At 35.6% G+C, this 143,178-nt stretch overlaps 12 protein-coding genes and 1 non-coding gene across 15 annotated transcripts; 8 read left to right on the forward strand and 5 right to left on the reverse strand.

Annotated features, from left to right (window-relative positions):
• Positions 1-13,047: 13,047 nt before the first annotated feature.
• LOC115970312 lies at positions 13,048-13,668 on the reverse strand. The gene has a single exon (XM_031089964.1). It carries the CDS (start codon positions 13,666-13,668, stop codon positions 13,048-13,050), a length of 621 nt encoding a protein of 206 aa, XP_030945824.1.
• A 10,227-nt stretch (positions 13,669-23,895) lies between these two features.
• Positions 23,896-27,521, forward strand: LOC115971584 ((S)-N-methylcoclaurine 3'-hydroxylase isozyme 1-like). The gene is made up of 2 exons (XM_031091585.1): positions 23,896-24,838; positions 26,881-27,521. The coding sequence occupies exons 1-2, from the start codon at positions 23,930-23,932 to the stop codon at positions 27,484-27,486; spliced, it is 1,515 nt and encodes a 504-aa protein (XP_030947445.1). The 5' UTR covers positions 23,896-23,929; the 3' UTR covers positions 27,487-27,521.
• A 5,233-nt stretch (positions 27,522-32,754) lies between these two features.
• On the forward strand, positions 32,755-34,998 carry LOC115971583 ((S)-N-methylcoclaurine 3'-hydroxylase isozyme 1-like). Its single transcript, XM_031091584.1, has 2 exons — positions 32,755-33,743; positions 34,213-34,998. Exons 1-2 carry the CDS (start codon positions 32,832-32,834, stop codon positions 34,816-34,818), a joined length of 1,518 nt encoding a protein of 505 aa, XP_030947444.1. The 5' UTR covers positions 32,755-32,831; the 3' UTR covers positions 34,819-34,998.
• A 365-nt stretch (positions 34,999-35,363) lies between these two features.
• LOC115971581 (scarecrow-like protein 28) lies at positions 35,364-38,964 on the reverse strand. The gene has a single exon (XM_031091581.1). The coding sequence runs from the start codon at positions 37,829-37,831 to the stop codon at positions 35,756-35,758; it is 2,076 nt and encodes a 691-aa protein (XP_030947441.1). The 5' UTR covers positions 37,832-38,964; the 3' UTR covers positions 35,364-35,755.
• Positions 38,965-40,651: 1,687 nt separating this feature from the next.
• Positions 40,652-45,789, reverse strand: LOC115971582 (plant UBX domain-containing protein 8-like). The gene is made up of 11 exons (XM_031091583.1): positions 45,573-45,789; positions 44,527-44,597; positions 43,811-44,360; positions 43,644-43,727; positions 43,452-43,567; positions 42,834-43,032; positions 42,504-42,704; positions 42,235-42,399; positions 41,338-41,481; positions 41,203-41,259; positions 40,652-40,981 (listed from the first exon to the last, which is right to left on the reverse strand). Exons 1-11 carry the CDS (start codon positions 45,654-45,656, stop codon positions 40,874-40,876), a joined length of 1,779 nt encoding a protein of 592 aa, XP_030947443.1. The 5' UTR covers positions 45,657-45,789; the 3' UTR covers positions 40,652-40,873.
• A 4,977-nt stretch (positions 45,790-50,766) lies between these two features.
• Positions 50,767-57,672, forward strand: LOC115971824 (phosphatidylinositol glycan anchor biosynthesis class U protein). Its single transcript, XM_031091888.1, has 14 exons — positions 50,767-51,035; positions 51,110-51,157; positions 51,239-51,299; positions 51,434-51,466; positions 52,060-52,184; positions 52,711-52,845; positions 53,926-54,002; positions 54,126-54,388; positions 54,981-55,037; positions 55,135-55,303; positions 55,519-55,576; positions 55,660-55,745; positions 55,830-55,886; positions 57,268-57,672. The coding sequence occupies exons 1-14, from the start codon at positions 50,879-50,881 to the stop codon at positions 57,361-57,363; spliced, it is 1,422 nt and encodes a 473-aa protein (XP_030947748.1). The 5' UTR covers positions 50,767-50,878; the 3' UTR covers positions 57,364-57,672.
• Positions 57,673-68,485: 10,813 nt separating this feature from the next.
• LOC115969906 (cytochrome P450 87A3) lies at positions 68,486-71,122 on the forward strand. 3 transcript variants are annotated; one of them, XM_031089541.1, is made up of 9 exons: positions 68,486-68,679; positions 68,761-69,082; positions 69,172-69,321; positions 69,619-69,870; positions 69,971-70,060; positions 70,158-70,236; positions 70,303-70,448; positions 70,564-70,691; positions 70,776-71,122. In XM_031089541.1, exons 1-9 carry the CDS (start codon positions 68,486-68,488, stop codon positions 70,897-70,899), a joined length of 1,485 nt encoding a protein of 494 aa, XP_030945401.1. In that variant the 3' UTR covers positions 70,900-71,122. The 3 variants fall into 3 exon arrangements, with proteins under 3 accessions (XP_030945401.1, XP_030945403.1, XP_030945402.1); XM_031089543.1 differs by having other exon boundaries at positions 70,342-70,452; positions 70,568-70,691; XM_031089542.1 differs by having other exon boundaries at positions 70,342-70,448.
• An 85-nt stretch (positions 71,123-71,207) lies between these two features.
• On the reverse strand, positions 71,208-86,519 carry LOC115970738 (protein HAPLESS 2). Its single transcript, XM_031090345.1, has 18 exons — positions 86,234-86,519; positions 85,565-85,708; positions 85,071-85,159; positions 83,036-83,075; positions 81,871-81,928; positions 81,716-81,776; positions 81,150-81,228; positions 79,950-80,084; positions 79,179-79,373; positions 78,503-78,583; positions 78,324-78,424; positions 76,998-77,115; positions 75,018-75,050; positions 74,817-74,910; positions 74,608-74,696; positions 73,647-73,762; positions 72,004-72,104; positions 71,208-71,909 (listed from the first exon to the last, which is right to left on the reverse strand). Exons 1-18 carry the CDS (start codon positions 86,405-86,407, stop codon positions 71,509-71,511), a joined length of 2,109 nt encoding a protein of 702 aa, XP_030946205.1. The 5' UTR covers positions 86,408-86,519; the 3' UTR covers positions 71,208-71,508.
• Positions 86,520-89,849: 3,330 nt separating this feature from the next.
• LOC115970313 (L10-interacting MYB domain-containing protein-like) lies at positions 89,850-90,908 on the forward strand. The gene is made up of 2 exons (XM_031089965.1): positions 89,850-90,191; positions 90,276-90,908. Exons 1-2 carry the CDS (start codon positions 89,850-89,852, stop codon positions 90,906-90,908), a joined length of 975 nt encoding a protein of 324 aa, XP_030945825.1.
• Positions 90,909-101,484: 10,576 nt separating this feature from the next.
• On the forward strand, positions 101,485-108,711 carry LOC115970314 (raf homolog serine/threonine-protein kinase Raf). The gene is made up of 14 exons (XM_031089966.1): positions 101,485-101,797; positions 102,732-103,146; positions 103,290-103,412; positions 105,217-105,778; positions 106,239-106,279; positions 106,377-106,445; positions 106,541-106,641; positions 107,044-107,122; positions 107,228-107,326; positions 107,412-107,480; positions 107,631-107,680; positions 107,773-107,854; positions 107,933-108,027; positions 108,107-108,711. The coding sequence occupies exons 1-14, from the start codon at positions 101,508-101,510 to the stop codon at positions 108,210-108,212; spliced, it is 2,181 nt and encodes a 726-aa protein (XP_030945826.1). The 5' UTR covers positions 101,485-101,507; the 3' UTR covers positions 108,213-108,711.
• A 17,916-nt stretch (positions 108,712-126,627) lies between these two features.
• On the forward strand, positions 126,628-131,503 carry LOC115970044 (protein IQ-DOMAIN 14). Its single transcript, XM_031089705.1, has 4 exons — positions 126,628-127,205; positions 129,454-129,654; positions 130,313-130,390; positions 130,477-131,503. The coding sequence occupies exons 1-4, from the start codon at positions 126,768-126,770 to the stop codon at positions 131,191-131,193; spliced, it is 1,434 nt and encodes a 477-aa protein (XP_030945565.1). The 5' UTR covers positions 126,628-126,767; the 3' UTR covers positions 131,194-131,503.
• A 1,862-nt stretch (positions 131,504-133,365) lies between these two features.
• Positions 133,366-133,439, forward strand: TRNAV-AAC. The gene has a single exon. It is a non-coding gene; the product is annotated as a tRNA-Val (tRNA).
• A 1,710-nt stretch (positions 133,440-135,149) lies between these two features.
• Positions 135,150-139,951, reverse strand: LOC115970045 (RHOMBOID-like protein 2). Its single transcript, XM_031089706.1, has 5 exons — positions 139,480-139,951; positions 137,355-137,518; positions 136,673-136,836; positions 136,015-136,265; positions 135,150-135,512 (listed from the first exon to the last, which is right to left on the reverse strand). Exons 1-5 carry the CDS (start codon positions 139,749-139,751, stop codon positions 135,401-135,403), a joined length of 963 nt encoding a protein of 320 aa, XP_030945566.1. The 5' UTR covers positions 139,752-139,951; the 3' UTR covers positions 135,150-135,400.
• Positions 139,952-143,178: the final 3,227 nt, after the last annotated feature.

Raw genomic sequence — 143,178 nt, forward strand, 5'->3', positions numbered from 1 at the left:
TTCGGAGTTATGCCAGCCGATACTGGGAACTCTACAACGAGATTGGGGGAGGAAACGAGAAAATTGCAGCAAGCACCTTTAGGATGGGGCTCCCTGAAGATTCTGAATTACGGGAGTCACTGACCAGAAGACCCCCCGAGGATATGAGGCAACTGATGAGACGCATAGAGGAGTACAAACGCCTGGAGGATGATCGGCTGCAAAGCAGGGGGAAAGCTCCTTTAGTGGGGAGATCTCGGTAATGCAGGAACCAGAGGTGCAGATCGACGGGGTTAATGTGGTGTTTAAGGAGCCTGTGCACAAGATCTTGGAACGGATCAAAAATGAGCCATTCTTCAGGTGGCCGAACAAAATGGGGGGCGACCCATCTCGGAGGAACCAAAACCTATACTGCACCTATCATAGAGACAAGGGGCACACCACCGAGCAGTGTCGGGTATTAAAAGATCATCTCGGACAGCTAGTAAGGGCCGGGCACCTGAAAGAATTTGTAGCAAATTCCATTGACCGAGAAACCGGGCAGGGCGCCCAACAGAAAAGGAATCCCCTTCCACCACCCCTGGGGATAATCAAAGTCATCCATGCCGCACCAAGAAGGGCAGCAGCGGCAAAAAGGGTATTGACAGTGGCCTGGGCGGAGGGAGAATCATCCAAGAAGAAAAAAGTTAGACGGCTGTCCATCTCGTTCGGAAAGGACAATTTTGAAGGGACGGTCCAACCCCACGACGATGCTTTGGTGGTGACAGCCCAGATAGGCGGATTCCTAGTGAAAAGGGTAATGATTGATCAAGAAAGTGGGGCTGACGTCATATACCCGTCTTTGGACCCAAGATTTGGGTATGACACGCAAGAGTCGTAATTCCCGAGGGGCAAATCTCTCTTCCAGTGGAGTTGTAGTTACATTTATAGTAGTTCGATCATTCGCACCATACACCGCAATCCTGGGAAGACCATGGATTCACGCCATGGGGGCTGTTCCGTCCACCCTTCACGTGAAAGTAAAATTTCCTACTGAGAATGGAGTAGCCGTGGTAAGGGGGAACCAACAGGTGGCGAGGCAGTGCCTTGTCGCCGCGGTCAGGTGGGAGAAGGAGCAGCTCGGTCGAGCTGAGGAAAACGAGAAAGACAATTCATAGCAATTACAGAAACCCCGGGGGGAAACTGGGGCGGACGTTGCCGAGGAGGTGCTGAAGGTAAGAATTCTCCCAGATACTGACAGATATTTCCAGATAGGTACAAGCATGAAAGACCAGGAAAGGGTAGAAATGCTGTTGTTCCTGTTGCAAAACATAGATGTTTTCGCATGGAGCCCGTATGAAGTGCCCGGCGTAGATCCCGAGTTCATTGTCCACAGACTCAACGTGGATCCATTATTCCTCCCGAAGAAACAGAAACCGAGAAGAGCGTCAAAAGAACACGTCGATGCAGTAAACCTGGAGGTACAGCGGCTGAAGGAGGCCGGGGCCATAAAGGAGATATTCTTCCCAAAGTGGCTGGCAAACACTGTTGTGGTGAAGAAGAAGAACGGGAAATGGAGAGTTTGTGTGGATTTCACAGACTTGAACAAGGCGTGTCCCAAGGACCCATTCCCGATGCCCAAGATTGACCAGCTAGTAGATGCAACATACGGGCACCCGAGGATGAGCTTCCTAGATGCCTTCCAAGGCTACCACCAAATTGCCTTGGCGCCCGAAGATCGAGAAAAGACAGCATTTATCTCCCCGAATGCAAACTATCACTACGAGGTCATGCCGTTCGGATTGAAGAACGCCGGGGCTACGTATCAGCGAATGATGACGAGAATGTTCCGAGAAAAAATTGGATGCACGGTTGAAGTTTATATCGACAACATGGTGGTAAAAAGCAGAATCGAGTCACAGCATACCGAAGACCTCCGGGGAGTGTTCGAGATACTACGTCGGCACAAACTACGCCTGAATGCCGAGAAGTGCACTTTCGGAGTGGGGGCTGGTAAGTTCCTGGGATATCTGATCTCTACTCGGGGAATAGAAGCTAACCCCGACCAAATAGAAGCCGTGAACCGCCTCAAACCACCAAGCAATCCCAAAGAGGTGCAAGTGCTCACTGGAATGTTAGCCGCCCTAAACCGATTTATCTCCAAGTTTGCTGATCGCTGCCGACCGTTTTATCAGCTTCTGAAAAAGTGGAAGGGGTTTCGATGGGACGAGAGCTGTGATGAAGCTTTTCGAGAACTAAAGGGATATTTGGCAAAGGCGCCGAGGTTGACGGCCCCGGAGCCCGAGGAAGATCTGTTTATGTACCTCACAGTTACCGATCATGCCGTAAGTGCTGTGTTGCTAAGGGACCGGGGAGTGCAAATGCCGATGTATTACGTGAGCAAAACCTTGGTCGATGCCGAGACAAGGTACCTGCCTCTTGAGAAGTTAGTTTTGGCCCTGGTGCACGCCACGAGGAAGTTACCACATTACTTCCAGGCACACACCGTGTTCGTCCTCACTGAGTATCCATTGCAGACACTGTTGAAGAGATCCGACTTCACAGGGCGGATTGCCAAATGGGGGACTCAGCTGGGATCGTTTGACATAAGATACCGACCTAGAAGCTCGGTGAAGGGACAGGTTCTCGCTGATTTCATCGCAGAATTTACACCCAAGAATGAAGGCAAAGTAATCTGTAGTGCGGAGATTCGCCCGTGGAGATTATTTGTGGACGGCGCATCAAATGCTATGGGGGCCGGGGCTGGCATTGTCATAATCTCCCCTGAGGGTATACGGTTGGAACACTCCTTCAGATTGGGGTTCAAAGTCTCGAACAACGAAGCCGAATATGAAGCCCTACTGGCCGGGTTGAGGGCAGTATTGCATCTGGGCGCAAAGGACATAGAGATCTACTCGGACTCTCGGCTGGTTGTTTATCAGATCACTGGGGACTTCGAGGCTCGGGATCCCCGAATGAAAGCTTATCTAAGTACGGCAAAGCAGATTATCGGCCAGTTTGGAACGGTCAAGATATCCCAAGTAGCCCGGTCACAAAACAAGCACGCTGACTCTCTTGCCACGTTAGCCTCATCGGCTACCGAGGACACACCGAGGCTTATCACGATAGAACTTGTAAGGGAGCCAAGCATCTGTGTGAAGAGTGTTCCCGACCATGCCGGAGTAGAGGTTGCGCAGGTGGCAGTGACTGGTCCATGTTGGATGAACCCGATCATAGATTTCCTTGCCGAAGATAAAGTTCCAGAGGATGAGGCCGAGGCCAACAAGATTCGACGAATGGCTCCCAGGTACTGGCTGTCTTCGGACTGAAAGTTGTACCGAAGGTCCTTCGCAGGCCCTTACCTCTTGTGCTTACATCCCGAAAGAGTCAAAGAGCTTCTGACCAAGCTGCATGAGGGAGTGTGCGGCGGGCATGCTGGGGGACGATCTTTAGCACACAGAGCGATGACACAGGGGTTTTGGTGGCCACAGATGCAGAAGGATGCCGCCGAATACGTTCGGAGTTGTGAGCAATGTCAGAAGCACGCCCCAATGATCCATCAGCCTGCAGGACGTCTAAATCCTATCAGCAGCCCGTGGCCATTTGCACAATGGGGGCTTGACATCCTCGGGCCATTCCCCCGAGCAACGGGGAACCGCTGTTTTGTGTTGGTGGCTGTAGATTACTTCATAAAGTGGGCAGAAGCTGAAGCCTTGGCTAATATCCGGGATACTGACGTGAAAAAATTTGTATGGAAAAACATAGTCACAAGGTTTGGAGTGCCGAATTCGCTAGTGACAGACAATGGGCTACAGTTCGACAGCAACGCTTTTGGGACCTTTTGCAGCGAGCTCGGCATCAAGAACAAGTATTCAACCCCGGCATACCCACAAAGCAACGGCCAAGCTGAAGCAGTAAACAAGACTATTTTGAACGGGCTCAAGAGAAGGTTGGATGGAGTAAAAGGAAGATGGGCAGAAGAGCTACCCAGTGTATTGTGGGCCTACCGCACGACCCCCAGGAGATCCACGGGGGAAACCCCGTTTTCTCTGACATACAGAGCAGAAGCAGTGATACCTACCGAGGTGAGTTTATGCAGTGCATGGGTCACCGGGTTTGACCCCGTACAGAACGCCGACCTAATGATGGAGCATCTGGATTGGCTAGAAGAATGCAGAGAGGCCGCGACCGTACGGCTTGCCGAGTATCAGCAGAAGCTGGCCCAAAGGTACAACCGAAATGTAAAGGGCAGGGAATTCAGTGCCGGGAACTAGTGTTAAGAAGGGTAGTAGGGAACATGCGGGACATGGCTGCAGGGAAGCTTGCTCAGAGTTGGGAGGGACCATACAGAGTCACAGCCATCGTGGGTGCAGGGGCCTACTACTTGGAAGACCTTGACGAGAGGCCACTCCCCCGACCATGGAACGCCAACAACTTGAAGAAATTCTATGCATAATCATCGGTGTAAGCCAGAACTTGTATTCCATTGAAATTAAGAGCATGATGAATTTTTTGTGCATGCTGTTTTTGACACTGTAACCGCACGCCGAGAGAATCACCAATAAATCTCTAAGGACAGAAACCTGACCCTCGGTTCGATCAATATCACCGAGCAGGTGGAAACCTTACAAATAATCTCTAAGGACAGAAACCTGACCCTCGACTCGATCAATATCGCCGAGCAGGTGGAAACCTTACAAGTCAATCTCTAAGGACAGAAACCTGACCCTCGGTTCGATCAGTATCGCCGAGCAGGTGGAAACCTTACAAATAATCTCTAAGGACAGAAACCTGACCCTCGGCTCGATCAATATCGCCGAGCAGGTGGAAACCTTACAAGTCAATCTCTAAGGATAGAAACCTGACCCTCGGTTCGATCAATATCGCCGAGCAGGTGGAAACCTTACAAGTCAATCTCTAAGGACAGAAACCTGACCCTCGGTTCGATCAATATCGCCGAGCAGGTGGAAACCTTACAGATAAATCTCTAAGGGCAGAAACCTGATCCTCGGTTCGATCAATATCGCCGAGTAGGTGGAAACCTTACAAATAATCTCTAAGGACAGAAACCTGACCCTCGGCTCGATCAATATCGCCGAGAAGGTGGAAACCTTACAAGCAAATAGTCTAAGGGCGAAAACACGATTCTCGGTTAAACCAAAGCCCGATGAAAACCTAACCCTTTTTACAAATACTAAGTCCATTGGCGCTCTCAAAATTACCCAAAGCGCCGCACAACAGGTTTTCAGGGGTACCATTCTATTAAGCGGCAATAGCACTGGCATGATTCAAGCAAAACACATAAATAGATATAAATTCATTCAACAAATTGAAAACGGAAAAAGAAAACGGACTACTAATTAAAACAAATTAAGGCAATGGTTCAGTCACCACATCTCGGTGACATAGGCAAATAAAACCAACAAATTAAGGCAATGGTTCAGTCACCACATCCCGGTGACATAGGCAAATAAAACCAACAAAATAAAAATAAGCTAGTAAATAAAATCAGCTGGAAGGTTGGGTCGACGGAGTCACTTCCTGCTGGACGGTCAGGGGAAAAGGCGGGACCTCACCGAGAAGCTCTTGCATAGTCGGGATACTGGTGGCTTCCGTTTCCTCGGGCTCGGCGTGAGCATCGATTTGTTCAACCAGCTCCTTCATATTGGCCGTCTCCTCCTCGTCAATAGCAACCGGGGCATCCTGGGCGGCAGGTGCAGGGTTCGGGAATGGAATTTGGCCGGGGTCTCTCAGATGGGAATCCTCGGGAACTCCCATTGCTTGGAGAGCGGTAAACCACCCGGCCTCAAAACCCATATTCTGAGCCCGAGCCACCACCGGCTCTGCGAAATTTTCAGCATCAGCAAAACCGACATCATACCATTTTTGCTCCGCGGCCGCCAAGCCTGCCCTGAGGTCGGTAATCTCCTCGGCATTGGAGGTGTTAAGGCTGATGGCTTGGGCTAGCTTGACCTCCATCTCATTCTGCTGAGTCAGGAGCTCCGCGTACCTCTTCTCGGCCAATGCCCGGTTTTTCTCCGCAGCAGCAGCCTTTTTCTCTGCAGACTCAGCAGCCTTCAGCTGTTCCTTAGCCGTTTTCACCGCTGACTCCCGCGCCTCCTTCTCGCGCTCGTTCTCCTCGGCAAGCTCCCGCGCTCGGGCAGCCACAATGTGAGCCATTTGAGCGGCCTAGAAAGCAAAAAGGTTAGCAAGGAAGCAAAATGAAATCTATATGGAGTAGATAGACAAAAGAATTACCGCAATGGCGTGCCACTCTAACCGACGCCCCACAGACTCCTCGGATCCCTCCTCAAAAGCATGCACGTCCTCGGGAAGTTGGAGAGCTCCAGCCAGAGTTTGGGCAATACGGCCGCCCTCGCCCTTATCCCACATCCGAATGCAGGCGGTTGAGGGCAATGGCTTACCTTCCAGAAAGAACTTTGGCTCCTACGCTGGAGCCACTTGGGAGGAGGACGCGCCCCCCGTGCCAGCTTCAGTTGGCAGCTCGCGGATAACAATTGCACCTGTAGGTCGGGGAGGAGTCTGGACGGCGGCATCTCCCGGGCCCGTGGAAGGTTGCTCGGTAACTTTTTGTTTCTTTCGGGCACGTCAAGCCTGCGAAGAGGGTGGGGGCTGAGACGCTTGACCCCGGCCCCGGGAAGGCGAGGGCTGATTGGGTTGCCAAGCACCGGGTACGAACCGTTCTATCGTCATCACCTTCCTTAATACCATCCTTCCGCTAGGTCGGATAGCTTCAGCTAGCAGGGCAGCCGCTTCTGTCACTTGTTGTTGAGGCACGGCAGCTGGATTCTCGGGAATGGGCTGCTCTTGCGCTTGGTCTTCTTGCTGTATGGCTTCGTGGGCTATCTCCCTGAGGCGCCGGGATGCTTGTTCTGCGGATTCGTCTCGCAAAGGGGCTAACTCGTCCGTGCAAGTAAACCGCCTACCGAATTCCCTCGCTTCCCCGGTTGTAAGCTTCGGCGACAAAAAGTTTACGTACCGGACGTCTATGTATGATAGCAGGGGGCTGTCAACTATCAGTGCCTGTTTGAAGGGCTGCCAAGTAGAGTAAACCGGCTCCACTCCGAGGATCAAGTGCGAGGCCCGGAGTTGTCCGTCCCAATGCACGTATATCTTGGAATGGAGGACAAAGTTTAAATCTTTGGCGTGGACGGTTCTGAGGTCCTGCACAAACACTTTGCCGTCTGCAAAAGAACAGGTGACACATTAGTCTCTAATAATAAAATTTCTTTACTCAATAAGAAGAAAGAAGAGGTGGAGGGAAGCAATTATATAAAGGGGATGGCACGAACCCACTTCACGCCGTGTAAGGGGGCAAGGGATCTCCCCGGCAAACCAATTGCCGCGCACCCTAACGAACTCCCCAGCGGAGTTCCTGTTCGAATCAGGTAGGCATGATATTAGCCGTACCCGTGCATCTCTTGTCTTTAAGTAATAATTGGTGGCTTTGCTCCCACAGAGGCTATACATTTGGTTAATGTCATGGTGGTCTAACTGTAAGTTAAAGGTGTGGTTCAACTTACTGACACAACTAACTACCAGGTAAAAATTGGGGGGAAGCTGGTCAGGGCACAGCCCATAGTAAGTGAGTGTGTTTATCAAGAGGGGATCTACGGGGAACCTGACCCCACCTTCTAAAATGGACATCAAAGGAAAGAAGGTTGTACCCTGCCCTCGGTGGAGTTCAATATCACTCTCATGGCAGTAAGCCACATCCACGTCACTAGGAATGTTAAATTTATTCCTAAAGGTGGCCAAAGCAGCCGGGGATTCTAGAAGGTAAGAGTAACCCATCTATAACGCCTAAAACTACAAAAGTGAACTCAAAGAAATAAAGCTGAAGGAACAGGAAGGGGAAGAAAAACTTACTTTGGGTTCTAAGGAGGAAAAGAACACTGGGCAAGCAAGCGCACAGAAATGTGGTCGGCAGAGAGAAAGCACTAAAGATCAGAGGCAAAGGGAAAATGGAATGGTGTTCAGAGGGGGACTATTTATAGAGCCAAAAAGAAATGGGGGAAGAAGAAACGCTTAATCAAGCAATAAATGGGCACAGTTTACGAGCGACCCAGCGAATGCCAAGCGTAACCGATTCGCGCGCTGCTTCGGTTCACGAACCGTCAGGCAATAATGACGACTGCGCCTGGCGTCGCGAAACGGCGCGTCTTTTGAGATGAATATTAATATGAAGTGACAGTCAGAAGTCCCAGTTTAGAAGATTCCCGAGGTCAATAGGCCCAGGCAGCTCCTTGATTCTTCTCGGCGACCGAGTATGAATCAAGGGGGGGCTATTGTACGGCACCGAGATTCCAAAGCCCATATTGGCCTTGGGCCCAAATCCATCTAGGCCCCGGGCCCAAGCCCATACCGGCTTTGGGCGCAGGCCCAGTAGAAAGGTCCAGTTATCCTGCGCCCTTCTTGAAGCTTCCTTAATGCACAGACAAGTGTAGGGCATTGAGTTTCAATAGGTGATCGGTCGGACGCTCCCGGTCAAGTATACGAACCGTTCCCGGGAAAATGTGGTGTGCACAGTAAACCGAGCTGCCGAACATAATCAGTCCAGCTGAAACCAAGTTCCAAGATCAATAAATGCAGCACCGCCCTCTCACCTAAACATCCACTTTAATCAAATAATATTGGACTTTCAGTAGCACTAACGATGGCTGTAATCATAATCTCCCCACTGACCTTGGCTATAAATAGAAGAAAGTTGGGAGAAGAAGGGGTTCAGAAAATTGGAGAGAAAATAGTCAAGTGAGTGAATACCAACTGGGCGTTGCTTTGAGTCTCTCTGCCAAGAACGACCCATAGTAGGAAATCCTCAACCCCACTACAAATAAATTGTGAGCCCAAGTGATCTAAGGCCCAAAAGTCTTATACTTGGTTCCTACAAAAACTTTTAACTCTGAAAATAAATCTAAACCATCAATATCATAATAAACATCAAATCTGAGAAAAGATTCAAGTTTAAACAGTATTTTTGCAAACTATCATAAGCACAGAGTACAAACGGATCACTCCTCAAATCAGAGGAAGCATTTGCTACCAACAAAAGGATTTAATAATAGAACTAGTGGAGAGAAAAAATGAGAAAGGCAAAGAGCAAGAGCTAAGAGATAGAGGTGGAGAGCAAAAGTGAGAGAGAGAAAAGGTATGAGTAAATTTTAGGGATTTGAGATTTTTGATTTGTTTTGATTTGAGATTGCTTTTTAGGTGATAGGCCAAGAATGTGTTAACCCCTTTTGGTAAATTAATCAATTAATTATCCAAGTGAATTAATTAGATTCAATTATATGCAATAAGTGTGGTAACACAAACAAATCACCAACAAAGTTAAATGCAGCGGAAAATAAATTTGACATTGATGATTTGTTTACGAATGGAGAAAATCACTAAGGCAAAACCCCACTGGGTGAATTTAAGGTCACCACTCCCAAGAATCCACTATAATCAAAACAAACTGTTACAAGTAAAAAAAATCTCAGTACTTAATACCAACCTATAGTTGACCCCTTACCCCAATACGCAATTGGACTTGTAATATAGCGGCAATCTCTCCTTTTAATGCACAACTCCCAGTACATGACTAACCAATAATGCATGAATCCCAGTACGTGACTGACACATCAACTTGAAAAGACGTTGACTACAAAGTTCTTTAGTTCATCCAACAATGAAGATCAAGAAGCTCCTTGGTTACAAAACCCTTGACGCAAAAATGTAGTAACTTCTAAAGAAAATATGATGAACTAGGACAAATTGTCTCTAGTCACAATATGTGATGGCCCTTAAAATAATCATTCTACATGTCTAGGGTTGTGAGAAAAGAAACCCTACACAAATACTCAAGGATATGCGTGAAATCAGATCTGAAAATTCTAATTTCGTAATTCTTGACAGATACAGCTTCTGTTGAGTTTCTGTCGAGCTTCAACATTAAATCCCGATAGAAAGGCTTCTGTCGAGTTTTAATAAACAACACTTCTTCACTTATTTCTTAGTCAGACTTGCATGGCTTCAATACTAAACTTGAACACTTGTTTCTTGAAGTACTAAACCCATCCTAGATTTACCCAATTATAAGTAGAGTGCATTTTGTCAAAGGATTAGTCAATTTACATCACATATGTTTCTAACACTTTCCACATATGTCCTAACAGTGGGTAATTTTTTAGACTGGATTTGCATTTTATCCCGTTGAATTCTGATTTGTTAAGAGGTTAAGGATGATATTTTTAGGATAATTGATTTTTTTTAGATCAAAATTTTTTTTCAGTTACCAATATTTACAAGGATATTCAAAATTTTTTGTTCTTTGGTCACAATGATGTATCAGATTTTTTGGAGTTTCTTCTTAAACTAATTTTTTTTTTTTACTACCTTTGTTTTCAAAATTTTGAAGCCCCCTTTTACTTGGGGGCTTAAGAAAAAGCCTAATCTATATATATAATAATAGGAAAAACTGAAGAAAAAAAAATCCAATTAGATTTCAAATTGGAATTAAATTAAAGTCTAATTTTACACCATGTGTCCCATCTAATCTAAATTTTTAAATTTTTGTGCCAAGTGAGTTAATTTAATGTAAAAATTAGATTTCAATTAGAATTTAATTTTGTACCATGTGTCCCATTCAATCTAAGTTTTTTTTTTTTTTTTAGTGTCAAATGAGTTAATTTAGTGTAAAAAAACGAGGAGTCCAATATAAGTAAACCATAAAAATATAATTTTTGAATGATTTTATATTTATGAGCCTTTTTTTTTGTATAACTAAAAACAATTCAAGTTTTTAAGTCGTGTGTGTGTGTGTGTGTGTGTGTGTGTGTGTGTGTCCCATCTAATCTAAGTTTTTTTAAAATTTGTGTCAAATGAGTTAATTTAGTATAAAAAACAAGGAGTCCAATATAAGTAAACCATAAAAAATATAATTTTTGAATGATTTTATATTTATGAGCCTTTTTTTTTTATAACTAAAAACAATTCAAGTTTATAAATCATATATATATATATATATATATATTAATAGCCAAAACAAGGAGAAAATCCAATTAAATTCTAAATTAAAGTCTAATTTTGCTCCACATGTCTCATCTAATTTTTAAATTTGTGTTTCAAGTGAATTATTAGGTGCAAAAATTAAAAAGTCTAAATTCAATTAGATTCTAAATCAATCAATCAATCAATATATATTGATGAAGTGCAAATCGTCAGTCTTGTAGGTTCATCCAGATGGAGCCGTATCTTCGTCGGTGTCACTGTGAAACTAGTAAGGTAGCTCCCTTAAGGTGGACACCGGTGTGGTGCCTGCCACAACGTCTCCGATGCCAAAGTCAGTATAAGAGAACTTTGAGGAAATAACAAAGTATCAGAATAACTAGAAATGCTTTTAGGTGTGTTTGTGTACCTTGTGTTGGTGTTGTGAGGGCTTTATATATGCTCCCACAGCCCCTAGCCGTTGTGGTTGTTAATGTGGTTTTAATGTCTCTTTTGGTAACGTCTCATGCTTAGTAATGTGTGCCTTAATGAGGCATCCAACGGTCTGTACAGCTAGTCTTGTAACCGCTCGGGACATTATTGGATGTATTGAATGGTTTTGTTACCTTCGTCAGTGATATGGACATGTGGTTAGTTCGTCTCAGAGGACAGCCTCGTCGGTCTCGATGAGGTTGTCCAAGAAAGGTGAGTTCGTCAGTCCCATCAGATGGTGAGTTCGTCAGTCCCATCAAAGGGTGAGTTCGTCAGTCCCATCAGATGCCCCCCAGGTTCTGTGGTCGTCGTGACGTATTATGACGACCACCAGAAGATGAAAGGTTTCCTGATCAGACATGGCTCTTAGAGGCAGAGAACTCAAAGTTGAAAAAAGACTTGATTATCGCCATGGACGAGGCCAACACACTAAAGGAGAAGATCAAGGTCATCGCTGTTAAGGCCGTTAAGACTTTTTAGCAGACTGAAGATCTGTTACGATACCTCGTCAAGCACCCAACTGGAGCGAATCTGGGGAACCTTGATCTTGAGGACGTAGACAAAGAAATCTTGAGGACGTCAGTAACTTAGATCCGTCTAGGCGGAATCTTGTTACTTAACCAGTTTTTTTGTGACTTACACCCATTGAAGGGATCTTGTCATTTTTGGTTTTGTCATTAACTTACATCCATCCAGGTGGAATCTTGTTACTTAGCCATTTTTGGCTTCGTCAGTAACTTACATCCGTTCAGGCGGAATCTTGTTACTTAGCCAGTTTTGGCTTCGTTAGTAACTTACATCTGTCCAAGCGGAATCTTGTTACTTAGCCAGTTTTTTTGTGACTTACACCCATTGAAGGGATCTTGTCATTTTTGGCTTCGTCAGTAACTTACATCCGTCTAGGCGGAATCTTGATACTTAGCCAGTTTTGGCTTCATCAGTAACTTACATCCGTCTAAGCGGAATCTTGTTACTTAGCCAGTTTTGGCTTCGTCAGTAACTTACATCCGTCCAGGCAGAATCTTGTTACTTAGCCAGTTTTTTTGTGACTTACACCCATTGAAGGGATCTTGTCATTTTTGGCTTCGTCAGTAACTTACATCCGTCCAGGTGGAATCTTGTTACTTAGCCAATTTTAGCTTCGTCAGTAACTTACATCTGTCCAGGCGGAATCTTGTTACTTAACCAGTTTTGGCTTCGTCAGTAACTTACATCCGTCCAGGTGGAATCTTGTTACTTAGCCAGTTTTGGCTTCATCAGTAACTTACATCCGTCTAGGCGGAATCTTGTTACTTAGCCAGTTTTTTTGTGACTTACACCCATTGAAGGGATCTTGTCATTTTTCGCTTTGTCAGTATCTTACATCTGTCCAGGCAGAATCTTGTTACTTAGCCAGTTTTGGCTTCGTCAGTAACTTACATCCGTCTAGGCGGAATCTTGTTACTTAGCCAGTTTTTGTTTTTTAAGCTGCTCGGTTTGCTCGCGCTAAGTCATTGGCTGAATAGTTTTTTTTATTGCTTTCAAAAATGAATACAACTGTTTGTTACATCTATTGATGGTACTTCTTCAAGTGCCCAATGTTCCCTGGTTGTGGTAGTTTTTGCCCGTCTATGGTCTCCAAGTGATAACTACCTTGTCTGGAGTAATGGGCGACCCGGTAGGGTCCTTCCCAGGTTGGGCCGAGTTTCCCTTGGGTAGGGTCTTTTCCACATCCTTTATCGCGGCTAAAGCATATTCAGCGTTCATGTACTTCTGTGCCTTCAGGAGCATCTCTGCCATTGTCTTTGGTGGATTCTTCGCAAGTGAAGCCAGGAGATCTCTGGATCTCAGTCCTACTTTGAAGGTCATCAGTTGCACCTTGTCATCAGCTTCGTCCACCTCTAGAGTCTCCCGAGTAAAGCGTTTCATGTACGACCTTAGGGTTTCCTTCTCTCCCTGTCTAATGGTGAGTAAGTGGTCTGCCGGCCTCTTTGGACGCTGCCCCCCTATGAAATGACGCAAGAAGGCATTGTTCAATTGCTCAAAGTTGTCCACGGACGATGTCGGCAACTTTGTGAACCATTCCCTTGTAGCTCTTTTGAGAGTGGTGGGAAAAGAACGACACAATATCTCGTCGGGTGGCTGTTGAAGACCTAGCGTCGTCTTGAAGGTATTAAGGTGATCTTGAGGGTCTCTGAGTCCGTCGAACGACTCAAGCTGAGGTAAACGAAACTTTGACGACACGGGCATTGAAGTACCGCCGCGGTGAAGGGTGAATCCGTGGCCCTTACCATTCTGTCTACGCTTCAGTCTGTCTTCTCCTTGAAGGCGTTTCTCAGTTGGTCCATCTCCTTCCTCATCTCTCGAAGAAGGTCTGAATTCTGTTCGTCTAGAGTAATTGGTCTTTGATGAATGCTCCTTCTATGGCTGTCCCCTTCTCCTTCCACGTTATCCTTGGATCGATTCTCCTCATGTTGAGCCTGCTGAACCTGTTGAAGCCGTAGCTTCATTTCCTGATTTTGTTTAGTGAGTTCTTCAATGGTGGCTGCAAGAGCTTGAAATTGCTGGGTCAAGGCTGCGGAATCTGGATTGGGTTTCATCTGAACGTAGAAGTTGATGGAAACTATGTTTTCAAATATGAATCTGAAAATATCGTTCCCACAGACGGCCCCAAACTGATGAAGTGCAAATCGTCAGTCTTGTAGGTTCGTCCAGATGGAGCCGTATCTTCATCGGTGTCACTGTGAAACTGGTAAGGTAGCTCCCTTAAGGTGGACACCGATGTGGTGCCTGCCACAACGTCTCCGATACCAAAGTCAGTATAAGAGAACTTAGAGGAAATAACAAAGTAACAGAATAACTAGAAATGCTTTTAGGTGTGTCTGTGTACCTTGTGTTGGTGTTGTGAGGGCTTTATATATGCTCCCACGGCCCTTAGCCATTGTGGTTTTAATGTCTCTTTTGGTAACGTCTCATGCTTAGTAATGTGTGCCTTAATGAGGCATCCAACGGTCTGTACAGCTGGTCTTGTAACCGTTCGGGACATTATTGGCTATATTGAATGGTTTTGTTACCTTCGTCAGTGATATGGACATGTGGTTAGTTCGTCTCAGAGGACAGCCTCGTTGGTCTCGATGAGGTCGTCCAAGAAAGGTGAGTTCGTCAGTCCCATCATATATATATATATATATATATATAAAAGCAGAAAACTCATGTGGAAAAGTATGAGGTTTTACCAAATGACACATTGTATGATATTCTTTTTATTTAGGTTTCCACCTCATCTACATTTAGCATTTATGTCAAACTATTAAGTAATGGCAAATGCATTTATTTCAATTTTTTTTTTTTTTAATAATGCTAGAAATACAAACTATTTTACAAAGTGCTTATGCGGTGAGTGATTATTGGTAAATGAAAATGTGATATTAATGGTGGGCCTAAATAAAAACCAATAAGAGGTTGACTATATCAACATTTTGTAAAAATATTGTAAAATAGTTTGTAACTGTAGCATTACACTTTTTCTTTTTCTTTTTAATGGGAAAAGACAAAAATTTGTATACATTTACAACTTATTGCTTTGAATAGATACGGCTGGATCTAAAAGTCATGAGAAATGTAGGAATTAAGAAAACTTTTCAATTTTCTGCATAAGACAAATTGTAATGCAGAATTGCAAGAGTCAGATTCAATGAATTAAGTAAATATTATTTGTCTCCACATTTGTCCAATATAAATCCCCATTTCTATTGGACTTAAAAATTAAACTTCCATAATATTAATTTCTGAGAGGTATGTTAATTTTCAAAATATTATGCTCGTCTTAAATATTTTGTTTAGATTTTATGTTTACATTTTTATTTATGTAGCATTGCAATGTATTTAGGCTTATTTTTTCATATTATGTGCTAATTTATATTTTTGATTTTTTGTATGATGCATATACTTGGTAAGGATTTGTTTTTGGCTGCATTTAGTTCAATTAAAATTTGGAGATTAAATTGTGATATTATTTCATCACTATAACATTATTTTTTATGTTGTTGTATCATGAAAGTCTAGAAGTTTTTATAGCTAATTGATATATAAAGTATAAATCATACAAGAAAGACACCTAGGAACCAACAAATTTGTAGTTGACAATGTGAACTGTGTGATTTGGTAACATTCCTTGGTTGCATGAATTAGAGGAATTTTCCTCCAATGTATTTAGTTTAAATTTAGTTTTAGTAGAAAACTTCATAGATTAATTGTGACTAACAATAATAGTATTCATGAAATCAATGAGACATAAATAATTTGTTACAAAATTTATCAAAATGCACCGTGCATCACGCAGGATTTTGGCTAGCTGAATTTTAATTGGAGTTCAATTTTGCACATGTACTCCATCTAATTTTTTAATTTGTGTGGCAAGTAAATTATTGAATGCAAAAACAGAAGTCGAAATCTAATTAGATTCTAAATTATATATATGTAATTGTGATTATTTTTAAATGTATCCGTGCATATGCATGGGGTTACACCAGGGACGGACCTAGTAGGGGGCCTAGGCCCCCCTGTCCTTATGTGAAAAAATAAAATAGTAGGTTTAAGCCCAAAAATTATCTTAAAATTCAAAGTGATTTACTTACCAACCCCCCTAAAATTTTGGGAAAAAAATAACTTTAGACCTCGAATAGTTTCACACTTTCAACCCAAAGAGAAAATTTTGATATAAAGAACACAGAATAAAAAATAAAATTTGGCCATTCATTGAGTTGTTGACCCATAGCTCCTCCAAAATAAGCAACAAAATAATTTTAATAAATTCAAACAATCACAGAGGGATAAATAGAAAAAATAAACCAAATCTTTTCTATTTAGAACTCTTAAATCAAGAGATTCAAGACTCCTCCGAATAAAAATTGAAAAAAAAAAAAAACTCATCTATATATATATATATATATATTGTAAGGACTCAATTTGTAACGACTCAAAATGATACTGGATTCGCACGTAAAATGGCCCAAACAATATCATTTGTAGAGCGTGGGTTTGAAAGGCTAGGTCTTGGTCACCGGACAGTGGTTAGTCATGGTGTTTATATAGAATTAAACCGTGTTCGCTCGAGGAGTATTTCTCCTTGAGGCGGTCTGGGAGGCTCTGGTTCTTGGCCTTTTTTCCCAGCCCCTTTGGCGGATTGCTTGCTTCTCCTTTTATATTAGCCCGTACCCTTTATCCTACGTCAACGTGTAGGATCGACTTTCCAGGACTAATACTTGTCGCATCAGCCCATACCCAAAGTGGTTGGGGGTGGTTGTAAAAGCTGAAGAGCATGGTTCTGTCAGGTGCAGAGTATTCAATGGCAGTAATGGCAGCTTTCCCTTTGCCCTTGGCCGTTATACTATCCAGCATCCCCCTCTCTATTGACATAGATATTTTAGATTTTTTCCAAAATTGTTCCTATACCGTTCTTGCCCTTTCTTTCAGTAGGACCTTGAGAATGCTAAGGACATAATCATCCTCGGCTATGTCTCAAGACCACTTAGACTTTTATTATACGTCCTCGGCTATATCCCTCCTCGGCTTGAGTCTTGGGCCCCAATGTAAAAATGGGCTAGGGCCATAAATTATTGGGCTCCACAATAGCCCCTCAAAATCCTGCTGTCCGACCTCTTGGTCGGAGAGGAGGGTTTTGGTGATGCCAAGCCTTTATTGCAGTTCGTTTAGTTCTGCCCTTCATTAATGTTGGTGTCTCTTCATCTGCTTAGGAAATGCGCCGGGTTACGAGACATTCCTTTAGATTTACACACGATGCGCCCCTGCCGTTTCAGTGTACGAGGCGCGTCTTTAATAAATTTCCTTTACGAGGCCAATCAAATCTAACAGTTATAGATGACATTGGGGAGTTGAACAGACACTATATCGTTTGCAGCTCTTCTTGGAAATCTGTACGGATTAAATGCCACTGAATCTACCTTCCATATAAGAAGCCAGATGAGAGGGTACTTCCTTTGCATAAAGACCCTTTAACGTTTCTAAAGCCTTAAACCTCAAGCTGCGCTCAAAGTTTTCCTTATCAGCACATTCAAATTTTATAGTGTGATATGTCTGAGGTAGAAATGGGGGTAAAGAGACCACATCCTTTCCAAAAGCACCGTATCCCTCCGAAGCTTAAGATGGCTCGGTCAGGACAGGGTTGGCAGAGACTCAAGATAGCTTAAGATGGCTCGGTCAGGACAGGGTTGGCAGAGACTCAAGATATTTCTCATCCTCCTTCAGCCAAAATCCGAAGCAGGAGCTAACCGCACTAAGCTTTTGGTGCAATTGAGTTGGGGTTGCCCATCATCAGTACCATCCGCTCTCCTATAAGCATAGCTAAAATGGCACCAGCGTGTTAGGAGTCAGGGCTAATGCAGGGACTAAGTATCCCTGCTTCTTCCTCTCTTCCTTCACTGGTGCCCTTCTTCTTTCCCATCACCAAATCCATCCTGGTGCTTTTCCTTCTTCCTCTTCTTCTCCTCATCCATCAAAAGAGGTCCTCCTCTTAATATGGTAGCTACTAGTGCAGAATTTAGCGAGACTTCTTATTTTTGTTGTTTGTTTGTTTTTGTTGTTGTTGTTGTTGTTGTTTTTTTTTTTTTTTTTTTTTTTTTTTTTCTAGTTCTGGTAATTTGTTTCCTATATAGGCTTGTTTAAGCCCTTCATTGTACGCTGTACTACTTGTTTATATTAATAAAAGTTGCCCTTGTTTTATTCTATGTATTCTTTCTTCCCTGCAATGGTTATGCCGTGAATGGACGTACTACTGTACGACTTCTTTTCATTTTTATACTCTGAACGATGCTTAGAGCCAAAATCCCTGTTAATAAAGAGACTTTACTCTGCGCTTATTGAAACTATCTAGCATAATAATGCCGACCTGAACAAATGATACTTTGGGCAGAAACCCTTACTAAGAAAAAAGGAAAAGATGTTATGATGAGCTTATTAGAGCTGTCTGGCATAATAATGCCGACCTGAGAAAACGATACTTAGGGCCGAAACCCTTATTAAGAAAAAAGATGTCGTTATGAACTTATTGAAGCTATCTTGCACAATAAGACCGACCTGAAAAAGGGTTGTATATCCCATACTGCACGAGATGACGACTGAATGCTCGGTGCTTTGTAGGAAGTAATCATCCGAGGATATGCAACCCAAAATGAACAGCCCCTGCGGGTCGCTGAGTAATAAAGCGTTTCGCCATCCTCCTAATGACCTCCGTAGCCTTAGTCTTTTCTGGTACTTGGTCCGAGGACTTAGCGACTTAGAATTCTCCTTAAATAGCTAATTTTTCCATAGGTTTGAGTCCGAGGACCATGCAATACCTTGGTTCTGTCCAAAACTTGACTTTTAAGTAGTTTGTTTCCCCCAGGTTTGAGGTTTGAGTCCCCATAGGTTTGAGTCCGACCATGCAATACCTTGGTTCTGTCCAAAACTTGACTTTTAAGTAGTTGGTTTCCCCATAGGTTTGAGTCCGAAAACCATGCAATACCTTGGTTCTGTCCAAAACTTAGCTTTTTTAAGTAGTTGGTTTCCCCATAGGTTTGAGTCTGAGGACCATGCAATACCTTGGTTCTGTCCAAAACTTAGCTTTTTTAAGTAGTTGGTTTCCCTATAGGTTTGAGTCCAAGGACCATGCAATACCTTGGTTCTGTCCAAAACTTGACTTGTTTAAGTAGTTGGTTTCCCCATAGATTTGAGTCCGAGGATCATGCAAGACCTTGGTTCTATCCAAAACTGAGCTTGTTTAAGTAGTTGGTTTCCCCATAGGTTTGAGTTCGAGGACCATGCAATACCTTGGTTCTGTCCAAAACTTGACTTGTTTAAATAGTTGGTTTCCCCATAGGTTTGAGTCCGAGGACCATGCAAGACCTTGGTTCTGTCCAAAACTTAGCTTGTTTAAGTAGTTAGTTTCCCCATAGGTTTGAGTCTGAGAACCATGCAATACCTTGGTTCTATCCAAAACTTAGCTTGTTTAAGTAATTGGTTTCCTCATAGGTTTGAGTCTGAGGACCATGCAAGACCTTGGTTCTGTCCAAAACTTGACTTGTTTAAGTAGTTGGTTTCTCCATAGGTTTGAGTCCGAGGACCATGCAAGACCTTGGTTCTGTCCAAAAATTAGCTTGTTTAAGTAGTTGGTTTCCCTATAGGTTTGAGTCTGAGAACCATGCAATACCTTAGTTCTGTCCAAAACTTAGCTTATTTAAGTAGTTGGTTTTCCCATAGGTTTGAATCTGAGGACCATGCAATACCTTGGTTCTGTTCAAAACTTAGCTTTTTTAAGTAGTTGGTTTCCCCATAGGTTTGAGTCCGAGGACCATGCAATACCTTGGTTCTGTCCAAAACTTGACTTGTTTAAGTAGTTGGTTTCCCCATAGGTTTGAGTCCGAGAACTATGCAATACCTTGGTTCTGTGCAAAACTTGACTTTTAAGTGGGGGAATCAAACCCTCGGCTATGGCGTGGATCATTGGTTTAGGGGGATTAGCTCTTCGGCCAAGCCCCTAGAACCATCCGCGCTACTGACACTTCGAAGCATAGCCCCTAGTGAAGAAACGTAGCCCCTAGTGGAACTTTACGCTAAAACACTACAACCGGCTATTGGAAATGACGGGGGGACTGTCTCAACCTACCGCTTGTGCCAACACACAAGCCTTTCCCATAGACGACGCCAATTGTAAGGACTCAATTTGTAACGACCCAAAATGCACTGGATTCGCATGTAAAAGGGTCCAAACAATATCATTTGTAGAGCGTGGGTTTGAAAGGTTAGGCCTTGGTCACCGGACAGTGGTTAGTCATGGTGTTTATATAGAATTAAACCGTGTTCGCTCGAGGAGTATTTCTCCTTGAGGCGGTCTGGGAGGCTATGGTTCTTGGCCTTTTTTCCCAGCCCCTTTGGCGGATTGCTTACTTTTCCTTTTATATTAGCCCGTACCCTTTATCCTACGTCCACGTGTAGGATCGACTTTTCAGGACTGATACTTGTCCCATCAGCCCATACCCAAAGTGGTTGGGGGTGGTTGTAAAAGCTGAAGAGCATGGTTCTGTCAGGTGCAGAGTATTCAATGGCAGTAATGGCAGCTTTCCCTTTGCCCTTGGCCGTTATACTATCCAGCATCCCCCTCTCTATTGACATAGATATTTTAGATTTTTTCCAAAATTGTTCCTATACCGTTCTTGCCCTTTCTTTCCGTAGGACCTTGGGAATGCCGAGGACATAATCATCCTCGGCTATGTCTCAAGACCACTTAGACTTTTATTATACGTCCTCGGCTATATCCCTCCTCGGCTCGGGCCTTGGGCCCCAATGTAAAAATGGGCCAGGGCCACAAATTATTGGGCCCCACATATATAATTCAAACAAACAATCCCATCCTTCTCCCATCGCCACTTGCTGCAAAGAGCTCCATCAAGTTGAAGATTTGACTAGCCAACTAGGGACAATCAGCACAAATCTAGCCTCAAGGCCCTCTACGACTCCACTACTGTATTTATCTCTCTTTGCATCCCTCTCTCTATTTGTATATTCAAATGTGTTCACTTTAAGTGTAAGACTCAATTGCTCTTTGTTTTGGTAAAGTGATGGAAAACTATAGTAACTAATAAAACAGTAATATAAAATAGGATTGTTAATTATATTATTATTTTATTGATTGATTGATAACACCTTAAAATGTATACTTCTATATATTTATGTGGACATTATCTCCTTAAAATATATGCTTAATTTGTATAATTAAGTCATGATTTGCATTAGTCCCTATTATTTATCTTTACATAATTTCTTGAATAAAATGCTATTCATTGTGTGTAATTTTTTACTTTCAGGAAATTGTGTGAAAAAGATGAGTTTACAGGAATTTGTGAGAGAATAGAGGCCAAACTAGAATTAAAGTGGAGCAAAATGACCATACTTAAATGTCTAAAGAGGTGTAGCCGGAGTGCTTGAATCGTCTATAATGATTGGAAGCTTCAAATAAGGAAAAAAATCAAAGAGGCAAAATCTGAAAAGGAAAAATCTGATTTGAGCACTGATCAATATTTTGGGCATATCTCTCTCCTCAAAAATCCAATTGACTCAAGGCCAGATTGGTTGGAACCATGACTTAAATATCTACAACTTTCCAGTTTTGAGTTTTTCGAAATTCTCAATTTTTAAAGGCCGAAATTAACTCACAAGTTACTGCTATAAACCTGAACGAAAATTAAAATAGTAAAAGTATTATTTTTTTTTTACACTTTTTACGCTAGGGTTTGGAAGGGAGGCTGGGTAAAACGAATTTTGGAGAGAAAACCTTGTATTTTCCTTTCTTTAATGGCAGCCTAAACTCTTTGCTAGGGCTAGGGGATATGTTTCTTCTATACGGTATGAATATTCAATGTGATTCTCTCTAAGATTTTAGAAAATAATATATTTGATTGTTCAATTAGATTTCTTTTGATGTATTAGTTCTTCCATGACTTCAATAAGTTCAATCATGTTTTTCTTATTGCTTAGATGAATTTCTAATAGTTTCAAATAAAGATCACGTTTTAAAGTGAATGGGTTTTTCTGAAAACTATTCTAACTGCATTATTAATCAAGGTTATCATGCATTCTTGAATTGTCTCAATTCAACTGAATCATAAGTATTTAATTGTATAAGAACAATTAATTATGAAATATATATTTTCTTAGATCACAAAGAATTTCATATTGATATAGGGAAACACCCCGATGCCCTAATATTTATATTATTGACTTAAATTAGTTGTCAATGTTATTCTTGTTTACAATTACCAAGCAAAAATTGTTCTTCATCTTCACCAAAAGTTTTTTTTTTTTTTTTTTTATTGCTTAGATGAATTTCTAATAGTTTCAAATAAAGATCACGTTTTAAAGTGAATGGGTTTTTCTGAAAACTATTCTAACTGCATCATTAATCAAGGTTATCATGCATTCTTGAATTGTCTCAGTTCAACTGAATCATAAGTATTTAATTGTATAAGAACAATTAATTATGAAATATATATTTTCTTAGATCACAAAGAATTTCATATTGATATAGGGAAACACCCGATGCCCTAGTATTTATATTATTGACTTAAATTGGTTATCAATGTTATTCTTGTTTACAATTACCAAGCAAAAATTGTTCTTCATCTTCACCAAAAGTTTTTTTTTTTTTTTAATTACATTGTCTTTGAATTTGCTCCGCTCCTTGTGGTTCGACCGCAGTACTCTGAGAATTATATTGCTACGATCACTTGGGATTGAGCAAGCATTGATATTTTTCATTAATGAATATAAGTTGATATGTTGATACGTGTAGTTCAATCAAGCAAAATAAGATCACTGTGTAGTACTGTAGAGGACTAGTAGCTATATTGTTAACTTGTGAGTAATCATCAATTTGCTTTATATTCAACTTAATTAATTTTTATGTCTACATTGCAATTTCAATGTAAACTTATATGACAGACATACAAAAAGTAATAAATATTGTACATATTTGTAAAGAAATGGTAAATATTGTATATTTTTTACAAATGTATACAATATTTGCCATTTTTACATTATATGTACAATGTAAAAGAAGAATTTTCCTTTTTTTTTTTTTTTTTTTTAGAATACTAAGTATTTTTTAACACACACACAAGGAGAGGGGAAAGTTTTAAAAAAAAAAACTTACAATGGTGTATATCTAAAATAGTCTAACTCTTGGATACACAGTACAGGTTTTAAACCTCTTTAACTCATACTTATTTTCCAATGTAGGATTAACCCATTATTTTTTCTTTTGAAAATACTAAGTATTTTTAACACACACACATGGGGAGAGGGGAGAAAGTTTTTTGAAGAAATTTACAGTAGCAAAAATCCAAAAATGACCTATCTCTTTGATACACAACACAAGTTTTAAACCTCTTTAAAAAATATTCTTCCCTCTCCCTGTGCGTGTGTTAAAAATACTTAGTATTCTCCTATATTTTAAATTAATAATGTTTCTATAATAATAGTATTTGCTTGAGCAATTAAATTAAGACATTTACTCATTCTTATAGACTTTTTATTAATTTTGTAGAATAAAGTATTTTTTTGTCATGATTTTTTTTTTAAGTTAAAAATTTTTATTATCTTTGGCTTGACCTCCTATAAAACATTTTTTACTTTGCCACTAATTATATAAATACTTATTTGAAATTTGATTTTTTACGCATACTTTGCCCTCCTAACTTCAAATTCTCCTTCTCAAAAAAAAAAACCTTCAAATTCTGGGTCGTTCCCAGTTGGCATAATGGAAGGCGGCCTAATTGATAGTCAATTAACATGCATTTCGGGATAGACATCAACGTCAACATCTAGACCACGTGGTAAATTTTTTTTTTAATTATGGAGTGGTTGAGAGGAATATTACATATTGACCCCCATTTCTGCCTCATCAGTTATTAGCTAACACAGAAACCACTTTTTTGATTGCGAAAACCAGCTCTGGTTCATGAAAAACATGGCTCAAACAAGTGGCACAGAAGGAAGCCTTGTTTTGATTCCTATACTTCTTCTACCTCTCGTTCTTCTCATCCTCAGGCATTTCAAAATTTTATCTTCACCATTTAAGTCCCCAATAGTTCCACCAGGTCCATATCCATGGCCAATCCTAGGCAACATTCTCCAACTGGGAAACAAGCCCCACGTCACTCTAACCCAACTTGCAAAAAACTATGGTCCACTCATCTCATTGAGGCTTGGAACTAAACTCATGGTAGTGGGATCATCACCTGATGTTGCCAAGGAAATTCTCAAGACACATGATAGAGTCTTATCCGGCCGCCATGTTCCTAATGTGTTCTCATACATGAGGTCAGAACTCGACAATTTATCACTTGGATGGTCTCTTGAGTGCAGTGGTCGATGGAAGTTTTTACGTACTCTTTGCCGAGCGGAACTGTTCTCAGGCAAAGCCTTGGAGTCTCAAGCATGTTTACAAGAGAAAAAGGTGAAGGAAATGGTGGAACTATTAGGCACAGTGGAAGGTAAGGTGGTCAATATTGGAGAAGTGATATTTGCTACTGTGTTTAACATGTTAAGTAATGTTCTTTTATCAAGTGATTTTATCAGCTTGAAGGATGAAACTGTGGGCGGAGGGTTGAAGGAACTCATAAGGAAACTCATGGAGTTGTGTTCTGCCCCAAATGTATCCGATTTTTTCCCAATTTTAGGTGGATTTGATCTTCAAGGTCAAACAAAGAAGACCCTGGATTTAATTGGGAGGATCAGTTTTACATGGGCAGGTATCATCAAAGAAAGAAGAGAGAGAAAAGGAAGTATTGTTCTGCAAGAACAAGACTTCTTGGATGTTATGATTGACAATAATTTTACAGACAAGCAAATCAATCAATTGCTCCTGGTTTGATCTCTCTCTCTCTCTCTCTCTCTCTCTCTCTCTCTATATATATATATATAAACTATGTGTTTATGTAGTTGTGCCCATAATACATATTTCATATTATCAAAATAAAGAAATCAAACATAATCAAATTAAGAGCATAATTTAAGTACATAAAGTTTAAATATGTAATTTGAATCCTCAAAATATAATGAAAATAAATAAATAAATCAGTATGAAAATGTTAAAGAATATAGCAATATACATGTGAAGTTGTATACATATCTCACTGTTGAATGCTTTTAAAAAAATACGTAGAATTCTACTCTTCTTCCACTCTTATTTTAAGTAGCTAAATTTTGAGTTTATACAAAAACTTCAAGAGATGAAAGAGAAATGTCAGCGGAAACTTTAAAATTTGTAGATTTTAAGTGCTCAATAATGCTATAGTTCTAACTTTTTTCAAAATAAAATTCACAATTGTTGGAGTGGTTGACTACGAGTGATGGAGAAAAAATAATAGATTTATGAGTATCAGTTGTGTTCACTATTCACAATTATTAACTACTTTAACAATTGTGAAACTTGTTTGTGAAAAAAGTTGTGCGCTTAAAATTAGTGTTTGTATACAGAGTAAGTCTAGTACAACAATTAGTTTCACAATTTTACTACAACTTTGTCACGTGGCAACTAGTAAGTGGTAGAATCATAGACCCACCATTTTATTTTTACAATTTACAACTCGTCATGAGGGCAAGTTGTGACAAAAATTGTGAAATTTATTGTGATAATAGACTTAAGTGTGCGTTTATTTCCACTTTCTTGAGCCAAAACACGCTTTTTTTGTTTTTACTGAAATTTTAAAATAAGCGTTTTAGTAACGTATTACTCTTGTATACAAAAATATGGAAAATTATTGAATACTCCAAGAGTATAATAAATACGTACTCCCCCTCTCATATAAATTGTGGATCCCACCATAAATTTAATTAGTGAGACCAACGATTATATGAGAGTAAGAAGTATATATTTATGGTATTCTAGAAATATTCAATAATTACCCCAAAAATATAACAGTTTTTTTTATAATTATATTGTGGGCCCTGCTAATACTTCCACGAAAGAGAGTAAAGTCAACACAAACACTTATTTTTTTTATATGAAAAAAATATATCTTTACGTGGGACCCACATATCACCATCATTTGTTTAGGAAAAGACAAAATGTGGTTGTTAAGGCCCTATTTGGTATGGCAACTCAAACACATGTTTTCAGTTTTTAAACAACATTACACGTATTTTCATACGCTTTTTTACTCACATGTATTTCCACACATGTTTTCAAACAACAAAATACATGTTTTTAAGTACATATATCAAACACCCCCTAAGTTGCTTTATTTTATGGAAGTGAATTCATTAATGTCAGAGGGGCAAAATAGTAAAATGCTTCTAATACCCACCGACTCCGCCAGTGCTTCCAAGTATCAGGACACATTGAGTCCTTGATTTTGGTCTCTTTCTTACTTAGCCAACCTTTTGCCTTTTCTAATTTGTTTGTGGAAATTTATTAGGTAGTTTGGGAGATATTTCCTCTCTCATTTGTATGGAGGTGGGCACCGTGGTAGGTGAGACCCATTCCTATGTGAGAGGGAGAGAATATACCTTCAAAGTATCCAATAAGAGAGATGTTATGTCTACAACATTTTTACAACAAATCACAGGTAGTTAGTTGTTATTGATTCAAATTTCAAACTAATGTTAAGATTACTTTTTTGTTCCAACAATAACAACTAGTAACAACTTGCTACTTAGGATTTGTTGTAAAAATGTTGTAGACATATCATTTCTCATCCAATAATAACCCGTTATTTATTACCGTGCACATAATTTAAGGATTATTTATGGTCAATATCATAATTAACTAGTCATTTTACTTTGTTCTCTTTCTTGAGTCTCTGCTTGGTTATTCACTAGCTTTGCTTCTTTATTTGCATTGACAAACCAATTGATAAGCATACATATATTCTAGAGATGGCACTTAATTTTATCATGTATTGGCAGGAGCTCTTTTCTGCTGGTACAGACACTAGTAGTTCAACAATTGAATGGGCAATGGCAGAACTAATTAAGAATCCAGAATCCATGAAAAAAGTTCAAGAAGAACTTGCGAGAGAAATCAAACAAGATGTGGTAAAGGAATTCCATCTACCTCAGCTAAACTATCTACAGGCATCTGTTAAAGAAACCCTTAGGTTGCACCCTCCTGCACCATTACTACTACCTCACCGTGCTATTGAATCATACCAAGTGACAAGCTACACTATTCCAAAGGATTCTCAAGTTCTAGTGAATGTTTGGGCAATTGGGCGAGACCCCATGTACTGGGAAGACCCTTCAGTGTTCAAACCAGAGCGCTTCCTCAACTCAGCTCTGGATTTCAAAGGGAACGATTTTGAATTTTTACCCTTCAGTGCAGGAAGGAGAATCTGCCCTGGTCTACCAATGGCTACGAAAGTAGTACCCTTAGTTCTTGCTTCATTAATTCATAACTTTGATTGGTCTCTTCCTCATGGATATGATCATAAGAAACTAGACATGAATGAGAAATTTGGTGTAACTTTGCAGAAAGAACAGCCTTTATACCTCATTCCTAAAGTTAGAAAGTAAAGAAAACTATCATTCAAGTTTCCTCATCATGTGTACTCTTCAACTTTCTCTGGTAATAAACATGTAGTCTATATGACTTAGGTCATATGTCACTAAGTTATCATTTGACTGTATCTTTATAAAGCTGGTTTATTTTGTTTCAAGTTCTTTAAAAGTTGAAAATTAATTTAGGTTTTCAATGTGATTGCCTTAATGCACCACCTTATGTAAGGCTGTAAATGAACCAAGCCGATTATGAACAACTCGGGCTCGGCTCAATAAAAAACTTGTTCATATTTGTTTGTTTATAAATAAACCAAACTTGAGTCTTAGTTTTAGGCTCATTTAATATACAAGCTGAGCCCAAGCAAAAAAATTTGTTCATAAACAAGCTTGTGAGCTATTAAGCTTGATACATAACAATTCAAGAAAAAGCTCATTTATAAGTTTATATGTGTTAACTAAATATACTCATTACACATATTTTAATAATGACATGGCCAACATGGGACTACTACCCATTACCTTAATTTGGGTTTGACTTACCTTCAGTACTTTTTTAACTGTAATTTTCTTTTATTTTAATGAGAAACTACCACATCATTTAATAACTAAATAAAATGTGAAGATTAAAGCTCACTACCCCTTACTATTTAGTATTTAAAACAAAATGAGATCTCCAGTTAAAAAAGTACTGGAGGTAAGTCAAACCCTTTTTTCTTTCCCTCTAAATTGATCAAAAACCATTTTAGACTATAGTTACATTTAGAAATAAATTAATTAATTAAGTAGGCCACATATGATCATTCCCTAACTATCAATCATCTAAAGTAAAGTTATGAAACATGTTAGTATTTTCTCATTCATAATAGTTACAAACAAGTATTTTTCTAGTTCATCACCATCTAACGTGAATGTAAAAATTGTATTTTAAACAATTTCTAACGCTATAGACAAAGAATGATAAATGAATGAATTTAATTATGTAAATTTTTAATTTGAATAATGGTTAATCATTAGTAGGACCAGATGCATGATAAAATGAGTATGCTATTATTTTTTCTCTTAATTTTAGAAATTTAAACATTTAATAATGTAATTGTTTTAGATCTCAAGCTCAAAAACTTGACTTGAGCTCAAGTTTGAGCTTGATATTAAGCTTGAGCTTGGCTTGACTAATTAATCAAGCCAAGCCAAGCCAAGCTAAGCCAAGCTCAAACTTTTTAACTTTCCCATGAGCTCAAGTTCAAATACTATTTTTAGGCTTGTCACTAGTTCGAGCCAAGCTTGAACATGCGTTACTCGACAAAGTTCAGCTCGCTTACTGCCCTACTCATGAGATCCTTATGCCTATAGTTCTTGTATACTAAAAACAGGTCTGAAGCTGCGCTGCGAACAATGCTAATATACTGCTAAAATAATTCCCATCAGCACCTATTATGCTATTGGATAGACTATGTATCATGTGAATGAATTTTGCATCACATTTTCACTAATACAATTTTCCTTTTACTCCCCCTCTTGTCTATCTAAAATACTCATTTTAAGAGGTCTTGTGAGAACCATAGCCATTAGGTAGAATTCAGAAACTGAACTGCAAACAATCTTGAACCTCATGTAACATCAAACTAACTCAAACCCAGATAGCACATAGCCATTAACTACTGATTTTTTTTTTTTTTTGATAATTAAAAAGAAAAATATTCACCTATTAACGATGGTGGATTGAAGAATAATAAGTTACAACTAAACACAAATCAATGAAATCATATCATATATAACAACCCAGTTTCCAACTACATACATGGTTCATGAGTAACCCTCCAAGTCCAACAAAGACAATAGAATGGAAAATGACTGACAAAGAATTTCAGCTTACATAAAAAATTAAAGAATAAACACAAATTGACTCCAACTACTAGCTTCTGGAATCTAGGCCTATTTGGTAATGTTGTTTAAACAACAAAAATTGACTCCAACTACTAGCGTCTGGAATCTAGGCCTATTTGGTAACGTTGTTTAAACAAAAGTTTTCGTTGATTAAACAGTACCATAACACATTTTCACGACGCTTTTTCACTCACACGTATTGCCACAACACGTAAACAACATTACTAGAAATCTCTTACCTAATGGGGAATCTGAGCTGCAACAACTGAAATCAAGAACGGGATGTATGAAGAAAAGAAAAGCTGCAGCAATCAAGTTGGCTGGGAATAAGAGGATGAACTGACTGCAACATCAATGGGTGCCCATGCGGAGACTCTGTAAAATGGTGAACCAATGAATGTGGTTTGCAGAGAAGTGAAAATGGAAGTTGATCAATTATCTTAGAAGCAATGGATTCCGGTGATGGGTTTGTAGCACAAAACAACAATCTCGTCCTCGTTTACTCCATTTATTGCCAGTTGCCCTGGCTTTGTCACATTCATCTATTCATTGTGACAAGTATATTAGATTTTATTACATCATCAATAAATTTAAATAGATTACAAAATAGCTCTAGATAATTTTTGTATAAACATTGATGATGTCATGAGTTAATAAAATTTGATCTACTCTTCTTCAAATTAGATGAATAGATTTCTAATAACTTCAAACTCTAGAGCTTTTAGTTTTTATTGTGATTGAATAATGCTTACATTTTTTACATTCCTAAATTTGGCTCAAATGATATGGTTAAGGGATATATGACTTTGGTTTAAGTACTAATATTTCTCCATCATAAATCAAAGAATAAAAATTCTTTATCACAAAATAAGTGTCCCATTTTATATTCCACCAATCACATTATGCTACATCCTATTTTTATTCCTTATAAAGTAACCAAAGTTTAAGACAAGGGAAAAAAAATTTTAATTGATGGTGTGGCGTTGGTGGAACATAAATTTGTGTTGAAGAAGTTGACAAAAGTTTCTCAATTGAATCCAACCATGTGACGGTTCTAGGAATAGTTTTCAGGGGGGTCAATTAAATTTGTGTTGAAGAAGTTGACAAGAACTTCTCTGTAGATAATTTTTTCTTATTTCATCTTAATCAATAGTGAAGATAAGATTAGATATTTTCTTGTAACCTATTGTGGGGCCAAAGAATTTGTGGTCCCGGCCCACTTTACATTAGGGCCTAAGACCCAAGCCGAGGAGACCTATTGCCGATGACACATAATGAAAGCCCCAAAAAGGCCCAAGGATGTGGCCGAGAACGATCTCACGCTCAGCATCCCATAGGACACTTAAAAGAAAAAGGACAAGCTCAGTGCAGGAGCGGGTCAAGGGAAAAAGCTGTCAATACAGCAATAAAGAACCCTGCGTCTGACAGGTCCATGCCTTTGACCATACTATCCAGCTTTTACAACTACTCCCAACCACTCCAGATATGGGCTGATAGGACAAGTTTCAACCCCAGAAAATGGAACTGACACGTGGACACTAGAAGAGGGGTAAACGCTAGTATAAAAGGGAAGGAGAACCAAAGGGGAAGGTAGAGAGCTCCTCGGACAAGGTCTAAAAAACGGGAACCATTCATTGTTGCCACCAGAAGAAGATCTCGTTAAACTCGTTAGAATTCGCCTTCATGTAAATTTCCATAGACACCATGGCTGATCATGGCTAAACCGCTGTCCGGTGACCAAGGCCTAACCTCACAAGCCCACTCTCTACAAATTGTATTGTTTGGGCCCTTAACGTGCGAACTCAACACTATTTCGTGGGTCGTTACAAATTGTGTCCCTACACCTATAATCCAAAGGAAGATTTTTCAAGTTAACAAAAGTTCTGTTAGAAGATAAATCTTAGGTAGGATATAAATCTTGTGATACATTGATTTCCTTATCAGAAATTTAGTAAGAGAATAAATGATAAACTATAAGCTCATTGGACATATTTCTTCTTATTATAATGAAGATATTAATCATTGTTGCTAAGATTAAATCTTGAAAATCATCTATTGTCTCTTACTATAATATGTTATTAATTATTGTTGCTAAGTGATTTTTAATTATTATTTCTTAGAATACTTAATTTATTATTTATTAGTTATTGTTTTTACTCTTTTCAATTCTTTTATTTAATAATTCAACTCAACTTTGGCAACTTATTGGTTTTTGTAATTCATTAAGAAGAATTTTTTTGTATTTTTTTGCATTACTCTATTAAGAATTCAATAAAACAATACAATCATTAAAAAAAAATTGTCATCACTCCCCTCTGTCCCACGCCCTACTTCTATTACCTCACACTTAATTGTCTTTAAGTTTTTACACTTTACTACCCACTTAATTTTCTTTCTTTTTTTTAAAGATTTAAGATAAATAAATTACTAATTTTTGTTGTTGGACCTTTTTTTTCTTCTAGATTTTAGATCAAATTAGTTTGTTGTTGGGTTTTTTTTTTTTTTTTTTGGTCTAAAAATGCCAAGATAAAGGTCAGTATTGAATTGGTTCGTTGTTGGGCTCAAGGTTTAAAGTTTTATTTTTAGTGGGTCAAAATAAAAAATTACAAATAAATAAATCAATTATATATTGTACAACTTTTTTTTGGTCAAAAGTCAAAGGATTCATTTGATCCCCAGAAGCAATGTGGCACCACCACTAATCCAACCACATGATTGTATTGATTAAAACACCTTTTTTTTTTTTTTTTTAAGTGTTATCTTTTTTCAATAACAACTGAATTTAACAATGCATTTCATTGATCGATATAGCCACAGCCACATGGTTAAATTGAATTGAAGAACCTAAGTTAGGAACCTAAATATATGTATAAATAGAAACAAGTCTCTACAGCAACATGCATGTTGTGCATCCACGCTTTAGGATGGGCTGGATCGTCTGGATGAATATGTTTATATTCAAAGGAAGCCCAGTTCCGGGTTAAGGCTTCTCTTATGCTATTATGTGAAAATTTCCAACTCCATTCGTGCTGGTCTAATTTGTTCTGGTTTGGTTTGACAAAGTTTATATTCCAAGGGAAAACCCGTTAAGACCAAGTCCTACTAGGCTGAATAAAAATTTCACAACTTTAAGGGAAAAATAAATAAATAAAGAATAAAAATTTCAGATATGTTGACCTGAATAATAAAAATGGTGCTACAGTGTTAAACTGAGAAATTGAAATAATATCCACATTTCCACACAAAACTTCCACTATTTTTTTTTTTTTTGCTGAAAAAAAAAAAAAAATTCCACTATTGATAGTCAATCAACTTGCATTTTTGGATTGACATCAACATCTAGACCACCGGGTCAATTTTTTTTTTAAATAAATTTTATTATGTAGTGGTTGAGAGAAATATCGCACATTGACTCCCATTCCTGCCTCATCAGTATCGGAAACCACTTTTTTAATTGCAAAAACCAGCTCTGGTTCATGGAAAACATGGCTCGGACAAGTCGCACAGAAGAAATGCTTGTTTTGATTCCTATACTTCTTCTCTTGCCTCTCCTCTTTTTCATCCTTAGGCATTTCAAAATTTTATCTTCACCACTCAAGTCCCCACTAGTTCCTCCAGGTCCATATCCATGGCCAATCATTGGCAACATTCTCCAACTGGGAAAGAAGCCTCATGTCACTCTAACCCAACTTGCACTAAACTATGGTCCACTCATCTCATTGAGGCTTGGAACTACACTCATGGTAGTGGGATCATCACCTGTTGTTGCCAAGGAAATTCTCAAGACACATGATAGAGTCTTATCTGGCCGCCATGTTCCTAGTGTGTTCGCATACATGAGCTCAGAACTCAACAATCTATCACTTGGATGGTCTCTTGAGTGCAGTGGTCGATGGAAGTTTTTACGTACTCTCTGCCGAGCTGAACTGTTCTCAGGCAAAGCCTTGGAGTCTCAAGCATGTTTACAAGAGAAAAAGGTGATGGACATGGTGGAACTATTAGGCACAATGGAAGGTAAGGTGGTCAATATTGGAGAAGTGATATTTGCTACTGTGTTTAACATGTTAAGTAATGTTCTTTTATCTAGAGATTTTATCAGCTTGAAGGATGAAAGTGTGGGTGGAGGGTTGAAGGGACCCATAAGGAAACTCATGGAGGTGATTTCTGCCCCAGATGTATCCGACTTTTTTCCAATTTTAGGTAGATTTGATCTTCAAGGTCAAAAAAAGAAGATCCTGGACTTAATTGGGAGTATCAGTTTTGCATGGGCAGATATCATCAAAGAAAGAAGAGAAAGAAAAGGTAGTGTTGTTTTGCAAGAACAAGACTTCTTGGATGTTATGATTGACAATAATTTTACAGACAAGCAAATCAATCAATTGCTCCTGGTTTGATTTCTCTCTCTCTCTATATATATATGTGTGTGTGTGTGTGTGGGGTTTGATCTCTCTCTCTCTCTCTCTCTCTCTCTCTCTCTCTCTCTCTCTCTATATATATATATATATATTTATATATCTGTCTGTGTGTGTGTGTGAAATTAGGAGATGAACAAACTTGATTCAAGTTAGGCAAGCTGATAGAAAATAGTATTTGGCTCAGAGGGAGGATGCATAAGCAAGGTTCTTGAGATACCTTCTCCCACTTCCAAGTATCAGGAAACATTGAGTCCTTGATTTTGGTCTCTATTTTAACATCTTCTCCAATTTGTTTGTTAGAGGGCACATAATTTAGGCACTTTATACGGTCAATATCATAATTAGGCATTTTACTTATATGGTCAATATCATAATTAGGCATTTGACAGACCAATTTATAAGCATGCTTGTTCTTGAGATAGCATTTTTATCATGTATGCAGGAGCTCTTCTCTGCTGGTACAGAAACTAGTAGTTCAACAATTGTATGGGCAATGGCAGAACTAATAAAGAATCTAGATTCCATGAAAAAAGTTCGAGAAGAACTTGTGAGAGAAATCAAACAAGATGTGGTAAAGGAATTCCACCTTCCTCAGCTAAACTATCTACAGGCATCTGTTAAAGAAACGCTTAGGCTGCACCCTCCTGCACCACTACTACTACCTCACCGTGCTATTGAATCATACCAAGTGACAAGCTACACTATTCCAAAGGATTCTCAAGTTCTAGTGAATGTTTGGGCAATTGGACGGGACCCCCTGTACTGGGAAGACCCTTTAGTGTTCAAACCAGAGCGCTTCCTCAACTCAGCACTGGATTTCAAAGGGAACGATTTTGAATTTTTACCCTTCAGTGCAGGAAGGAGAATCTGCCCTGGTCTACCAATGGCTGCGAAAGTAGTACCCTTAGTTCTTGCTTCATTAATTCACTTCTTTGATTGGTCTCTTCCTCATGGATATGATCCTGAGAAACTAGACATGAGCGAGAAATTTGGTGTAACTTTGAAGAAAGAACAGCCTTTATACCTCATTCCAAAAGTTAGAAAGTAAAGAAAACTATCATTCCAGTTTCCTCATCATGTGTACTCTCAACGTAGTTTCTGGTAATAAACATGTAGTCTATGTGATTCGGGTCATATGTTACTAAGTTTTTATTTGGCTTTATCTGTATAAAGCTGGTTTATTTTGTTTCCAGTGCTTTAAAGTTAAAAATTAGTTGCTGGTTTTAATGAGATTGCCTTATTGCTCCACCTCATGAGATCTAAGCCCATAGTTCTTGTATGCTAATAAAGAAAAGGTCTGAAGCCGCACTGCAAACAATGCTAATATACTGCCCAAATAATTCCCATCAGCAGCTATTATGTGAATAATTTTTGTATCACATTTTCACTTCTACAATATTTCTTTTTACAACACCTCCCCCCCCCCCCCCAGCGCAGGTCTCTTGCCTCTCTGAATGACTCATTTTAAGAGGTCTTGTGAGCCATTAATTAGAATTCAATAAACTACTCTCTTTTTCTTTTTTGATAAGTAAAAATAAAAATATTCACCTATTATGGGATGAAGGATTGATGAATAAGTTATAACAAAACACAAATCAATGAAATCATATCATATCATATATAACAAATCCAGTTTCTGACTACATATGGTTCATGAGTAACCCTCCAACAAAGACAATAGAATGAAAAATGACTAACAAAGAATTTCAGCTTACATAAAGAATGAAAGAATAAACACAAATTGACTCCAAATACTAGTGTCTGAAATCTAGGAATCTGACCTGCAACAACTGAAATCAGTATCGACCTACTGTATTCATACAAATAATTCTGACACTATGGACTGACAATCTTATCTGCAACAAAAGAATGAAAGAATGATGACAGGTTTCCTACCTACAAAGAATTCTGTATCCCTCCCTTTCTGTATGCAAGAACGGAATGAAATGTAATGGAATGTATGAAGAAAAGAAAACCTGCAGCAATCAAGTTGGATGGGAATAAGAGGATGAACTGCCTGCAACATCAATGGGCGCCCATGCCGAGACTGTGTAAAGAGGCTGATCTAGCCAACCTAAAGTAAGTGCCACTCCATCTTGCCCTTGCTTCTTAACACTAAAGTTCTCACAAGAGTACATCTTCAACAGCATTTGGCTCTGAAGCATTTCCCTCTCAGTAATTCCCAAGCATCGAAATCCTCCTTGCTCTATCAACTTCCTCCACTTCTCAAACCTCTCATGCCTCTCAAACCTGTCCCTTCCTTCACAAGCAACAATGTTCCTAATTTCGCGCCCAAATATCTCCTCTATCTTTAGCCTCACCGAGCTGTCCAAGGGAAGGCTAGAACCAATAGAGTCAAATATGGCAGAGTAGTATTTCAGTGAATTGGAAACTCTTGTTTCCAACCTGGGGTCATTGTGTTCAGCTTCTTGCTCTGCCATAAGGACTATCGTGGGGTTTGTGCTTCGAATCAGTCCCAAAAAGTCCCTGAGTGCTCCTCCAGTTCCATCATAGAGCGTCTTGTGCATTTGGAAAATACAATTCACAGCCACACTCTCTTGCTCCTTCACATGAAGCATCCACAGCCTCACATCTTCCAGCCTGTCCACTACCGGATGAAACTCGAAAGGCAGGTTCAATGCTTCAGCAAATCCAGCAAGCCTATCTCCTGTTTCATTTAGTTCTTGTTTGGACTCACCAATACCCGTGATTCTAACATGGCTTGGAGGATTAGTCCTAGAAGCTAAGCTCTGGAACAAACTAGGCCACTGAAGCCCTTGCTTAATGTCGAAATCTATAATGTGAACCCTGTCTTTCCCTTCAAAAGCCCTCAACAATATCTCATTTGAAGTGAAATGAAGAAACTTCGGAATTGGGCTCACCTGGTTTAAAAGCCTTAATGCAGTTCCAGATTCATCATCCACCCGATCAAGCTCCCGAGGTGCATTAATATGGAAAAATTGAGGCCAAAGCCTTGTGACTCGTATTGCTAAAGCTTCAGTGTAATAAGTAGACAAACGGCTAATAGGGCTTCCTTTTGGCGAAGCAAGCTCACCCAATTTAGCTATAAAATGGTGAATGGCTGCAGTATTCCTTACTCCAATTGCTTCAACACAAGCTGTAAGTAAGCTGACAAGCTCAAACCCCTGGTGCTCCACTTGGTTGTTGTTCTCCTCCTCCCTAGCCTCCACTTCATTGCCCTCATATGAATAAGGATTCCTATTAGACCCATTTCCCACTTCTTGTTCTGAGACATTCTCATGTAACCTAAGGCCCAAGCTTTGGCTCTCTGATGAAGTACTCGAACCTGAGGCTTCCTTCACTGGCCCATGGCTTGTCTCACCATCCTTCTCACCAAGGTCTGTGACTGTAATCTCAGTCACAACTGAGTTCACCCAAGGATTGTTTGACAAAGGCTGTTGAATCACTTCACCAGGCACATAACAAACCCTCTCTTCATCCCCTGAACATGTCAGAGTAAAAGGAACTTGAGGGGGGTTAATAAGGCCTGTGAAACTTCGCGACACCTCAAAACTTGGTTGAAACCAAAAGCTCCCAGCACCCAATTGACCTAAACTCAAACTATCACCTCCACCTTCAAGAATGTCATTGCTTTTCCCATTATCACTGCTACCCCTTTTCCTCTTGGCCCTGCTAATGCATGACTCGTCAACTGATCCTTGCTCCGCAAACCTCTTCTTCTTCAAGCTCTTTCCTTTCTCCCCCCAAAACTCATCTTTAATCTCTCTCTTCGCAGCTTCAATAAATGCAGTCTGAGCATTGGTTGTTTGAGCACTTGTAGCCAAAGGAGGAAGCCGGATGTTCTGCTTAAGAGAACAAGTGCTGGTCTTGGATTCAATTGGCTTCTCAACCGAGAGCCCAACCGGCCTAATGGGCTGCGAGCGTGAAGTGTCTTTGCGAGAGAAAGTACATGGTAAGTCCAATCTCTGTGTGCTCATTGAAGGGAGCTGGAAATGGCAAGCTTGGAACTGTGCAGGTGCTTCACTCCTCAATCTATGCCTCGGTGACAGCAATGTGGAACTAGAACACCCAGCCAACATCCTCTCTATAAACTTCCTCTATTTTTTTTTTCTTTGTTTTGTTAACTTCAAATTCACTCACCCTATATGTGTTTGCTTTCTATTTCTCTCTCACTATCTCTCTTTGTTTCTATAAATTTGTTTTTTGAAGAATGAAATAATTGGGTTTTTGTTTTCCTGTACGAATTCTATGGATTTATATGAAACTCTTGAGTGTATATTTTGAAAAGAGAAATTCAGAGAGACAGACTATATGTGAGTGTGTGAATTTTTAAGAAATAAAAACAATAGGAATCCGATGAAAAACAAAAGCTTTCACAAATTCGAGTGTTCCTATATAAAATATATATATGAGAGTATGCGATGAATAACACAAGTATAGAATATGCAAATACCCCACCCCCAAAAGAATGAAAGAATTGATAAACTATTTTAAAGACCTACCAGAAAATGATCATCGGATTCCAAAATGTTCAGAAAAAACTCATTGGGAAAAGCTATGATTTTTCTTCTCAACGGAACTCACAATATGAAGGGAAATATAGAAACATACTTGCTCATGGATGAAATCCTGAGAAATTATGAGACCCAGTTCAGCATTTGAAAAAACCATGAAGTACACCATAGCTAGAACAGAATGAGAATCAAAACCCAGAATTCCAAGCTCCGAAAAGACCCTTTAAACATGCATGGAGAAGGAGAAGAAGTTATTAACAGCAAAAATACAGACCTCTCAGCAGCACTCAGTACCCAAAAAAACCATAACCAATAAGACACCTGTGCTTTTATATACTGACACCCACCTTTCTTCTACTATATCCTACACACTTACTCTACCACTATACAGCAATAACTACTAGTAGCACTACCGCTGCCATGGCCGTCTCTATCGTTTGCTTTTTTTTCTGTGTTTGTAAATGACTACTGATTTGATTTTACCAGCATTGATGGACAAAAGGAAAGAAAAAAATGATGGTTGCGTGAAAAGGATGTTGGAGGAAACTTCGTTTTGTGGCCGTTGGATAGAGAGATCACACGGTGAAGAGTGAGAGTCTATATGACCGTTGGAGGGTTGTCGGTGAAATATGACCGTTGGGGGGAGGAGAGAGAGAGAGAGAGAGAGAGAGAGGTGTGTTTAGTGTGTACGGACAGTAAGGGTTTTTGGAATTTTATTCCTCTTTTGGGTTCAAGACTTGTTGGTGTTTTTGGGGTATCTTACTGTCTTTGGTGTCAGTCACGTGGCCCACACGTGCTTGTTCCCCCAACTTGACCGTTGGGTTTACATCATCGTTTGGCTTTTTTATTTTTTTATTTTTTTAAATCTTTAGGGGGGATTTTCATGGCTAAAGATAAGCTAAGGACACGTGGTGGATAACAAACCGCCATTAAAGATTTTACCTAACTTTTATAAAAGTGAGTTTTGACAAAATTAGCTTCGGTCCACTTTTTCTTTTTCTTTTTCTTGTCAAAATATTTTTTTTTATTGTTTTTGTAATTGTTGTTGTAATTGAGTTTTTGTACTTCGCTTTAAGCATCTATATTGTGCGGCGTCACTTTCGGCAGGGGATTGATACCATCTTTTTTTTTTTTTGAGAAACTTGATACCATCTATATTATTGTAATAATTGAGTTTCATACCATAAAAAATAAAAAATGCACAAGTTAATTGGCCCACACGTGACACACGAAGTCTGGGTCTGATATGTGTAAGTGTGATATTAAGTAGTGGTACAAATAAAGCAGTTAACCTATATAAAAGATAAAGATACATTTCATAAAAGAAAAAACTCATCTAGCACATTTTGATGGTTTTAACAGAAATTTCCGGTTTCTCACATTATTATAACTATAAAATAAAAAGGGAGAGAAGATAAAAAAAAATATATTAATTGCTTTAATACCAAAAAAAAAAAAAAACAAAAAACAGAGTAATTGCTCAGAAGAAATGGTCATCCAATTGTAGTTTGCATTTTGCAGTAGCCTTAAAAGAATATTCTGGAACCCCATACCCATTATATGAGCAAAGCCTAAGCCCTACTAAGGACTAGGGGTCATAGTCTCATAGACTACTACTAGCTAACGTTCTTTGACGAAAGTGATCATCCAATTTGATGAGCATGCAAGAATAATAGGTGTTGAGTGGTAATCCACTAATCCGTTGAGCTCGGGCCCACGTGAGCTTGAAGAATTTGCCATTATGGGTTGTCACTTGGCAAAGATTTAAAACGAACGGTTATACAAGGACTGAAAATAAATAAAAATGACAAATTACCTTTTGACGACAATGCCAAAGCCAAATGCAATCCATTTTTACATTTAGCTCTCACTCAACCTTTTAACTTTTAAGACTTTTAGGGAAAGGAAAAATTAAAAACTATATATATACTAGTTCAAACTAGTAAAAACAAAGAGTCCCAAGGAATATAAAAATGGGACACAATGCATCGGTACTGTCTGTGTCTGTCTATGTACTAGATGTTGGGCTCACATCCAGCAATAAGCATCACCGACCCAGTCCCACCAAGAGCTTGTTGTTGTTGGGCTAATAAACCCAAATCATACTCTTAGTATATATGTCCCCATGGCACACACAATCTTACCACAGCCCCACCCAATACTAGATTGTTGGGCTAACAAACCCAAATCATTTTCTTAGTCACAAGTCTCTATCCAGACGTACAACTAAAATCTTTCCCCAATTTAACTAAATTAGTTATTTCTTTTTTAATCATCCTTACATGGGATTAGAACCATTAACTCACATTCCATCCTATATATTTCTAACATCTAAAGCTCACAAACAATTGAACAAGTTAACCTTCTCAGCCATGGTAACTCGCAAAAACAGAACATACCACTGCTGCAATTTTGAAGACAAATACTGACAAAGATTGTTCTTCTGCCCATTCTGTTAAGGAATAATTATGTTCATCTCCTCAAATTTCATGTATTTCACCCAAACACCACAACCAAAATGAAATCCCATACTTCGTGTATGACTTCATATTTTAATAGAACAAAATATTCAAGTGACTAGTTTTCTATAATTTTGGAGTTTGTTTGCTAAATCAACTCCAAAAACAAGGCTTCTTGTTTGCTGGTCAGCCCAAGTTCATTTAGCGTCAAGGCACTCTCCCCATCACTAAAAGCACGCCTAGGGTATGGCCTCACCTGTACCACCAATGACATTATAACACGCACAATAAGTGACAATTCATATAAAATCATCTTTAATTCATTTTCCAAGATTTCAGCACACATAGACAAGTAGTGAACATTATTTTGCACTACGAGAAAGTAACCATGTATCCAGCATAAACCGCAGTAATTAGAAAGCATAGGGTTCACTCCCAGAACTCAAAGGCATATATTATAGTACAGGGTGTACTTACCAGTCTGTAAGTGCCAGGTTTGACCGCTCTGCCAACATCTATGAAATCAAAAAGAAACTGCAAAGCCAACAACGATGCATGTTCAGCAAAGAGATAAGTAATGGAGCAAAACAATCATGCCATCACAGAATTTACCTGTAGCTTGTCAGACTTGAGAAATCGGCGTCCACGGCGGCTACCATCTGGCATCCGTACTAGAAGGGTAATAGCACTTTCATCATCCGATGCTGGTTCCTGAGGCAGAGAAGCTTCTTTTGCAGCTAACTGTCTCTCCAACTCCTAACAATAAGAATCATACACAGCGCAGCAATAAACAACTTGAAAAGCAATATTCACTTCAATGTCTTTTTTTTTACATATAAGTAATCACATCATATTTTTTACTGTCCAGAAAATAGCATAAACCAATAGTCAGGTGTAATTTGTTTCTTAAAAAAACTGGGATGTACTGATGAACAAACAAGCAGGGTATGCATATATTGCATTAAAATCCGGAAATTGTAAGCACAACATAATGAATAACAACCTTAAACCATCTGGAAGAAAAAAAGCGGTATTGACAAACTAAACACATTCCTGCTATCTAACATAATTGAAATTAAATTCAAAAACATTTATCAACAAGGATAACCTCCCAAACCACAACTTAAACAGAGAACTTCCTATCTTATTAAAAGCTTTTGCTTCTGCAGTCACTTCCTATATGAAGGAGAACAAAAAATCATAAAATGTATTATTAATTTCAAAGACAAAATCATGTTACTCTTAAATAAGTATAATTCAAATCTCAGTTTACCTACAAAACAAAAATCAGGGTAACCACAGTCAAGTATCATTAATAGACATGTCTACCAAAAAAAAAGAAAAGAAAAGAAAAAGATTGTCACATTTCTAGTTAAGTTCACCAAATATACCAGATATTGCTTATTCCAATATATGACACAAACAAAATGGATGTACTCTGCCTAAATTACATACACAACCAAAACCAAGTTGTATTACAAAACTCTAATGAAACATAAATAACATTACCTGCTCCTCCTCCAATTTCCTGCGAGATTCTTCCTCTCTTCGTCTTTCTTCTTCACGAGCAGCTTGTCTAGCTGCTTCCTCTTCTAAACGACGAGCTTCAGCTTCCTCCATGGCCTTCAATTCTTTTTCTCTGTCAGCTTGCAAAGCTGCAAGATATTCATCATCCTGCACGCATCAGACAATCATAGAACCATTGAAAGTTAAATCGCATTGCTTTTGGTGGCACAAATTTCAAACCTTTATTTATAGTCAGGGCCCCAAAGTAAAACCTGTTGTTCCCGTATCAAGCGCTGAGCAGCCAGAGAGGGTGATGGAGGACGAGGTATCCGATGGGGATAGTGACTTTCAGCATGCATAAACTGATGAGGTCCATAACCAAAATGATATCCAGTCCCTTCAGGAATTCCACCAAACATGGCAGCCTCCAGCATGACTGCTTCATCATGCTCCTCAGAAGAAATCCCTCCCCACTTCAATTTTGGGGGAAAAAAAGGGTCAAAAACTAGTTGTAGCAAAACATTTGAGTAACTATATAAACTGAAAACCGGAATTCTTATTGAGGTTTAATAGTAAAACCAATGTTATATTAAGTAAGATACCTCATCAGAAGGGAAGGCATTTCTATTGTGCTGTGGATGATTACCCACATCATGTCGTCCAGGACTTGATGGTGGGCTAGCCTCAATTACTTCAACATCGTCAGAGCCAGAAGACACACGCTGGGACCTATGCCTGACAAGAGGTTGCTCCTCCACATCTTCAGCATCCTCTTGGATGGATGAGCTTCCAGGCTCCAACCTAGATTGATCACAATACCCGCATCATATTTCCTCCTCCCAACAGTATAAATCAAATATCATGAATTAAGAAATGGTTCACCATTGTGGCTGGCAGAGAGAGAATCCATACACATTGTCAGGGCAAGAAACCATATATTGCCCTATGAGACAATGGATGCTTTCATCCCTCTTTCGTCCTTTCCTTTTCTATGGTTACCTAACATCAATACCAAATTAACTTGACCTGGAATCAGTGTTCCAGGTAAAGCCAATTTTAAGTTAAGCTTTAAAAGAATGACTTTTCACTCTTGATGGAACATAATGAATGATTGTTTCAATGCCACCTATAGGCAAAGGGGTGAAAGCCTGACAGAGGCCTATGCTAAAGTAAGAAAGAAGTGTGTGAACAACTACTGAGCAGCAACAAAGGACAGATACCTCCCATTCGATGCAGCAAATTCTCCTAGCTCAACCTCAGCTGGCTTAGAAGGCCCCACATTTGAAGCTACAGCAATTTCTCCTTGCTCGCGCAATGCTTTCTCTTGCTGTGCTGTCTGAAATCATTCTAAGTTAAAGGGGACCAAGATTCCATTTTAAATTCAAAGACAGAGAGAGTGTAAAAGAACACACCTTCAGGGACAATGAAACAACATGTGCAAGTTCAGCATCCTCCATGTGAGATTGGCTTTGTGTTGGAACTGGGTCAGCTAATTCCTGCGTCAAGATAGGTATGAATTTAGTACCGACAGAGAACATGGAGGCCATGCTTGGGGGCAGTGAATGTTAGCATCACATACATTGTGTGCACCCTCAACCTCTCGTCTTGAAGCCTCAATGGCAGCTCGAACCATTTCTTCTTCTATGTCATTACTATAGTCAGGCAAATTCTCAAATTCAGGAGCACTTGGCCCAATATTTCTGTCATGAGAACTATCACCTAGAATATCATCCTTTTGTTCATCCCGCTGTGCAGTTGAGGCAGCTGAAACATCCTCATTGTCTTCATCATCAATTATAACAGCCCCACGAGTATCTGGGCCATGTGCATGCACAGTTCCAGTGACATCCTCAATGGTAGGAGCAGGTCCAGAGTGACCAGCTGGCTGATTGTTATCTTTTACCTCTATAGGAATCTGCCTAACCTCTCTCGGATGCGTCACAAAGGGTGCACGGTTTGGAAAATCAGAATCAATATTGAAAATATTTCTACGGAAGTGTGGATCAAGAAGAGAATATGGATTTGTGTTTATAGGTGCAGAAAGAAGTGGTAAACGAGGTCCCTGTGGTTCAATTTCATCGACATCCATTAAGTCATCTTGTGGAGCAGCAACTGAGGTTTCATGCATGCTGTACATGAAAGAATGAATTTTGGCGTCAATGCTAAGGTAGGAAGCATGAATCATTGCAAAATGCAGTGTGTAATTATTGAAGAACCAAATTTGATACTTTTTGTCTTCTAACAAAAAAAAGATACTTTTTGAAATGATAAATAACAGGAAATAAAATAACTTACTTTGCTGGTGTGTTTCTATCTCCTTCAGTAAAATGTGCATTCACAGCTTCGTTGAGATTGCCGCCATGCTCCTATTTGTGAGCAAGATAACAGATATTGCAGACATGTAAAAATTAAGAACTTAATTGCTAAACAATTAAAGTTAGTCAAGAACTTGGTTGTATAAAACATAAAAGAAACCCGCTAAGAGTGTCCCAAGGACAAGTAGATAGAATGAGCTCATTACTCCATTTGTTATGATGCTGGGTATATATTAAAAATCTCATTCCAGGCTGTGGGAATAAGTTTCGTTTCCTACTTTCAAGTATTTACAATTATTCGAGTACAGCATACACTAATTGAGTTGCTTTGTAACTATGTTGGTCAAGCACTTGGGGGTAAGGTTGTTTATGAAACACCTCTCCCAGAACCCAGACCCCCACAAAAGTGGGGGCTTCGTGCACTGGGTACAACACCGCTTATGCTTCATAATTTTATTGAGTATATCAATATAACAAGTCATAGAAAATACAAATTTAAATCCAACAACATTAGAGGAAACCTTAATTCCTTTATCTTCCACCATATGAAATTTTCATAAGCCCATTTCTTTAATAACACTCAAATGCGTAAATCACCATTAAAACGAAATTCATCAAGGACACCTAGTTCAGCCCAATACTAAAAACCAATCAAATATTTTTCTGGCTCCACTCTCTAAAATTGACCAAACTACCTCAAGTCAATTATCATCAACAATAATACCATACCATCCCAAACAAACTAAAATCCCATCCCAATAAACCATAAACACGCACAAACACGCAAAAATGTCAAATATAAACAAATTAACAAACTAAATTGCCACGAAATGCAGACAGAAACCCTAATCGAAGTCTGGGCTCAACATTAACGAAAATTTTCAAACACTTTTATATACGTCAAATTGGGAATCGAATTTTCCAAGCTCAAGAAAAATAAATTTCGATATATCTGACAAAATTAATCCCAAAAAATTCATCGGTAAAATAATTTACAAAATTATAGGGAACAAAAAAAAAAACCACCTCGAGTTTTTGAACAGCGATGGCTTCCGTCGCGCCTGTGATGTTTATGAAGGTATCGATTGCTTCCTGATTAGGCGTCGCCATTAAAGGTAAGAATTTCTCGGAACTCAGAATTTTTACTGTTTCGGTGAGGAATTTTCTTTCGGTTTCTTGGAGAAGAAAGAAAGGAAATGCTTGTACTTTAGGGGAAGGAACTTTATATATGTGTGTAGTGTGAGAGTTTTTTTTTTTTTTTTTTTTAAATGTTAATATGTTTTTTTTAAGGGAAATTGTTTTTAATACTATGAGTAGTGAAAAATAGTAAATACTTGTTATAGATATATGGTAAGGTGAAGCGTGAACGACTGAAAGTGCTTGGGTGCTTCTAGTTGTTAACTTGTGAGGTGGTCTCACCTTCACCAATCTTCTATGAAAAAAAAATCTTTCTTTTTTTTGAAAGCCTTCTATGAAAAAATAAATAAATAAATAAATAAATAAAAGGATTTTATGTCATTGATATACATGTAACGATATTCACATGGTGTGTTGAATCGTTGATATATGTGTAATGATAGAGGTGGTATTTTGTGTCACGGGAAGTGTGGGACCCACCCCCCATGAGTCGGTTATTAAATATGGAAGAATGTATCACCGCACATCATTGATGCAATAGTCACTTCACAAGTATAAGTGCTGATAGAGTGCAGGAGGGTAAAAATCAGGGTTTAAGTCTCTAAAAGCATTAACATCAGAAAACTCTAATTCTACTCTATTTTACCATTCCAAAAAGCCACTTTATCATTATACCATACTATTTTACAATACTTCCAGCATCCCAAAACTCTATTTTTATTAAAATATTATTTTTTAATATTTCTTTATAACTGTCATTTTTTTCAGACTCATATTTCTTGAGCTTTCCAACAGTCTTTTTTTTTCCTCTCCTTCTCCCTTAACCTCTAGCAACACACAAGCCATCAACAACCACAGCCACGGCACCAAAAACCCAAGCCACCGATCAAAAACCGACACCGCCGATCAACCCATCAACAACCACAGCCACAGCACCAAAAACCCATCAACAACCATAGCCACAGCACCTCAACCCATCAACACCTCAACCCATCAACAACCACAGCCATGAAACCAAAAACCCATCAGGCCATGCCGCCGATTTGAAACCCATCGGAGCAAACCCATTAAAAAAAATCATCACCGGAGCCACCATCGGAGTTACCGATGATCAACCCAACCGATCAACAAATCCACTGTTTCAAACCAACCATCAACCAATCCCAACCCACCGATCCAACCATGACCCAAACACCGAACCCAACCCACTTCAGCCACAACCTAACCACGACCCAAACACCGGACCCAACCAACTTCAGCCACAACCTAATCACGACCCAAACACCGGACCCAACCATGACCCAAACACCGGACCTAACCACCCCACAACCCCTTTAGGCACTAGTCACAGCAAAAAAAAAAAAAAAAAAAAAAAAAAAAAAACACAACCACCACAGTGACCCATGCCCAAAAAAAAAAAAAAAAAGCAACCACAGAACCGTCGAATTGCAACCCACCAGAAAACTGAGCCACTGTGATGTGTGATATATGTTAGGAGGAGAATGGTATTTGGGTCTGAAGAGAGGAGAGAGCAGATGGAGAAACAGAGAAGGAAGAGAGAGAAGAGAACTGAAATAATGAGATAGAGGAGAGAGAAATTTCAGGGGAAAAAGTGAATAAATTTTTTTTTTTTTTTAGAATACTGCTACAGTACAATTCTAACTTTAGAATTGTATTGTAGCACTATTGCAAACAAATTTGCAATAGTTGAGTTTAGCATTGTCTGATGCAAAGGATTTTAAAGCTTAAAATGTCAAATTGTCCTTAGATATGACATTAGCATTCTCCAATGCTAATGCTCTAAGAAGGAGCTTCACACACATATACACTTAGATTAGTTTAGAGTAAAATTTCTATTTTGTATCAAAAATAAAATTATGGAAGTATGTATGTGGATTGGATTCATAATGATGACACTAAATATTGTATCCTTTTATGAAGGGGTGTGCATGGATTGGATTGGGTTGAATTGTTAAATCTGAATCCAAACCATTATATGTGTAAAAATCAACCCAACTCAACCTACAAAGGTCGAGTTGGATTGGGTTGGATCTATGAGTTATGCTTATATGTTTTTGTGCACGGTAAAAAATAGGTATTCATGAATTATTAAAGCATTTAAAAAAATATATATTGCAAAATAAAGATGTTCACTTTCATAGTAGCAATCACTTTTATGAGCTTATCAAATTCTATGGACTCTCTTATTATTACTCCTATATAAATAATAAAATCCCCTTTTTACCAAAATAATAATAATAATGTATAGCAACTTTCGTGTATGATTTATCTAAAATTGTGCAATTCTTAAATTCTATAGTACCAAGAAATTTGACCAAACACTTATCGCATTTGATAGGATTGAGTGATTGACTCAACCTTGGATACCTTTTATTCCTTTCTCAGATTTCCCAACGTGAGGAAGTGCGTTAACCCACATGACTACCAACCCACCACCTCGTCAATTCAAGAACAAAGTTTGGTATTTATTCCATGTCCAAAACAAGCCCCTCCTCATTTTCTATTTTTACTGCCAATGATTTGGGTTTTAATGATCTGACTCTCTATACAAAATCATGCGAGTTTGGTTTATAATTAGTAGTGTGTTTTATTACCAATTAAAATTCCGCACAATAGATGCATGGGAATAGAATCATTTCCCCCAAAATGAAAATATCTTGTTTAAATTATTCATCTCTTTTGGTTATCATGTCTATTTTCAATCTTGTTGGCAACATTGAGGAAATAAGCACAGAAAAATGGAATTCCATTCATTCATTTCGTGGTAATTTTTGTTGGTAAATAGGATTGGAAACTAGTTCAGTTGCATATTAAAAGTTCAAGTATGCTCATTTAATTTTATTCCAAACACAAGTTAAGCTAAAGCTTATCATCAAATAAGATTAGATATTCAAGCTCAATTCATTTCTTGTCAAACAAACTTCTTGATTCATTTTTTTTCCATATATAATATAGTAATAATGATTAAATTTCTTACCCCTTCACAAATATGCATTTTACAACAAATGAAATCTATATTATCCATAAACTATAAATACTAATCTGATATTATTTAACTTATTTACAAATTTACACAATCCATTCTTAAGTTTATATAAAATTATAAATACACTTTTAGACAAGTATACAATTAAATCAAGGTCGCATGTTCACGAACATATTATTATGTTTGAACTTGGTTTGTTTGCTAAACAAACGAATATAAATAGGTCTTTTTTTCCAAATCGAGTTCAAGTTGCTCATAGATAGATTGGTTCATTAACAGCCCTAGTAAGTCTCAATTTGAAATAATTACTAATTAAGTTCACTTGTCCACGTAGGTTGGAGAAAATATGTTGCTAAGAAATTTTCAGTTGAAAAGGAGAAAATATTTTGCTAAGAAAATTTTAGTTGAAATGGTTTTAAATAGAGTTTGTTTTATTTTGAAGCGGCTCTTAGACCATTTAGATCGCCCCAAAAGAACGAAAATAACAAATAATAATTCTAAAAATGATATTTGTCAAACTTGATTACTTGAGTTGATATTTTTAAGAAAGTTAATTCTAAAATCAAAATTCAATCCAATTCAAGATACCTATAGAAAAGATTTTTACCTGATAAGGATCTAGAAATACAAATATGCTTGAATTTATTAGTTATAAGACAATACTATTTAGCTTAGATTTCATCCAAAAAAAAAAAAAAAATACTACTCACTCAGACCTACTTTGTTTGTCATGTTTGGAAAGTAAAATTTTTTAAGGGAACATCATTTATTGTCTTGTCTACCTTTTAAAAATGTACAAGTTTCCAAAACTACCCTTAAATAGATTTATCAAAAAATTGAATCAATAAATTAATAGGGGTATAATAGGAATATTAGTAAATTAATGACTTTTATTTTTAGAAACAGGACAATATTTTGGGACATCTCAAAATGGAATAGAGGACAAACAAAGTGGGATGGAGGGAGTATTAGCTTAGACCATAATTTTATAGTGTATGTTTGGATGGTGCTAAAAAGCACTTTTTAGCTGCGTCTTACATTTTTTAGTGGGTCTCATGCACTATTCACAAAACCCACAAGTAACTTTTTTAGCAAAAATAACTTCAAAATTAGGTCCCACGGCACTAATCATACATTTAAAAATTATTTTGCTACAATATTTTCAATTTTCAATTTTCAACAATAAACGATATCCAAACACACCCTTACAATATATATTTTTTAAGAGTTAACAAAAATTTAAAAATTAATATTGATAATGTTAAATTCAGATAGGTGTGTTTATTGTGTATTGCGTATGTATTTCATCTTATAAAAAAATAATAAATAAATAAATAATTGGAAGGATCAAGTTTGAGTTCATAACCTCTACCTATGCTCTAATAGAACCTTGATCTCATAGCCTCCTTGAGTATTTTTTTTTTTTTTTTTAGAATACTAAGTATTTTTAATACACACATGAAAAGAGGAGATAAGGTTTTTAAAAAAAACTTACAGTGGTATATATCCAAAAGGGCCTGACTCTTGGATACACAGCACAAGTTTTAAGCCTCCTTGAATACTTGTATGTTAATTGGCATTCTACGGAAAAAAAGAAAAAAAGAAAAAAAATAAGAGAGAGAGAGAGAGAATGGTTTCCATTTCTAAATCCATATAAAATTTTATTTTATATGCAATCTACAACTATCTTAGTATAGTAACATATCACTTAAATAAATTTTTATTATTTTATTTTATAAAGTAGAAGTATTGTTTATGACACCGTTTCATATACAGTAAAATCATATCATTTAATAAAAGTCTCTTCATTATTAGATTTAGGAAATTAATGAAATGGGAACAATGTTGTTATGCAATCTACAGCTTTCTTAGTATCATTTAAAAAATAAAAAACATTTCTTATTAGACTATTTTATGAAAGTTTTGATAGCGTATTTTTCAAGAAAAATATAAAAATTTATAATAAAAAAAAAAGAAAATGGAGAAGAAAAAAAAGTATTTGTTAACTTTATCCAAAAAATAAAAATAGAAAAACTATGGGTCTACGACACCGTTTCATATAGATAGATGATCCCTTTGAAGTTAAAACTTAGAACTGAAAAAGTAAAAGTTAGGAGTCGGGACATGCTCCCTTGCCGGTAGTCTCCCTCTTTCTGATCATAGTCCGAGAAGAGAAAGGCAAAAGGAAATGGAAGGTAAAGAGCAAAGCAAGAAGAAGGAGTCATGGTATTGGAATTGGTTGATAGGGTCAGTAGCATTGAGAGTAATACTCGTTTACTTTTCCAATAACCTCAATCTCGCTTCTCGCCCCGAAATCTCCACTCCGCTCACCAGCCTTCGCCGCCGTACTCTCTCTCTCTCTCACCGTTAATTCCAATCTTAGATCTTTAATTTAATTTAATTAGATTTTGTTTTGTAGTGGCCGAGGGTTACTGGTTGAAGCAGTCATCAATGTCTCCCTACGCAGGTCCTTTATTTTTAATTTCTTTTTTTTCTTTTTGATTGTTTAATTTGAGAATTTGTTGTTGAGATTTTTGTATTTTGACAGGATCTATGTACCATGGTTCTCCATTGCTACTCTCACTTCTTGGCCCACTCACTGCCAAAAGGTTACCACATTTGCCATTGCTTACACCATTCATTAGCTTTAACTAATTCATCTTCTTCTTTTTCTTTTTTCTTTTTTTTCCATTATTAATTTAATGAATACTTTATTTTTTAACTATTTTATTGGGTGGTGCAGAATTGAAGGGCAACCTGATCATATTTTGTGCAGGTAACTAATATGTGTCTCTCTTCTTCTTCTCTTTTTTTTTTTTTTTTGTTTGCTGTTTGGTTCCTGTATTTATTTTATTATCTTTATCATCTTTATATTTCGCGTTATTTGTTTTAAATTTTAATCATCTGAAATTTAGTTATAATTGTCACTCATTTGATATGAATGCATTTTGTGTTACATTTTTGAGTGCTTGCATACACAAATGCGCGCGTGCGTGCATACAGATTTTCAGGGTTTTGGTGCACTTGGTTTTGCTTAGTGGTGTTTTTGTGTTTTTTATTTGCTTTCACATATGTTAACCAACACCTGAGGATGTAAACTTGGCGCTAATCTATCCTAATTAAATTGGAGTGTGTTGCCTGTCAATTAAAATGGAGCAATATGGTAATTCTATTATGATTGTCAATTACCAACTTGTGCCTTTGCAGTTGTGATTGAAATGTGGGCAACAAGCATTGACTTCTATCTGATTTGTTTGTTGCATGTACTATTCCAAGCAACTTGGATGTTACTCCCTTTTCTTTGTTCCTTATTTAGCCTATATTGTACATACGTTGACGCAGTTAATATTAACACACCTTTGGATACAGTTTGGTTTTCGTGATTGCAGATGTTGTGAGTGCCATGTTCATTCGTGCTACTGGTCGGAATCTTCAGATTGCTTATAGTCAGAGTTTGAAATTTCTAGACCTTGTTAAATTATCGGAAAAGTCAGGTAATTATAATAGTTAAAGGGTTTTCCAATAAAAATCATTTTAGATAAAGAATGTTGATACAAGAAGCACACTAGAGAAGAATAGACAATTGAATCAAGCTATTTAACTTACAAACTGTAGGGCAGTGGCACATTTGATAGATTTAGTGTGTAACTGAGTTGTTGATGTTGAGAATTGAGATGCAAGATGAAAATTTTTTGTGCATTTGATTGATATAATGGTTACCCTATTAACTCATAATTAAGTTTCAACAGTAGTGTTGGCTTAGATATGTCAAAGAGGAAAATTACGTCCCGGGGCTATTGCGTGTATGATTCGAGTCGTGTTCAGCTGAAATGGTGTAGGAAGATATGTGCTAGTGAAGTCTTTTGAGTAGAGTACAGTAAAAAGAAAGAAAATTGGAACCTTCTAAGAAACTTTTTTTTTTTTTTTTAATGCCATCTATATAAGTAACTATATTCATTCAAATTGCCCCCTTCTCATCCTTCACAAGCTGATGAACTGCAGTATTCATGTTGTTTTCAGATATCCTTCCTTCTGGAGATATTGCTGCTCTTGTCTACTTATGGAATCCTTTCACAATAGTTGCATGTGTCGGTTTGTCCACATCCCCAGTTGAGAACCTGGCCATCATTTTGTCCCTTTATGGAGCATGCAGACGTAAGATGCTAACAATAGTTGTATTGTACTTAAGTTCCTTATTGTGTGTGTAGTAATTTTTGTTTTCAAGTTTGTTCATGAGAAGTGAAATATATTTCCTCAAATGATCATAATAGTGACCTCAAACAACAGACAAAAAAGGAATTAAAAAGGAGAAAAAACCAAATCTCTTCTTGTGGTGATGATCCTAATGTTTTATGTTTTTCATGTTTGTATTCTCTAGTAGTAGCTGATTTATTTTGATTTAAGGCTTGTATTGAACTCAAAACATTTTGAGTTTGGTCTTTGCTTAGCATTTTTTTATATGCTTCTTTTGATATTTGCCTGCATTTTTTGCATTTTGCACTTAAATCATTTATGCTGACTAAAATTAGCTCAAGTAGCAATTGAAAATTTGCCTGGCTAGAGATGTCTCTAATTCACTCAAAATCATGTAGGCATTGAATTGATAGGCATTTCCCATGCAAGATGCTGCCACCTAGGTACTGTTTCTGTGGCATGAAGTTATAGAAAATATTATTTTCTTATTACAAAAGGTGTGTCTTACTGTGCTAATGAGCTCTAGCTCAAATGGCAGTGGCACTTCCTCCTCACAATAATGGGGTGGAGGAAAAGGTTGTTGGTTCAATAGCCTAACTTACCAATAATAACTAAAAAAATGAAGAAGTGTCTCTACTTCCTAGTAGTTCATACTGAATGTTTATAATGGTGGAATCATACACACAATTATCATTGGATCAAACTCTCTTATGACTACATAGAATTTTCAATTGCCTCTGGTATTGTAATCCCTACTGAGGAAGTAATGATCAATTGGTTCATCACTTCATTGTAAAGATTTGAGGTGCCATGTCATGTGGTGATTGTACAATGCAAGAACATCCAAATCACATGTACTAAGTGCATTTTTTTCTTGATAGTATTATTTATTGATTGTCCTTTCATGAAACATCTTCACGATAAATTTTTTTCCTAATGGTATTATTAGCGTGATATATAGAAAAATGGAGATGTCTTTGAGGCATCTTTCTTTGAAACTTTTTGCTTGCTTTTAAATGTTGTTTATCTGATGGAATCCAGGAATAGCTCCTTTGGCAGCTTTTGGATGGGTCATGGCGACACATCTGTCCCTGTATCCTGTGATTCTGATTATTCCGGTATCCCTTTCTTTGCCTTAGAGTTTTTGATGGAAACAGTAAAGCCTTTAAAAGACTCATGAACATGTTCTTTAAATTTCCAATACATGCAAATTGGTTCTTTATCATTCAGTTTTGTTCCAGATGATTCTTTTATTAGGATATGGTCCAGATACTCCCCCTAGGAAATTGTTCCTGCAAAAAAAATATGTTGAAGTTGGAGATACTCCCTCAAATGATAGATGTCTGCAAGAGGAAGCAGTTGATCAACCTGAACTCCCATATGTTTTCTCATGGAGACCAGTGATACATTTCTTATTCTGGACTTCTTTGTGGTTGGTCTATGTGTTAGTTCTATGTGGTGTATCTGTTAAACAGTACGGTGGTCTCTGGGAGTTGTTTAAAAGGTATATTTTGAATAGCATAGTAATCTTTATAGGTGCTTTTCATTGTCATATAATCATATTGCCTTGCTTTCGCAGCAAGTAGCTAAGTACAGTGCAGTATGTGCAATTTATTTTACTGTGTTTTTAATGATGCACAAAGTAGATTATGTAGATGTCACCTGAGGATGTGACTTCTTTTCTGGGTCAAGAATCGAATAGCAGGTGCATTGCTATAGTAGCTGGCAAATCTGAGTTTAATAATGAATCGAGCACTTAACTTGGCTGCTCAAGATATCTCAGAGATGCCTTGCTCTGATGATGTTATCTTGAGAAATTTCTGGTGTATATGAGCACAAGTAGTTCTAACAAACTTAGTGAAGATCATAGAATACTGAGGCAAGAGCTGCTGCATAGAAAAATAAAATCATGCACTAGGAGTCTTGTTCATCTATTGTCTGTTGCCTTAAAATCATGCTTTAGACGATTTGTGTACCATAATCTTTTGGCTTCTGTTAAATTGCTTGGGATAGAAGAGTTATGTACCATAAAGATTTTCACTTTATGGTGTAGAAATCTGTCTTAGCTTCCTTATACACATTGCTGGTTTTTTCAGAACGTATGGTTTCATGCTCACCGTGCAAGATCTATCTCCTAATATGGGTGTCTTATGGTGAGCCTGAAAATATCTCTAATTTAATGTGGTCTAATTTAATCCTTTCTTTAAGTATTTGGACTTATAAATTCTTTTCTCTGATGTTCTACTGCAGGTATTTCTTTGCAGAAGTTTTTGACTTTTTCAGAAATTTCTTTCTGATAGTTTTCCATGGGAATATTCTATTTATGATACTGCCATTAGCCATACGGCTGAAACACCGCCCATTCTTTCTAGCTTTTGTGTACATTGTGATCTCCTCGATGCTTAAGTCTTATCCTTCTGTGAGTTCTTCCTTATTTGAATTATTTACAAGGATTAAATATTTTTTTGTGTGCAATTTGACCCATAGATATGAGAAACTTTGTTCTTTCAGAACACTTAACAAAAAATGAGGTGACCCAATAGATATGTAATTGTTTTTTTCTGCCTTTTCTGAATTATGTTAGGAATCTAATTCGCTCTTCCCTTTCCCCTTTTATGTTCAAATTTTGATTAGGTTGGAGATTCAGCTCTGTACTTGGGACTGTTGGGGTTGTTTGTTAATGAACTTGCAGGCAAGTTAGCAGGTTCTCTTTTGTTACTGACCTATTTAGACATGGTTTGGTATCTTTAACTTTCTACCCTCCTTGACATGCAGATATGAAATTCTCTTTCTTCCTGTTCTGTGGTTACATCGGGGTTTCTCTCCTTAGCCCTGTGATGCACAACCTATGGATCTGGAGGGTATGGCTCTTTGAAGCTGATCTCAATGTTCAAACGCATAAATATTTTTCTTTTAGATGGTGACTTGTTTAATTGAATTTGCAGGGCACTGGCAATGCGAACTTCTACTTTGCAACTGCAATGGCTTATGCTTGCTTGCAGGTTTGTTTATTTGTAGTGAATTATATTCTTTCCTTGATGTAAACCTGATAGTATCCATAGGAAAGTATAAGATAATTCAGAATTGCAGCTTTACTTATTAAAACCAAAACAGAGTTGCAGATGTCATGTAGGAAATAAAAAGCTGACATTTGGTTTATTTCATAATGGTAATTTATAGTGGAGTTGAGCCTTGAGAGGAAATCAGTCATCAACATCGTGATTCTATATATCAACCAAGCTTTGAGCAATTAGTTTTTATCTTTTATAATTCAATAATCACAATGGAGGTGGGGGCATTTGAGCCCTAGATTTCTCTATTAGAAACACTAGGAGGTGTCAATTGAGCTACAAGGCTCTTGGCAACCAAGCTTTGAGCCATTAGTCTTCTAGCATGATCATGTCTAGAAGTTTTGCTACTTTCCAGCTGACTTTTGACCATTTAATTGTTTATCTATGTTATGGTGAGTTTTAGGCTTTTAGCTGAATCTTCAAATTAAAATTATTGAAGTCTATATTAAGACAATTTTCCACCAAAACGGTTTGGAGGGGAGTTATCCCAATCCACTAAGTGGCAATGAAGTGAGCATCCACATGCTTGGAGGAAAATCTGTCCTTAGCAGAATTAATTTCAAATAAGTTGAAATTATGTTGACTTAATCTTCAGAATTCAAATATCATGCACGTACATGGGATTGAACCCATAAACTCACTCTCCACCCCTTTCTTATGTGGGGAGGTTAGGAGATCCATTTGGTCAAAGGGCCATTTGCAAAATTATCAAGTTAGTGTCGTTATGAGTTCTACACATCAAAGTTCTTGACTGCTTTTGCCTTTAATTTTTCAAGCAACCTAAGCTGTTCTGTTGCCATCTGACTCCAAACAGAAGATAGCTAATGAAATAATCTCTTAATCATGGAATGGAGAAGCTAAAGGGCTGAGCATCAAAGTGGATGATCACTCTGTCCCAATTCATTATGGGTGTACAAATCCTTCTTTCTCCCCCAAGACTTGCAAATATACGTCAAACTTACCGACACCTAGATTAGTTGTTGGAACAATAAAGGTCAATAAAAAAATGTAAATTGATGGATGGTGCACGTAAACCTTACTTTACCCTCATATCTGCTTCAATTTTAAAATTTGAGGATTGTTGATCGAAAGAAAGAACTAAAGCATTTGCCTACAGATCTAGGTTTTTTTTTTTTTTTTTTTTTTTAAGCTTTTGGGTACAGCTCAAGTAAAATTTGCCACCCTGTTGAATATATTAAAACCTGCTTAGGATATGAAATTTGAATAAATTAATGCCTGATTCTCAAGAGTTATCCATAAAATACTTTGGTTCATTCTTCTCTAATAATGAATGTTCTGGGTTTGTCTGCAGATTATTTTGGTGGTCGAGAGTGTAAGTGCCATGCTCAATCACGACAGGAAGCTGAGAAAGCTATCCGCCACAAAGGTGTTGGATGGTAAAACTTAAGCACTTCTTGCCACTGCATGCATATTTCTGATCGCTTGGTATTGGTGCTTAGAGTTCTAGAGCAAAATTGCAGTGGTATAGCTGCAATGGCCTTCCTTGTTTTATACTCACAAAGATGCAATTGCAAAGCACTCTTCTGATGGATCGGGCAGCATAGACATTCTTTTGAATTACTTTTAAATCAAATTTTGGATGTATAAGATTATTGTAGTTTGATTAACAATACTCCATAGTTTTTTTTTTTTTTTTTTTTCACTGTAAATTGGTACTTTGTTTTATTTACAAAAGAAGTAGATAGTTGATGGACCATCAATATTCCTAGCCTTATTGATGGTTATGTTATTGGATTCTTGTTCAAATTAGGCCCTTCTTGAACACTAGTAATTCATGAAAAATTGAGTTTCTGTGTGGAGATGACTAGGGATGTGCAAAAAACCGGTAAACTGAAAAAACTGGCTGAAACCAGCCGAATTGAGTCCAATCTTTAAGTTCTGTTTCGGTCCGATTTGGTTTTGATTTGAATTTCTTGAAACTGAAATATTTTGGTTTCGATTTCGGTACTGAATTTTTTCACCCCAAAACCAACCGAACCAACTGATATATAGATATTTATGTAAGCTTAAAACATAATAGAGCGAGTAGCTTAGTGGAATGATGCGCATGTTTCAGCCACTTGTTCACAAGTCAGAGCCTTCGCCTATCCATTTTGAGTTTTAAAATTTTTTAAAAACCCTAGCATCGTATCAGTTATAAACTTATAACCCTACTAGTCTCTTTCTAGTTGCCCCTCCCCTAATTTTCCCTCTCACACAAACACAGCCACTTGTTCACAAGTTTGAGTCTTCGCCTATCCATTTTGAGTTTTTAAAATTTTTTTTAAACCCTAGTATCTTATAAGTTATAAACTTCTAATCCTATTAGTCTCCTTCTAGTCGCCCCTCCCCCGATTTTCTCTCTCACACAAACACATACCCTGCATCTTTTTCTTTTTTTAATATCCACATACTCTACATCTTATTTTTCTCATTTCTTCCAGCACTGATTCTCTCTCTTCGTTTCTTGCTATGGGTATGTCTTCTTGATTTATTTCTCTCATACCAAATCACCCATGCTTGTACTGGGATTCTATGGGTTTTGTGTCATCCCGTGATGTTTGTTTTAAAGAAACTCTGTAGCTACTACCTTTTGTTGTAGATGGTGGCTTAATCTTAGTTTGTGTTTTATGTTTTTTGCTGTGTTGCTCTGTATTTTGTGCTGAAAACAAGGTCTGTGTTGATCTTACTTTTCTTGTTAGTTGTTGTACTGCTTTTGTCTTTCAATAATATCTCCGTTTGAGGCAAATAAATCTTCTTCTCTTATTTTTTTTTAATTGCTTTTGTTTCTCACATCCCAAACATTGAAACCCGATCAAACTGAAACCGAATGCAATTAGTTGGTTTGGCGTCCCTTCCTTACAAGTCAGTTTCAATGCTCAAAAATTAAAACCAAAATTTTTGGTTCAGTGCAAAAATTGCCTTCAATACCGACCAACCCGAACCGATTACACTCCTAGAGATGACAATTGACCGGAAAGAAAGCTAGTTTTTTTTTTATTATTATTTTTTTTTTTAAATAAAAAAATATTTTTATCCTTTATTTTATTTTATTTAATATTCCAAAAAGGTACGGGGTGTTTAGTCTTTGGAAGTCCTTGTTTGGATGTGATTGTAACACTTGTTGAGGAACAAATGTTTAGAGGGGACAGAGATGGGGTAGGATGGGATTCATGGGAAGCCGCATTAGCTCTGTCAAGTGGGGTTCAGTTATGATAATCTTAATCCTATAGTCCAATAGCATCAGTTGGTGGGCTACTTTATTTTACTATTGACAAATAGGAGGTGCTGCTCGATCAAAGATTTTTTTTTTTTAATTTTTTGAGAAGTGCTCGATCAAAGAAGAAACAAAAAGAAAGGAAAAAGAGAAAAATCTTGTAGTTAATGAACCTTAGAGATATCAGAAATCCCAATCTTGGCACTCTGACTTTGTGGTTGTTGGACTCTTCTCCTCTCAAAATAGGACCAATGTATGAAATATCAAACGTAAATGTCCATAAGATGCCAGTTTTCAGACAAATTATAATTCAATCATTACAGTCAAGAGCATTATAGCTTAACTATTCTCAGTGTTTAGAAACGTCCAGGGTTTGAATTCCTTGTACCCCAACTATCAAATAATTAAAATAAATAAAACTCAGTCATTAAGGGAGGGTTCTGATCCAGTGTTGACATCATGGTAGACTAGCTTTCCATTATACATTAGTTGACATTTGTTGCTTTCCATTATTCAGTAGTTGACATTTGCTGGTGAGTCAGACGAAAAGCCGTAGTAACGAGAGGCCTGGGTCCAAGTCCACTCATTAACTTGGCAATTTACTTTTGTAGTTGTTATGATCGCTCTGGCAGTCTGGCTAGCTAGCATGCTGGGCAACCAAGAAGCATCACAACCTGTCTTGTTCCCTTATTTTTAAACCAAAAAAAAAAAAAAAAAACCCTTCAACTTGTTTTCCCAACTCTCAAAATCAATGTTACTAACCATTCCCATGTCACTGCAAAAGTGAATACGTACATGATAAGACCTGGTTCTTGCAAGTTGCTACTAACAAAACATTGCATTGAAGTTATGCCTATGCACCATGACTTTTGAGTGGAGATGCGGTGTGTCTTTGTGTTAGAACCCTTTCCTCTCTCCCTTGTGTGTGTTTGTTTCTCCAAAAAAAAGAGTCATGCCTATACATACTTATGTGGTGTCGAGCAATATTTCTTTGACATGCATATATTTTTTGACAATTTATAGAGAAAATAATCATATATATGAACGAGCCTTAGTTCTATATTTAAGATGGATTGATTGTCACGAGTCATAACTCTCTTGAAAAATAAAATGTTACAATTTTAATGGTCAAAAATGATTGTGTCCCAATTAATATTGGACCCTTTTAACATAAGGAATGGTATTGTTACATTAGGTTATTAGGGTCATGTGCCCTACAGTGCGACCGAAAGAACAATACTTGCGCATGATTGCATTTGCATACATGAATCTGAGTCGGACATGATTGTTTAACAAGGTAGGCTTTGTCTTTGTATATACATAAGCTTCCGGGTGGGTCATGTTTCCGAGGCCCAAGAGTTAATGACTATCCCAGGTCATGGATGACCACATTTACAGCTTGCTTTTCTCAGTAGTTTTGTTTCTTTATTCAAAGTTCAAACAATTATTTTATATTATATTATATAATTGTGATACCAGCAGTCAAATGAAAGTGAACTAAGGTGCTGTTTGGATTTAAGTAGGGTGGTAAGGTTGGGTTATAAATGAGTTGGGTATGTAATTACTCATTTATCTATTTATGGCCTGTTTATATATAAATTAAGGGTTTTGCTAACGAGAGGGCACTCATTAATAATCCACTTTAGGAAAGTTTTGATACCACTTTTATAGGAAATGAAAAAAAACTGTTAAAATATTAATTACTTTTTTTTTCATTTCCCATAAAAACTTTCTTTATATGAATTATTAACGAATGCCCTAACGGCACTCGTTAGCATTTCCCATAAATTAATTATCCACTATCAACTCATCCCATTCAATTAGTAACCCACCCATTTAACTCAATATAACCCAAATGCCTTTAAAACTATTTGAATACCCTCTTGACCTCCAAAATACCCTTAAATACCTAAAATGACGCAAATACCCCTACACTTTCAAAATTACCAATATACCCTTAGACATCCAAAATTATCTCTAAAATGAGCAAAATATTGCTAGAATCTCTAAAATAACCAAAATACCCTAAATATCTCTAAAATTACCAAATATGCTCAAAAACCACTAAAATGACCAAAATATCCCCAAAATCTCTAAAATGACCAAAATACCCCCTATATCTCTAAAATCATCAAATATGTTTAAAAACCACTAAAATGACCAAAATACCTCCAAAATCTCTAAAATGGGCAAAATACCCCCCCAAAACCTCTAAAATGTCCAAAATATCCCCAAAACCTAGAAAATTACCAACATACCCCCAAAACCCAAAAATTACCAAAATACCCCCGAAACCTAAAAATGACCAAAATACCCCTAAAACCTAAAAATGACCAAAATAGCCCCCAAACCCAAAAAATTACCAAAATACCCAAACATTCAAATGGGTTGGGTTAATACTTATCCAAATTAGGTGGGTAATGGGTGGGTTCATGGATATGGATAAAAATTGCCACCTCTAGATTTAAGTGAAGAGAAAAGCTAGAAAATGGTTTCATTGTCTTCCTCTTCTTGGATGAGGTGTAAGTGTATCCTCATTTATGCATCGACTCTCCTCCCCATCTTCTTTCATGCTAGACAAAACAGTGAAAACATATTCCGAGCGAAAAAGAATTTTATAGTAATAATTATATGAATAAGATTACCTAAATCAATGCTTATTGGTTTCAAATGCTAACCTAACAATACTTAAAGATTATTCAGTTTAATAAGCTTACTTTAATTGACTAACGAGTCTGTATGTATGAATGTAGCCTTCATTGACATCCCTCTAGTCCAAGTCCCTCTTCTCTCTACCCCTAAATTCTAAAGTCAAAGTTGGGGTCGAGAGGAAAAGTATGATGAAAGATTAAATGTTGGCTAAATGTTTGAATTTGAATATATTATTTAAACCCTTTACTCAAAAATAATAATAATAATAATAATAATAATAATAATAATATTATATAAACCCACAATAACTAGGGTCTTAATGAAGCGAGGAAAAAAGCAGGAAATAAATGAATAAGCTTTAATAAAATAGAGTATTTCAACACTTTTTTTTTTTTTTAAGAAACACTTTAAATGTTTATAACACTAGTTGAGATGATGTACACATCTAAATTTCCAAATCTAAAATTTTTTGTTTGAAATAATAAGCATAAAATGAAAATGTGAATATGAAGAAGTGATTCTATTTCTTTGAAATTAAAAGGATAGGGATTGTTCTTGAAAAAAAGAAAAAAAGAAAGAAGAGGCGTTGTTATACATTCCCATAACCAGTGAATTTGGCTTATATTCCACTAATGTTTCTCCACTGCACCGTCTCTAGATCTAGCAAAATTGGACTCGGGCCCGATAACTTGAATCAAACCCAAAAGAAAATACCCAACTTGAATCCAAGTTTTTTACCTAAAGTAAAAACATATTGACTGATGACTTCACCTGTTTTCTAAACTTTTTTTTTTTTGGTTTTATTTTATATATATATATATATATATATATATCATACCATATAAACTAGCAAATCAATTCAAATGTTAAACCACGTAAAGATAACACGACGTCAACCATCCAAAGGTAATGATTGCATTGAATCAATTATCAAATAACATCCACTAAAAAGTAAAAAGCAAGTAAAAAGTCTTCTTTCTAATTTGACCATGGGACAACAAGATTAAGAGAAATTGAGTTTACAAGATAAAATTTGAGAGCATCAAAGTAGCTTAGATTGAAACAATATCTTTACATTCTCTGGTGTGATAAAAGGCTCTAAGCATTGGTCTAAGCTCAAAATTTCTGCAAAAAACCTCATAATATTCTTGCCATTGTCAATCTCATTTGCTACAAGTGAACAAACTTCTCTTATTGTTTTTTTTTTCCCCTACACACACACACACACATATATATATATATATATATATATATAATTTTATGGACTTTTTTAATGTAATAATTAAAAAAAAAAAAATCAAACCTAGGTCTTTTTTGGGCATTTAATGGCAAATTATTTCATTTTTATGGTGATGATATTACTAGTAAACTTTAAATTTTGTAAACTAACGAATTTATGTTTTTTTTTTTTTTTGATATTTAGTATTTTTTTTTTCATTTATATATCTTTTTCGCATGTGAAAAATACGGATAGACCCATAATCCAATTTACCAAACCTGCTTGCAACACATTTATGATAACCCGTTTTGACATGAACCCGGTTAACACGACCTGTTTGCCAGGTCAACACCTCTGACAAAGCATGCATAATTGCATATATGTCATAACTCAAATAACTCGGATGATATGAATTTTTATTTGACTACTAACTTCACTAATTAACCCAAGCAGGCTTTGTCAACTTCGTTATTCCCGCTTCTTAATAAGAAGAAGAAAAAAAAATCCTGCACTTTGCCTTTCTATAATCATAGAATGAGTTTTAGTTGGTTCTATATATAACCTGTTTATTAAATGTTTAATCATCTAGGTGTTACAAATTGAGCGGCTAATCAAACGTGAACGTGCGACCTCGACTAACCACCAATATGAGTATTACAACCTTTATTTTTCTTCAATTTCAATTGCATTATCTTCCTTTTAACTTAATCTAGCCTCTCAGAGAGAGAGAGAGAGAGAGAGATTAATATAAACTTTGATGGACTTGCTTGCATTGCAACTAAAGGTCAACCCTCACACTCAGTCAATACAAGAAAACGAACTATTGCTGTGTGTGTAATATCTAAAAAAAAAAAAAAAAAACATAAAATAGTTTATTGACTACCTGAAGGTGACCCAACATACCTAAGAAACCTATATATATATATATATATATATAAACTTCTAAATTTGGAAAGAGAACATCTTAATTAGCGAGTATAATAGTGTCATTATAATACTGTTCTTGGATTTAAACCGTATATGGGAGTGTTTTAGTTTTGGATTCAAGTCTTAGTCACTTTTATAGTGTATAATATTCACCTAATCATCAGCCTTAAAGTTCATCACTTTCTTTCCTACCAAAGAAACCTGGTTGCATGTACATGTTAGCTTCACTTCCTCTAAAAAGTTTTCCTGCACTGCAAGCACACACCAATTAGTTTTTGCACCTATTGCAGTAGAAGACCATAAATATTTGTTCAAAGCATGCGTTTGGAGAGTTTTTTTTTTTTTTTTAATAGTCAGTTTATTTGTTTATATACAGATTTTAAAACCTCAATTTTCTAAATATAAATATATGTTTATAACTTTCAACAAATAAATAAGTTTATATAGCAAAAAGCTAATCTAAATGCACATATAACCCAAAATCAAGTTTCTTTTCTCTTAAACTATATTGTCATTCTTGCTACTTATTCAAATCCCAACACAAACTAGCTAGCATCTTTCTTAATTAGTTTACTTTAAAGTTTAAACAACATATTGTATATATTTTATAGCCATTTACATGTAGCTTAGTTCACAGGACAATTGATATATGGCAAGTGTTCACATGTGGATGTGTCACTCACGGCCGGGCTGGCCTTGGCATGCGTTACAACATGCACCACTAGGATTAGTTCTCAATAAACTATGTGTTTTGCAAGGAGAGCATGATAGATTTAAATTAAGTGATGTTAGGGAAACTAAAAATTTATTACCTATAGCTTATAAAATGACATATCACAAATCAAAGAAAAATCATTCAAATTTCAAAAATTAATTAATTATGTTGTTTAATTAAGTGACACAAATCATATTTTTGTCATATCAATTTGCAAGTTTTTATTATAAAATTTGTAATAATTTAAACATTTTTCATTTAAAATACATAATATATATCATATATAGATTGATGGTCTTCATGTAGATTTGCATAATAAAAGTTGGGATGATCGGTAAAATGTGCTATTTACACTTTAAACAAATATTTAGATGAGAGTTTTTTACTTTTTTTTTTTTTTTTTTTTGGGCCACTTTTAAGTTACATAAATTATTTCAAATTTATGGTTACACTGATTTTACAAAACCAATAAATGCTACGTGCCTTTGAGCATGAAATTCAAAATGCAAGTCAAGTCTCTTGCACTTGTATTTACTGTTTAGTAATAACTTGTAAGCACTTTGATTACTATATCCATTAACCAGCTTTGAAATGAATGGATGTAAAAATTTGGCAAGTCATTTATTTAGTTAAAGTTTACATTCAATTGTTGTTATAAACTGAAAATATTTCTAATAAATTAAACTTCTCTCTTTCATTTTTACTCTTGTGTGTAGGCACCATGCATACTCGAACTTTAACACAATTTATTCATACTGATACACTGATACAGACCTATTTTTGTGGGCAATGTTTCTTACAAATTTGCAGACAGACGTACTAGCTCATTTGGTTGGGCTTATTTGGTTAGAAACTTAGAACCACATTTAGATTTCACATTGTATTAAATTTGGCTAATGTGGAATATTAAATTTCACATTAACTTTTTATATTTTTCATAAAAATAGTATCAAAATTTTCTTAAAATAATTTAATAATAAATATTAACTTTTTATATATTGTTTTTTTTAGACAAAATAAACCTATAAAAAATTGTATACCAAACACTCTCTAACTACGTTATGGCATGGAACACGAGGTGACTGGGATTAGGAACAGTTAACGTTAATGATAAATTAGCGGTTAAAGACGACGTAGTCTTTTGGCTAATACTCCAATAGTTTTGGTTTAGACTTTAAACTTTTAAAGAGTTTATTAGACAACTCAACCAAATATACCCAATCCCCATGCGCACGGGCACGGCACAGACAAGAAGAACAACTTTCTCCTCAATTCTCTCTCTCATTCTTGGGTAACTAAAAACTCTCTTTACATAGAAGTTATAATATTACTATTATTAATAACAATAATATCTATCTACATTAATTTAGTCTATACTTTTATATATATATATATATATATTTTATCAAACTACTATTATTACTAAGTGTTGGATTAGAGAATGAAAAAAAAAAAAAGAGAATTGTACTTCACACTTTACGCAATTAAGCCTTGTAATAGCACTTAGGAATAAGTAAATATAATTTTTTGATAAGATAAAAGCAACAGTTTAAGGACTAATTAAGATGGTTTCTGACTCTCTGTACCAAAACACGTGTGGCACATTCCAAGTACTACAACCATCCAAGGCTCACTTTGGAAGACTTTGTAAGTCAACTTCATCAACAATCTAAGCCGTCTGATCATAAGACTATGATAAGATGGAATTGATATATATGATCTCTCTGATGTGAACCATTAGATTTGAGCCAATTTAATTAATTATTCTTAAAAAAGAAGAAGATTTGAGCCAATTTATAACTATGACAGGTAGGACCCTCAAATTCCAGCAAAGCCCACCTGCAGACATGAGATAAAACCCTTTTGAAAAATGGAAACCCTAAGGGTTTAGAGAACATAAAACTGACAGTATAGCAACCACTTCTGTACTGTACGTATTGATTTTATAAAATATATAGTCTATGTTCATAATTCCTATATATATAAAAGCTAACTGAGCTGTCGCTACAGTGCAAACCTCAAATTGGAGCCAAGCAGTTAAGCAATCTTTGTCATCCTCTCAAACAACCCCCATTCAACCTTTTGAACTTTCTGCATTAAGGGTTTAAACTTAAGGGAACCGTACATGTTAAACTAATCACCGTTATATAAAGTTGTAAAAGATTGATGTTAAGACATGCTTATATATTTTACTATATATATAAACTTTACAAACTGTATATCATTCGCTATTAAAAGAATAATTCAAATATTTATTTATTTTATTGTAGAAGTGATTGTCACGTCAATTTGTATGCTCTTTATACTAAGTCTAAGTAGTAACTTTAGCATTTTTCTAGAGAAATGAGTTAGTCCTAGAAAAAGAGCATCCGACTACTTAATAATAACACCGTGTATACAAGCTAGAAAGGGCATTAACTTTACAGCTTTGGTAACCTATAATGATATCTACTTCAGTCAACCTAAAAAAAAAAAGAGAGAGATGTTAATTAATCTACTTCCAAATTTTAATCTTGCAGACAAGATGTTAAAGGAATCACAGAACACAGTCACCGGTCAGACAAATTTTTAGGATTCCCATGTTCATAATTTCCAGCTCTCTAACCTTTCTTTCACGTGAAATTTTCTCCAATATGAGGTGAAAATTTGTACCAACTATATAATCTAGTCGGCGATTGCACATAATGGAGGTCATTATTCACAGTAATGAGTGACCTACCTACATTTGGCTCAATGGTACTTGTTGCATGGAAGTTGAGTGAGTCCGTGGCTCAATGGGGGCGGTGCTCTATGTGTTGAAATGGGTTACCTTATCAACTAGCTTAGCTTACCTACTTGTGTGAAATTATTTTCTCCAAGAATAAGAACAAAATAAGCATGTGGCAGTGCTTGCATGCATTTTCTAGAAAACCTTAGAAACTAAATCGCTTGTGATGTATGCATTAAGATTGAGAGTCTGACATTGAGAATATGATTATACGAGATAATTGTTACTTGCAGCTAAAGAAGATCTAGTAAGAGATATGATTCTGAAACATAAATAAAAAGAGAAGAATGAAACACAAGAAAGAATAAGTGTGGAATCTTTCATAGTATTTCATCACATAGATACTATAGTATTCAGCGAGGATATTGGAAAGATTTCCTAAGTAGGTGAAATTCATTAAATTTTAGACTTTTTTAAGTTTTTAATGATCCATTGAAGATTGGTTTTCATACTTAGTTTCGTCAGAAAGATCCTTTAAACTTCTTCTCAAATCTAGATACAAGCTCATTGTTCTTGCAAAATCTCCTTAAAAAATGGCCATAATTCTGCATCGTGCTCCTTTTGTTTAGCTTTTGATGAGCTTTTAACCATAACCAAACAAATGATTCACACACACTCACACACATAGAGGAAGCATCATGTAACCTTCAAAGTTCAAGGTAGGGTCATAATACAAAGTTTTATAGCTGCCGTTGACAAAGGCTAAGGGGTTGTAAAGACAAGTTAGTCTAATGTATTCTATTCTATCTAAACAGCTAGTGCAACTTTATATACTATTATTTTTTTGTAACTATTTGTAAATTCTGCCTGCCTATTTAAGAAGATCTTCTGGTTGCTAAGATACATGCCAGCACTTTCTGCTTCACCCTGTCTATTCTTCCCACGTTTCCCACCTCAAACTCTTCTAACATCCAGTAATCTTAGCCTGTCCCATTTCCTTTTGTTTCAAAGGCCTAAAGCACATCACAGCATTATGTACTTATTTCTTCAACTCAAGGTCTTCTCTGAGCTTCAATTAGTGACTGTAGGCAGGATGTGGGGCTTGTGCATTGGAGCTTTAGTAATCATAAGCATCACACATTTTGTTTACCGCTGGAGAAATCCCAGATGCAATGGAAAACTCCCACCAGGTTCAATGGGATTTCCACTCCTTGGTGAGACCCTGCAGTTCTTCACTCCCAACACTTCTTCTGATATTCCTCCTTTCATAAAAAAAAGAATGGATAGGTAAACTTTCTAATAAATTCACCAATTCTTTTTTATCAAGAGTATTGCATTCTTCTTGTTATGACACATTTTACTTTACAGGTATGGATCAATATTCAAGACCAATTTGGTGGGACGACCAGTTGTAATCTCAACGGACCCGGATCTCAATTACTTTATATTCCAACAAGAAGGAGTACTGTTCCAGAGCTGGTACCCAGATACATTCACAGAGATTTTTGGAAGACAGAACGTGGGTTCCTTACATGGTTTCTTGTACAAGTACCTCAAGAACATGGTGCTAAATCTCTTTGGTCCTGAGAGCCTTAAGAAGATGCTCCCTGAAGTTGAACAAGCAGCAAATAGAACATTACAACAATGGTCATGTCAAGACACTATTGAATTAAAAGATGCAACTGCAAGTGTAAATCCAGGCTAACCATTACTCTTTTCATTAAAGAAACAACAGAGATTTTCTTGTTCAGAAGTGTAATAATAATTTGGTCTTTACAGATGATTTTCGATCTGACTGCAAAGAAACTGATCAGTTATGAACCTGATAAGTCCTCGGAGAATCTAAGGACGAACTTCGTGGCATTCATACAGGGATTAATCTCCTTTCCTCTGAACATTCCCGGGACAGCTTATCACAAATGTTTACAGGTAGATGAACCAAAACCGATTATACTAGTTTGTGTCATACATATCATGCATTTCTTTCTTTTTTTCTCAATTTTTGACCATTGGGGAATGTAGATAATCAGGCAAACCAAGGACCAATTTTTCCCTTAATTGACTGACTCTTTAGTACTTCACACAATCCAGTAAATGGTTGATATTTCAGTCATGGACTGAATTGGTTTTGTCTGACCACAGAAGCTGATAAGCCTTTTAACTAAATATGACTTTCTAAGCAACCCTGTCTATGTTTCTTGGCCTTAACTATTCAAGTTTTCTCAGGGAAGGAAAAGGGCAATGAGGATGCTGAAAACCATGCTACAGGAAAGACGGGCAATGCCTAGGAAGCAGCAAAGTGATTTTTTTGATTATGTCCTTGAAGAACTTCGAAAGGATGGAACGATACTCACAGAGGCAATAGCTCTGGATTTGATGTTTGTGCTACTGTTTGCCAGCTTTGAAACGACTTCCCTCGCTATAACTTTAGCAATTAAGTTTCTTTCAGACCATCCTCTAGTGTTGAAGCAATTAACAGTAAAGAATTTCTATATTAAATTCAAGACCATTGTATTCCTTCACAACCTTTATTGTTACCAACCAACAACATACTCTAAACGTTTCTACCTTCTGTCAGGAAGAGCATGAGGCAATTCTTAACCAAAGGGAAAATGCTGATTCTGGACTTACATGGAAAGAATACAAATCAATGACATTTACATTTCAGGTGGATTAAGCCCTTTCAGTTTTTTCCTTAATAGAATATTAGAGATCATTCCTCTTTCTATTTCTACAATACAAAATTTGACGAGTTCAACTTGCAGTTCATCAATGAAACAGTTAGACTGGCAAATATTGTTCCTGGGATCTTCCGCAAAGCACTGAGAGATATACAGTTTAAAGGTATGCATACATTTACACTGTACAGGACTAGTCAGCTTCTTATCACAGTAATTAATGCAAAGAAAGTTAAGCCTAATATGACAAATAATACAAATATTGATGCAGGATATACCATTCCAGCAAGTTGGGGGGTTATGGTCTGTCCCCCAGCTGTACACTTGAACCCTGTAAAATACAAAGATCCCCTTGCTTTTGATCCATCAAGATGGGAGGTGAGTCATATGTTTGAGAACTTCCAAAGTAGTTTACTCCTAGCTTTATGCTGCTACAGATAACATGCTTGAATTTCTTATATCTTGATTGTATGAATAACACTGGCATATACAGGGAGTGGAATTAAATGGTGCAACCAAACATTTCATGGCTTTTGGTGGTGGAATAAGATTTTGTGTCGGAACAGAATTTACTAAGGTGCAAATGGCTGTGTTTCTCCATTGTCTGGTAACAAAGTACAGGTAACTGTCCCAAAATCTGTGTGTGTATGTGTGTGAGAGAGAGAGAAAGAGAGAGAGTAACCTATTTAACATTTGAACTTCCAGGTGGCAAACAATCAAAGGAGGAAATATTGTCCGAACTCCTGGTTTACAATTTCCAAATGGTTTTCACATTCATCTCATGAAGAAAGATACAAGGGAACAACAAACAACATATAGCTCTACATAAACAAAACAGAGCAATCACTATGCTAGCCATTTGTGTTGCTAGAAACACTATACCAGAGGTTCCAACTTGTCTTCACACCCAGCAAGATCACTGGTCTCAAGCTGCACAGGATAATGGTCAACAAGACAATTTGAGTGCAGAAGAGGGAGAACAATTATGATATTCTCTCCACAAGCAACGATCATGCTCTACTTTTGCTCAACAGCACAGACAAATTTTTGTGTTTTATCTCAACATGTATCTATCAGATCCAATATATAACAAATTTATCAAAACAATGATTTACTTGTAAGAATTAGTGTAAATTTTTCATTGTCATCCTTCAAAAATATCTGAAAATTCGAATTGCAAAATTACATCAAAGATTGTCAAAAAGGATTGCATTCTTTCACTCCACCCCCTCGCCTTCCCCAAAAGAAAAAGAAGAAAGATATAAAGGAAAAGAGTCAAAAGACTATAATGTAGTTTCTTGGAAATTTGTATTACTTGACGAAATACCATTACATATAATATCAATTTAAGCTCCAAAATTCTCTTTGCTTAGCATGCAGACAAAAGTGTGTCATTCAGCAGTCCACATCTACGTTTGTAAAATTCATCTTGTTTCTCCTAAATATATCTGCTTGCTTTGGACAGCCCTTTCATAGTCTCTCTTTCCTTTCTCCGTCTGTGATGCCCAATATTGTCTTCAACTTGCTGAAGACTACCTAAATGCTTACTTCGCCTATGCTTGTGCTTTTCCTTGTGAACATGATCAACACAGTAATTATAATCAGTGTCTCTGCCAGAATGGTTATGTCTTCGTTCATTGTAATTGCTTCTTCGGTTATGGTGGGCACCATGCTTGTGGTGCCTTGGCTGCTCATGATGTTTATTGACATGAATGTGGTGGTGATCAAATTCATTTCTTTGGCTGATACTCTGACTATCATCCCCAAAATGATCTTCCCACCAGTCATAAAGAGGATCAAAGAGTCCTTTTTGATGTAAAAGCCATAGAAGCACAAGCACTGCAACTCAAAAGTATAAGGTATTATGTATTCCCTGCTTTTTCCAAAATTATCAATGTATGGTTCTCACATTAATGAATAAAAAAGGTTTTACCTGTTGGAAAAATTGCCAAAAGTAAACCAAACATCACTATCCAACTCATACATATATACTGTATGTGGCACCTGAAGTCAAAAAATCCAGAGCATTTTCTTCTGCTCGCCAAAAAGACATGGAATATCAGTAGGTAAACCAACTAAATATAATACTTAAATATGAGTTATACATATAAAGCCATAATTAGGTGAAAGTAATGTCATAGTTTGACTGTTTACAGCCAAATACTTATTGTTTATAATCCCAAATTTCCAAGTTCTTGCACAAGAGAGCACTTCAAAGTATTCCGCATTTATTTTTTGGAATGAACCTCAAAATCTTAAAAACTTCAGAGGGGGAAATAACCCCCACCAGGCACAATTTGGATCACCAATTGTACTGTCTCAAAGCAAGCCTCGCTTAGTGCTTCTAGAATTAATGATTCCAAATTTAAAAAGAAAGTGCAACTATATATGGTTTGATGTTCACAGATTGCATCCAGATGTCAATAAGACTAAGATTCAGTGTAATAAAAGTTACAAGCACATTACCAATAGAAAAGTTATGAACGCAATGATATCCTCTAAGCAAACACATATTTTATGGTCCCATTAGAAATGGCGAATTTTCATACAACTCGATTTTTTTTTTTTTTTTTTTTTGCAACAATTATATTAAGCCACATTTATAAATAAATAATAATAATAATAAAAAGTTCCTACCCCTACACGTTGGCTCTGTCTAAATGCATGTACTTGTCAAAAACTCAATATCATTATTGTATATTCTATTGGGTCTGTCATTTTAACCATCATGCACACTATACATTATGATGGTAAGATTATCAAACAATCTAATTAATGTATTAATCATAGAATTATCAACTTTAATATCATATCAAGTTAGAGCAATATAAAAGTTTAAAATTGTAGAACTAACAAGGCCTGCAAATCTAAAGTAATTTGAGTTTTCTAGACTCGCTTCTTTTGAAATTTAGCTATGACTAAGCCATTTATCCTTTGTTGATAAACTACAATTAGAGGATACAAAAAAGCATGAAAATTGAAAATTTTTGGGAATCAAACTATTATGGCTTTTCAATGGGAGGGGAACTTATCCCTTGAATATGTAGGTCATGTGTTCTTTAGTGGTATATAGACTCTTGAATAAGTATACCCCAAGTAAATAGAAATTTCAACTTTCATAAAACTCTTTCAATCCCTGAAATTTTTTAGATATATCGAAAGATATGATTCCAAATCCTTAAATCTGAATCACTTTAAACTCATTTATGTATAGGAATATAGAAAGAAAAGAGAAATGCATTAATAGAACCCAACTCAGTTACCAATCTGTATTTAGCTTCTTTCAACTCAAACTCAATTTGATAGGTAGAAATATATTATAAAACAAAAGGAAATAAAAAAAAGGTCCTTGTTTAACCAATGGAGTTTCTTTTTTGGCTACAAGCCTACAACTATGTGTTTTATCACATATATCACCAGAAAAAGAAATTTACAAGTGATAGAAAATCCCAACAGAACAATCCTTCATTGCCATTCAAACCAATATAGAAAAATAGCTTAAAAAATGAGCAAAAATTTGCAAATAGGCTAGAATTATGAGATATTTTAAATCTATTTTCCTTCTAGAGCAAGTACCTGCAAGTTTTTCCAGTGATGAAATCTAACAAACCTCTCCATATTTTGTTCCAAATGCTTTCTATAGAATCAAAGAAACCATTTATACCGCTCTCTGGTGGTTGAAAAGGAGTACTCTGCAACAAATTTATGATTTAAGTGTCTCTCGATGTCACTAAATTGAATGAGAATACGTGGTAATTCCTAAGAATCACTTGCAATATTTCATTACATAATTGATTTTTCAAATAAAAAATGCCTTCTTAAAAATCTATAGAGAACAAATTATATTTTAGACTAAATTTTGAGAGTTAAATTAGCATTGGTTACAACTAGATATATAGGAATAGTCTTCTCCTAAATGAAGAATTGGATATATTTTTCAAGCTACAGTTCCCCTATATGTTCATTAATGATTCCTTAATTAGCATTGGTGACAATATCCAAATAGTGTTTTTGGATAAGGAACTGAATTGTTAAGCTATGTGCAGTTTTTATACAGTAAATATATCTTGAAAATTATGAAAGAGTTTATAGCGCTAAAGTTTTTTAGCATAAAAGGACATTCCAGATGTTGACAATGCAGGATATCCTTAATTAGGGGCTAAATTCGAAATATCTGAAGAGTCTTTCCTGAATTGTCAACATCCTAGAACATCCTTGCTATGCTGAACAACTTTACTACCATAAAATCATTCATAATTCCTCAAGCTTTATTTACTACATAGAAATGGCATATAGCTTAAAGCTAATAAATTATCTATTATCTGCCTATAGAGAAATCGTGTTTCAGAAACATAAAGGCATAATTCAAAGACAAGTAGTAATTCCTATATCCTCTAGCTGCAAACAATATTTTCTCTCCACTCACACTTTGATCGTTACCAATGTCCCTTCACAAGACACTTGTTTGCATAAATTTCTGAGCTGAAGGAAATGAAGATGTACTGGATAAATCATAATCTCAAAACTATCACCAAACCTGTGATCCGTTATCAAGAACAGTAGCTGTAGTAGTAAACTGGCACTCAGCTCTATCAGCTTCATTAAAATTAGAGTCCTTCAATATTGCTGCATTGACCAAGATTTAGTACATTCAGCCACCTTACCAATCTCTCTCTCCTGGCCCTTACCCCTACCCTTAACAAACAAAGAAACCATGATTCTACATTTTTGTATCATTGATCATACCAGTGCATACATATTTGGCAGCTTGATCTGTAGTTGGATAGAGTTTAAATGATCGATTCGTAATTTCTTTTGGCTTCATAATAAAGAATTGTTCCTGCAACCGTCTGATGCTAGTGAGTAACTAAACACATTGATGAAATATCCTTTTTTTTTTTTTTTTGATAAGGATGAAATATCCATTTAAAAATAGAAAAATAGTACCTCCATGAGGATGACATCTCTCGAGCAATCAAACTGCAAGAAGGAGCATTCATCAAGTCCATAATTACAAATTTCAAATTTATTCTCAAGGCATCCATGTTTTAATTCAATTTGATATAATTTTATCAAGCAATGCCATAATATATTGCTACTTGTTCGAAAGTATAATTCATCTTCCATGTCATTGAAGACCAAATCAAGACATTGATTTCAAGAGAAAATTATGGGATTGATTGCTACAGTAAATTGTGGGATTGAGACAATCAACTTCAAATTCTTTTTAACTTTTGTATCTAATCCCATTATAAATATGGATTCCATTGTAATATATTATCAAGAAAAGTATAGAAAAAAATGTAGCCCTAAGGGCTTATCCCGTGAATGTAGGCCACACACTAGCAGCTCCACACACAAGCCAGGGTGGTTATAGGACTACCTTGACTTGCAAAATAATGCATATATATACTTGCCAAAAAATTATTACACGTTAAATTAACCTATTGTGATCACCCTAATAAAAATGTTGAACACCATAACTTGAGAATTACAAAAAAATTGAGTTCAACAAAAATAAAAATAATGCTATATTCACAATATTTTCACAATACTTTTACAATAAATCCGATGTGGTAAGCTGTTACTAATTTTAATTTGAGCCTAATAATGATATTATTTTTTTTACTCACTAATAACAGTTTTTTGCATAAAATTTATTGTAAAAATGTTGTGGACATAGCATTACTCAATTTTGCCCCCCAAAAATAATCCTTAATCCCTTTTATAAAATTAAAAAGAAAAAGCTTAAATAACAACAATAAATATTGGCCCAAATAACAACAAACATAAACCAAACAAAAGCAAGACAAGACTAAACAACATCAAGTGATCAAATTATTCAACAAAAAGCTTATTATAAAACAAAAAGATAAAAATCGCTAAATATTCAAATTTTATCTTGTTCAACCCATTCAATAAAAATAATTTCTAATTTCATTTTTCCCTAAAAAATTGTACCAAGAAAAATATTGTAGTTATCAGTTCTTGATGGTGACAACAATTATATTCTTTTTGACTTTGCAATCGCAACAATTTTGCTTTCTTTAGAGACTGGACTCACAATTGTAGCAAATATTCAAGTTATCCCTTTATTAGATTTTATATAATTTAAATTTCTTAGTGACCATCCTAAAAAAAATTCCTAAAACCGTCACTAAGGCCACAATGCCAAACCACGTAAACTCTCGTGTCTTCTCTCTTTTCTTTTCTCCCTCACATCACAAATTTCTACACTCCTCAATGAGAAATCTACATGATAGCTAAGTCGTATTTGTATTGTATGAATCATTCTATCACATATAAGCACAGTATGAGGTTTTCCTATTTCCCTCCTCAAAAGCACAGAAAATAGAGACAACATTTATCGGTATTAAAAAAAAAAAAAATCAATTTTCTTCTTCTTGCAGTTGTCAAAACCACATGTAACTGAAAAGCAGGGAAAACTAAGCAAAGTCAGTTCATTTCCAGTTTCATAATTGAACCTAAATGACAAAATATATATATATATATATATATTAAGAAAATTATGCAACTATTTTCCATATTGAACATATACAATTTATCAGAAAATTAAAATTCAAGTTAACATCAATCTAGTGCCCCACAAACATGGGTCACATGGCTCTAGACTTTCAGTAAATGATAATCACTATAGAAATAAACCAGCACCCATATGAATAAGCATCTTATAAAACAGATTAAAAAAGTAAAAAGATTGCAGTGTAGATTTATAACAACTATGTAATTCTCAATATATGAAAAGGGGCATTTAAAGTTTCGCATGCATATCTAAAAGTAATTCGCCATTTTATAACAACTATGTAATTTGCCATTTCCCCAGCTAACCAAAAGCTACATTCCTACTGCTTGAAAACATTTCAGTATTATGACAAAATGTAATTTGGAAAAGTTCAAAAGGGATACCGTTAAGCTATATGATGCTTCCAGTTCACCAGTATTTTTAGTTGCGATTGTAGCAACTCCGAATTGAGTAAGGGCTTCAAATGTTGGTATGCTAACGCTCAAGATTTTTCCAGGGCTCCTACAAAAATATGTAAGTATATAATGCAGTGATCTGCAAGAAATGAAATGACACTAGAGAAGATTCAAAGAAAGAAGTTATGCTGAAAATCAAACTGAAAGGGGGAAAAAATATCGTTTGGCATCATTTGTAAAAGATGTAGTATTTTTTATAACTGCTGAAACCAAAAAGTTATACAAAGATAGGCAAACAATTGTGTAACAACCAAAAAGTCTTTAAAGTCAAAGATATCTATAATTAGCTCAAAGCTAAGTTCAAGATTTTTTTTTTTTTTTTTTTTTCAGATAAATACTAAATTCAAGAAGTTTTCTTCCATTATATTCAAAATTAATGATTCTGGAGTTTCTAAATCTTGTATTTAAAATCTAGAAATCTGAAAGCTCTAATGGTCCGTTTGAATTGAGGAGGGAGGGAGAGTAGAGTAGAGTAGAGTAGAGTAGAATTGGCCCAAAATTAGCCTATTTTTAGCCAGCTCTACTCTACTCTCCTCCACTCTCCCTCCCTCTCCCCTCAATCCAAACGGATCCTAACAGTCATTCAGGTATGCTGCTTTGGATTAATACAAAATCCCCCAATTTTAACACCATAAGTCACGATACTAAGTAGTGGACTTTTCACCCTTTTTCTGGTGACTCAAGGAGCTGATCTGAAAAATGCATTTTGAAGCGAGGGAAGCTAGGCTCCCCATGTTCAACTCTAATCTATTCTTAACAAATTTAAAACATATTCATCAAATCAGTGATATCTTCCATAAACATCATTCTCATGTATATGCTTCTTTCTCTTTTCCCCCTTATTAGATGGGTAACTTAGCCATGTGCATAATAACGGAATTTTATAACAAGTGGTTTTATTTGCATCAGAAGTGTATCATATATTACCTGTAAGCAAAATTTAAAAGGATCAAAGTCATTAAAAACGACATCCTTAGGTTCCAATTTAATTGAAAATTTACAAACCACTTCTTGGAAATATAATCCAAACTGTAATTCTGTAAATAGTCAGCCACTAAGATGTTGCACCAATTAGACATCTGACAAGATTAAATGTAAATAAATATTATCTATTTTTTTATAGTTAAATAAATATTATCTATAATAATAATAGCAGTTATCATCTTGCATAATTCATCTCTGGATCAATAGTTGAAACAAACTTCTAGGACAAGCCACTTGTAGCAGTTATTGATGTTAGAAAATGATATTAACCTTTGGTAAACATATTCTATGTCATCAGCACTTAGTTCTAGCAAAAGATTTGTATTAAGAACTTCAGTGACTCCTATGGAGAATGAATGACTCCCTGCATTCTGCACCCAAATCAATGATAAATAGAAAGAATAATAGGCATCCTTAGGAATATAATTCATAAATGGCTAGAACATAACTGGGTGCTGGTTTATCCTTTCAAACCTTCCTTCCACACCGTATAGTGGCAACTGATTCCTAGTAATTCGATTCTTGTCAGCCTGTCAGAAATAAGAAAGCTTATTCTTAATTCAAAACAACTGTAACTATACTAAATGCTGACTTTTGATTCAAAAACTAAAAAAATCACAATCCTCTGAAGTTTTTCTAACTAAAAATGGGAAGAGAACATGACACATAAAACAAGAAAATGAATATTGATGCCCCAAATTAATTGGATATTGATTGAGTGTATGTTGTAGGGTGCGTATTGAGTCTCACCTCGGGCATATACTGGGTTGATATGGGTTTTATTAATAACTAAAAGAGCCTCAATTGTGATTAGACCAGTCCTTTTGGGGTACATCACAAATGTGGCTAGTATTTTTCTGGGGTTTTATTAATATTTACTAATGCTAGTGTCCATGATTACATATATAGAAAGATCAAATCCTTCATATATAATATTATTCATGATGCAAAAAAAAAAAAAAAAAAAAAAAAAAAAAAAACAGCATTAACCATCAATAATAAATAATTCATGTTAGGTAAATTCTTTAAACTGCATGGAGATTAGAAATCAAGGAAAGAAAAAGACAAATGGCCAACATGAGAACATAAGACAAAATAAAGTGCTAACTTTTCAATTTCACAAACCTCCCTGAAATTCCACAGCTGATTATGCAAGCAACTCCAAAATGGTGAAGCACAGAAGTTTGGTTGCCCATTAAAGGCCTCAAAACTAACACCAATTTTGTTACATTCAAGGCCATCTAAGGTAAATCTAACTCTCTCAAGCAGCATCCACAGAGAAAAATTTCCTCCCAAATTCTGTGGTTGACCAGGGCCACCCTTCCACAAAGAAAGAAGAAACTCTCAGCAATATAAAACTAAAAAACCATTTATAAAATACTCACTCAATTTAAAAATCAATGAGAAGATAAATTAAGATAAAATGATCTAAGAGATGGACATGCTGACTTTCCAAGTGCATCTCTACTGTAGCTGTAAGTTCAAAAAGTGTGCAAAAAAAAAAAAAAAAACCACAATACAAATGATATATATGACTAAAAAGATCAATGAGATCGCTCAAATGCCTTTCCCCCTCCCATACAAATGGGATGGAGGGTGAGTTCTTAGTTGTGGGTTCAAGACCCACCGAATATGTGTGTAATGTATCCATTAAAAAAAATATGACCACAAAAAAGCAAATATTTAATTCCATAAATTACTTGGTTATAAACTAAGTCTACCTTGGCTCACTTAAAAAGTTAATTTTAATCATTATGTATAATGCAGAAGCCCAAAAAAAAAAAAAAAAAAAAGGTGCAACGGATAGATTAACAAGAAATTTTCAGCCAGTTTTTTGCTTCCATCAATTAAAGTGAATGGATATTTATCAAAAATATGTCTGTGAAGCAAGTATACCTGCCTGGGTATAACAAGGTAGAAGTCCTCAAATGTTGGTATATTTGTGTATCCAGCAAAATCACCAATAAGATTAACCCTTAAGAAATTATCATTAGATGTTGCTGTTCTATTTTCAGGACCCACGACCACTTCCTGATAGCAAAGAAACAACCAAAAGGCCTTCAGTTAATAAATAATAACAAGGTTTTTTTTTATTTCAATACAAAACATTAGAGAGATTGAAAATTACACAACTTTACAATCAGTATGGTTTTTCGCAATTACTTCTTAAATTCAGCATACAGGGTTCAATCTACAGACTGAATATCCATGTTCAATCCAGCAAGAATATGAACACGGCATCAGAAAGATTAGACATAGCAAACAAAGTGAAAGCTGGTGTGGAGTGCCAGCATACAGCTGAACCAAGCATTCCCTCTCAGCCTCTCCATAAGCCAAAACCATAATTGAATTTTTCAAAGAATATACTTTAGCGCACCTAGCTTATTTCAGCTACCTTTTTTAAAGAGTCATCAAGAAATATCAGGCTTTGGACCAAGAGGGTACTTCAAATTTATTTTAGTTTATAAGACATTTTTTTAATTAAAGCTTCCTTAAGCTATTTTATATGGTTCAGAATAATTTTCTTTTCTTTCATCCAATCTTTAATCCATGTCTAAATTATGTTCTTTCTCCTCTCCCCTTCCACTAAAACCTGCTGCTTCATTATTCAAGCACCTTTCCCATTAATTCTGAACAATGAATTAACAACTAACTTGCATATTGTTAGTTCAGGGACAGCTATGCTGCCCAGCCAAGGGGAAAAAAATTCAGTACCATGATTTAAAATATTACAGCAGAAGATGAGCTCAAATAGCTAATTAGAATATCTTCCTTATATTTAACGGAAGAAGGGAAATGGTTTTGATATTCGCCAAGCAATCATTAATTAATAAACGTCCATTTATCCATATATTCCCCCAGATTTTAAATTGTCTTACATGTCATCAATAACACATATTTAATAAGAAAAGAAAAAAAGTCACTTTGCCATTCAATAATGAATCAGTCAACTTCCATATATCTACCATTATATCTCTCTCCATTAGACTTAACTATATATCAAAGCTTGGTTTTACCAAGCATGCAGTGCATTTGCTTTCAACTAGTGTGGATAAAGTATAAGGATATTGACCCCCAAACAAAATAAAAAATTACCGAAATCTTAGATCCAGTCTTGACTTGAATTTGGACACTGAATCCCAATGATCGCTGTCCAATACCAAAAACATGGAACCTAAGTTGATCAAAGAAAATATTATTCATGGCATAATGTAAAATAGATTGCAAAATTTAAATACTCTGAACTCTCCACCCATCATCCAGGAGTAAACAATGTTAATAATAAGAGGATTGGATACATACCGGAGCTGTTATGATCTCAATTAGCTTCTTCCCCAAAATATTTATATATGGCTACTTACTGAAGAACTTACCAATATTTCAAAACCTACAAACTATTTTATGAAACCTCAAAAAGTAGAAGTTGTTAATAACATAATGAAACAACAGAGCACTCATTAAACAACCATAATAAACAACTAATACAAGCTTGTATAACTAAATGCTGATTAATATACATAAATTGACATAACGCGGCATTAATGTGTTGCTGTAAACATTCGATTCACATGTACTCCAGAAACACAAATAGTTGAATATCTTGACATCTAACTACCAAGCAAAACACTATCAAGATGAGAAAAGGTAACTGATGGCCGTACCAATCACCTGGAAATCGGAGACAATGTGCAGTGTTGGCCTTTCCTTTCATCAACTTGTCAACTGATTAAAAAATAAAACTATAATCAATCACAATGTTTTAAGAGGCATTCTGCATAAAAAGTTGAAGAGTAATGAACCATATAAAAGCGCTTACAAAAGTTTCCACATGATGAAGGCACCCTCCGCTGGGGCCCACAAGGACAACAGATTGGCTAGGCAGAAAGGATATGAAGAGGAGTCAGGAATAAAGAACACTAGTTAAAAACATCTGTGAAAGGTAAAAATAAAGAAGCATAGCTGCGTAAATGTCTAAACATGTTCCACAATTTTCCCTAGTGTGGGATATTCAAGTGCAATAAAGGGACAGTAGACAAAGAGCAAAGTATCACTACTGAAAGAACAAAAACAGATGTAACTAAAATAATTGAAATCTATAAAAATGAAGATCACCATTGCAAAGTTAACTTATAGCTTGTTTGGATGGAGGGGGAGTAGAGGGGAGTAGAGTAGAGGGAGGGAGAGTAGGCTAAATTACCTTGTTTGGATGTTTTTTAAGGGAGGAGGGAGAGGGATTTGAAGGGGTTCGGAGGGATTCTAACTACTTTTAACCCCTCATTTTTAATTCCCCCAAATTGGAGAGATTTGGAGGGAGAGTAGAGAATAGAAATGTTTGACCAAATGAATTACCAAATTTACCCTTATCATATTAACAAAATTACAAACTATGAAAAGGTTAATTATTTCTCTTCCCTTAATTTTAAAAACATCCAAACAAAGTGGAGGATAACCATTTCCCTCTACTCGCCTCCCCACTACTCTCCTCTACTCTCCTCTCCCTCCAAACTTCCAAACATAGCATTAAGCAGTTTTATTAAATAAATATCAAAATCTTAATCATCAAAGCAAGGAAAAGCCTTCAACTCTTAAAGTTAAGCTGACACATATAAATACCGCATCTAACTCCAGACATCAACATGACACATGCAGGTATTGCAATAATTCAAATTCATTAGAGAAAATATATTCAAATTCAGAGAGAGTGTCCAGGCCATGATGGTATGGTATTTTTTTTTTTTGTTAATAAGTATGATGGTATGGTAAATTTGAAGAATCCATATTACGTTCAAACTGCAAAAGATATGTCAACTGTTAATCCAGGCATAACTTTATAAAAATCTCAAGTTCTGCTTCAGTAAGTAGATCATAATATAAACCACTATTGTACTTATTGAGAAAAAATGTATCCTAAGTATTATTGGCACTTAAAAGAAAAATGACAGGTCCAAAAGCAAATTAGATCCAAGACGGTAGAAATGCACCTGGGTATGCTCAATAATGTGACCTTTATCATCTCGTAACCTACAAAACACATAAAAAATCCAGTCAGCTGAATTCACTCACATAACTCTTCTTTGTTTGATAAGTGACTTCATTTAAATCCAGGAGAACTAAACCACTCTCAGTGTAGTGAAGCTACTGGTAGAATTGCATATAGCCTACTTCACCAAAAAGTATACTAGTTGAACCTTTTCAGCACAAACGCTATATAGTTAAAAGAAAGCCCCCAATGAAAACAAGACATTAAAAAATAACTATATCCTGCACTAACTATTCCAGAATTGAATGCTTCTTGTACATTGTTAAAGTATTATATGTATGGAAAGGTGCCAATGAGCTGTCTCAAATGGTACTTCCTCCTTTCATAATAATGGGTAGAGAGTGAGCTTGTAGGTGTTACTTACCAATAAAAAAATGTAAGAAAAGGCAATCTTATACTTTCAAATAATTAATTTGATAAGACTTTCTAATAATTAGTAACAATACATATAACCTATAAGCCAACCACTCCAGGGTTGAGCTATCACAATCTCTTTCTCTCTCTCTCATCAACACCACATAGTACTAGAGGCAAGATTGTTTATGTTATTCAAATCTTGGTCACCCCAACTATGTTAGTTACTTCTAATGTGTGTATGTAAGGCCCACAATTGGGCAGGCCTACAAATGAGTAAGAGTGTTAGTGCTATTTTAAACTTGACATACATTGTTCACTTTGACCATTAAGAGTAACTACTCTTTGGGTCTTTGTTTCTATTGCATTCTATCACATTGTTCCACATTCTATAGTACGATATTTCAAAATCAAACACCACAATAGCCTTAGACTACATTAAAATTGATATTATTGATATTGTAGTTTATATAGAGATTAAATTTCCTTATGGTCTGTTTGGATTAAGGGAGAGAGAGAGAGGGAGAGGGAGAGGGAGTAGAGTAGAGTAGAGTAAATTTAGTACAAAATTAGCTTATTTTTAACCAACTCTACTCTACTCCCCTCCACTCTCCCTCCTTCTCCACGCATTTTTTTTTCTCTTCCTTTCCTTTTTTTTACTTTCTATAGTGGAGATAGTCGCATGTAATGACAAAGCCATATTATTAAAAGCTTGTGGTAAGAACAGGTTTCTCCATCCAAACAAGCCATTAAAGAATATCTTGTACATACCCTGTGTACAACATCTTTAGTAATAAAATCCATTTTTATTGAGAGACAGAGACAGATAGATTAAAGCAGATCTTAAGGATATAGAATCATCAAAGCATTTATCAAATATGTAGATTCTATTCTTATAACTTTACACCCAAGTCCAAAAATCCTCCCTATTCACTAACTAATAAGTAGCATACTTTACCAGATTGTCAATACAACTCACAGACTGCTGAAGTATATACCTCAGGCAGCTATAATTTAGTGTGAGAAAATCCATGAACATAAAAGCATGAAAATGAAGCAATTATCCAAAGACTGGATATGGAAGTTAAGAGTCCAGATAGAAATCCCAAGATTTTATGTATCTAAATTGTAATGCCTTTTAGACTTATGATGCCCATAGTCAGAGCAGGATATTATCATTATATTGCAGAGAGGGAATCTAATCCGAAGAAACATTTCTAAACCAAACACATTATAAAAATTATACAATGCAAGGTGGTCTATAACTATAAGCAAAGTTGTTGTATGCAAGATCATATAAATATAATTACCAAAAATTTAAAAGTTAGTTAAATAAAGTAAATCAAATATTGTTGATACAAAAGTTGTCCTTTTTTTTTAAACTTCTGCAACCACATAATTTTACTCTTTCACCAGAATTTTATCAAATCTCTTCAAAATTTTGAATGTTTACCACCAGTAAATGCAGATAAACTGGTAAAATCTAAAATCTAAAACAGAAGTGCAAACACTGGAATGGAAAAATCGTTACTCCACCCAACCAATTTTACACGGAAATTACAAACCAAACATTGTGAAATCATATAAAAATGAAATGTCAGGGAAAAAAAAAAATTGCTTGCCTTTCACATATCTGCACAACTTTGGCATCAGCATCTGGCTGACATTTACGTGTCTTAACATATAACTCTTCAGGTTTATAAGGAACATCCTGGAAAATTGTAGAGTTTGCCAATGTTATAGCAATTGACTTAACAAAACATCAAGTGATGTAATAAGTAGAGGGTTTACTTAATAAAATCATCTATCATCCTATCAGACTTCTTTTCAGACTAATGGCAACAGCTTTTGCAGAAGATTTGTTATCAAATATATAAGAATTTTCTCTAATCTCTAGCACAACAAACATGTTAAAAAAATGGTTCAGTTATTAAATTCATTATTTTCTAACAACTTAAACTTTTGAGACAAGCGGTATTTTAACATGAAATCAAAATGGGCGGTCTTTAATTTGGACCATGTATCCACTCCACCTCCCAATTAAAAATCTCACATGTTGAGCATCTGGGTTAGTAGAATAATGGTTAAAAAACAATTTAAGAAGGTAGTTCCATACTCGTATATATGTAAGCTGATACATGGCATATGCAGCAGATTTGTTGACCGTTAGCACGGGTGGTATTCGCAGTGTTTGCATGTTGCTGGATGAGTTATCCTCCACCTCCACTATTTCTGCCACTATCGAGGCCTCTCCCCCACTCTGTATAATCATTACAAATTATATGACATTTAAAGGTAAAAATTCGAGCAACACTATACAAAATAGCTTGCACTAAATTTAAATCTAAACTGGCTGCCCCTCGCTTCACTTTCACGAGAAATTTATCACTATTCTCGGATTAACTTGACTAGTAATCAACATGACTAACTCTGTCCTTCTTTTTTTTCTTTTCTTTTTTGCGTTATTTTCACAAACACCTTTGCCACATTCATCTACAGTACGCCTGTAACAAAATTTTAGTAACTAAATGTAATTTTTTTTTTTTAACTTTCTTTGTAGTCATGAACATAGCACAAGGTATTACCAATTTCAACAACATCATATATACTTTAAAAAATAAATAAATAAACCAAAATTTACTTAGTTTTGAAATTGAAACAAGAATTTTACAAATTATAACAATAAATATTTTTTTCTCTTAATTTTTTTTTTTTATATAAAAAGAATATTGAAATTAAGGAGGGAACAGAAAGAGAAATGTAACATTAGAGAAAGAAGAAGTACGGAGCCACTGGGAACCGCCATGTTCAAGACGATCTTCTTGGTGCAGTTGAGATCACCGGATTCGGAACTCTTCTCGCACTTCTGGAGCTTAGATTTGGAGAGGATCTGGACTCCGGCAACGCCATGAGAAGCGAGAACGAATAAGAGAAACAAGATCGTCGTCTTTGTATTCATTTTCTTCAAAACTCTCTCAGTGATTCTTTCTCTGCTTTGAGAATTTCGTGAAACTGAAAATGTGTGTACGAGTGCGAGTGTGAGTGTGAGGGACACCAAAATATAGGGGCCGGTTTTGGCGGGGTTTAGTTAACAAAGTGGGTTTTGATTTTGAAACTGCATGCAACGGTTTTGCCAAGGGGAGGACTCGGACCACAACAGGACAAATGACGCCCAGCTGTACGACGCCGTTTCGTGTGCTTGGGCTTAGGAAGGATGTCATGTGGCTTTATTGCAAATGAAATGGATTTAAAAGCATTTCTAATTGTGTAACTAAATGCATAAAATTTTCTATAATAGAGAATGACACCATAAAAATAGTTTTTAATGGACTCTCTATACTCGGAAATTTTTTTGGCTCATGAACAGTAGCTCATCAAGTCTGATGGGCTACTGTTCATTCTTCAAATGTTTTTTTTTTCTATTATAATAATCAAGTATTGAATAAAAAAATGTTGGAAGATGTGTAGTTGTTAAAAAATAAATAAATAATGAATAAATAAATAATATTTAAATGAGATAGAGAATGGGATAGAGAATTTGTTGGAAAATGTATTTAAAAAAGTAGGTAGCTAAAAGGTAAAAGTCACTGTTCATTCTTCAAACAGCACAAAAATTTGATGAATCTACTGGAGATGCTCAAGATCGGGATAATTTTAGACCTGGCAAGTGGTCGGGTCAACAACGGGTTTAGGTAAAAAACAGATCATTTTGAATAGATTTGTGAGTGAATTGGATCAATTGCGTTTTGAATCGAGTTAATTTATATATAGTCACTATGTTATTTGTTAGGGGAAGAGAAAGTTTTGTAGCTGATGTAATCTTAGCATGGTTGGTCTAAGATGTTGCCTTACTATTGTATAGACTTGTTCCTTTCTTTGAATAAAATTCTGTCATTTATTCTCCGAAGAAAAAAGGTTAATCCAAATGAGGGTTGATCAATATTTTTCACATGCAAAAAAATAATAATGAATGAATGAATCAAAAAAATAGCTAAATATCAAAAATAACAAAATGCTCAAAACTATAAGTTAAATACTTTTTTTTTTTTTTGAGAAACAGTTAAATACTATATTGATTCTTAAGTTTACACAATTCAAAGTTCACTAATGATATCTTGGTCAATAGACTATTTTATTAATCCAAAATTTTGACTTATTCCCATTCGTATTTCATATTTTGTACACTGGCTTTTCAAATAGAATTATTGAGAATTTAATATTTTTATGGTGATTTTGCTATCGAGTAATAGGTTTGGTTAATTATTTCATCTACATCAGCTTTTTCCAAAAAATAAAATCATAGAATTTAGTGTAAATTGAACCATAAAATCTCTTCAAAATCTCAATATTGTATCCTCTATTAATTCCATGGGTAAAATATAACATGCCTCTACGTTGAATAAATTCAAATAGAAAAGGTAAATGTGTTAAAATGTGTCAAAGGTTTTCTTACCAACTCACATAATGTAATTTTGTTTAATCTATAATTTCTACTCACCCTTATTTTCTTACATGGTAAGAGCATATTTTTTTTAATCTATAATTTCTACTCACCCTTATTTTCTTACATGGTAAGAGCATATTTGACTTGACTTATTTTTATATTAAAAAGGAATGACTCATTTTTTTAAGTCTGACATTTTTCAATGTGTAATTGTCATTTTGTTTTTAAGTACTTGTTATTTAAACAAAATAAACGAAGAAAAATAATTATGACACAAAGATCATATGAAAAGTGTAGGGTGTGGTCTCTCGAGTATGCTTTACAAGTCACAGATCCTAGGCCCAATAAGAAAACAAGGTGGTTTGAGGTACTAGGCCTAGACCATATCCTCAAAGAAAGAAGGCCCAAGCTAGAGAGGGGAAATGAAGGCCTAATTGGGAAGTAGCCCCCTTCCATTCACCAAGGAGAGCTAATGAAGTTCAACACACCGTGAACAATCTCGATTAAGGATGAATGATCGGTAAAACATCCGAGGAGAAGATCGAACCCATAAATCCAGCCGAGGAACCAAATGAGGTGGCTCGTAACCCAAGCAATGGTCACCTCCACATTAATTGGGTATTCCCACCTAGCTCATGCCGCATTTAGTGCTAAATGACCAACCCGAACAATGTTTTACACCCTAAAAGTCCATTTTCACCATCAAAATGGAGGAGGGAAGGAGACACTTGATAGGACAAGCATCTTTTGACTCTCATCATGACAGCCCACTACTGAAAGGATGGACTAGGTGTATAAATAGGACATTCCCCCATCCTTAGTATCTATTTGGATCCATGTTTTGGATCCACGTTTTGCGTTTATGTTTTAAAAATGCTAGGACCCACGCTACACGCTAAGAAAACGCAAGTTGAAAAGAGTTGAAACGCAAACTCTATGCACCATTTCATTAATCCAAACGCATGTTGAAGTACTGTTCACGGACACCAAAGCCAACAAAATAGGAATGAATTGAAAAGAGCTGAAACAATCTCATAGAGATGCATCATTTCATTAACCTCCAAGGCTTTTGCACTTACTGTTCATGGCGTGTGCGTATACTGTGAACAATAGTGTGCTTAACTCTGATGAAAACAATGCGTGTATTGTTCATTGCACAAGCACAGCTTGGAGAATCATCTGATTAAAATGATGCGCAACTCTCAACGACTATTTTCATTCTCTTCAGCTTTCTTCTTTTCTCTCAACTACTATGGCAGAATGCCTTCAAAGCTCTTCAATGCTCCGTCTGAATCATCTTCAATGAGTTGCACCTACCCACCAACCACAAAACCATCAAAACAGAGCACACACGGTACAAGCAAACCCATTACGCAGAACTCTCTGAAAAGATCCCCTCTGTTCTTCCTTCGCTCGAGCTCACCTTCTTTCCGCTTGAGACATTGTTGCCACCACTATGGGTCTCTGTATTCACGAGTAAGTTGTGTCTAACTTCTCATGCTCTCTAATCTGTTGGTGTGTGGTTATATTGTTTTCCCTCTGTTCTTCCTTCACTCGAGCTCACTTTCTTTCCGCTTGGGACATCGTTGCCGCCACTATGGGTCTCTGCATTCACGAGTAAGTTGTGTCTAACTTCTCATGCTCTCTAATCTGTTGGTGTGTGGTTATATTATTTTCCATTAAGCTTCATCAATCTGTGGTTTTTTGTGTTCAACGTTTGTGTGTGGTTTTTGTGTTCAACGTTTGTGTGTGGTTCTTTTGTGTTTTCCATGACACTAGTATGTGGGTTTCTAGATCCTTCATGTAATACCATTGTTTCTCTTCCTACCTTTGTTGTATTTGGATATATGTGAATTTACTTTACATTTTTCATGTGGGCATGCCTAACTAATTATGATATGCACACGAACTGTTTGTTGAAATGCCTCAATGAGTATAGAAGGAAGTTGTAGCAAAAATGGTTAAGGAAAAATCGAAGGACAGTGGTAGTAATGATCCGAGAGCTGACTGGAAAGACCCTAAGGAATTACAAGCTTTTTGTGAGTTCTGTGTTGTTCAAGTCATAGACGGCAAGAGGAAAGGAGGATTTTTGACCAAAACTGGGGTTGATGCAGTGATTGAGCAGTTGGGTGCCATGGGAAAAGTGGTGACTTACTTGCAGGTTAAAAACAAATGGAATCATCTGAGAAAAGGGTGGAAGCAATATAATGAATGTTTTGACAATGAGACTGGGTTGGGTTATGATGTTGGAACTGGGATGCTTGAGGCCAGTGATGAGTGGTGGACCCGAAAGATTGCGGTTAGTTCACTTTACATAATTGTGAAAAACTTTACTGTCTACAACTATATTATTGTGTTCTAACTACTGGTTGTCCACATGTAGGCATGTCCCAATGCAAAAACCTTTAATAATAAAGATTTGCCGAATTGTAACTTCATGAACATCATATTTGGAGGCACAGTTGCAACAGACAAAAATGCATTCTGCATGAGTGGTCAAATACCAAAGGAAACCACCGAAGGGTCTGGGGACTCCGTTGATAGCACAGAATTTGTTGACCCCCAATGTGAACCCGTTGTGAATGTTGACGCAATGGAGGTTAAAAGTCCATCATCGTCGAGGGCAGGACCAGCAATGACTAAGGGGAAAGGCTTGGCAACCAGTGTCCACCTTTTCAAGCCAATTTGCAAGAAATCAAGAAAAAAGCATTCAGTTGCGCAAGAGATGTCCTACTCTTTGAAGAGCATCTCAAATGTTATTATTGAAAGTAGAAGTGTAAGTACCCGTACACCATTTGCTTCCACAACAACTATTCAGGTTAAAGTAATTCTGGACATGGTGTTGAGTCTTCCCGGGGTGCACTCAGGTTATCCCCTTCATCTGTTCAACACCTTCTACTTCATGGAAAAAGAGCTAGGTAGGCACATGTTTACAGAACTTCACGATGATAAGGACGTTCAGCTGAAGTGGTTAGAAAAAGAGTACCAAAGGCACCCTGAATTTCATTTTCAGTGAAGGAAAGGGGATTGTCTTGATAGGACTGCTTGGGCCTGGTGTAGTAATCGGATTTTCAGTGTTGTACATGTTGCACTATTTTTTTCTTTTCTTTTTTTATTGGTAGAAACTAATGCTTACCATTGGTGTGTATGTAAGACAATGCTCATCATTCCTATGTCAACTTCTTGGTATATTTATATATGTTTTTCCAATGCTTCTTTTAACTAACTTTTTTGTATTTTTTATGGTTATACACTGTTATTTGTGGTAAAATTTGATGATGGTCGTTTATGATTGGAAAGAAGAAGTCATGGGATGTAATCCTTAAAGCATGTTCTAAGCTCTGGTTTAGTGTGCTTTGGTTATTTTCTGGTTCTGCCAATAAGTCTGCTGCAAAATTGCTAGTCATGATTAGACAAGAGTGTTAGATGTCTTTTGGAGGCCACCATTAAGGGTGTATAGGTATAACAGTTGCTAAATGATTCTTTAATTTTTCAGATGAATAAAAAATCTTCCATTGTGTAATTTTTATGGCTCCCTCATAAGTTTATGGAGTAGTAGTTACTAAAATTTAATTTTCAAGTTGTTTTTACAAAGGGAGATAAGTTGTTTAAGGGTGCCAAAGTTGAACATCTTCAGTTACAGATTATTATCCTCGTGGCTCTTCCATAATCTTATGAGCTTGTACTTTTAGCATTTCTAATTTCTACTATGTTGCATCCTCACTCTCTTTTTTGTCAGATACTGCTTCATTTTAAGTGTAAAGAGTCTGAAATTAATGGAGCATCAGAACTGTTGTCAATATTCATTAAATTAGATTTCTAGGTATTTGAGTTGAATTGTTTCTGCCATAATCTGTAGATGCTTGTGCTCTGGTCCAATACTTCTATTCCTGAATTAAGTGAATTCCTCTGGTGCGACAAGGTCACAGAAATCTCATTTTGTTTTTAGAGTTTGTTTGCATTAAATTGAGATTGACTCTATTGAACCATTAAGAGACAGCAATTAAATCAATGAAGTATTAATTCAAGTAAATCCTTGTAATAATGTGACTTATTGGTAATTAATGTAGTTTAAGCAGCTGCTGGAGAAGAATGAGAAAGGGCATGTTGTTTCTACTTGCCGTAATCCTGATGCGGCATCAGGGCTTCTACATCTAAAAAATAGATTTACTGAAAGACTTAGCGTTCTACCATTGAATCTGACCATTGAAAACACTATAGAGGTTATATGACCACTTACTCAAAGGGAAAACTTTTCATTTTGACACAATCAGAGCTCTACCTTGTGGTCATTATATGCATTCAGCTTGCTTTCAGGTCTCTGTCTATCCCACACTTTTGTTCTGCCAAACTGTCCTTGACTTTTTCATCTTTTTTATCTGTCCTGAAAAGAATTGGAGAGAAGTGGTTGATTTTAATCTCAAACCTTGTTTTGTTCTCTTAGGCATACACTTGCAGTCATTACACTTGTCCAATCTGTAGCAAATCTTTAGGAGATATGGCGGTAAGAGAACTTTTGCCCCTTTCTATTACCACCTGATTGAGGTTTCTATTATTAATATGTTAAAAATGTATTTATCTGGTATATGGTGCTGAAATTGGTGACCTGTTGGTTACTTGGGGAAAACATGGCAATGAATGAAGTTCTGTTCCTATTTTAGAATTGGATTCTTCGTTCCTTCAATCTTCAAGGAACAAGAAGTTAATTTCTCCGACCACAATTTTACAATATTGTTACCATTACTCTTTTAACAAATTTACCCTTAATCTTTTGGCAGCAAGTTTATCTCTAGTCCATGTGGTTTGCAATTTTAGATGATCTTGATTTAGTTGGCCTTTTAGAGTATACCATGCTTTACCTTTTAGTATGCAAAGAATTTTCTTACAACATCAGATTTCCTTTTTACACTTTTTTGTCCAGTTTGGAGGGTATACTTGGATCACAAAATCTTAGAAATTTGCAACAAATCTTATTATACCTTTTTTTCTTTACTCTACTAATATAAATTTTCAGACAGTTCCAATTAGTTTGGAATTAAGGTTTAGTTGAGTTGAATTTTCAGAAAAATGAACTGGTAGACACACACCTCAACCAGTGTAATTATTTTTGCAATAAGCCAGTTATTGGAATGTTTCTATTGGAAGTTTTGATTGCAATTGGGCTTGTTTAACTACTATTTTGTTTAAGCTTCTTTGAGGCCGCATGTTTGAGTTGATTGGACCTATTTTTACTAATAAATGGAAACCTTGAGTTCCTTGACATTCAAAACAATGGTATCGTTGTTCAAAAAAAAAAAAAAATGTTATCGATTATTTTATTGTGGCATGTTTGCTCTTTTATATTAGTTTATTATATGAGTATTCCTTTGATACTATATATATTTGTATCATGATTAATATTTAAAAAGTATGTTAGGAAGTGGGTGATTGTTTAGTATAGAAATACCTTATGCTCGTGGTTTGGCAGTCTAATCAACTGGTTGTAATATCTATTATTTGTTCTATAACTAGTACTTATACTATTTTCTGATTATTATTTTTCTTGGTTTTGTTGCATTAGATATCTTTTGTATTTCAAGGCTCTGAATTTTAAGCTCGATATCTTTTAGATCATTGTTCAATAGCTGTAAAGCAATCTCAAGGTATACAAAAGGATGAATTTGCTAAACGACTCATCTAATTCCCAACACCAATGAGTTTCTATACTTTCCCCTCTAGATGTGAATATACAATTTGTAGAAATCTTGGATGAAATCATGAAAGTATATGCTTAGGATTGTTAATTTATTGGTACCACCATAGTTTGACCCTAGTAGTAATAAAGGTTCAATAATGTTTAACAACTTATTTTTAGCCTACATATTATAGTATCACATTAGTATTTACACATGTAATTAAAGTCAGTAACATATGCAAGGACAATGACTTCAATCTAAGCGACGACATTGTACTCGCAGCATATATAGCCGGGTGTGCATGTGTAGCTTACGTGGAGACCTATATGACCAAAGTACCATTGCATACAAATATACAAACAATGTATGAATGGGTACAGTATACATTAACTGGAAATGAAAAGAAATGTCGAAGACAATTTAGAATGTCAAGCCATGTGTTTGGATAATAGTGTAATACATTGCGCCAATATGGATATAACAGTACCAGAAGAGTTTACTTGGAAGAGTCTCTGGCACTGACATTGGTGGTACTTGGTCATGCTGAAGGGATTTCAGCACTTAGGTGAGACAGTGCATCAACACGTGTCCACGGTAGTTACATTGTTAGCCATCGTTATGACAGCGGACATTATCAAGCCTGCTAATTGTACATTTCGGGACGTGCCAAAACATATTCAGCATTCAGGCCGATATTGGCCACATTTCAAGGTACTTTGTGAATTTGGTATCTTGACTTGATTTTATTCAAATTATCTTTATGGTCATACCACGTATTTCATTTTACATGGTATTTTTGTGGTAATGGTTAGGGTTGCATTAGTGCGATTGATGAGGTCCACGTCCTCGTGGTTGTACCAGTTGATGAGCAACACCCGTACTATGGCAGGAAGAGGATCACCACAACAAATTGCATGTGCGCATGTGACTTTGACATGAAGTTCACATTCGCATGTGTTGGATGAGAAGGGTCAGTGCATGACACGAGGATTTTTTTAAACTACCTCAATAATGAGAGTTACAACTTCCCAAAAGCTCAAACTAGTTTGTAAATATGCAGTTTAATTACAGTATTAAAGTATGTCTTAATGTAGTGAAAATGCTAATGTAATAAACGTATTTATTTGCAGGAAAATATTATCTTGTTGATTCAGGGTACCTTATGAAGAAAGGGTTCCTTGCACCATATAAGGGGGAGAGGTACCACATCCCCGAATTTCGGCCTCATGAAGTGCTGCATTGTCCAAATGAGAGATTTAATTATCTCCATTCATCACTCTGTTCGGTCATAGAACAAACTTTTGGAGTTTGGAAGAATAAATGGAAAATTTTGATAAATATGACACCCTTTCATATATGCACTCAATCGTACATCATTGTTGCTACAATGGTTCTTCACAATTTCGATAGAGCACATGAGATAAACAATGACGTTGAACGTTTCAACTCTACATGAGGCACATCTAGACGTAGTGAGAGAGGACATTACGATCTTGTGGCATATATGATCTCAATTTTGGATGAAACTGAGATGAAAGAGGTTCGTGACAGTATCACAGCATCGATATGTGCGGACAATAACTGATTATGGTGACTATTATTTTTGTCACAATAGAAATTTAGTGTGGTTGAAAATACCATTAACATTATGGAAATTTTTTTTGTGGGGACCTTAACTAATGGTTCACAAACTTCAATAATGTAATACAATTTGTTGTTGTATTGTTGGTAAGCAAAATTGAGGGCTCACAAAGAAAACAATATCTACCCTGAATTCTGTTTGAAGTGCAACAAATTACACACTAAAAAAAGAAAAAAAGAAAAAAAAGGCAGTCTGATAATTTTAGAAAACAATTGTCATAATCTTATCACCCAACCACATCTAAACATACAAGGCTAAATTCTTGGCCAACAACTGAACTATTCGTAAAGAACAAAATCTCGTTAAGAAAAATTTGGAAATAATAATAATATATTAGATTGGACATGTACTTATAAAGAGATGATAACATGGAGACTAGAATTGCTCAGAGATATAACTGTTTCCAACTCAGTTGGCAGTGCACCTCGCAAAATTGATGCAAAATGCTCATAGGATATTCTCCGGTCTATGAATATGAATGTAAGAATAGCACTAACACCATATAATTAGGGAATTCTACCTTCCACTTCTTCAGCCAATAAAATTCAAAAGTAGCAATAACAGAAATTGCAGGAAATACCAATAAGTCCACTTCCCAGATAGGGCAACTTGAAGGTGCCTTATGATTCTAATGGACCATCCTCTCTAGGCAGGCCGAAAATGCAGAGGTTTCTATCCATTAATCCTACTGCTAAATATTTTGCATCCAGACCAAATTTTACACAGCTTGCCTTACCTAAAATCAGAGCTGAATATGTAAAACTTAAAGGACTAACAACTAAAAGCCACAAATTATAAAAATATGAAAAAAAAAAAAAAAAAAAAAAAAAAAAAATGTGCCAGACAAATTTTGGAAAGTTTTGATACAATTCCATTCTAATTTAACATTTGCAACTTGGTAAACTCTGCAGAAGCATAAGCCCCAAATTAGTTTCCATAGCTGCAAAAATTACAAAAAGGGAGGGAAAAGAACATTTGGCTTTTATGCAGTTGGAATGAAAAGGTGATGCAAACTCTGGTAACTGGTCAAGGCTAATATAGTAATGTCCTAGGAGAAGAGATAACTTAGCTTATAAAAAATAGTAATTATCTATTTTTATTGGTAATTATGCACTCACAGGTTGAACCCATGGGCCACGACCCCCCACCTTCCACCTTGCTCTTACAAAGGAAGTGCCATTTAATCGAGAGCTCACTGACCAAGATGGTAAGAATCTTAAACATGCATTAACATGCCATTTCGGATTTCCCACATTAACTTGCTAAATATTTGGCTAGTTTGGTGATTTTTGTAAAAGCCACAAATATTTATAAGTAGCAGAATACTTACTACAAGGAAGTATCCATTTTCAGAGAACGATATGGAAGTTATTGCCCCAACATGTCCATCAAATCTGGCAACATTTGCCTATAAACCAATAAGAGAATGTTTTATCAGAGAAACACACTGAAAAACAAAGGTAAGGTAAAGAAAAGAGCTAGCTATACCTGACTTTTCACATCCCAAATTTTAACAATAGCTTCTGAAGTGCCTATCCCAAGGATTAAACCATCAGGATGAAATGCTGTAGAAGTATATCCACTAGAATCTATTGAGTCCACAACCTGCAGAACTAATAATTGTCAAATTGACCCACCAGAAAGTATGGAGGGAAAAAGATACATATTAATGACTGTGAGATACTTTAAGGTTGATGAAAGCATTTAAAACTCACTATTTCTTCTGCAACCTCTAACATGTTATTGAAAGCGCAAATGACATTTACTTGCATGTTTGTCTGAGTGTGCATGTGTTCAATCTATTGATTAAGTCAATGCAATGGGCTGTCAACCTTTAGATACATGCATGATATTCGTAGTTCTAGATGTACTATATAATAGTGGGTTTATGTGTCAGTTCAAGTCTGAGTGCGCACACATGCACGAGAAGGAGAGAAAGAGACCTGTGTTAGACATAGTCTAAAAGAAAGTTCATAAAAGCACCATGTGCTGTCAAGAGAAGCAGTCACGAAGTAGTTACTAGCTTGCACCTGAAAAGGGGAGAAAAAGGCAAAACTTCATCACCAAGAAATAAATCCGAGATTTTAAGAGTGCCAAAATGAAAACTAAACCATGGCATGCAATTTTTCTAAAGTTAAGAACACCACATTGATGAGGGCAGTGTTGAAAATGGTAAGAGGAAATCATTACATATAATGCAACAATTGTATTCATGAATGTTAGAAAATATTTCAAAGATCCTAGATTAATTGTGATGTCAAGATATTATTTTGATCAACATGTAGTAATTAATGGAAATATTGTGCAGCATTTAAAAAGGAAGGGAAAAAAAAAGGAAGAAGATAGAGAGAGAATGCCTCCTGTTGCAAGTTATACATGAAAAAGAACATGATTAATGAAGTGTGATATAGCATAATGAGAGACAAGTTCCCTGACACTAAAGGACTCAGCTGTAAACACTCTTAACTGAAGTAACACTTTACTAATGACCACATACAGGTCTCATGCTCCAGCAGCACCTTACTAGGTACATCAAAACTATAAGAAAAGAAGAAATAGGGGGGAGGGGGAAGACAAGAAAGAATTGAATAAGAAAATTCAACTACTATTTCTCAAGTACAAACTAAAAGCATGAAGAATAAAGGCAAATTTTACACCCAAAGTCGAAATCAATTAAGGGACATGATGAATAGAATCGAAAGCATTTTTACCTCAGCAGTATGATCCTTCAAGATTTGCCTACAGTTATAGTTCCCACCATAAACTTTTTGTCTCTTTGCGATGTATCATATATGGTTGAACCACCTCGGTTTCAATTTGGAGGTCGGAAACCTTCTAAATATATTTAAGTTTGTTTGATGTCAAAAGTTATCAAGACTCAGGCTGTGAGTCGTGTGATCCTTGTTCTGATGTGATATCCATTCCATTTAATTATTGAAGATGGACTCAATAACAGAGAGAATCAGATATTTTCCAATCTCTCAATCTACACAATGTAGGTCCATAAATATGTAAATACATTAACCAATCTCATTGCTAAACAAAAAACAGAGTTGATCATAAAGCTAAGTCGAATCTTAAGCAAAAAAAAAAAAAAAAAACCAGCAAATCCACATCTCCGTTTATAGCTTTGATCATCACGCGTTTCAAACAACAATCAAAGTATTGAAATCCAATTCTCAAAATAGAAAGAAACAAAGAGAAAACACACACACAAATCACAGTAATGAGAATATTGTGAAAGGTACCTGTGATTTAGAACACGAAAGATCCACAATTCACAAACTCAAAAACCCATTTACCCATAGATTAAACAAATGGGTCAGCAAGTGAAATTGGAAGAGGTGTGAAATCGATTTATGGGAAGAGAGGTGTTAGGCTAGGAGAGGAGTGAAATTGGAAGAGGGTGAAATGGGTTTATGGGAAGAGAGGTGTCATGGGTGGGAGCTCAAGTGAAATTGGGGAAGAGGGTGAAATGGTTTTATGGAAGGAAGAGTACACGCCGGCGTCGAACTAGGGTTGTCTTCCTCGTGGATTTCTCACCTGAGCTCTTCATCAGCGTCAGACCGATGTAGGTCTTCCTTGTGGATTTCTCTGGTGGGCGTGGAACTATCTAAAAGCACAAGCATTAGCTAGGGTACGATGATAAGGAAGAAGGAAAAAAAATTGAGTAAATGCTGAATTTATTTGCTACAGTACTTTCAGCTGAGCTACAATACCCGTATTAAAAAATATCATCCACGTTTTTTCACTTATTTGCAACAGTGCTTTCAATTTTCAGTAAAATAAGTTTTATCCAAACGGACCCTTAGTGTGAGATAGGAAAATTAAGGAGAGAAGGTGTAGGAATATCTAGAGAGTGCTTGTACTTGTCTTTGGTTGCTTGTTACCTTGACAAGAGATAATCATTCTGATAATCAATATAATATCTATTCAAACTTAGATTTAACTTGTTTAGATCTCCCATTGAAGATTGCTCTCATGTTTTATAAATTAGTTGTGATGATTAGGGTATTAGTAGAGTTCTCGGGCCAAAAAGGTGAACTATGTTGGTTAAAACAAATAACAAACGAATTGTGAAGAAGTACTCTTTACTTATGTAACACTAATGCCACTTGCTCTTTTAAACTATGCTTATTAATTTAATTTTCTTTTTACCTACTTCTTCAGCCTAACTTCTTTCTTTCTTTTTTTTTTTCTTTTTTTTTTTTTTAATTTACGAAGTTAGCAAGAAAAATGGGAAACTAAGTGATGGTAAATTGGTAATAGGTCATTCAGTCATTGGTGAGAAACTGAGAAATGATGGGGATTAGATAGTTAGGAAATACACCATTAAGGTGAGACAAATTGCATACACCCTTGGACTAAAAGAAAAATGAACTAAAAATCAATAAGGTTGCGTTTGAATCGACTGAAAATCATTTCCGGAAATGATTTTCCGTAAAACTCACGCGTTTGGCAGCGACGGAAAATAGATTTTCCGAAAAATCATTTCCGTTTGACCAAAATTTACACTTGTTGACCCGGAAATCATTTTACATACTTGTTTTACCTTCAAACCATTTCCGTAGCACGCGCAAAAGAGAGAAACACACTCAGCCAAAACGCAACAAAACACAAGAGGCGAACAAATGCAGCGAGAGAGAGAGAGAACAATCCAGACCCAGAAAGAGAACGAACCCAGAGCCCAGAGCCGTTCGAATTCGCCTTCGCGCCAATCGCCGTTCGAATCGCACCCTTCGTCGTCCCCGGTCGCCGTTCGAATCACACCCTTCGTCGTCCCCGATCGCGAACCCAGATTCGTCGTCCCCGATCGCCGCAGTCGCAGCACCGATTCTTCATCCCCGATCGCGATGGTCGCACCCCAAAACCGATTGTCCTCGACCCCAAAACCGATCATCCTCCCTCTCTTCCTTCTTCTCCCAATTTGACCAGAATATGATTTATTTATTTTTCTGGGTTTTATTTGTGTTTTGGTGTTCTGTGTGATTTTGATTTTTGGTGTTGTTGTGGTGGTGTGGTGGTGGTGTTTTGGTGGTTGTGGCTTTTGATTGCCGGAGTTTACTGCCGTGAGTTGAATTACCGTGTGAAAATTTTTTAGGAAAATAGCATTTTCAATCATACAACCAAACACCAGAAAATATTTTTCACAATATTTTCTGAAATGTAACCAAACACTTAAAAATATTTTCCTTTCCGGAAAATCACTTACATGAAACAAACACAGCCTAAGTAACACGCATGACTATTTCTTTCAATCTTTCTTTGTTTCTATTTTTTATATTATTATTTTAAAAAAAAAAACAGCATGACTATTTCTTATTAATTTTAAAATTAAAAGTAAATGATGGAACGTGAACAAGATTTTAAGAATGATTGGTAAAATGTTTGAATCTTTTTGTATCCTCAATACGCTACGGAAATGTGTAACAATTAGTTAGATGCTGCATTCAAATAAATTCAGTCATTCTCATTGTCATATCTACTTTTTCTTTTTGGTGACCCATTTGGCTTCCAATAGATAAAGGCAAATATCAAATATGAATATTATTTCTCTTTTTGGCAAATACAAAGTACAGTTTTCCTAATAATATAATAATTATATCTATTAAAAAAAAATACTTAAAATCTTATACAAAAAAATGTATGTGAAGCTAATAAATTTTTTTTAAAAAAAACTAATAAATCAATTGGTGGTAAATATATCCTCCACAATAAATCATTTTCCTTGATTTTGATTTTGACCAAGCACCACGTCAGCACATCTGCAAATTGTAAAATATACATTGAATATCATAGTGTAGGTTGAGTCGTGTAAAGCAACCTAACCCATCCATCCCACTTGCTCTTTTTTTTTTTTAATTAACACCAATGGCGGCAGGGGCAAATTCGGAATAAAACAAGACAAAAAAAGCCATTCAGTTTCGTCAACCAACAACCAATAGCAAACCCTGTTCAAACAACAAAACGTTAGAAAAGCTGAAAGCGGCAAAATCCTCTGTCCCCATTCGCCATCATATATCGTTAACTCAACACCTGTCCGTACCTGATAGCTTCCCCTGATCGGCCAGTGACACGTGGCGACAACTTAAGTCCCACGCATAGTAATATTTTAAAAACAAAATCAAATAAATAAGAATAAAGAAGAAAAAGGTGTAATACACACAAAAATATAATACTAATACAAATACAAAAGCCAGCACTACCACCAGCTTGAACTAATAAACTAATATAGTAGACCACCACCACATCTATGCGCATTGCGCAAGCTTTCTCCGGCGAGTCTCAGGGGACCTCCATGGCCGGAGATAAATCAGAAACGGCTCTGTACCAAGCTCTGGCGGATCGGTTCCAGAGTTTGGAGGCGAGTCACGAGAGGCTGAGAGAGCAGTTTGATGAGGTGGTTCAAGAAAATAAGATAACAAAGAACAAGGAGGTGGATTATGATATGGTGGGCTCAGACTCAGATTCGAGGTGGGGTTGCTTCCCTGGGTTCTTTGGGGCGGGGGGTCCGTACAGAAGTGTGTTGGAGAACATGGGTCATGCTGTTCACGTGTGCAGAGCTTCTTCTGGGGAGATTATATACTGGTATGTATGTATATATATGAGTTTTTGTATGCAAAGTGATTTCATGAAATTAGTTTGTCTGTTCGTGAACTTTATTTACTGGTGTTTGGTTGTAAGTTATACTGTGAGTGTACTGTTGTGGTTTATGGAACAGTTATGTAGGAATAGAATGTTTAATGTGGTTTAATTAATGTGAAGGTATAAGTTCACGGAAAAGAGTGAGCTTTATGTTAAATTGGATCAGATGGAAGTTGAAGTATTATAGGTAAATGAAGTAATTAATATATAAGAAGTAGATGTTTGAATTAGAAGGTGGTGCACTTTGGGAGAAAGTATATCATCTTTGCTAATACCAACGCAGTATCTATTTTGGTATTTCTTATCCAATAAATAAGTAATATCTATTTCAAAAAATCACGTCAAATTATTCCAATAAATGATTAATTTATCTTCCCGATAGTATAGAAAATTGTGATTAAATTATTGGAGTAGTCTGATATAGTTTTTTGAAACAAGTGTCACTTATTTATTGGGTAGAAAATACCAAAACAAATGTTGAGTTGGTATTATCAAAAATTGTATACTTTCGCGTACTTTGGTGGAAGATATTTTTAAAGCTGCATTTTTTTGGGTAGAAAATACCAAAACAAATGTTGAGTTGGTATTATCAAAAATTGTATACTTTCTCGTACTTTGGTGGAAGATATTTTTAAAGCTGCATTTTTTGAATAATAGAAGAGGCCTCAAACTCTTGAATTTGTTAAGATCTTTTCTGTATGCTCTGGATCTGCTATAATATGCATATTCCATCTCATCCGTAGCTACGTGTTTCTCATAGAAATGAAGAGGTTCCACTTAAGATTAGGAAAGAAATAAGTCTTTTTCATAAAAACTTATTTTGCATGTTAGTACTATCAAATATTGCTGTTATCTCAAAGGAAAATTTATATTTTAGGAATTATTCTGCTGAAAGTCTCTATGGATGGAAGGACTATGAAGTCCTTGGAAAACAAGTTGCTGAACTTCTTGTTGCTGAAGATTATTATGCACCTCTTAAGAAAATCATGGACAGCTTGAGCACTGGGCAATCCTGGTCAGGTCAATTTCCCTTTAAGAAGAGGTCGGGTGAAATATTTATGGCGATGGTGACAAAAAGCCCATTATATGAGGATGGTGAGCTTGCTAGTTTTATCACTGTTTCAAGTGATGCAGCCGCATATAATAGTATAGGTTCATTCAACCTGAGAACACATCAGGATCATGTCAATGGCCAACCTAGACCACGGGGGTTAAACTTGAAAAGGATTCAGTGGCACCAGCGTCCACCAATTGCACCAGTGCCACAGATTGCATCTTCTGTTTCCAATCTGGTGCTTATGAGTTACACTTTTAACAATTCCTTTCATTCTCTTTCCTCCTCTTATTTTAGTAATTATAGTTGTTTTCATTGTAATCAAATTAAATTCTAGTTTCCGAAAGTGTGTTCTAAAAATTGTACTGCTGGACCAATCAGGCCTCAAAATTTTTATCACGGAGACACGGAAATGATACATCAAATGCATGTGATGCACCCATGGACAGGCAGGATACTGCAACAAATAGTGAAGATGCTAAATTTGACAAAACTAGTACACTGGTAAATCCCTTTTCTAATGACTTCCCAATCAATTTTATGTCTGTATTTTTGGAGAAGATATATTGTATTATGTTTCTTACCTTTTGACTCTTGAAAAATACTTTCACTACCTATCACTCTCTCAAATATGGAACTCTAGATTTGAATTCATCCAATACGATCATGTGTCCACAGTTGGCTGTGTATAATGAGTTGGTATTAATTTTCTCAAGTCACTGGTTGGAATTGGTTTCGAAAATGGCCAACAAGCCTTGGTTTAAATAGCACTTTCTCATCTCATAATTAAGTGTGGGCATAGGGTGAGATTGTAAGCTCAAGACCCACTGGATGCATGTGTAACTTACCAATTTAAAAATAAATAAATTGGTTCTAGAAATGGACCAAAGTGCAGATTAATTTTTCACTCTCCTTGCTCTCTCAAAAGTCATCCTCCTATAAAACACCATTGCTTGCTTGGAGTAATGCTTTGATACTCTCTATTTTTTAGTTAACATATCTCTCTCTACATTCCATTTGTATCCAAACCTCTTTTACATGGTACACTGCAGTGTTGTGTATACTTTCTTAGAGTTGATTTTTTTCCCCTCTTTTTCAGTAGTTACTAAAAACATTGGGGATTTCAGTCATGTCATGACCTACTAAAAACGTGTTAGTGTTCATAGATGTGTTGTCAAATCCTAGTACCAAAGCATATCAAATTTGGATTATATCAACATAGTGGTGCTAGGGTTTATTCTGGTTCAGAAATTGCTCAAAGATGACAAGAATTTAATCTACTTAAAGATGATGAGTTGTTGATCTTTTGCTCATATCTTTTACACTGTAATGAATTTTTGAGTAAAACTTGTTTAGCTGGAAAGTAGGCATTCAAGGCTTCAAAATGAACACAAATTAACCTTAGTTGGATTTAAAATGAGTGAGATATGACTATTTGAATTTGGCACAACTATGTTGTCCCTGAGAGTTCACTCAATCCTCACTAGACACTAGCTCAAGTGAAGTTGCAACAAAGAGTAAACCAACTTTGAAGATCTTATGACTTAACCTAATGATTCCCTATATAAAACCAACCCATGTTGCACAAATTGAGAGAAGAGAGGCTACCAAATCAATATTACGTTGAGAGAAAACCTTCTTGAGTGTAAAATGTTTTAAATCCCTCTCCCTAAAGTGATTCTCCTTATGAGATCTTTTAATTTTGTCTCTGACAGTTTCTCCTTAAGCCTAAACCGTTGATTCCTTGAACCCACGGAGTTAGTTCTTTGACAGTGGGTTATTATTGTTTCTAATCGGAGTTCCAGGTTGTCACAGATGAGGTTTGATCGTGGAGGAACTTTGCGTAGAAGGATTCCAGAAATTTTAGGGCCATTATGGTGGGAGGCAAGTGGGGTGTTTGCTGAGGTTACAATAGAGAGTCTAGCTTTACAAAGATTTTGTAAGTAGATTATTGTAACTTTTTCATCTCTAAATTTTCTTTGAGATTGGATCCCAAGTAGGTTTTTCCTTTGAAAAAGTTCTTCATTGGTTTTCTACCTCGTTACCATATTTGTATACCTTTTTACTACTATACATCTTTATTGCTTTTGATTTGGTGAATTATAATAATGGTTGAAATAGCTGTACATGCTCATCTCTTTGGAATCAATCATAACATATTTGGTTAATCCACTGCTTAGTTGTTTGGGGTCAGAATCAGATTTTTTCAAAATGATATCACCTGAGCATCTGCATTCCTTCATTTCAGTATGTATAGCCTCTGCTTTTGTCAACATTTATTCTATATTGACTGGTTGGGTGATTGTAGGCAGCCAAGGTCTTGGCAAAGCTGCAGCACATTAAGGGAAATAGCAACTGTGGTAAAGAAGATGATGGAAGTATTCAAGAAAATGGTGCAATTGATTCTTCAGAAAGCAAAGTGACAGACAATCCTAATTCTTTTAGAGATCCAAAGGCATCAACTTCACACCATTGCACCCTTGATACAAAGGATATGGGAGAGAGCCCCCACAGAAAAAATTCTTCCTTTGCAGCTAGGAGAGAACAGAGTGACTTTGAGAGGAGTTCTGTTGTAGCCTCTTCAAGGGAGTGCTGTGAGTGTTTTGGTTTATCCAGACCTGGAGACCCATTGCCAAGATTAGGCCGCCAATTCAACGTGAAGCAGTTGGAACCAGAAGTATCAAACTTGAAGGCCTTGGAAATAGAACATGAAATGCAAAGACAACCAGGTGATAAGCATTTCCCAAATTCAGGGGAGAGCATTGGCAGCAATGGGAGTTCATCAAGCAAAGGGGATAATGAGTCAAACTCTATAGTAGATTGTGAGATTCGCTGGGAAGACCTTCACTTTGGGGAAGAGATTGGCCAAGGTATACTTGAGATTCTTCATTTTTATCTGAATCTAAATTGCATTCTATGATTAAAATTTGAAACCAATCCATCGTATTATGATGTTGGCCCATGGGGAAGTAGATCAAGACTAAATTTAGCAACTGTCAACTACTCTGGCTGTCTCAAGTTAGACACACTGATAAAATTAAATGACAATGACAGTTGATATTTAATATTTGACACATTTTCGATCACTAGAATAATGAAAGTAAATTATTTTACTACAACTAATTGTGCGAAGGTTTTTTCCCCAAAAATAGGTTGGTCCTCCTTTCATTTTTAGTTTAATACTCTATTAATTTATAACTATATTATGCTGCTCTTTACATTTTATGAGAAGATTTAGGCACAAAGTCAGGAAATGGAAATTTAAGAATGTACACAAGAAATGTTGCTGGACATTTGATGTGAATATATGTATCTGTTCTTGCCTGACAGGTTTCTATGCTGTCGTTTATCGTGGACTTTGGAATGGATCGGTAAATTTGAAATTCTCAAATTACTCTATTTACTGTTCCAAGCAAGATTATTCAATCAATATCTTGACATTAATAATTTTAAGTGTGTTCATAACAGGATGTTGCCATTAAGGTTTACTTTGGGAATGAATATAGTGAGGGAACTTTACTTGACTTCAAAAAAGAGGTATCTCTAAACTCTCAGCCAACTGCTTGTAAGTTGTAAATCTTGGTGGCAAAAGGAAGAACCTTATCCCGGGATCTCATTTGCATGTGTTTCAGATTGATATAATGAAGAGACTAAGACATCCAAATGTACTGCTGTTTATGGGGGCATCATATACACAGGAGCGACTTTCAATTGTCACAGAGTTCCTACCCAGGTAATAGATATGGAAGTGTTGTCTAAGGAGTGGTTAAACTAATGATATCTAAAGTTAAATGCAGTCCACCTAGCAATGTAGCATTTGATTGTTATGTTGAATTGTATTTTTCCATCTTTCATGCTAAATAAAGTTCATTGGTAAGGCTGAGAGTACATGCCTATGTCTTTGTCATTCAAAATTTCTTGTTTAGAGTATTTTTCTAGAAGTCCCACAGATTGGCCCTGCGAGCGTGTGATACTTTTATTAATTGGGATGCTTCATGCTGGGTGATGTGTACATACTGGGGTTCAATCCAATCAGCCCAACTATCTGCGATTCTGCATAGTCTCCTATGTTTTTCTCTTTTAATGCTAAATATATGTTCCAGTGTTTTAAGTAGATTTTGTTTTGCATGGTCAGAGGAAGCCTTTACAAAACACTTCACAAGAACAATCAGGCATTAGACATTAGACGGCGTCTGAGGATGGCCCTTGATGTCGTATGTTCTCTCTCTCTCTTTCTGAGTCTGTGCATGCACGCATGGCATGTGTATCAACTTTTTGAACTTGAGTTTGAGCCATCATAATCTATTATGTTACTGCAGGCTAGAGGTATGAATTATTTGCATCACAGAAATCCGCCAATAGTACATAGAGACCTAAAATCTTCTAACCTTCTCGTCGATAAAAACTGGACTGTCAAGGTAATATGTGCTGGTTAATTGCTTTAAATAATTCAAGCAGATTGAGCATATAGCAGTTGCTTATACAAGGCATTCAATTTGTCAGGTTGGAGACTTTGGCCTGTCGAGGTTAAAGGACTCAACCTTTATAACAGCAAAATCTGGGAGAGGAACAGTAATGATTTGTATTCTCTCGTTTTTTTTCATTTATTTTATAATTTAAAATCTCTTTTTAACTCTGTATCCATATGCATAATTAACTTTTATCACTGAAAATCATCCATTGTTTGTTTGTTTGTTTTAATTTTTTATTTATTAAATGCAGCCTCAGTGGATGGCCCCTGAAGTCCTAAGGAATGAACCTTCAAATGAAAAGTAATTTACAAAAACTGAGCTTTAAAATTCTGAGTGGTAAATGATAATCTTATAAAAATGTTGAAGTAATGAAACTCCTCCTTGCTAAGCAGATCTGATGTGTTCAGTTTTGGTGTCATCCTGTGGGAATTAATGACGGAATCCATTCCATGGAACAACCTAAATGGTTTACAGGTCTCTCTCTCTCAAACACACACATTCAAGTTATGTAGCCGTTGAAGCTCCTCTATCCATTGTCTTCCATTTTGATAGGTTGTTGGAGTTGTGGGATTCATGAATAGAAGATTAGACCTGCCAGAAGACCTTGATCCCCAGGTGGCAACCATTATCAAAGACTGTTGGCAAAGGTAATTTCATTTTATATATTAAATATTTATATTGAACCTACAAGTTGAGCTAAACCTTTATTTACTTAAAAACAAGCAGTGATCCAGAACAGCGTCCTTCATTTGAAGACATAATCCAGAGAATGATGGGCCTACTTCAAAGAGCTGCAGCAGCAGTGTCAACCCGGAGGAGTTCAGAACCTTAGAATTGCAATGTTGTTTAGATTAAATATACAGTAGCCTGTCAATTGTTAAGGTAATCTATAACAGTTTAGAGGAGCTCACACAGGTAAACTGAATAGCATATATGGGGTAATCCCAAGGGATTGGTCGAGTGGTTTTCAATACTCATGTGATCCATGAGGTCTTGGATTAATATCTCCTAACCAAGATCTTAAGGCAACACCCCAGGAGATTACTCCTTATAACTATTTGGTATGCATGGAAAGGAAGACTACACACACTCGGGGGATTAGTTAGGTGCTCTAAAAATCTTAGAAATTCACATCAACAAAAATAATAATAATAATAATAATAATAATCACATAGGGAATTTGTACTTTCTTTTTCAAGAGGATCTTTTTAAGGTGTGGACAGGACGAGTGTTACGTTTTAGAGCAAGTTTTTAGAAGAAATTACTGTAATGACTTGCAAGTTATTGTTGTAATCCAACTCTAGATCAAAGTAAAGAATCTTCACACTGATATGAACAGACACTGTTTTGAAAGTTATAGTTGCAAGAGTTTCGAGGTTTCACTTTTAGCAAGGTGTTGATTTCTATCTTTCCTTTTTTTTTTTTTTTTTCCTCTAAACTATTATCACTGTTGAATCCTCAATTACTTATATAATGGTTCCTTTGTGTATTCGAATTTTATTTGAGGTCATCAAAAGACCTCATCTACTGGTTATAAATAATGTAACGACTAGACTTAGATCTATAGAATGATATAGAGAGAATAGATATACACACTTAGAAAATAAAACTTCACCGTAGCATGTGATTCTGATTCATACTGCATGAGTTTTACGAACAATTACGGAAGTGAGTGATTGAATCCCTGTTTACTCAGTGAGAATCCTATTGGTCATTATTAAGACCCTGACTATGCTCTATGTGACTTATGATTATGTTACAAGAAAAATGTTCTAGTGCCTGCAACTCTAGCATGTTATTTATGGCCACGAGTGATGTGTTCTAAAGGGGCACGACTGGGAAACCAACTAGACCTAGGCATTAGGGCAATGGAAGATTATTAATTTGAATGTCGCACAATCTATTTGTCAGCATATATAAACAATTGAGTTAAATATTAATATGAGGGATGCATGACTGTCATGTCCACAATGAGGAAGTGGGAGATGTTAGCATTTGGGCCAGGTGTCCACAAGGGCATGAGTATGACTAGACCTAATCCAACCCGGATGGAAGTAGCTCTTCAGCTGCTACACTTCCTGTTAATTTTCAGCAGTAATGAAGTGTGTTTAGCATTAACTTATTTAGCTTTTTGCTGATTTTTTTTTTTTTTGGCTAAAGTATGCTTGTACTTTGAAAATATAAGAAAAGATAAAAGCTAAAAGCTAAAAAAAAAAAAAAAAAAAATAATAAAAAAAAAGAAAAAGCTAGATCCAAACCAAAATAAAGTGGAAAAATAAATAAATGCAAAAGTGTCAAGTGTAGTAATATACCTAGAAGTTGTATATTGTTTTCACTCCCCTGATTGTTCTTAAAAAAATATGTAAAATTTAACTTTCTTTTTTTATTTTTCTAACTAGTTAAAATTTAAGCTTATGGCAAAAACTCAAAGTTTGAAACTGTGAAGAGTTAATATATTAAAGAGTAAAAGATTAGTGAGGGGATTGAGACAATACGAATATAGTGTAGTGGGAAAATAAGACATAAATAATATATTTTTTTTAATTTATTTTAAATTTATCCGGTTACTTTGAGTTTAAATGCCATGAGAAAGATGAATATTGTGGTAGGCCAGAAATGCTAGTTCCATTGGGCCTAGTCCAAGGAGTTTGCAGGCCCAATTCTCGACCCACTTAACCCAAGCGTGCCTAAGCATACATCAGAAAGGCTCGGGGCCAAAAAACGACCAATCCAAGGAAAGCTCTTGGTCGAGGACCCTATAAGGAAAACAAGATGGGGATTACGTAAGGGAGGGGCATACAATCTGAAAAGTCCCATGGAAACCAGCCTGGATAAGGATGGGAAGAAACTTCCTAGAGAAGCATCCATCACCTTTGTATTGAATGCTCTACTCCAACCATGTCAATTGCATTAATGGCTGATTGACACTTGAACAATGTCCAAGTAGCCTATAACTAGCTCAACAAGGCCTTAAAAGGAAGGATGAGACAAGTATCTTGTGGAGCGATCAGCAGCCCTCGATGTGGAGGGCCAAGATCAAAATAAGAACACTATAAAAGAGGAATAATCCCCAATGAATAGGGATTGAATTCTTAAGATTAGAGAGAGAGAAAATACTTATCTTTGTAATCTATCAAGTGTAAGAGACTCATCAGCTATTCCAAGGAAGATAAATTAAACATACTATCTTTATGAAATTAGTTTAAACTCAATTAAAATTGCATTTTCTTTATCTTTAATCAAAACCTACTTTTTAGTAGTCCAATTGTTGGTTTGAAAACTCATCTCTACAAATTAATTGTAGTGGGCCTTGATCCAAGCCCAATCATCTTTTGGGCCTCGGATATCCGCCTCCATACAAATATAATTTAGAGTTAATAAATTTTGTGATACGAGAAAATTAAGTTTTAATTGTTGTAGCTTGTAAGAAACCATAATTTTCATTGTTTGACCAATCTAATATTTATACTAATTCAAGAGATTTTGGGTGATTACACTGATAAAAGAGAGCTTGGGGGAGGCCCCCCGTCTCTGGCTTTCCACCCATTCCTATATGAGGCTCAAGAATGGTCATTTTTGTGTGTGGAAGATATTATCAAAGGTAAAAACTCTCTCATATTCTATGACTATGAACATTGTGGGCGTTCAGGTGGTGAGCAACTGAGCATTGTGTATTTAGTTTCTGTAACAAAATCCACCATTGAATCCATATTAGAGCTCAGAATATAGTCCATATTAGAGCTATGGATGTGTAGGGAATACAAAGGCTTTGGTAGAACAACCTTATCGATCCACATAACTTGTTATAAGCGTGATTTGGTATTACCTGTAAACTTTACTTGATGTTCAATATTTAAAGCAAAATGTAAGTTAGGTGTGGAGTACAAAGTATTTAATCTATAAACCTAGCTAGACTCAATTTAAGATGATAGATTTATACCTTCAAGTCCTTTGTACTACACACCTAACTTTACATTCTAACATCTGATCTACCATAAATAAACGCACAGATCCATTAAAAACAAATATACATTGAAGAATAGTAACAATCAATGCGAATCAACTCGTTTTATTTCATAACTAACAACATTAACCTGTTGTTATCTGTAATGTTTCTACAAGGTTTGGTCCAAAATTCTTCAATATGAATGGCATTTCCCTCGCGTGTTCCTTTCTAGAAGACTAGCTTGGCACATTTATTTAACCAAACATTGATTTATTAACCTAGTAGTAGTCATAGCAGATAATTTTGACCTGTTGTCAATAGCAAAAGATAGTACACCTATTCAATTCACACCAAACAATAAACCAAATCGAGTCCAAACAACGAATCCTCCACCCAATTTGGCCTCATTATATTCCTACTTCCTTGTTATAATCACAATGGTTTTGTGGTAGATTATACATGTAAATAAATTACAAATTTTAATAATAGAATACTAAGCTTAAGCTCCTCGCATGTGCTATGAGTGTGCTCAAACTCTAGAGCCTTTCGTTCTCTTTGTGTTTTCCTCTGAGAACAAAATATTAACAATTTTTTTTTAAAAAAAAGTGAATTTTGCAAATTGCAATAAATTGAGAGGAAAATCGCAAAAAAAAAAAAAAAAAATGATAACTAACTAAGAATAAGAAAAAATTTAAATCATACATAACCAAAAAAAAAAAACCCACTTGTAGTGGAAGTGGTTACGCTCCAAGAGAGAGTGTGTAACTTTTTATGGAAATGATATGTGACCTCATTTTGAAGAATTTTAATTATCTTTTCTTATTTGATCAACCTTTTTTTTTTTTAAGGACTAAGGTTAATTATGTGTTAAAGAATATTTTAGAAAATTAAGTAAACACTTAACAATATATAACTTAGAGGATTAAAATGCACAAAATTTATATAACAACAAAATTAAAACAACGAAGGGAGTATTTTTAATAAGAAATTTATATCTAGCTAAGAAGAGTTTATATAAATAAATAAAATCTATAAAGAAGTTCCTAATCTAGTCAAAGACAATGATACTAGTTTTTTTTATATAAAATAAAATAAATAAAATTAGTGACTAATTAAGAATACATGAAAATGCATAGAAACAACACCATGAAACTTGAACAAAGCACGAGTCTACTTATAATCTTAAGATACATTCATTTTTATAAATTTTTTTTATAACTATGAATTTGTTTTGAATTCACTTATTTTGTTGAAACTGAAAATTATTTGTTAAAAGTATTATATAAAGGTAAAAGTTAATTGAAATAGTATAGTGATACTTATGAATAATATTAAAAAATACAGTGAAGCACATAAATAGTATAAAAAATAAACTAAATATTAAAATAAGTTAGTTTTTTAAACAGAATACAAACGCATACTATGTTGAGATCATTTGTGCTGATTAATATTAATAAAAATAAAAATAATATATTTTAATAATAATATTTAGTAATAAATCAACTTGATGTTTTAATTATTATTATTAATCACATAAGAAATTAATTATAAAAAAATAAAAATTTATGAAAAACGGTAACATTACAATCTTAACCGTGAATTTTTTTTTTTTTTTTTTTTGGAAAGTTGGTGAAAATACTTTATTATTAGCTTTTTGTTAAAGTGTATATAGCTTTTTCAGGGTGAAAAAAAAAGGGCATGATGTGTACAGGTTTGTTCTCTCTGTCGTCTGTCTGTAGATTCCGAAACACGACACCGACATATTTTCATTTTCACAAGATTTGACCATATATGTCATTCAATTTTCAACTGGTCAGTAGTAGTCACACACCTTGGTAGCCATACAGCACCAAAGATTTCTGATTTTCCTACAGAAAACAAAGATGTATTTGTTGTGAGTTGACGAAACAATATTATTAGAGCTACATGCAAAGCATAGGGTAGGCCGTAGGGGTTAGGTACAGATCATTGGAATCATGAGTCTATAAACTCAGTCCTTGTTGCCTCGTGGTTAAAGAATCTGTATTATAGATCAGTCTCTCATCAAAAGATTTTCTGGGAGATCCTAGATACGACCTCACTGATCTGGACTCTGCACAGGGAGGGAGAGGTTTGGTTTGGTTGTTTCTATGTAATCTTTTTCAGTGCCGCAGGGCAGGGTGTGTTTACGTTCCCAAAGAAGTTTGACACCCGTGAAAATCTCTACTCAAGTCTAAAGTAATACAGTGCCCCAAACTCAACAGTCAACACTTCATTCCACCACGTGAGGTTTGCCAAACCTGCCATCCCTACCCTTCATGCCCATTTAGACCTGCCATTTTGCAAATAGGTCGGGTTTCGTTCAAATGGATTACACCTCAAATTTGGTTCAGGTTAGAAATATTTCGGCCTGAACGGGTTGAGTGAATCTGGTTAATTAGAATGTGTTGGCTCGTATTTTTTTACATGAATGGAAATAATAATATATTCAAATTGTTTGTGTCTTCTGTCCAATATAAATAAATAAATAAAACAAATAAACTAAATACCCAAAAATAAAATTTAAATGGTAGGAATAAGGGTCTAGGATCATATATTGGGTCTTGAATTTTGTCTGAGAACGTTGAATGGACTGAGGAGGAACAAATAGTTATTAGGGGTTCCAATTTAAAGTCTCATGAGTAAGGAACGAATGGAAGGTGATCCGAGAAAAAACTCCTCCTCTGATATGTTGAATGCAACTCAAGTATCTATTCCAACAATTAGAATGACCCTCCAAGAAGCTCGAATGATAAGGACGTGCTTCATGAACATATGAGAAGGAAAGAAACCCAAAAATATCTAAAGAAAAACTGCTACAACCGCATTAAATGCACTGTAGCTACTTTTCTGGTCGCATTTATGTGAAAAAAACCTCTAAACAGTACTGCATTGACTACCACAACTCACAGAAAGCCAAATAGGGTGTCTGATGGGACAGATACTCAAGTGAAAGCTCAAATGACCAACAAGTATAAGATTAAGATGGTGCAAAGGGAGCTATATAATGTAAGATACCTTCCATTAGAAGGGGATCGAAAATTGATCAAAGGACACTGTAGCAATCAAAATTATATTTGTAATTGATTTGTATGACAAAATACTTTATCGGACAGTGAATTCATTCAACTCTATTCTCCTTGTTATTTCTTGATCACTTTTAAATCCATACTAGTCGTTGTCAAACTCATTAGGGTCTAGTTCTTTGACCCACTCTTTACAAATTTATTAATTGTACCAAGTTCACTGGGTCAAGATCCTATATATCTTGAACTTGGGCTGCAAAACGTGTCCTTACATAAATAATACATAAAATTTTAACTTTATTTACCTAATCTATAGTTCACTAATAATATCATCATCATAAATAAACGGAAAAAAAAATACTAAATATGGTAAACCATACTTTTTTTTATTAGGTATAGCATATTATCACTGTAAAATGCTAAACATTGTGGACCAAAAAAAAAAAATTGTAATCACAGAAATGCTTAAGAAATAGCATGCTATTAATGAAAGTCCAAAAAAAAAAAAAAAACCCAGTTTTAATTATCTTTCCACCAAAAGAGAACATTCAATTTTGCATATTACTTTCAAATATGAAAAAAAAAAAAAAACAAAACAAAACAAAATTAAATTGAATCCCTTCTTTGAAAAACGGGATGGGTTTGGTCGGGTATAGGTTAATTTAGCTCAACCTGACATTTTAATTGGTCAGGTATGGGTTGACCTTTTTTATTACAGGTTAGGTTAATGGGTTCGTGTCTAATTTTTTTTTTTTTTTTTTTTTTTTTTGTAAACTGGAAATTGCATTCAACTAAAAGGGAGGAATAACATCAAAGACAGGACAAATCCTAATCTGAGATCGTCCATACAAGTCAAAAATAAAGGCATCTAGGATAGGGGGAGGGGGATAATTGAAATACATAATATTAGTAGATAAGGAGCACCCTAATCTAGCAAGGGCGTCAGCACAACGGTAGCCTTCCCAATTGCAATGAGTCACCTTAACTTGAGGAATTAGGGAAACTAGTTGCTAATCCATGCGATGCACGGGATAGTTAAACAAAATTTATACATATTCACCTTTATTGGTACAATCATTTGAAGACAATTCTAACTAATACCCAAATGTAAGAGATACATTGACTTACTATTTAAAGTAGCATTCTGAAGAATTTACACATATTGTGCAACTGAGCCTTAATTTCTCATCAACGGTTAGAAATATAAACTGCAAATATATAAATAAAGACCATGACTTGAGAAGGACATTAAATTTCAAATTAGAGTAGTAATGTTACTTTCTCAATCTTTGCTCAGTTGTAATAATAATATAGAGGAAATTCAAAACATGGAAATAAAATAAAAATTACAACAATTAATTCCATTATCTTTCATGCTATACTTTGTAATTGTACGGAATTAAGTCAACTCAATTTAAGTAGTTGTAATAAAATTGGCTTCTACTATTCTCTATTCTATAGAGATATAAACATATTGGATTTCTCAAACCCGGTATTGCAATAAAATGATTTATTATTGAAAATAAGAAACAATTAAGCTCATCCCTTAAAGATTTACCTCTTGTACTTGGTAATTTCCATTCAAACTTTAAAATAGATTATTTGCCTTACCTAGATGTTTTTCTTGTGGTGAGGAAAAATAAAATGAGACAGGTGCTGCATGACCTTCAAAGCAAAAAAGCTTTCTTCTAGTCAAAAACAAAACTCGTCAAGAGGAGTAAGAGAGAAAGAAATTACTCAATGAAAAACCATGGTGAATGGAGAAAAGATTTTTGAACTTCCAAAGATCCACACAAATTTTAGCCATAGGTACAAAATGCCAAGTTAAGAAATATAAATATTGATCTACACGTGCAATTTTTAAATAGAAAATAGCAACTTCATGAACAAAATCCCTAGCAACCAAATAGAAAAACTATAACCTTGATTTGATTTCTCATTTATCAATGATGGTGACTGGAGAATAAGTTGATTTAGTCCATAAGAGTGGCCCTGAGTAATTGCTGATGGCAAGTGCCAAAGATAGTAAGTAAATCAAATCAAAGAAGGAGAGAGTATAAATTATTTCACGAAATCAAAGATCTCTTTACATCCCATAAAATTCAAAATAAAGAAGAAAATCTCTCTATAGCTTAAGAAACACAATATAATAAAATTAAAGAGAGAAAATTTTCGGAGGATCAAATATTATAAATAATTTAAAAGAATTTTAGTTTAATTCCTGAACACCGCAACTCCATAAAATTCATACTAATAATAATATTTTATTATTGCACAGACTATTTTTTTAGAGTGTTTCATCTCAACATTGGCGTGCATTTAATCTTTCACTAAAAGCAAAGGGAAGTAGATCATGTGCATACATCTTTATGAGCAATTTTTAGGGCTTCCTACATCTGGAGAGAGAGAGTTTGCAGAAACCAAAGAAAATCTCTCTATAACTTAAGAAACACAATATACTAAAATTAAAGAGATAAAATTTTCGGAGGACAAAATATTATAGATAATTTAAAAGAATTTTGGTTTAATTCTTGAACACCACAACTCCATAAAATTCATACTAATAATAATATTTTATGATAGCGCAGTTAGAATTTTGGTTTAATTCTTGAACATTGAATTGGAAATTGATTATATGAATATTCAATGGTGAACAAAGTACTATGTATTAATTAATATATAAACAAAACTAACCTTACAAAAGCTGAACTTTATAAGCTAAAATCTATACCGTGCACTGTAGATCTTGAATGCTTTAGGGCTTCCTATGTCTGGAGAGAGAGAGAATTTGCAAAAACCGTGGCTTTATATTTCTTAACTTGAGAGAGGGGTAAGGTTGCTAGGGTTTTGAGGAGTTATAAATTTTTTTTTTTAAAATATTGTGCTGTGACGTGTTGCTAGGGTTTTAAGAAGTCATAATTTTTTTTTTTTTTAAATATTATGCTGACGTGGAAAATTGTGGTGCCAGCAAAAACTTCGGTTTTATATATATATATATATATATATATATAGATTAACACCCTACAATCAGCCACAATAGCATAGTTAGTAGCATTCAGGCTTCCAGTATTGTTCATCAAATTAGAAATAACTTTGACATCCAATTCAACTTCAAGAGCGTTAATTTGCATATTTAGACACATCTGTAACCCATCCTTGAGAGCCCAAAGCTCATCAAGAACACTGGTGGTGGTCCCTATATTTCTCACAAACGCTCTAACCCAAGAACCAGAATCATTACAAAGGATTCCTCCTCCACCAGCTGCACCTGGGTTGCCTAATGAAGCACCATCCGTGTTCAATTTGAACCAACTTCTGATTGGTCTTTCCCAGCGGATAAATCTTTCAACTCTTGGTTTATTGGATGATAGGTTTTTAGCGCATAAAGTGAACTTAGCTGCTCTTTGAATAACTTCCTTGTGAATGGAAAGACTCGGGGGAGTGTTCTTAAAAACCACCCTATTGCGATGTTTCCGCAAGGTCCAAACACCAAAGGAGAAAAAATAAAGTTCAATAGGTTGAATTTTACTAAAGCAAATTGAGTCAATTGACACATAATAGCAAATAAAAGACATCATTACCCTAACTAAAAATATACATCACTTACCCTTAAGAATGTGTAGTTATGTAGCATGGTTTTCTTCTTTTTTTATTGGGGGAAATGATTGAGTTTTTTTTTTTTTTTTTTTTTTTTTTTGCCTTGTAACAAGTGAGGAGGGGAAAAATAAATGAATTAGAATATTGGATTTTGCGTGGAATATTGGAACGGATTTTTTTCCTCAATTTTTTTTCTTATTAAAGTGAATTATTTGGAAATTTGAGGGTGATAGAATGTTGGTTTGGTTTGAAAGGGCAATAGTGCAGCTAGTTCTACGTTCGGCTTTGATGGTGAACCATGGTGTTTGTGAAATTTTAAATAATGACCCCCTAAATTAAAAAGAAAAAAAAACATTTATGCAAATGATTATGCAGTATTTTTTATATTCTTATTTTCATAAAAAAAAATTATATTCTTATTACTCTTATATAATTCCTTATTCACCAAATCAAAATAAAATAGATAATTTTATATAAATAATTTAATGGATATTTTTTATTTTCTTATATCATACCAAACTCAAATTTGGTTTATTTATAAACAAATAAACATAAATCATTTTTTTATCAAGCCTAGTTTAAACTATTTATGAATAGTTTAGTTCGTTTACAATCTTCTGCATGGGTTGCAAAAAATTGCTCTAAATTTCTACATATTTGCATAAAATACCAGAATGACTTAAATAATGGTTCACTAAGATCCAACTAACCGAACTTGGCCGAGATTTATAACTACACCTTTGGATACAAATCTAGGGAAGGGTGTTACGGATTAGTGTGAAATGAATGAGGACAAAAATGATACTTTTTTTTTTTTAATTATATAAATATATAAAAGACGTTTTTATTGTATACATAAGTTTGAAAGTTATGTGATCATTTTAAAATGAAATGCGTATATGCACTTTTAGTCTCAATATTTTGTACTTTTTTTATTTTGGTCTCTATATTTTGTTTTTACCACTTTTAATCCCTAAACCAATTAACACGTGATATTTAGGTATTTTCCGTCATCCAACTAACGGCAAAAACTTACGTGGCTGATGGTGGAATAAAAAAATAATATAATCACACACATTAATTAATTAAATTAAAAAAAAAACATTAAAAAAAAATCATTAGTTTTTGGGAAGAACATGACTGTTCATATTCTTCATGTTCTTCCCTAAACATGTTTGATTGCCCAAAAATTTAAAATATCGAAGATTTAAAATAACGCATCGATGCCCTTGAGTCCTCTCTCCAACCATCAACATTTTCCCCAGAAAATCAAGATTTTCTTGCAAACTAAACACTAAAATTCGTCACATTTAACAAACAAAACCCGTTTCTCTATCTATTCTCAAACTCTCTCTCTCCTCACCCTCCATGGATGGAAAGTCTCTCTAATCTCAAAGTCTCTCTCTCTGTTCACCGTAGCTCCATGGCCAGAGCTCACAAGCTTGGCCTTCTTCTCCACCACACACCACCGCTATTGTGGTAGTGTGGGACCTAGTAGTCGGCCTCTCCGCCATTGATGTGCAAGCGGCAGAGATATGAAGTGATGAACGGTTCTTGATGGGCTTTGAGGAGCCAGTGGAGACAACCTTTGGGGAAGCCAAATGCGCTGAGGAGAAAAAAGTTGACATTTCTAGACATTTGGGGTTGGGGTTTGTTGGAGATTTGGGTTTGACATTTGCTGGACATTTTGAAATTTTTTCTGTTTTTCAAGTTGTTAACTTGTTGTGGTATTGGAAGTTTCTTTGATTATGGTTTGGCTTGGGAGTGGATGAGTTGGGTTTCTATTCTTTGGATGGTTTACTTTGGGAGTGGTTTCGTTGATGTGATAGTGGATGATTTGATTCAGTGGTGGTGCTTTGCTGGTTGCTGGGTTTCTATTATTTTGCTTAGGTTTGATCTTCATATTCTTTGATTCGGTGGTGGTGATTTGGGTTTTTTTTTTTTTTTTTTTTTTTTTTTTGTGTTTGTTTGCCAAGAAAATTTATGGGTTTGAAGGCTAAGGTTTGCTTTACTGGGGATATGGGTTTGGGGTTTGGTTTGGATCTAGGTTTAGGGTTTGTTTTTTGCTGGAGATTGATTATAGGGAAGAACACAACGAACATGAACGTGTTCTTCTGAAAAAAATAATTAAAAGAAAAAAAAGACAAGAAAGACATTTAATTTATTTATTTTGTTTTGATGTGTTTGGTTATAAAGAAAGTACAAGAAAGGAAAAGAAAATGATAAGAAAATAAGGATTAATTTGGTAAGAATATGAATCATATACAGGGAAGAACATAAAGAACATGAATATGTTCTTCTGGAAAAAAAATTTTTCATTTTAATTAAAAGAAAGTAAAATTTTTGTTTGAAAGAAAATAAATTTTTTTTGTTTGTTTGTTTTTTTATTTTTTTAACTAAAATTGAGTAATTAATTTTCTTTTAATTTTGGCATTTAAAAAATGACAAATAATTTATTTAATAATATTTTAATGCCCATGTCAGCCACCTCAGCTTTTCCTGTTAGTTGGTTGACGGTAAGGACTTAAATATCATACGTTAATTGATTTAAATACTAAAAGTGATAAAAACAAAATATAGAGACTAAAATAATAAAAAAATTTGTAAAATATAAAAACTAAAAATGCATTTACACCCAAACAAAATTGAAATAAGGATACAACGACTACCTTCTTATTCATTTTCTAGTTTGATGATATTTCTTGGGATTGGAAACTCTTGCAAAGATGAAAGATCTATCATTATCACAACAGTATTTTTTTTTTAACAATCCTATAAAAATTCACTACTTTGCTTTATGTATCATTACACGCTTTAAATAACATATTTTTATACATTTTTTCATCCACACATATTTTAAAAAAATATATATAATATTATTAGAATAACATTCCCAAACGACCCCTTAATATCCCATAAATAAAAAACATATCTATAGGGTTTAAACAACTGGTTGGATCGGGAGCTATCATTATCATCAAGATTTTTACTTTATGCGAGATCTGAAATCTGATCATTGCTCAATCAAAGTGGTGGCCCTCTATGATAGTATGGATGCTCATGTTCTTGGGGTAGGACCAGTTGATCGTGTCCCTGCTTTGGAAGAGTACTATGACAGTTGCAGCATCTGATCAGATTTGCTAGGTAAATATTTGGGGGTAATCAGGTAATTTACACCAATTGAGTACGTATTTATTTGGTTTGGCCTTTTTAAAAAAAAAAAAAAAAAAATCTTTTTAAAACTATGTTTTGCATGAGAAAATAAAAGGGGAGGAAAGATTCTCTTTAATTGAATTTATTTATTTTCCTTTTTTAGCCTTTATGTGATTTTTAAATACTATATGTCTTACATATAAAGCAATTAACATAATTTGGGTATTATCTTCTCAAAATAATAATAATAATAATAATAATTTGGTTATTTGGGATTTGAACCCTAGACTCTATTGGAAATGATAGAAAATTTTAGTTAAGCTACAAGTCTCGAGTCTTTACAATGGAGTCTCTAATATTAAATACTAATACTAGAGTTGTTTGATTGCATCTGAGTGTTGGCAAACATATAATGTAATTGGATTTTGTAATTTTTTAGCCCATTTGATCACCCTCCTTGGACTCTATTGTGTAGTAATGAAAGAATCATTCTTTCTTTTTTCTTTGATAAATTTGATAGTACAATGGGGGAGATTAAAACTTTTGATGTTTTTGTTGGAAATACCAATAAGCAAATGCTAGTTGATCTATAAAGTTATTGTCAGAATCATTTATTTTCAGATATTTCAAGTGTGTTGATATATGAGGGAGAAGAAGAAAAGATTAGTTCCCAAATTCTTTTGTGTAATAATATTGTGATGCATTTGAGAAAAAAAAAACCACCACAAATTGCTATAACCTAGCACACAACTAGCCTCATGGTCGTGGATCAAATAATTGCAATATGGCATGATATTGCACTTTAACTCCCCCTTTGTTTTCTTGATGTTTCAATGATCATAAATGAGGAAAGGAATTAAGACCTTTGTAATTTAATTAGTACATCTTAGTGTTTTTAACGAAAATTTCTAAGGTTCAAACTTCAAAGTCCCCCTCTCCATTACATTTATTAAATTATTAAAGAAAAAACGAGGAAAGGGAATTTGAACTTTAAATTCTTTTGAAGAAGATTGTATTATTGAAGTACGAGAAATCCCAAATATTGATAAATGATAATAAGCTATTGAGTTCTTTTATAGACAACAAAATCTCATAATACATATTTTCATAAGAAGTTAAGGTTTCAGCCCATTATAGATCAAAATAAAATAAACTAAACTAAGATTATAAAGAACTCACCACAACTTAAAATAAAGGTGGTGTTAAAAATGTGAGGTTTTGTTATATCCAGCAATCTGTAAGTGATTTGTTGGGTTCTACTTTGTAAAAGTTTGATTATGGAGTCCATTCATTTCACAAGAAAAAATTTGGGATTATACACTTTTGTGCCACAACTTTGCCACAATTTTAATATGATAGATTGTGTGTGGTAGATAAAAAATTGTGAGTCAATATGAATATGACAAAAAATCAGTCACAATTTATCAACTAAGATTATTGTGAAATGACAAAATTTAGATATAGTATTTTAGGTATTGTTCCTTAAGTTTATTTCTTAAGATTCAGTCATGTGACTACTTTACTAAAAAATACACTTCCATCCCATGAGAAAAAATCCACATATTAGAATTTTAAGAGAGGAATCTAAGGAACAACACCTAAATACTGTACCTAAGTCTTACTCATTGTAAAAAATAGTGCGATAAAAAGTGTGATCTTGAAATTACTCATTTCATAATTACCATGCATCTCACTTGGGCTGTTAATTTGACTACTCATTCTGAAAACAAAAATGCAGTTACTTTGACTTGTATGTTGTACTACTTTTCATTTGGCGTTTCAATGTGACACATTGTTAGGAGTTTTAGTTGCTGATGATGATGGCATGAGGAATTGGAGTGCTTGGACAACATCAGGCCAGTCACTTGGCTCAATATTTTCTCAAGACACCAATAGCTCATCATGCCTTTCTAGTGAAGCTCCTAACTGCTCTTTGAAGGGGATAAGCCCAGTCTCCCTACTGGATTCAGAGTGATAAGCATGATAAGAGATAGCATGTGGAGGCACCTTGCTCCACATGATGCCCTAAGGCCATGGCAGAGGAGCCATGCTGGGCAGAGACGGATTTTGATGTTGGGTAGCAGCAGGTGGTGCTGATCCTATGGGATGGTGCATAGCAATGGTGGCTTGGCTTATGGTTGCTTTGTGTGTAGGTTTGGTGGCTTGAATGCAAAGTAGTGCTGGGCTGCTGTGATGATGATATGCAGTGCAAGGCATTGGGCTGGTTGGTGCTAGTAGAATGCATGAACTTGTATAAGTGGGCTGATGACAGTTACTTAATATGCTGCATATGGCCATGTTATGTGGGCTGTGATGCTGATGAAAAGGGCTTGGACAGGGGGCCAAGCCTTCTAAAACGTGATGGAACAATTGTGTGTGGGTTGCTGGAGCATGAGCAGAAGCCCCATGATGATGTGCTGGGAGCCTGAGACATGGGCTGACATGTGCAGAGTGTGCAGTAGCAGTTATCAGTAGTTACCAAGCAATTCTTAGCTTTCTGGATGTTCGGACCTACTATATCGGAGCTGGAAACGTGGAGAGCAGGCCAAGACAACATTAGTTGAAGGTGTCTTAAGTCAGACCACATGTGGCAGCAAGTCTTGGACATGGGCAATAACTGCCGTGACAGTTATTTCTATGCATTTATCCTAGGTTGTTGGGGCTGTCAACAGCAGAGTGTGTAATTTTGCTTAAAGAATTTCATGTGTATTCTCCAGACTTCTTTTGTACTTGATATTGAGTAATAAAGGTTGGGATTGGTGCCTTGTAAATACTATGTGTGCCGTATGTGTGTGAATTCCCTTGATAATTCTGTTCTAAGTGTTCCTGTAGTGTGTGTGTGAAGTGTTGACTAAGACTAAGTCGGGTTTAGTGCCATCATAGGCAGAAAATTAAAAAGAAAAATTGACCATGTGACACACATGCATGTAGTTGTATTTCACTTGTTGTGCTGATACTTTGACTTAAGGTTGTCCATGAGTTGGGCCGGGTCAGTTTTGGACCTAACCCGAACTCGACCCGCTGGTGTCGGGTAGAGGGGTAGAGGAACCCGAAACCGATCGCCGGAAAAATCGATCGGTTCGGTTTCGGGTGATGGTTAGTGTCGGTCGAGCTGGGTCGGTTGCCAGAATTAAAAAAGGCATTGAAATTTGAAAAAAAAAATGCCGGGATCTGGAATTGTCGCTGAAAACTAGAAAATCTTGCCGGAAACTGGAAAAATATCGCCGAAAATTGGAAAAATCTCGCTGGAAATTGGATTTTTGTTTTAATGAAATCTGCATTTTTTTGGCTAGAAATTGCTGGAATTTGGCCGAATATGGCTAAATCCCACAAGATCTGGCCAAATCTGGTCAAGATCTCGTCGGATCTGGCTTGTTTTTGTAGGATTTGGCCGGTTATTTTTGTAGCTGCGATCGGGTTCGAGTTGCTCGGGTTTTGGAGATGCAAACCCGCCACTCGACCCGCCAGTATCAGTTTTTGAGAATGGAAACCCGCCACCGACCGACTGGACCTTCGGTTCGGGCCGGAATAGGGTCGACGTTGGGTGGTTTGGCAGGGTTGTCGGGCTCCGGTCGGGTCTGGACAGCCCTACTTTGACTAATATAATTCTAATTTTTGATTCATCAGTTTTTTTATTTTCCCCTCGATAAGTGTAAATGAGGTGATTCAATTCCGGAACTAATTTTTGATTATTACTTTTTAATTTATATACGCAGCACATTGCATAAATGTCAAGATATTTAAATTTAAAAAAAAATTGGTTTAGTGGCATGTAGTCAAGACTCAAGATTAACCAAAATGTACAATCTTTTAAATAAAAGATAATATATTTATAAATCGATAATTGGAGGGAGAGATTTGATTTACAATTCATATGTATATTAAAGAAAAAGCTACAATTGTACAAATATCAATAGAATTGAATGATAAAATGATTGGATTAAAAAAAGAATGAAAAATAATGAACAGAAATAAAACAAAACGAAATTACCTTAAATTATATAATTGAAACATGTTATGTAAGAGTAAGACTGATCTATTTTAATCAAAACTACAAATTATGGTAGATGAGTAAACATAAAAACAACCACAAACTTTAATCCAAATTTTTTGGGTCAGCATGGTAAATGAGTAAAGCAATTTAAGATAAATAACGGAGTTTAATTTCTTTTGAATATTTCAAAAAATAAATATTTTAGTCCTTGATCATGCGCATAATGTGTGTTAAAATATTATTTATTAGCTTACTATATTACATAACATTTTCTATTTATTTCAATGTTGATTAATACAATCAAATATCCTTTTTTTTTTTTATTATCTACAACATCAAATGATTTTTTTTAATAAATAAAAATAAAAGCTATTTATGCATATCTTATGCATTTACTTTGTTTCTATCGTTATACATGAAAAAAAAAATTCAAACATAACTCACACCCAAAAATAAAAGTTCAATTGTAATTTATAGGCAAAAAATGCTGAATAGACTATTTCCAGCAAAATATTAGGCGCATGGAATGCGTTCAAACTTATTTAGTTAGTTGGACTTTTTTTGAAAGTCGAGTTTGGCAAACTCGACTTTGGGCTGGAAAACAAACACTATAGTGGCATTTTTTTTAGTGGCGTAGACGCTGCTATAGGCACTAAAAAAACACCACTATAGTGTTTGCTTTTTAGCCCAAAGTCGAGTCTGCTAAACTCGACTTTCAAAAAGAGTCCAACTAACTAAATAAGTTTGAACGTATTTCATGCGCCTAATACTTTGTTGGAAATAGTCTATTTAGCAATTTTTTTTCTAATTTATATATATGAGAGATGCTACGTCTACAACATTTTTACAACATTTTCATAACAAATCATAGGTGGTTAGTTATTATTGGTTTAAATTTGAATCTAACACTAAGTTTACTTTTTTACCCTAATAATAACAATCAGTAATAACCTGCCACTTATAATTTGTTGTAAAAATGTTGTAGACATATTATTTCTCTTTATATATATATATATAAATTGATAGAAAGATGATTTAAATTATGAACATTTTTGTTGAAAATAACAAGAAGTGTCAAATGAGTAACGAGCTCTTGACTCAATTGTAAATGAGAGAGAGAGAGAGAGAGAGAGAGAGGGAGGGAGGGAGGGAGGGAGGGGGGAGTTGGACATGGGCTATTTGGTTCGGGTGGGCAATACTCGGTCAAAGTTGTAGTTAAAAAATAAAAACATTAAGGGCTGTTGGGTAACATTGTTCTATTAATATTATTTATATTTTTAAAAAATATATGTGGATAAAAAAATGTGTAATATTGTTTAAAAATTAAAAATATGTGTTTAAATACATTAATCAAACGGCTTTACTTTGTGTGTGTGTGTGATAGTCACGCGCAAGCAAGAGAGTGGAATAGCTAGCTATATTTAATCCATATTAACTTTCTACCTCGCGATTTGCAATGCGTTCCTGTAAGCTGTAATTTTCACTTTTATAAACAAACAACATTTCCAAATCCTCACACAGTTTACAATACGATACAATCTCTCTCTCTCTCTCTCTCTAATCTCTATATCAGAGCAAATGCGACCCCAAAACCAAAAGGGATAGCCCAAACCCACTCGGCCCTGGCCTTGCTCACCGTGGCCAGTGACCAAAATGGGCAAAGCCTCAAAGTGGTTTCGCGGCCTCCTTGGCCTCAACAAAAAGACAGACTCACACTCCCAAACTCCCAAACCTCCCAAAGAAAAACGAAGATGGAGCTTCGTTAAGTCATACAGAGAAAAAGACCACCACCACCACCACCAAACCAAACACAACAACGACCAAACAACAACAAAAGCAGAAGCCACCTCGTACGGAAAGGTGTCGGCCTCAGAGCACGAGGAGGATGCCAACAAGCACGCCATCGCCGTGGCTGCTGCTACTGCCGCAGCGGCAGAGGCGGCGGTTGCTGCGGCCCACGCGGCGGCCGCGGTGGTCAGACTCACCAGCAGCGGCAGGTGCGCCACCAACACCGCCGTGGCTTACGTTAGCGGAGGCGTCCCTGAAGAGTGGGCTGCACTCAAGATTCAAGCCGCTTTTCGAGGCAGCTTGGTTAGTACTCTCAACTCTCAACGCTCTCTCATCCCACTATTCCATTCTTCTATCCAATATTTTTCTTTTAAATAATTACAAATTTTACATAAAATAAGGGATAAGTTTTTTTTTTTTTTTTAATTATTAAAAAAGAGAGTTATTATAAGTAGTAGTACCGTACACTGATCTTTTGTCTTCAGAGCTGTGAATCTTTCAGTTAAGTGTTTAGTTTCATTTAATTGGCCGTTAATCTCGACGTAATTACGGGATTATCGCTCGGGATTTACAGTTATGGTTGAGAGCTTGACACGTGTCTCTCACACTCTCTGTGAAGATGAAAGGGGCGTTTCTAACTGAATACGAAACGTCCTGTTAATTAGAAATTTTGCAGAATATTCGTTTGATTACACTTGACTTTTCGCTACGTTTTTCACTAGTTCCTTCCTCCTGCAACTGTAAAGACCTGAGTTTCCACAAAAGGAAACCAATGATTCCTGCGACGTCGTTTCGTTTATACTGCCTTATCAGATCAGACTTCGTAAGTCGTAACTATCACGTGTATCTTCGTTTGGATCTGAGAGCGAGAGTGAAACAAATGATGTCTTCGTCATATCAAAATCACTGATTATGACTTTCACCCCTTGGGAGTGGGGAGGGTAAAATGTCAATTCCAAAACGGTGTCGTTTTCTTCCCTGTCTTTGTGATGATGCCCAATGTTATTCATTCCCATAATAATCATTTCTTCTATTCCTATTCCTTCAATGCCCAGCTGTTCTCTCCTGTCGTTTTGCTCAATACTACATTTTAGAATTGAGTCCCTGTACTTTTCACTTAATGCGTGTTGCTGGCTGTTGGTGCCTAAATTTATTACTAATTTTTAAAATTTTTTTTTTATCAGGTTGATAATAAATGTGGGTGAGAATGAGACTGATGGTGGTTATGGTTTTAAATTTGGGTTTTAACATGGAATTTTAGTTTTTGGTATTAATATTTTGGAAATAAATAAATCTGACATACCGTTATTTAAGTGCTTTGATGGGAAGGGACCACTTTGCCAATATCAAGAAATTTCTGTTTCCATATTTGTAGCTTGGGCAATTTGGTTGCAAACTTTGGATTTGTACTTTATAGTGTGAAACATCATGTTGAATTGTGATTAATATGTAGTATATGCTAGATTTCAGTGCTCACCGACACAATTGACATTATTTTCTTAGATTTTAATTGCTTGAAAGATAAGAAACAAATTGGAATGTGAATTTGTGCTTTGATTTTTTTTTTCCCACTTGTAGCTCAAATAAATTATGCAGGGGCATGTGCACTTAGTCTTTGTTTTATTAACTAATAAGTCTAGGTTCACACAATTTTTCATACATCTTGCTAAGGTGCTAAGTAATGATATTAAATTCTTCACAATATACAACTTCTACAACTACAAGCTATGACAAAGTGTGTAAAAAAGTGAGTAGCAGTTGGAATGAGAATGCCTTTTTTTTTTTTTTTTTTTAAATAATATTTTAAGGGCTCGATGACCAATATTTCAACTCTTTCCATTAAACTTTGGCATTGTGGGTGTTGTAGCCTTGTATGACGGTAGTTGGTAGGACCAAGAATTGTCCCTACCAGCAAAAGGTTTTTGTTTTAGAATGTGTTTTCTTAAGCCGTACAATAATTGTTTCTTAAGAGACTTGTTATGACTTTTTCCAAGTTAAGTTGGGTTTGTTGGGTTTTAAATGTTGTATTATAAAAGTCTAGACATCATGGTCACAGAATTTATCAACTTTTGTTTGACCCTTTAGGGTGTGGCTAGTGAGATGTCTTTGTCTTATTCATGTCATGTCAGACTTTTGGTTTTGAGAGACTGGCTTTTAATATGGTTTCCTTTAGGCGCTTGTTACATTTAAAATTATTAGTCGAAGATTTTTACTTGGCGCCCTAATTTTGGAAAATTGCCTTTCAATTTGAATGTCTTCAGTAAATGAAACAGTGTGGTCCTCACACTATATATCTCAGCTGTCACATGAGTGTAATAACTTTCTGGTCTTAATTGAACAATACGGGTTTGCCAATTTAAGCTGTCCTGACATTTTTGAAGCAAAAAGGTGATGTAACTAAATTTGTCTTAATGCAGTGGTACATTGTGTACCATAGCTTGATTATAATTTAATAATGCACTTATGATATTAATTGTGCACTTGATTGGTGCATAATCATGTGGTTCAGTGTTTGTCAAGTAATTTTTTTTTTTTTTGGGGTGTTTTTAAGGCTAGGAAGGCATTGAGGGCATTGAAAGGATTAGTGAAGCTTCAGGCATTGGTAAGAGGACACATTGAAAGGAAGCGAACAGCAGAGTGGTTACAGAGGATGCAAGCATTGTTGCGAGCACAGGCGCGAGCGCGTGCAGGACGGTCCCAGATTTCAGAGTCTTCACAGTCGAGTAGCAAGTCTTCTCACTTCCACCACACTGTAAGAAAAATTCAAGTTTCCCTCCAATTTGCAAATTTTTTGCAGCCTCTTTTGTGGGGTTCCTTGATAGGTTTCACACTTTAGGGAATGGACTTTTTCTTATTGCTCCATGCAACTTATCTTTATTTTTTTCATCGAGTGTATCAATATCGATATGTGACTTTAGTGAATTCGGTTTTTAGAATTATAAAATAATGACTAAAAGAGCAACCTGCAGAAGTTACTTTGAATGTGTTTCTTTAAAGGTGCACAATTTCAAGGTGTTTCTACAGATATAATATGCTTGGACTGGTTTTCTAAAGAAATAACACTTCGGAAATTTAGAGTTTTTTTTTAATAGTATTTCCTAACTAAAGTTAGGTGCTTTTTGCCTCTTTTTGAAATTCATTTGACGGAGCAAATTTTTTAGTTGTCTAGTTATTCTCATCTAATCTTGCCACTGCCTACATTGTCACAGTTATCCAATGAAAGATGGTGATTAGCAATTTATGTATTTTACCAATCATTGCTGCAGTCTAAAAATCTACACATATTTCCTGATAATCTTTCAGTATTGTAAAAAAAAATGTGACCAGAATCTCTTGTGACTGCTCTCTCCTATGGTATCTTATATTTGTATTTGCATCAATTATTCATGAGTGATGTATTCTATATACAGGGTCCAGCAACGCCTGAAAAATTTGAGCATGCCATCAGATGCAAGAGTACCAGATCAGATCAATCACCAATGCTCACGGTATTCCTCCTTTTGCTTTATTTTTTTCAATTCCAAACCCCATTAAATTTATCCTGCTGGCTTATGTTCCATCACTACAAATGCAGAGAAATGGCTCAAAATCAAACAGAAGGCTCATTGGCAATCAAGATGAAGCACGCATAAGTTGGAATAGGTCTGACAGTCGGAAGGACGGGTGTTCAACAAAGACGGGCACTACAGATGATGAAAAGAGTGATAAGATCCTTGAAATCGATAGTGGAAAACCCCACTTCACAACTAAACGCAAAAATGTCCTCCACTCTTCTCATCATGTTCTCGCTTCTGACCAATGTAGTCACAGCTTTACCACTTCAAAGGACTCAACTGCCCATCAAACAGTTCCTAGTCCATCTTCTTGTGAAGTCCAATCTTTAACCCCATTGAATTTCTCTCACGAAGTTGAGGACAGTCCTTTCTGCACTGCTGATAATAGCCCACAATTCTACTCTGCATCATCGAGAGGTGGAGTATCAAAAAGTAGTCCCTTCACTCCCACGAAGAGTGATGGCTCAAGAAGCTTCTTAAGTGGTTACTCAGACCACCCTAGCTACATGTCTTACACTGAATCTTCAAGGGCCAAGGTGAGATCTCTCAGTGCTCCTAAACAAAGGCCACATTATGAGAGGACTAGTTCGACAAAGAGGCATTCTGTTCATGGATTTGGTGAATCAAGATCGAGTGCACAAAGAATCTCTAACTTGCATGCAAACTTTGCGAATAAAGCCTACCCGGGATCTGGTCGCTTGGACAAGCTTGGGATGCCAGTGGGTTATAGATACTAATGTGTTTATACTGTTTTACATTTTTCGTCTATCATAGGTGCCTAATTATGTATTTAGGTTAATTTTAAACTAGGTATCAAGTCTAATCTACAAGATATGAACTACTTCATGTGTTTAGGTTAATTTTAATCTAACTGAATACTAAGATGACTAATGAGTATCTTAGTGCATGTGACTTTAACGAGCCGAGTAATTCTTAGGATAATGATTACTTGTCAAAGTAATGATAAAATCTTGTGTGCCTAATCCTGTCCTTTTTCCCTTAAGCTCCTTATGTGTATATTCTATAACGATCATTGTTTTGTTTTTATTGAGATTGCCTTTTGTTTTTCCAAGCCGACCATAGGAGTGTGCCGACAAAAGATCTAAATATGTTTTCCAAAAGCTTGTACTCTCTCTGTAAAAGTTCGTGCAGGATTGTTCAAATGACATGGATAAAAAAATAGGAAGTACAATACAAATGAAAAGGCGTTGTGGTGAAAGAATAAATAAATTGAAGGAATAAATTGAAGAAAGTCAATCAAGACGGCTATTGCTGTTGTGACTTGCGATCGAGTTGTACAATTTATGTGATATAGCCCACATGAAAGACCAGATAACAAGGAAAATTCTAAAATGTGGACTCTGAGATAGACATTGTCGGTGGTTTAGGTGGGTCTGCGGAGTGTGGACATACATGGCTCTTCTGACCTAACCAGTGCCGGTAGACTACGGTTCCTTATGGTCAATCTCTCTACATTTACAAATAGGCCACTTTTAGGATAGGGGAGCCCGTGTCTTTATGGATCTTGGTCAAATAGTTCAACTCAACTTCTCAATCCGCACCACTATTTAGTATTTACATGTACTAGGCTTCATTTCACGTGAGTAGAAACGATTTTATACACATTCAGCAAAAAAAATGAAACGACTTTATACACAACTAAAATATTCCCCTCTACAAATGCGTGGATCTCAATGACTACTTATAGTACATCTTCTTGGCTTTACCTTGCTTTATTTTTTTTAGAAATTATTTTATACAACTAATGCTTTTCATATTGCTGAAACTGAAGCAAAACATCTGCAGAAGCAATTGAAGAAAACGGCATCGTTTTCTGTCAAAGGAAAGAAGCAGCTACAGAGGAAAAGCAACGTCGTATTGTTAAATGAAACTTTAGTTGCTGGCACGTGATTCAGGCATTAGAAGAACACGTATTGTAATGTTATTTGTTTTCCCTTTAAGCTGTTAGATTACTTTCTGTTTTTAGTTAGTTAATTTTGCTTAATTCTCGCCTAATTTTCTGGGTTTGTGTAACTGATTGCTATGGTGTATAAATAGCAAATCAGTGTGTAAGATTAAGTAAGTTTTTCATTTACTTCGTAAATACAAGTTTTCCTTTCAGAGAATATCTCTTTCCTTCCAGAACTTTCTTTCTTGTTACATATAAATGTGTGGTATTTAAATCAGTGAGCCTTTGTCACATATAGGCTGCATGGGGTATTTGTCTCCACTTTGAGTTTGACGTATATTATTATTTATTCCATAGAATATGTCACCCAATTTTGGAAAACATTTTTAATATGTAAATAATTTCATTATTGATATTGTTTTGACAATGTTGATGACTTGATGGTTTGATGACTTTCTATCCCTTCCATGAGATTTGTAAATGGATTTGATCCCTCTTACACTTAATATAAAAGAAAAGTCTAGAGAGGAGAGACAAAAAAATTCACCGAATGCCTTTTACTATTTGTATTGTTGTGGAACACCCAAATGAACTAAGTGGTAAAAAGACTGAAACTTTATGTGCTTTTTTCCGTGTCTATAACAAAGCTATAACATAAAAGAAACTATCACTTAAACGTGAGTGGAAATTTTTTAGATTGTTGTGATTAAACATGGTCAAATCCTACAATTCTCCTTCAGACTCCTCTCCACTGCAAAGCCAAATACTCACGCAATTATAGAGCAAACTTCACACAAAATTAGTGTCCCACAACCTCATAGTATGGGCTTTCACACACACACACACACACACAAAAGATCATCTCCCCCCACTTTTAGAATCATTTTAACGATACTAAAAAAAAAGTAAAAAACGAACGTTGGTTTTATGTGGTTTTTTTTGTTGGAGAGGGATAAACAAACCAATAGATTTAAATGTTGCAAAACAGATGGCAAATCAAGGTGTCGTGGTGTAGTTGGTTATCACGTCAGTCTAACACACTGAAGGTCTCCGGTTCGAGTCCGGGCGACGCCAAGCTATTCTCATTTTATATCCGATTTCTATTTTTGTGCCATTCCCAGCTTTTGTATTGGACCCCTTTTGAAGAAGAGTAAAAGTGAATGGGCTCTTCTTCTTAAGCATAGACCAACAGTTTCACCCATTCCAAGCTGTGTATATTTGGACTCCTTTTGAAAAGTAAAGGTGAATGGGTTCTTCTTCTAAAGCAGTTCAACAGGCCCACCAATGGTATTAGATGCTAAGAGGGTGTTTGGTTTTAGCCAAAACTTTAACTCAAAACTCAGTTTTCATCACCCAATTCTTAAAATTGGTGAGTCCCACCTCAAGAAACTTTGTTTAGTTCAGTTTTTGTTTTCAATTTCTATAATCCAAAACTCAAAAAATTGAGTCAGAGTTACTAAAATTGAGAACAAGTTTTAGGAGTTTTTAAGTTATGGAAACTGAGATATTATGGCATTTTTGTAAAATTTTACAATTGTGCGGGACCTGCAATCATAACTTGTCTCAATTGAGTCAGACCACAACACACTCTCCCAACGACTCTCACATCTTTTTTTCTTTTCATTACTATAGTCTTTACTTGACAAACCCAAACCTCACCCACCAAATTTACATTTCATTTCTTTTTCACCTTCCTCCACTCAGTCCTTTGAACATTTCTTCTTTTGTATTTGATGAGTGATGAGAATTGAATTTAGAGGTTGAGTAATGAGAATTGAGTTTTGAGTTATCTTTAAACCAAACATAGCCTATGGCAACCTAAGGATGCCATGGTACTAGTATTGGATCAATCAAACACATTCTTGTATGCAAGTTAGGCCATACACCCTGCTCCTGGAATAGTATCAAAATGGTGCATAGTAACACAACAATGTAGCTCTTACTTTGGTGCACCACTCACCATGTTCCCCCATAGCTCAAATGGTTCAAATTCTGATGTTCATTAGTTTTTCTCATCCCCCCTCCCTCTCTCTCTTGAAAAGTTTTCATCCACGCAACGTGATTTTAATACTATTAATCATCAATTATGTGTTGCTTTCCACCATGGAAACTAGAAATATAATAGAACTAGCGTAAAAGAAGAGGGCAAACAAACATGCGTAGTGCCCTACGCTTCCGGAAAGTTTCGACTCAGACAGAGTTTATGAATACATAGCTTGCTTTTAAAAAATAAATAATAATAAAATAACATTTACTTTTTGGTTGTTTAAGATTCCTTACACGCAAAGAGGAAAGAGGAAAATGAATGATAGTAAGAACTGCAAGAAGAGGCCAAACATGTTCTGTCATATAAAATAAGTCACATTCATGTGCAGCTCCCTTGAATCATTTGGAGCGGTGGGATTTTTTGTCCCATAAGAATAGAACTAAGGGTCTAATAAGAGGGTGGGTTAAGGCGCTGGTCCATTGCATCAGTGTATTGGACCTGATACTAAGCCTAATTCCCAATAAAATACACAAACAACAGTGCTGATGGTCATAATTCTTTCTTCAAAAGTTGTGTCTGTTTCATGGAAAATCTCTTATCTTATTCCCATTTGTTTAAAGATATTTCTTTTCTGAGCTATTTCTGGACAAATTCATGCAAATCACATGAAAATTTTACAAAAAATCAGCCAATTTTAATTATAAATATTTCCAGGGAAAAACCTTCTCCAATAAAACAAATAAATCCTTAGACACAAGGGGGGATTTTTGGAGAGAGAGAGAGAGAGAGAGAGAGAGAGAGAGAAATAAAACATATTGACATAAGAACAAATATAAAATACAAAACCCAATCGTTTGTGTATAATAATAGAAAGACTTCCTGTACTAGGTAACACTACTTTCTTCATGTCCAAAGAAATCTATGTATATTCATGTACATGAGTGAAAACATCCCAATGAAAAAAAGAACTAAAAAATAATAGTTGGAGGAAGAAAAAGAACCAGAATATGACAAGGTATGGAAAGTTAAGATAGGTGGCAAAAGTCCATTAGTTATCACAGTGCCATTTCGAGGTAGGCACACAGCTAAGATAATGGCACCAGCTGCAGTGATCGTTTCCATTCTCTCCTCTAAACAGCATCACCAATCCCACAGTAAATCTGCAATTTTCAAAGATAGTATGAATTAGTTTTCTCATAGAATTGCATCATGTGTGTTGCTTTTTTACTATAAAACTCCTAATTCAAACAATCCAAGAGGGGTATAAGAAAAAAAAGGTTAAAGACTCGTATACGACTTAGATTTCACTCCATTAAGACAAGTCAATATACGTGTGGCTAAGGATGCTGGAGACGCCTAGGGGGATTTTGTGGAAATAACATACTCTCTTGTGTTCTGAAGAACATTTGAGTACAGTGTCTTTCAGGACACCATCCAAGTGTTGGGTATAATCATTCCTAGGAGCCCAAGAATGACTACTTGTTTTCCAATAGTCCCTTAATTTTTTAAGGTCAAATATTTTCCCCATTCCTTTAAAGGTTATTTCATCCAAATTACCATACCCCAATGAAGACCCAGGAAACACAACAGAAGGCAAAATGGACAAATCCCATGCGCTGTTAATCCCATATGCTAAATTAGAAACTGGTGTGATAAACTTACCCAGCAATCAGTAACACCACGGAAACTACCCAGAGAACATATTGGTAAGACTTGTACTTAGAATGGACACGAGAACCAGCTGGAAGATACTGGCTTTCCATCCACCCAATCTGAGGTCGAATTAGCAAAACAAAGCCGAGGAGAAGTCCTGTCAAGAATCCTCCAATATGGGCAAAGTTATCAACATGAGGAAGAATTCCAACCGCCAAGTTAATGACAACGATAACTATAAGGGTGAACAGTGCTGCAGCCTACAGGAGAACAAAGAAGAGGCAAAAGTTAGAAATCGAAAAAAAAATTCCATAAAGAATAGGACACGCAATATAAAATGAAAAAGAATCATTCAAACAGTAAAGCCTCTCCAACTACTGAATTCAATTTTAAATTCTTTCACCAAAATTTTCTCTCAGTCCACAGTCTCTGCCCAGGTCTCATTGACTCACTATCACGAATAAGGAGGCTATTCATCCCAACTACTACTGAAAAATATTGTATAAACATCATAATCTTTGCACTTGCAAATATTATTGTTCAGTGGTGAAAGCCTCATTATTAGATGCAACTATGAAAGACATGAGGCAATCAATCCTAATGCTAGGTATGGACCGATAATAATAACAACAGTGACAACAAGAACAACCAAGAGCTAGCAACAAACCTTATTGCTATAAATGGTCCAATTGGTTAAGAGCTCTGATAACATTGCACCAAGAAGGCCAAACAAAGCACCAGAGGCACCAACAGAGATACTTTTTTGAATGAAGAGGCAAGATAATACGCTCCCACCAAATCCTGATAACAGATAGAGTAACCCAACTCGCACTGCAAGAAAATAGCCAAAATTTATGTTAGAATGCTTGAAAATCAGAACAGAATTTAAAAACCAATAAAGTGCATAAACAAGAGCTTCATAAAGGGGTGAACTAAGGTTCGTGGTCTGTAGATGACTGCATATGATAATCATCTATGGGAATACAATTTTTGAATACATTTTTTTTTTTTTAATGTTTTTTAGAGCATTTGGATGCACAGAATTTATATTGTCATTGATAAAAGATACTCATACAGAAAAGGAAGATCCAAGTGTAAATATATTAATCTTTTGATATGCTACTGATGACCAATACAAATAGATGAATGATTTCAGCTTTACAGTGAACACAATGACAGCTTTTATAACCACATAAAAACATTTGGATAATCCAAACTCTTTAATCTTGAAAGAACCCTATTTTAATTAACCTAATAATGAATCTATAGATTAACCTCTTTTTCAAAATTGCACTAGTTTGATGTAGTTACACATTTAAATTCAAGCCACAGTGGAAAGCATGACATACCAAAACCAAATTGCTGTTCTAGGCGGATCCCAATGAAGACCAAGCTCAACATGTTTGCAAGCAGGTGAATAATACCGGCATGCAACCAGATACAACTGACAAGTCTCCATCCTTGATGTTGGTACACTACCTTTTGCCAGTCCAAAGCTCCTAATTTTTCCAATCTGCACAGTTGGAGTATAATATAAATTAAGATATCACCATAACTACACTTTTTTTTATATGTAATCACCAAATTGAGAGAGGAATGAAATGAATTGTACTTCCAAGCTCAAGCAATTCAAATCCAACCAATAACAGCATACTGCATAAATGTGTATTAATATGATCATGACGTATGGCTCCAAATAACAGCATGATTTTACTTGATTTGCCAAGAGAAAAACAGTAATGATAACTATAAGTATAAATGATGCAACTAAGACTTACTTAAAAGAAGTGTTCCCATATCTATGTCTTGCTTTTAATTAATCTATACTATTATTAAAAGAGTAGCGTGTGTTAGTCTCATTATTTGATTTGTCAAAAATGTCCTTACTAAGAAATTAAAACCAAAAAGGACAAAATTTAAAGAACAAGTTAAAATTGTCAAGGTAAAAGCATAAATAAAAATCCTTAAATTAGGTAAAGCGGGGAAAAAAAATTGGGATAGTGGAGAGGTTATACTTTTAAAATTTAACCATCTACAACTACAAATATAATGGAACATGAGTTAACAACAGTTAAGGTAATTAGACAAAATAGAATTTTACTTTAATAAAATTTTTTTTTTTTTTAAAAAGAAAAGACTTTCGAACATGTGGGAGCATTTGTGAAGAGGGTTTTCTTCCCCCCCCCCCCCCCCCTCAAAGTATCTAATAAAGACTTGCTTCCCACCGCATCTTTTAGCACAAATTAGACCAGACAATAACTGATTCCTGCTAGAACCCACTTTTGTATTATGATTCTTATCACAGTGAATGATGACTCATTTTATCCAAAAAGGTAGTCCACAAGAACAGGAAACCAAAAAGACTAGCAGATAAAATAAATCAAATAAATGGATGACATATCATTAAAGACTACAGACGAAACTAGAAAGATAACAAAGTATCCACAGTTAATGACTCATTTAATTTTAGGATGGGATTTCACATCCATTAATTAAACCAACTCAAATCTGCTGAAGATAACAATTTTGACCCACAAACCATGTTGAAAAAATGACGAACAAGGATCACTTTCATGTATCTGAAAATCTAAAGCTCCAGTCTCTTCCCAAATTAACTTAGATAATATGGAAGCACCAATTAAAGTTACAAAAGCAAACCAGGAAAAAGAAAATTTAGTGCTAACAAATCCAGAAATCTCTCATGCTTCACCAAAAGATCACTCCCTCTAATTGCCACAAGCAAAAAAGCATATACTAGACCTTCATTAATCATTAGAGGAATATTCTGGATTCCAGGAAAAAAATTGAGGAATTTTCTAGTGTTTGAACAGTGATACAGATAGCTAAATTGTTCAATTCTCTTTGATGAAATCACAGATAACTCATCCGTCATGTTGATACACAGTGGCTTATATTATCCTATAATCCCAGCTAACCATGATTTGGGGCTGTCAAAGAGCTAAGATTAAATTGGCCCAACACAAACTAGCTGATCCATCAATAGAATTTTCACCCCCTAACAGAATGGAAACAATCAGAAACCAACCTCCCTAATGCAAATAATTCTTCAGAAGCCCAATCACTAAAACCAGATCACAAGAGAGAAAGCAGACATTGAGAATTGGTAATGAATTCAAAATTCAACCATACAGATTAAATCTCATCCACCAAATTTATAATTCCACACGTCTAACCTCAAGTAGAACGATTCACAATCCAAAAATAAACACAAACCAAATCAAAAACAAGAAATTTCTGCATAAACAACTACTAACTCCCAAAAATCCCAAACTAATAACCATCAAAGAAAACCACAACATCTCCAAAAAAAACCCACAAGCCCAACAATCCTAATCAATAAAAAAGAACCCCAACCAAAAAATCAAATCCAACCCACTTCAAAAGGCAAACAAAAAAGCACAGAAAACAAATAAAAACCGAGACTTGGGGGGCAACAAAGCAGAGAAAACTCACGTAGCAGAAGAGGGACCAAAGAGAGGGTTATCATGGAGAGGCTGGAAAGAAAGCCTGCCAAGAAACTTGGCCACGCAAGCCTCGTTCAAATTGGGATTGTCTTTGGGGCAGTTGTTGATGTACATGACCACAACGAAGACAGCAACATTGGCCACCACAAACAAAGGAATCAACCATGAAGTCCATTCATTGTCCGAGGTTTCAACATCGAAATTTTCCCGGTTGTACCTTCCGTTTTTTACTCCTCCTCGCTCAATATCAGAGCTAGCCATTCTTTTGTTTCAATCTCACAACAAATCTCTCTGTTTTTTTTTTTTGGTTATGTGGGTGTGTGTGAGTTAAATACAATAATACGGGAGTTCGAAAGTTTCAGTCTTTTCAGAGACACAGAGGTTGTTTATTTATATTATGGAGACAGAGAGAGAGAGAGATTGAGAAGTACTGGAGTCTAGGGAGTAGGGACTAGTAAATAGAATGAAAAATACAGAAAAAAGAGGTTTTTTTTTTTTTTTTATTTATTTTTTTTATGCGAAGAGAAGGAGGACTTTGTTTGTGTCTCTTTCAGATTTAACCGTTGTTGTTTTGCACTGTAACTCTTTTTGCTCTCTCCGACTCTTTCTGTGTCTGATTCCGTGGGGCTTGCCTTCTTGGCTGTTTGACTGCGTTGCTCGTTTTTTTATGTCTGTATATTGGTAGTGATAGAGATATATTAGTAGTAGTAGTAGTAGTGGAGTTTGATAGAGTTACCTGATTCCAAACATATGTTTTTGCTTTTGAAATTACTTATGTAGCCTTGAACTCGAGAAAAAAGTGTCATGAGGTGAAAGACACCAATTAGTAAATTTCACTAATTAAATTAATTAGAATCTACAAATCAATTGTTGTTTTTGTTATGGCAAAGATAAGAAAAGAAATTACTATTTCTCCTTGCCATGGTTATAAAATAATTCAGGGCTATGATCTAAAAAAATAATAATTCAGGGCTAGTATGTGAGAATAATGGAGATAAGAATCATGTTATAATGTGAGAATAATGTTATAATATAAAATAAAAATAAAATAATGGAGATAAGAATCATGAAACCCATCCAATAAAATTGGTGAATTTTTTTTTTTTTAATTTATACAATAAAATTGACTGAGAACTGATTAGTTGACAATGTCAAATTGTTTATTATAATGCATTCTTAATAAAGCGCAATTGATGTCAAATGTCTCATAATTAACACTGACACTTCCTATAAACTAGTATTTCTAATGTGTTTAGGTTCAGTCTTCATCTCCTAATTATTGAATTATAAAGGGAGAATTACAGATTATCCACTTGTGGTTTACCTCAAATTTAACTTACCCACCCATCGTTTCATTTTTGACACTTTACCCACCTGTACTTTACTTTGTTACTACTCCGTAACCCATCTCCATTTCAGACGTTACTCTAACACATTTTTTATCAAAAACAAAACCCAAAACAGATCAAACACTCCTCTCTCTCTTGCCGTATCAAAAATAAAAACCTAGTCTTGCTTTCGAGTACAACGCAATCAAAAACCCAGAAAAAATAATTTTTTTAAAAAACAATAGAATTAATAAACCTGACCTCAAACCAACAACCAATATTCAAACATCTTAAGCTTCAAACCCATCACTAGAATCTACATTAGAACCTAGCAATCAATCCCCATACAACTTGATTTTACATAGACACCAACGCTAACACACCCACACCATCAAAGTACAAACCACAGATCCCTCAAAATACAACCCCAAAACCCAAGTCAAAATACAAACATCAACACACCCACACACATCCAAACCCATGGATCTATCAGTAACCATGTCTCAAATCCCATTTTTCAAACCCCAACAACCAAAAGAAACCTAATCCCTAAATCAAATAAACAAAGAAGAAGAAAAATATAGTAGAAAATAGAAAAAGAAAATAGTAAGAGAAACGGTAGCCACCTTCAATGGTGGCACTATCGATGGTGGATGTCCTGCTCAGCCATGGCACACCTCAGACTCAATCTCAAACACATTGTCCTCCTCAGAAATATAAGTACAAAACTAAATGAAATTTATATGAAATAGACAAATATATAAGTTTCGATGGTGGTTGTGATGGCACCAAATGGTTCTCAGTCTATTATCTGAAGCTCTTTGCCTTATAGCATCTAGGATCTTAGTTTGGTGAGCACACATGGATAGGAGTGTGTTTTGGGAGAGAGGAATGTTTGATCTGTTTTGGGTTTTGTTTTTGATAAAAAAAAAGTGTTAGAGTAACGTTTGAAAGAGAGGTGGGTTACGAAGGAGTAATGGAGTGAAGCAAAGGTGGGTAAAGTGTCAAAAATGAAACCATTGATGGGTAAGTTAAATTCGGGTTAAATCACAATTGAGTAATCTGTAATTCCCCCAATTATTAAAAAAAAAAAAAAAAAAAAAAAAGAGAGAGAGAGAGTGATGTGCATGAAATATATACAATAAAGTACTCACATATCTACATATTTAGCCTTACTTTTATGTTATTTTGTGACTGATTATATAATATGTTTGTGTTGTAGGTAACAAGGGCTTTACATGCAAAGTGGGGCTAGGCCAATTGAATCAAGCCAACTTACATCCAGCCAGGCATGAATTCAAGAAAAGACCAACCCAATTAAATTTAAGTCCAATTGGAGTAAGGAATCAAAGGAAATTTGCGCCAAATCCAAGTCCAATTCGGATTAGGATTCCAGACTGCACATCAGTTAGTATTTTTGGCATAACTTTCGGCTCAGATGTCCAATCGAGATGATTCAAGTTGGGCTGGAACGATAACTTAAAGGGCTACAACTTTGTAGTTTACCAAAAGTCCAAATTCTGACGTTAAATGGGCCAAAATAGTCGGTTAAGTGAAGCCTAAAAATCTGGGATTTTCTCCAAACGGGAATTCAACTTGTAATAGGATTCCTTAACCTATTTAAAGGTTCTTTAGGGCAAAATTCAGGGAGACTAGTGCTAGGGCTGAGGGGACTGAACATATAGAGGCTGCGGCTAGGATTGGTGCGTAGGAGCAGAACGTGTTCTTTTTGTCTATGGCTTTTCTCTAGCACTGTGACTATTTCTTTCTCTATTCTATTTGTTTAGTTTAATGATTAGTATTTTATTTTTATGTTTTCTTTCAATTACTATGAGTAGCTAAATTTATAAGTAGGGTTGAGGATGAAACCTTGTTAAGGATTATTGGTAATATTTATGTGATTTGATTTTTCTCACAATAATTGTTCTTTAATGATTTAAATTGTTCTTGCTTCATATCAATTGACTAAGATGGGATTCTAGATATGAGTTCAATCATGTTTTTCTCATGATTTAGGATTTGTCTTAATTAATTGAATGCTTGGTTTATTAATTCTTGATTATAAAATTGGATATCGCTTGTGATTTGTCTGTCAATGGATACAATTTATGATTTGATTTTTAGAATTGGATATATCTTGTGATTTGTTTGGCTACAGATACAATTGATGCTTTGGTTTTATACTTAGGAAGCGAAGAAGAACATGCTTTAGATTTTTAAAATAAGGGTTTAAATGATGATATTTTCCATGATAGCAAGATTGACTTCCAGATTATCATGTAGTGAGTTGGGAAAAATTAATGATCATAAATATATGCCGATATGACTTACAAGGCAGATTCCAAAACCTTAATTCATTT

The sequence above is a fragment of the Quercus lobata genome, chromosome 12 (assembly GCF_001633185.2).
Source record: "Quercus lobata isolate SW786 chromosome 12, ValleyOak3.0 Primary Assembly, whole genome shotgun sequence".
Taxonomy (NCBI): Eukaryota; Viridiplantae; Streptophyta; class Magnoliopsida; order Fagales; family Fagaceae; genus Quercus; species Quercus lobata.

What these genes read in the sequence shown, in the direction of transcription:
- LOC115970738 (XM_031090345.1), bottom strand. Translation starts at nt 86,407, where the DNA reads ATGAATACAAAGACGACGATCTTGTTTCTCTTATTCGTTCTCGCTTCT. An exon ending in CTCCGATTTCCAGGTGATTG is followed by an intron (nt 81,229 to 81,715) that starts GTACGGCCATCA and finishes TGATCAACTTAG; the next exon opens with GTTCCATGTTTTTGGTATTG. An exon ending in AAGCATCATATAGCTTAACG is followed by an intron (nt 75,051 to 76,997) that starts GTATCCCTTTTG and finishes TCCTTCTTGCAG; the next exon opens with TTTGATTGCTCGAGAGATGT.
- LOC115970312 (XM_031089964.1), bottom strand. Translation starts at nt 13,668, where the DNA reads ATGCCCGTGTCGTCAAAGTTTCGTTTACCTCAGCTTGAGTCGTTCGAC.
- LOC115970313 (XM_031089965.1), top strand. Translation starts at nt 89,850, where the DNA reads ATGGTTAAGGAAAAATCGAAGGACAGTGGTAGTAATGATCCGAGAGCT. An exon ending in GGTGGACCCGAAAGATTGCG is followed by an intron (nt 90,192 to 90,275) that starts GTTAGTTCACTT and finishes GTCCACATGTAG; the next exon opens with GCATGTCCCAATGCAAAAAC.
- LOC115971824 (XM_031091888.1), top strand. Translation starts at nt 50,879, where the DNA reads ATGGAAGGTAAAGAGCAAAGCAAGAAGAAGGAGTCATGGTATTGGAAT. An exon ending in CCTGATCATATTTTGTGCAG is followed by an intron (nt 51,467 to 52,059) that starts GTAACTAATATG and finishes CTTTGGATACAG; the next exon opens with TTTGGTTTTCGTGATTGCAG. An exon ending in TAAATTATCGGAAAAGTCAG is followed by an intron (nt 52,185 to 52,710) that starts GTAATTATAATA and finishes TGTTGTTTTCAG; the next exon opens with ATATCCTTCCTTCTGGAGAT.
- LOC115969906 (XM_031089541.1), top strand. Translation starts at nt 68,486, where the DNA reads ATGTGGGGCTTGTGCATTGGAGCTTTAGTAATCATAAGCATCACACAT. An exon ending in ATAAAAAAAAGAATGGATAG is followed by an intron (nt 68,680 to 68,760) that starts GTAAACTTTCTA and finishes TTTACTTTACAG; the next exon opens with GTATGGATCAATATTCAAGA. An exon ending in TAAAAGATGCAACTGCAAGT is followed by an intron (nt 69,083 to 69,171) that starts GTAAATCCAGGC and finishes TGGTCTTTACAG; the next exon opens with ATGATTTTCGATCTGACTGC.
- LOC115970314 (XM_031089966.1), top strand. Translation starts at nt 101,508, where the DNA reads ATGGCCGGAGATAAATCAGAAACGGCTCTGTACCAAGCTCTGGCGGAT. An exon ending in GTCACAGAGTTCCTACCCAG is followed by an intron (nt 106,642 to 107,043) that starts GTAATAGATATG and finishes TTGCATGGTCAG; the next exon opens with AGGAAGCCTTTACAAAACAC. An exon ending in CAAAATCTGGGAGAGGAACA is followed by an intron (nt 107,481 to 107,630) that starts GTAATGATTTGT and finishes TATTAAATGCAG; the next exon opens with CCTCAGTGGATGGCCCCTGA.
- LOC115971581 (XM_031091581.1), bottom strand. Translation starts at nt 37,831, where the DNA reads ATGTTGGCTGGGTGTTCTAGTTCCACATTGCTGTCACCGAGGCATAGA.
- LOC115971582 (XM_031091583.1), bottom strand. Translation starts at nt 45,656, where the DNA reads ATGGCGACGCCTAATCAGGAAGCAATCGATACCTTCATAAACATCACA. An exon ending in GCTTGATACGGGAACAACAG is followed by an intron (nt 42,400 to 42,503) that starts GTTTTACTTTGG and finishes TGATGCGTGCAG; the next exon opens with GATGATGAATATCTTGCAGC. An exon ending in AACCTGGCACTTACAGACTG is followed by an intron (nt 40,982 to 41,202) that starts GTAAGTACACCC and finishes TTGGTGGTACAG; the next exon opens with GTGAGGCCATACCCTAGGCG.
- LOC115970045 (XM_031089706.1), bottom strand. Translation starts at nt 139,751, where the DNA reads ATGGCTAGCTCTGATATTGAGCGAGGAGGAGTAAAAAACGGAAGGTAC. An exon ending in TTTGGTCCCTCTTCTGCTAC is followed by an intron (nt 137,519 to 139,479) that starts GTGAGTTTTCTC and finishes CCAACTGTGCAG; the next exon opens with ATTGGAAAAATTAGGAGCTT. An exon ending in AGAACAGCAATTTGGTTTTG is followed by an intron (nt 136,837 to 137,354) that starts GTATGTCATGCT and finishes ATTTTCTTGCAG; the next exon opens with TGCGAGTTGGGTTACTCTAT.
- LOC115971583 (XM_031091584.1), top strand. Translation starts at nt 32,832, where the DNA reads ATGGAAAACATGGCTCGGACAAGTCGCACAGAAGAAATGCTTGTTTTG. An exon ending in AAATCAATCAATTGCTCCTG is followed by an intron (nt 33,744 to 34,212) that starts GTTTGATTTCTC and finishes TCATGTATGCAG; the next exon opens with GAGCTCTTCTCTGCTGGTAC.
- LOC115970044 (XM_031089705.1), top strand. Translation starts at nt 126,768, where the DNA reads ATGGGCAAAGCCTCAAAGTGGTTTCGCGGCCTCCTTGGCCTCAACAAA. An exon ending in CCGCTTTTCGAGGCAGCTTG is followed by an intron (nt 127,206 to 129,453) that starts GTTAGTACTCTC and finishes GGTGTTTTTAAG; the next exon opens with GCTAGGAAGGCATTGAGGGC. An exon ending in CTTCTCACTTCCACCACACT is followed by an intron (nt 129,655 to 130,312) that starts GTAAGAAAAATT and finishes TTCTATATACAG; the next exon opens with GGTCCAGCAACGCCTGAAAA.
- LOC115971584 (XM_031091585.1), top strand. Translation starts at nt 23,930, where the DNA reads ATGAAAAACATGGCTCAAACAAGTGGCACAGAAGGAAGCCTTGTTTTG. An exon ending in AAATCAATCAATTGCTCCTG is followed by an intron (nt 24,839 to 26,880) that starts GTTTGATCTCTC and finishes ATGTATTGGCAG; the next exon opens with GAGCTCTTTTCTGCTGGTAC.